Source organism: Falco cherrug, unplaced genomic scaffold, assembly GCF_023634085.1.
Source record: "Falco cherrug isolate bFalChe1 unplaced genomic scaffold, bFalChe1.pri scaffold_41, whole genome shotgun sequence".
Taxonomy (NCBI): domain Eukaryota; kingdom Metazoa; phylum Chordata; class Aves; order Falconiformes; family Falconidae; genus Falco; species Falco cherrug.
Window position 1 is genome coordinate 414,184 of NW_026599482.1, and position 139,588 is coordinate 553,771.

General features: G+C 53.0%; 1 protein-coding gene and 1 pseudogene across 1 annotated transcript in view; both read left to right on the forward strand.

The window, feature by feature from the left end:
* The first annotated feature begins 18,581 nt into the window (after nt 1-18,581).
* LOC129735136 (hydrocephalus-inducing protein homolog) lies at nt 18,582-112,584 on the forward strand (annotated as a pseudogene).
* Nucleotides 112,585-134,162: 21,578 nt separating this feature from the next.
* Nucleotides 134,163-139,588, forward strand: part of LOC129735137 (vigilin-like) — a 6,558-nt gene continuing 1,132 nt past the window's right edge. Inside the window, exons 1-6 of the mRNA XM_055700495.1 lie at nt 134,163-134,216; nt 136,227-136,433; nt 136,908-137,123; nt 137,971-138,177; nt 138,392-138,493; nt 139,061-139,165. Of these exons, the coding sequence (XP_055556470.1) occupies nt 134,163-134,216; nt 136,227-136,433; nt 136,908-137,123; nt 137,971-138,177; nt 138,392-138,493; nt 139,061-139,165 (891 nt within the window). The remainder of the gene's footprint in view (nt 134,217-136,226; nt 136,434-136,907; nt 137,124-137,970; nt 138,178-138,391; nt 138,494-139,060; nt 139,166-139,588) is intronic.

Genomic DNA, 139,588 nt, shown 5'->3' on the forward strand with positions numbered 1-139,588 from the left:
ACGTGTGAAGGGTGGGAAGAGGTTCAAAGGAAGAACCCGGGGAGCTCATTTCAGCAGTTCAGCTTCAACAGTCTCTATATGGAAAATGAAAACCTGCCCTTGTGCTGCCACTGCCAAAACGTGATGTGCTGGGAGTCGGCACGGAGACCTTGATCCCCTAAAAGCTGTAGAGTCTGACAGCGCCTCCGTGGCAGAGACCAGAGGCTCTTTTAAGGGATGCACTAGGTGCCCTGTTTAAAAATCAGAAAGCCCTGGCCCGGGTTCCAGCGCAGGGCAGCCTCTGCGTGGCTGCTCGTTAACAAAACTGTGTCTTTTTGGCAAAAGACTTTCCGCTACAAATGCAGTCAAATATTTGTCTAAGCAAAAGGTAACCCAGCAGTCCCTCCCTGAGCAAACCGGCAATTGCTTTGGGATTTTGCTTGAGTTCAAAGTGTGCCTTTGTGGTTGTGTTGGGCCTGTGAAGGCAACTGCCCAGAGCAGGTGAGGCCACATTCAGCTTTGCTTTTATTTCCTTGGTGCCTGCTTCAGGTTAACTTCCTTGCACAGCAGCGGTGGCGCCTGCCGAGTGCCCCAGCACCTCTTAGCGCAGCCCTGTGTGCTGCAGGGAGCTGCGCCAGCTGGCCCGGCAGCAGCCAGGAGATGAGCTTGTCCCTTCAGCGCTTCACAAGTGACAAATAAAAGAAGCTACTCCTTTCACAGCACCGCTTCTGAACACCCGATGGTGCTTTGTAGCTGCTGTGATGGTGCCAGGTGCTCCTGTGGGCTCAGGCTGAAACATGTGTCATGGGCTGGGATTGTCCCTTCCCTGTGTCCCACTGTGTTGTCTGATTTTTCCCTCTCGCTTGCTTCAGATCACAGAAGCAGATGCTGGTGTTTGAAAGTGCCTTGCAGGAGAGGTTAGGATCGGCTGGGGCTGTGGATGACCAGCTTGCTGTGAAGCCGAGGAGAGCAGTCCTACTGCAAATGGAACTGCCAAGTGGTGCCAGAAGCTGCAAATGCCAACCCAGCTGTTGTGGACTGGGTTAAGGCCGTGTGGGTTTTTTCTTGGCCTGGAGAAGTTGGAGGAAGGACCGTCTGTGGCGTTTAACGTGGTCTCTGGAGCCGACCGTGGGAGGATCTTGCTGGGCCGTGGGTGCTTGGGTATTGCCATGGTTTTAAATGCACGTGATGCCAAGCAGTAGAGAGCTGCCATGTGCTTAGGCTCTGAGGGAGGTCGGGTATGTCGGGTGGAGGAGAGGAGGGGCTGGTAGTCCCCAGCCTGTGGTGCCCCGCAGTATGGGGCGGGATGGGAGATGCCCTGGCAGGACCCTGCTAGCTGAGGAGAAGAGCTGGGTGTGAGGGAGGAGGGACTGCTCCTGCTCTGCATCTGTGACAGACCACTAAGCCCCGCTCCTACAGCGTGGTGGTACTGCAGCATGGTTCTGTCCTCGGTGTCGTGGGGGCTTAGATGGCTCTTAGCTGCCAGAGGAAACAGGAGGCCAAGAGGGCTGGGGTTAAGGCAGCGTCAGCCCCAGGAACAACTACTTGACCGATCCTGTAACTGCATAGATATGGGTGTCCTTGACAGCTGTACCCTTTCTTGTCTAGGTTGAGATGTTGTGCCGATACCTTGCAGAGTCAGGTCTGAACCTCTGTCCGGAATCTATCCATCCTTCTGTGGCACTGTCTTCTGGCAGTCGCAGCCTTGGATACTGCCTTGTTGACTTCCATGTCAGAGATTCCCCTTGAACTGTGATTAACTTCTTGAGGCTTGTAAATTTTCTTCTGCATGTACACAGAGACAGCTGTCTGCATTAAAGGGTGTCATAGTATTAAGGAAAAAGAAAAGCTAGGAGGCATCACACTTGTTAGGGCCAAAGATTTTGCTTTGTTTTAAAAAAGCAATGGGAGGAGAACAACTTACTCTGCAAGTAACTGCACAGTTAATGTCTCAAGAATGCAGGCATTTGAAATGCTGTCTTGCTTCAGAGAAGAAGTAGAGAAGCAGTTCAGAGTTTGGAAGTGAGATGTAAACTAAACAAAGTGAGAAAACGAAATGGGTTCCCAGCATGGGTATAAAAAGGGGGACAGCAAAGCCAGGGTTGTGCGTTCAGGTCTGTGCTACCAAAACCAAAATGAAATCGTTGTTCTCCCCTACAGTGTGGGGCTGCATTGCTCAGAACGCGGCAGGGGAAACACGGACAAAAGGAGCCACCTTGATTTTCCTTCTTTCTCATCGGGAAACAAATACGAAGCCTGTTCTGGCTCAAGAAGACTGAGCTGCCTATTTGGGACTTCATCAGGTGTCAGTGGGTAAGTGATCTGACTGCAGTTATTTGTTAGAGGATGTTTTGATAGCATCTAAAATGATTGAGTGTTGCAGTCAGTCCTTTCTTGAACCGAGCGCTGGAGTTCTTCCTCCATGGGTTAAAATGGGGGTAGTGAAGGCTCCTTCTGCACCCCCTCGTATAAGCTGCCTGTGGCAGCACTTCCCCCCCCTCCCTGGATCCTCACTGCAGCTCTTTGCCTTTGCTGCAGCTCTGTGTCCTCTGCAAGACAGCAGCCGTGTCCAGTTATTCTGTGGGTTTGATGGCGTGGGTGCAGCAATGATGACAGGAAAGGTGCTTCTGATGTGCCTGTTTCAGACCCTGTGCAGGGGTTTTGGTGTTCAGAAGCTGGAGAGTGCCTGTGCTGTCAGGGTTGACCTCGGAGCCCGCAGCAGGGCTTCTGGGGGGTGCTGGCTGACGGTGCTCTGTGTCCTTCTAACGCTGCAGCAAAGGAGAGGTTAATAATGCAAGGTGCCTGCTCTTGCCCGCGGCTGTAGGCTCCTTTGTTTCTGCAGGAGGAGAAGAGCTGTGTAAACAGTGTTTCCCCGGGGCTGGGGGGAAGGATTTTCAGCCTGGGTGGAGCAGCTCCCTGCATGAACCAAGTTCTCTGTGCCTCTAAAAGAGAGCAGGGCCACCAGCCTGGTTTGGTCAGACCCCGCTAGGATGGAGCAGGGTGGCTCGCTTGTGCGCTGCGCTGTGCACGAGTGTGATCCCCTGTCTGCTTCCTTGGGACTAGCTGCAGCCTGTGCTGCTGGGCATGTGTCTGTCAGGAGCGCAGGCAGCCAGCTGGGAGCCAAGTGTGAACCGGGAGGGATGGCTCCCAGCTGAACTGGATGGTGGCAGCTGGATGCTGTGAAGGAGAGCAGAGGTGAGCTGCTGGGGCGGGGGGGGTGTTGGCAGGGGAGGAGGGGCTTGGTCCCTGCGGGAGCAGAGCTGGCTGTGTAGGACCCCAGGAACAGAACGGAGAGGGGGCAGTGATATAAACCCTGTACCCCCAAGTCCATGGTCGTGAGCTTGGATGGTGCTGTGATTTTCAGCCTCTGGGCTCTTCCTGAAAGTGTGCGTCTCCCCCAGGGGAGGTGGCTAAGCCCTGTCCCGGGGAAGAAGCCTGGAAGAGACTTGGTTGTCCTTCCCCTTCCCTGTCTCAGCTCCGCCTGTGTGTCTGGGCGTCCAGCTCTGTGACAGGGGTGGTCTGCCTTACATTTCCATCTCCAAGCATGGCGAAGCCCAGAACTGGGTCAGAAAGCGGTGGCTGCAGTCTTCTACATCCTGCAGGGCATCCTGAACCATGTGTGTAGGCTTGCCAAGTGTGGGCACCCATACCGACTGTAACTTCAGGTCCGTGGCTGCTCGAAAATGGCAGCTTGGCAGGGCTGTCTGGTGTCTGTAGCCATCAGGAGCCGTGGCTCTGGTGAAAAAGCTGCAAGACCAGCTGGCTGTGGCCTCCCTCTTGTCGTCTGCCAGCAGGCTGGCTGACAGCACACACCAGCCGTGCCATCTCCCCAGCCTGCTCTCTGGGAATGCAGTGTATTCCTATCCCTCAAAGTCCCCGTGAGCTAGAAAAAAAGAATAGTCTGCACTGTTCACCTTCCCTGCCCTCAGAAATGAAGCAGCTTTGGCAGAACGTGCGTGTTTTGCAAAATGCTGGAGCACCCCAAGGGCTTTGCGTGCAAAACACGAGCGAATCAAATCAAGCTGCCTTTAGCAGAGAGCGTGGGTCCCCTTCTGCTGGATCACCAGGGTCTCTGCAGCTCCCCTTGCACGGGGCTGCATCATCTCTTCCCTGCTGCCTGCCAGGGTTTTTGTCTGGGTGTTTAAAGGCCCTGGCAAAGGGAGTTTGCCTCCCGTGGGGCTGGGAGCGGGTTGTGCAAGGGGGACCCACGCTCTCCCTCCAGTGACAGGCACTGCAGGGAGGCTGAAGAGCCTGTCTGAGCTGGGGCCCTCTGGGTGCTGTGCTTCTCTAGCCTGGGTGGCTGGAAGTAGCTCCTGCAGACCATCTTGGCGTGCTCTTGCCGAGCGATGACCTCTTCAGTGCTGTAAGTTGGGATTTCCACAGCGACAAGCTGTGCTGCTGTGGGTGCGCTGGTGTAGTTGCCCTCCAGTTGATGGGCGTGGGTATGTCCAGCCCAGGGTCTGGCAACAGCAGATAGAGATTTGCCTCCATTACATGTGAGAGTTGGGATGTGGGAAGAGGAGCAAAGGAGAAAAAGGCTTTGAAGTCAAGGTGTATGCATTAAAAAAACAAACAAACAAAAAAAAAGCCCCCCAAAACTGAGCATGTTTCTCTCTGTCCAGCACGCTTGAACTCCCCTGTCCCAGGCTTCTCTTGTACTGTGAACTCTGCTTTACTTTAGGTTGAACCTGTCTAAGAAAAAAAAATAAACTGGCTAAACTTTGTGCAGAAAACTCTAAGATCCCGATGGGTCTTAACCTATACGAGAAAACAGAGTGAACTAACCCTATTGCAATGTCCACGTGGTAAAATGGGGGTGAGCAAGCTGACCTGTGATCGGAGGCTGACGAAGGAAGGCGCTGGCTGGGAAGAATGGTGGGTCCTGCCTTCCCTGCTTCCCTGCCCTGCGTTTGCCTCTGCCAAGTAATGACTGGCTCATCTCGGTGGCAGTGCAGGGAGCACAGGCTAAAAGTGAAGTGGCCCACGGGTAGCGTGTAACTCTGAGATCAAAGTCCGGAGGGAGGAGGGTGAGCCCTGGCTGTGCAAGGCACCGGAGGGTGATGTGCTGCACATCGGGGTGCCTTTTTATTGCATGCCTTCGTGTTTTGTTGCTCAGTCCTTGGAAAAGACTGTGCTGAGGATCAGACGTGGCCCCGTGTCCCTTTCCTGTGCCAGGCTGAGCCTTGCCTGAAGGGCTGCAGTTACCCAGGATTGCAATGCTCGTGTTCCCAGGTGCAGTGCGATAATGGCTGTGGGCCTTCTGAGGTCCAGTTACTTGGGCAGAAGCCTTTTTGAGAAGGAAGTATGGGGAAGACTAATATACAACACAAATTCTTTTTGGATGATTATTTCACACTCTGCGATCCCATGGCATATGCCCAAGGCTCAGGCTTTGAGGTGTCCTGCTTGGCTTCTTGATGAAATACCAGCGATGCTCACTCTGAAGTGGGAATAAGTCTCCAGCTGTCTGATTTGGAAGTGCTCTCATTTGCCATCTTACGCAGCTCCATGTTTCCCCTGTGGTCTCACCAGCCAAAGAAGCAGTTCTGTCCTCCTAGCTGGAGGAGCCTCTGTGTCCTTGAAAGGAACGTGAGGGATTCAAACAACACTCAGCAAGCAGTGACCTCCCTCGAGCCCTGTGTCAGACCCTGCACAAGGGCAGGGCAGAGGCGCCCAGGTGAAGTGCATCTGTCTGAATGGACCACCGGTGTGCCTGGTGCCCGAGCTCCTCAGCGAGGGCGTAAGGGCACCTGTGGGCTCTGTCAAGAGTTGAGAGCTGTGTGTGATGCTGTGCTTAGCAGGGTTTGCTGGCTGCGGTGCTTCCCCGAGGACAGGTCAGTTGTGCTGGTTTGTGCCCGGGTGTGAGCCTGCGCCGAGAGCCCTGCCGCAGGCAGGCTGCGAGGGGCGCGGTGGCAGCGCAGCAGGTGAGCTGCTTGAGCTGGGCTCCAAGTTATCCCAAAGTGAGCAGGCCAGAAGAGCAGCTGGTCCCTTCTGAGGGCAGTGCTGGCACCTCTGTGGGTTGTGTGGCTTGATTTTTAGGATCTGTTGTCATAGTGGGTGTTTCCAGATGGCGTGTGGCTCTTGGATGATGAGTCTGGAGTGCTGGCTTGCTTTCTTAGCCCCGGGGGAAACCCTGTGGGTCCTGCCATGAATTTCTCTAAGGGCTGCCGCCGTGTTTTGTGCTGAGACGGGCAGGGCTGTGGCTGTGCTGAAGCTGGGAGGCTGTGTTGGAGGCAGTGTGGCTGCATGCTTGCTGTGGGCGTTGCACGCGTTCCCTGAGCTGCTGTTGGTGCTTGGAGAGCAGGCTGTGCTAGCCAGGCACCTGCAGTGCCTGTGCCCAGCAAGTGCAGGGAAGCGCGGCTGGTTCCAGTTGCCCTGGGGCAGGGGTAAGTGGGAGCTCCCTGCTGAAGCCGTGAGCTGGTGTGGTAGCTGGGCACAGCTGGGCTCCTGTTTGTGGGTCCCCCTGGGCTGGCAGAGGCTGGGTGGGAGCCGGCTGGGTGCTGAGCATCCCTGCAGCCCTCTGCTGTGCCTCTCCGCGTCCCTGCCGTTGCCACGGTGGCATCGGCCACTGCCCCTGCCGTTGCCACGGTGGCATCGGCCACTGTCCCTGCCGTTGCCGCGGTGGCATCAGCCACTGCCCCTGCATTAGCCACTGTCCCCGTTGAAGTGGCAGCCAGGACAAGGGGCTGGCTGTCAGCGCCGACCGGGAGTGCGCGGAGTGCGCGGGTGTCCCTGCGGCCCCGCCGGTGAGGTGGCGGGTGGCTTTCGGTGCCGGGGCCACCTGCGGGTGGGAGGGCTTGGGAGCGGGGCTGGGGGCAGCTCGGAGCGGGGACACAGAGGCAGGGCTGTGCCTGGGCCGGGGTGACACGGCTCCTGCCAAACGCCTCCCGGCAGGACGTTGTGCCCATCTTCCGGCGGGGTCTGTGTCCCTGCAAGGGGGGGAGGGTTTGGGGGATGTGGCTGCCTGTGGAGGGAGGGGGGGGCTCCTGAGGCACCTGGAGGCTGCAGACATCCCTTGTCAGGCACCGGCAGTTGGAGCCCCTTCTCCTCCCCTCCCGAGCCGGACAGGGAGCGAGCTTTGCTCCCCGAAAGAAAACTCGGTTCTTCCTTGCTTCCCATTCCCACGGGGTGTCGGTGTGCCTGCATCCGGACTGGGTTAACCGTGGAGGGGGTGGAAGCTGCCTGCTTAGCTGCTGCTGCTCTCGCCCTCCTCATCTTGCTTTCTCCCTGTGTTGCCCCGTCTGTAAATGAGGGGTGAGATGAGTTGTTCTTGCTCTGTCTACAAAATGCTGTGAAGGCTCGCGATGAAAAATCGGACAGATGGCCCAGGTAGAAGTGACTGCAAAGCTCACTGCTTTCCTTGCATTTTAAATCCATAGGTGACTTTCTGAGAAAAAGCAATTTGTGTATACATCTAGAGAAAATGCAGAGGCTAGAGTGCTCCAGGAGGGAGCAGATGATTCTTAACAGGCTGTCCAGCCTCACCCCTTCACTGAAGGATGAGCAGTAACTTGGTGGTGAAGCCAAAGCTTCCTCTGTAACACCTTGGGGTCGCAGCCAGTGCTGTAGTATTACAGCAGCAATCCAGAAAATGCAGAATATTTACTCTTCTGGCAGCCAGTAATGTGTGTGTGTGTGCTGGAGAAGCAGGCAGAAGGCTGGAGCCAGCCCAGGCCGGCTTGGGGGGTTGTGTTTCTGCTTTTGGTCGTTTCCCTGCCTCCACTCTGGTGTCTTCAAACTGAGTTAATGTTTATGCTCTGCCAGAGGTAGAAACTCCTGTGTGACAACTGGGCATGAATATATGTAACTTTTCACTGAGGAAGTTTTGAAGACTGAGGTTCTAACACTTTGGGTTGGATTAAGGCTCGTAGGAGCATTTTGGACAACTGGGCTGATGCCCGAGCTCTCAGGGTCCTGGCAGGTGAAGGCAGCTGGTGGGTATACGTGAACACCGTGCAGCCTGTGCTGTGCGCTGCGAGTTGATGGTGCAGAAACTAAGAGATGGTGCAGAAACAAGGGGAGTGAGTGGTGTTTAGGGCTGCTGGCAGTGTCCCTTGTTCCATCTTGGTGTGCACTTAAAGGGTGGATTAACAAATTCTTGCAGATCATCAGAATGGAGATTACTGGTCTTATGCTTTTTCATGCTGCCCAGGGAAGCGGTTGAGTCACTGTTCCTGGAAGTATTGAAAAGGCACATAGACGTGGTGCTTAGGGACATGGTTTAGTGGTGGACTTGGCAATGTTAGGTTTATAGTTGGGCTCAATCCGAAGGGTCTTTTCCAACCTAAATGATTCTATGAAATGCGATCCAGGTGCCAGGAAAAGAGTAAATAAAGAGGGAGTTGCAAATCTGCAAAGCTAGGGTAGCCGAGATCAAATGCTGGGTGAGGCAGCCTGGAAAGGGACAATAGTACTGTAAATACTTAGGCAGGAACCAGAGTTACTGTAAATGATGGTACGTGAGGCTAGGGAATCTCCAAGCAGACCCTTGGAAGTGAGCTTGGTTGCTGTCACTGTCAGCTGGCAGCTGAAGTTTATTGAAAGAAATTAACAGGAAGGTATAACATGAGGCTCCTATTAATTATCTCGGCTATGGTAGAGCTTTTGTAATAAATTGCAGGATGGCAGAATCAAAGTGATAAATTAGAGGTGGACTGGAATATAAAGGTGACAGGTGAGGCTTCCTGCGTAGCAAGGCTTGATTTAGAAAGCACTCAACCACTTAGCAGCGGGCTGGAGGGGCAAAAGAGTAGTCTTGGAAAATCTGCTTCTCCTTTCCTGGCTTCCTTGAGATGCTGTTGATATGGTAATTATAGGTAAGCAGGTGATTTCTAAGCAAGAGATGTGATGATGCTACTGAAGCCTGAACAGGGCAAGATGGTCTAACTGAACAAAATTGTTCAATAGCATCCTGATTCTCACTTTTAACGGATCTCCTTGTCTTGCTCTTCCAGCAAAGTGTAATAGAAAAGCAAATTAAGCAGTTGCTCCAGAGAGAGATGGTTTATCTTTGCGGAAGCAAGAAGAGGATTTATTGTGTATGCCAAAGCAAGACTGAGCCACCAGTCTGTGCTCCTACCAGAAAAGCTGGGTGTAGTGTGTTGCAGCGCAGTGTGCGGGTCCATCCCCAGCCTCTGCCTGGAGAGCAATCGGCTGGTGTCAGACCGGCTCAGAGGCTGGTGCTGGTGCTGCAGCACGAGTGACGTGGGGTCCTTCGAAACAGGAGCACTGGCACATGGCATGGTGACAGCTGCAGGATCTGTATGGACAGAGCTGTGCCTTTCCGTCAAACTGCCCTTTTTCTCCTAGTGGGCATTAAGGATTTTGCTGTTTGTTCTTAATTTCCTGTCTTGTTTGAGCACAGTACCATCAGAGAGCGGTTCAGTTTCATTTATAGAGGGAAGCTGTTGGACATGCACACAAAGGGATTTGGATGCTTTAGGGCCATATCTAAGTGCTCTCGTCAAAGTGTTCCTCAGCACAGCTTTTGCCAAGCTCACGGGTGCTGAAGGGCCACTCTGTGCCTGCGTTGGTTGAGCTTTCTGACTTTTCAAGACGTGAAGCCCTGCCTTGTGCCTGCAGATACTTTGGCTGTACGTCCCTAGCCCGTATCGTGAGCCAGGCAGTGTTCAGAGGTTAATACTGCTGCCCTAAGGAGAAGAGGTGCTTTTATTTATCCTTAATGTAGCTCATGGCCAAAACACTCGCCTGGGAGCAGGATGATCCTGTGCAGACCCTTCTTTTCTGCCTAACCTGACTCAAGGAATCTCTGTAGTAGCTGTGAGCCCACATCATGAAACGGATCCTTTTCTGTCACCTTGAAGATTGTCCTGATCTTTTTGATTTTTTTCTCCAGAGGCTCCTTATGTGCTGCACATGAGTCATTAGCTAAAAGACTTTGTAACCCAGGGAGCAGAGCCCCCCCAGCCAAGGGTTTTCCTTAGCTCTCAAGCATCCTAGCTGCTAGCCTGCAGATCAAGCTTTTTCTCACTTGCTTTCTGGAGGCAGCATTGCTAGGAGATCTGGAAGTGATCTTGTTACCGAAATCTCGGAATGAAGAACTTATCGACACCAATGTGATGTAGATAAGCAGACACTTCTTTATTAACGGCCGGGTGCGTGAGCGAGTCCTCTCACGATCAACGCACGCCAGGTCCCAAAATCAGATTCCATATATAGAACTTATTCATACATATTCATTAATTATTCATGCATAATCATAACATTTCACGTAAATCATTAACATACTCTCCTCCCATATCCGATTCTGTGCAGTAGAGCTTAGAAAGGTCTACAAATGGGTCTGGGGTGCAATTTGGGTAGGTGGTGTATGAGTCGGTGGTCGCGATCTCCCCCTGCCGGAATTACCTTTTACTGAAGTTCACAGTTTCTTGGCAGGTAACCACAAGCTGTTCCAGTCGACTCTCCCCAGTTCCCATTCATCTCATATTCTGACATTTCAGTACACCTCTGCATACAGAAGACTGGTTAAATACAAAGAAACCTTTCAACCCTAAAGTTATTACCTAAGTTTTAACAATGGTTCCAGCCCCTTCTTCTAGCCTTGGTACAGGACGTACGGAAGATCTCATAGCAGCTTTTACTGTGCAGCTATAAGTTTCTTATAAGATTTTTTTTCTTATCCTTCTATATTTTAATTTTATTAAATGATTTTATAAAATCAATTAATCAATCAAATAAAATCAATCAATCTTAACTTATTAACAAATCGATAACAATCTTGTCTGGGCTGACGAGCAGGGCTGAGGAATGGATTTGGCCCTCTCCATCTCCCTGGGAGGGCGGAAAGGTTTGGGCTGGAAAACCAGAGGAGTTCAATGGCAGGGACGCAGCTGAGTGTGGGAGCAGGGTGCTTGGGTTTGAGAGCAGGCTGAGATGCCAGCGTTGGATGCTGCGGTGCTTGCAGGCTTTGCACAGGTTCCATGTGGCTTCTGCCATGCAGCTCCATGAAGGCACTTTGCAGCTAGTGGTTTCCCTTGCTAAGCACCTGTGGCTGCTTTGTCAAGTCCTCTGAGTGTGAAGCCTGGCTCCAGCTGTGCTGCTTGCCTGCAGCAGGCAGGAGTCACTTCTGTGCCGAGCCAGGGAGGCTCTGGCATTGCTTCTGAGGTGGGGGAGCGGTGGGCAGGAGCACGTGGTGGCAGCCCGGTGAGTGCATCTGGGGCCAAGCATGAGAGCCCTGATGGGTCTCACCTTGACGTCTGTCTTGGAGTTCTGCCTTCTGAGGCAGGAAGCATCACCCAGCGTCCGGTTCCCTTTCTTTAGAGCGCTTCTGTCTTGGAGCCTGGAGCGCACCGGGGTGTCATATCTGAGCTCTGCAGTTCCTGCTCAGATTTGTGGCTGGACACCATGTGGGAGACGTGTTGGAGTGAGTTGCCGCAAGCTAGCTGGCTGGAGAGCCAGCTTTTATCTTCCCTGACCGGACTGTAAAGCCCCAGATAATGTATGCTGGTTTTCCAGCGGAGGGTTCCTGGTTCCCTGCTGAGCAGATGTGCTCATTTGGTTTGCTTGTGGCCGCGAGTCTCATGGGAAGCGTTTGTTTATGTCGTATGCTGCGCTGAAAATGCGTGAAGCTCCCTGGCAGCCGAGATGGCCTTGTAAGTTGGATGTCCTCAGCTGGCGTGTGTGTAGATGTGTGCACGGTTAATTGGAACAAGCTCATTAGGTGGCTACTCACCAGGTGCAACAACAGAGGACACCCCAAAGGCATTGTTGGAGCTGTGGCAACACGGTGATTTGCCTGTTCTCTTTTGCGTTGATGTGCTTGGGGTCCTCCCCAGGCAAGCAAAATAGGAATTAAGTTCTTGCTTTGTAAGTCAGCATGGAGGTTTTTCTGTACTCCTTAAAGAAATGAGTAGCTTGTCTGCAGTGTCTGGATGAATTTACCTGAAGCTGGGATCTGTGAGTTTTTGCTTAATTTTGGGATGTCAAAAAGTGTTAGGGTAGAGCTGGGTCTTTCAAGTCCCATAAAATAAGAAGTGGGCAAATCCATCCGTCCCTTGGTCCAGTTAGCCAGAAAGGGAGGGGAAATGATTTCTAGTCCAAAGTAGTGCTTAGTAAGTGCTGTACATACCTCTCTTTGATTTTTGTCGATGCTTGAGACCTGCTTTCTGGGGGTGTTTTCTCCTCTTTCCCTTTCTTGCACCCGCACTTTTTGAGATGCAGATGGAGAGGTCGTCAGCAGGCTGGTGGTAGAAAAAGAATGGCCCATGGACCTGTTGACCCATGTGGCCTGCAGGATGAGGATGCTGGAGAAGAGCTGCCGTGAGGATAGCCTTAAGTGGCCCTGCTTTCACTAACGTTGCGTTTATATTTGAGCTAATTGCTCATGCAGCTTGAATGGTTTCATGCTTTTCTTTCTGCTGTTACAGCTTCGAACGCCTGTAGGGAGCCTTGAGTTTGGGTGTTAATAAGTGAAAAAAGGGGCCCTCGTTCTCCATGGAGAAAGGCTCTTGGTCACTGTGGCAATTTCATGCCTGGAAGGAGTCCTGTTTGCTGGATCATTTTTGCAAGTTAACCAAATTAGCTTTGAGAAACCATAGTTGATAATCAGAGTACTGAGCTCTGTGCTCCATTAGTTAAAACCATCACCAACCTCCTTGCACAAAGGGTGGGCATTCGGTTTGCAAAGTAGGAGAGCGGTCTGATTTTGATGCTCGGGGCAGCAGCGATCCCCGGCTTTAAGGTTGTTCCTAATACTCTGAGCACTTAGTAGGGTCAGGCGCAGAGTCGCATCGGGTCAGCTGCTTTTGCAAAATGAAGCAGTGAAGTGACATTTCTCTTTTGTTCCCACCGAAAAACTTTTGAAGAGTAATAAAGGACAGTTTGGGTATTAATCGAGATTTGGATAAAAATTCCAGTAAATAGTTCCAAAATAGATGGAAGTTGGAGGGAGAAGGTGAGAAATGCCAGCAGGCTCTGATGTGTGCATGTGGCTTGTGAAAGGCTGTTTTGGCTCAGGGAATGTTTGTTGTGGGGTTTTACTTCTATCAATCTTCACTCTTCTGCTTCAACATGGTCTAATTATGAGACAGGGTGGGGAGGCCGCAGTTATGAAGGATGCCACAACCCGGAGACACAGCTGTCTCCTTTGGGTCTGCCATGAAGGGCATTCTGGATTTTCAAAGTCCTGTTGTTGTTCCTTGCAGGTCAACTGAGGCATGGCCACTGGAAAGCCCTGCTGGTTCACGGGGTCCTCCAGGATGGCTGGTGGATTCCCGAGCCAAGTGGTAGTGCCTCGTAATCCGAAGCTAGTCAGAGAGACGGAGAAGCCTGCAGCTGTAAGTACCTGCTGCGGCCAGGTAGGAGCTGTGTAAGGCTGGAAACTGCCCCCACGTCCTTCCTCTACCTGCCCCTCCTGTTGTCTGGCCGCACTGTGAAGCTGGACACCACCTCCCCGTCTCTCTGCTGCCGTGCTTCTGTCGGAGGTGGCGATCATGGTGCAGTAGGGGATGGACTGTGTGCTGCTTCAGGGCAAGCCCAGAGTCTGTCTGGATGTGCCACCGGAGCCAATTTAAATGGACGTACCGGGCATTGCACCGGAATAGCTGAAGCATGAGCGTGTGCTTCGTTCTGTCCCCTTTGTGTGGGCAGCAATGTTTTGTCACGTCGGGATGCTTGCCAGCGCTGCTCTGACCATACCTGCCCTCCAGGCAGCTGGGCATGTGGTGGGCTGCTCAAACTCTGCCTGAAGGTTTCGAGAGGTATGGCTGGTCCCAGATGGAACAGGTTCCAAAACAGTTGTTCTGTCCCGTATCCCCTGTGGAGCACAGACCCAGCGCTGCAGACAGCAGCAGAGTCAGGGCAGTTCCTCCTCCCCATCCTCAGATGTCCTTTGCTGACCAGAGCTCACCTGACTGAAGGTGACCTGGCGCTGAGGCTCTGTCGAGGAGATCTCTCTGCATACTTCTGTGGAGAGGTCTCGGAGGCCAGAACAGAGAAAACAAGTGCTAATTCAAAAGAGATAACTAAAACCTGGAGCCATTCCTCTCCACCTCAGTTTTGGCACAACACTGCTTCTCTGCTTTCCTCTGACTCACCCAGCAGTGACGTCTCCACACGTGTGGTGGTTGTAAGCGTTGTGCAAGGATGGAGTTAGGGGGTTGCTGGTAACTCCTCCCGACCTTCTTCAAAGGTCACTGGCTCAATCCAGCAAATCTGAAGAGGAAACAAATGCCTGAAGAGCCAAATCCCCCAACATGTCACATCAAATCACAAAGGAGAAGCTACTGGGACAGAGCCACTTGGTTGGAGCGTGTGTATTCCGCTCTCTATCATTAATTTACTGATGTTAAATATTTCAGCGGGTAATTATGGGACTTCCAGGACTATCCTAGTGGCTGTGATCACAAATTATTCATCAGTGGCTCTTGCACAAGAAAAGCCTTTCTGAATGAAGGCATTTCTGTAGCTCTTGCTGGTGTTTTGCATTTCAGCTGACTCCCTCTGCCTTCCTGAAGGAGATGACTCTTAGCACCAAGCAGAGGCTGGCCAGCACTCGGGAGATGCGGCGGCCCCAGATTACCCAGCTTCTCGACGTGAGCGAAGCCTCCCGTCATAAGGTAGCCTTTTCTTGCCCTTTTCCTTGCTGTTTGACGTGACATTTGAAGTGGGCCTATGCTTGTGACAGGCTTGCCTCCAGCTTATCTAAATACTTTGGTGGCAGTTTGTCGTTTCAAACTGCTGCTGGTGGTGGTGGCGTTCCTTCTGCTGGGGGAAAGGTGAAATGTTTTCCCCCAGTGAGCTGTTGAAGTCCTGGCCTGCACTAAGCCCATATAAATCACCTCTGCTGAAGTTGGTGGCTTTTGCTGGAGACGAGCTACTGTGGCTAAAGCATGATCCTGGAGAAAGGCTGGGGGGGGACACAAGAATGCAAGCTTGCAATTTCCCACCCTCCTGCTGAAATAGGCAGCCCTTGGTCTGGTGTAGTCTCTGTCAAACGCTTGGGGTCATCGGATGGCCTCAATGGTGGCAGCGTTGGTCTTTGAGGGCTGAGGGCCTACGGTAACTCTTCAAGGTGTAGCTCAAGCAATTGCATGAATGCTTTGGGTTGGAACGACGAGTGGGACCCTTACAGGGTGTTAGATTTTGCAGGCTGCCAGGTACACAGGGGAATGGCGCTGGGCAGAGGGGAGCGGGTGTGCTTTATCTGGATCAGTGTTTGCTTACATGTATGTTGAAAGCTGCTCTTCTTACACATCTGCTTAGTAGAACGCACGTTCCAAGTGGGTAGATGACTGAGGTAGGCTGTTGAGTGGAAAAGTGCCAGCAAGAGACCTGTAACAAATTGGTTGGGGATTGCCTTAGACAGCACGTGAGGTTGGGAACGCCTCGGACGAGCGCACACAGAACTGGCCGTGTGCTGTGGCTGCTGGCTTCAGCACGACCCTGACTCCTGTGCAGAAGCAGGAGACGTGCCTGTGTCTTGTGAGTGCGAAGAGTTCAGCTGGAAGGGGGGAGACAAAGCAGGGAGGGATTTTCTCCAAGTAATGCCTCTGCGCCGTAAGCGTTTGCTGTTTCTGTGTGTCGTCAGGCACGCTTCTGTAGTGGTATTAACTGACGTGGCAATAATGGACTGTAATGAAGCATCCGTTGAAAGCTCATGGGAAAAGGAGATGCCAAGTCCAGCCCTATTCAAGTTGCGCAGTAGTGCTGGGGAAGGAGCTGAACCTTATCACCTCATCTGTTGCTTTCTTAACGGCGGTGTTCCTTTTTGGCCTGTCTTCTCTTCCTCATGGTTTCTAGGCTGTGTATCAAAAAAGAGATTTGAGGATGGGTTGGACTTGGTCACTGTCTCAGGGTAAAGATAATCCCCAAACTGTTTCCCGTGGAGTCTCCTGTAAATGCTTGGCTTTCACTTGCTGCACGAGTGCTTACGGCTCTCGCAGTAAGTGCTCTGGAGCGGTGTGACCGTGTTAGCCCAGGGCTCTGCCGGAGGTAAGCGCTGCCTTGCCTTTTGGAGCAGGAAACCTGGAGAAACGGCCAGCAAAAGAGCTGCTCGCTTGAGCCTGCTCAGTGTGGCCCAGAAACATTTGATCTGCTCAGAGCACAGGTGGGTGAGCTGCCGTTCCCCTGGCGTGAGCTGGGCAGGCGTACTCACCGGGAGACTGTACTTCACTGGGGACCGATGTAGTATTCTCTGATTGATGAATCTTTCTCCCAGCGGCTGAAACTCTGTTTTGCATCTGCAGTTCTCGGCACCTTCCCCGAGACAGCGCTCGTTCCAGCCTTTCCCGTCAGAGGTGGTATTCCAGAGCTACGTCCCCTACGAGGTCTATGAAGTGCCACTGACTCTGAGGAACGAGGACAAGGTAGGTGCTGGGATGTGGAAGTTTAACCCTGTGCTGGAACTGGAGAGCAGTGTCATCCGCGCGGTGCACAGCACAGCCAGTCACCTGCTGCAGCACAGCACATCCGGAGTAAAATGTCTCGCCACCTTTATTTTGCAAGATGGTGGAAATCTTGCCATGCTGAGGTTTCTCGCCCTGGTTTTGGCTGTGTGTTGGTAGTCCCTAACCGAAAGGAGCTTTTCTAGTCAGCATCCTTCCCCCTGAAAGCCCTGGATGGCTGGGAATGTTGAGGGCTGTACAGTTCTTCCCTGCCCTCGTGCTTTCCCTCGAGTGTGCACCGCGTCCTGGTGGCTCCGTGGTTAATCTTGGTTTCCACAGGGCACCTCTGCCTCTGGGTGAGCTGCACAGAGAGCTGAACGGGCTGTCAGAGCTCGGGGGTTGAGTCTTCTCCGCTTTATGCTGGAGTAAGTTATAATTAGTGGTAACAGCGCTTCAGGAAAGGTGGTTTGAAACAGCAGTGGAAACAGACTGATGTAGCAGAAGCAGTGGGAGGCCTTTAGGTGCTGCTTCAGGCTCCTGCTAAGCTTAATTGGGTTCTGCTCAGGTTTTTCTGAGGCAATGTGACGCTCTGCTTCCCCTTTGGAGAGCCACAGCACGTTCAGAGTCAAGTGCCCTCGGAGGTCTCCACCTTTGCTTGAAAAACCTGATCATTTTGAGATTTCCCAAGAAAGCTGCAAATGGAAAAGTTGGAAAATGTCAGCAGTTTTGTTCCACTGTAAAGAGGGAAATTGAGACCTTTTGAATTTCAGTTGGGGAAACATTTGCTGGAATGAGGCATGTGCCAAGAGCAAGCTGGTGGGAAAAGGCAGAGGGAGGAAAGGAGCTGAGCTCGGTGTTCTCTCACTGCGCACTTTCCTACACGCAAGGGTTTCTTTTGATCTGTAGCAGTAAGTGCACTGGCAGCAGAGAAAGGTCAGGAAGAGAGGTGTAATTAAGGATACTCTTTTGTAATGAGGAATAAGAGGTATGTGTGAGGGGAGGGTGGGATGGGAAGATGGAAGTGTGCGCAAGAGCCGGTGAATTCCGCCCAGATTTCCAGATTTACCTGCTGGGGGGGACAAACAGGTGGACAACAAAAAAAAGCTGCCAAGGCAGTGAGTGGAAGGACAGCGGGAGAAGTCCAAGTATTTCCTGAGAGAACAGGTTTTGACAGGGATGTGGGTGAAAAGGGAAGACCCTTTGGCTGGGAAGGATGCGTGTGTGGTCCCTCAGTTATTCCTGGAGAGTACTGCACCATTCCTGGTCTGGCATTTAACTTGGGAACGTGGATAAGGTGTGGCATGGGTGCCTGCACCCAGGGAATGCCACTGGTGTGGTCTACACTGGGGTTTGGGCACCCCTTGCTGTAGGTATCTTCTTCCCAATTAAAATGTGCCTCAGTTTCTCTCTTCCTACTCTCTGCTTCGTTCCCACTGAGTCTTTTGGCTTCAGCTGCTCCATTATCCATGCAGCACCTCAAAATGGTTATCTTTGCCAAGTACCAGCCAACAGGCAAACAGTTGATTTGCTCTGTTCATGCTTCCTCAGGTGGAAAAGAACATCTGCATAACATTTCTGCCCTTCCCAGTAAGGAATAATAAACTTGTCCAGCTGCACCTTGGGGTTTACGTGCCCTGTAAAGGGGGAGGCAGTGTGTGAATGTGGGATTTTTCCAAACCGAACTAGTTTTGAAGCCGGTAAGACCTCAGCCATTGGAGAGCGTGGGTGTAAAAGTAGGATTAGCTCTAAGGAAAATCCTTGGTATGTTCTAAATACAGAAAGGTAGAGATGATAATCCTGAGAGGGTGTTCTATTCTAATTTTGTTGGCTTTTGGCAATGTCCTGGAGAAGAGCAGTGTTGTGCTCTGTCTCAGAGTTTTCGCGCTGGTTTCCCAGATTCTTCTGAATCTTATACTGCATGGCAGCCTGAAGTTGTTTGCCCCCTAAAAATCCAGCTGACAGCAAAATGTATTCCAAACAGAGGCTCTGTAATCGTGCAACTACAGAAGTGCTTTGCTATATACTTACTGCTCTCACCGGTGTTGTACAATTGCTTTTCTGTCTTCAGGCTGTTCCTCAGCACCCTCAGGTGTTCTGGGTGGCTTTTGCTGAAGGTCTTAGCCACACGTGCTCCTCTCCTAAGGGACTTGGTGACCAAACTGCTTGTGTGCGCTGTGAAACTGGCTCCTGGAACCCGCTGCCCCAGGACATTGCTGGGTTCCAAGGGCGTTTGGAGAGTTCAGGACTGCCTGGGCCATGGGTTACCAGGCTCGGGTGGGTGGTGCAGAACAAGCCTCCATTTTTTCCAAGCCTCCTGTGGGGTTGTTGTTTGTCAGTGAAGCTGCCCGTCAATCCAAATCACCTGCTTTAGACTTTGAGATTTGGTGCTCAGGGGTCGAGAAATGCCTGCGTGCTGTCTGTGTGCTGGTGGTGTCCCAGAGGGCAGAACCGTGCAGCAGGGTGCCTGCAGGGACTGCTGGGGGTGGGCAGGGATCCCCAGGGATCTGGCTTGCCTGCGCTGGCAGCTGCCTGGCTACGGTCACAGGCAGCAGGAGCCTCCGGAGAGCAGAGGTTGGCTTTTAAAACTGAGACTCCAGCGGCAGTCAGTGCCGGTCATGTATCTCGAGGCAGAAGATGCCTTTGGAGCCCATAGTTGATAGCCACAGCCTGGGGGGGGTCGCCTGGCTTTCCATCACTTTGCCAAGTTGCTGGCTCTCATCCTCTGCATCAGCCTTTCCTTGTAGCGTATTGTGCTTCTCCCTTGCTTCTTTACAGCTCCCTGTGAATTTTCCTAGCCATCCTCTGTTTGTGGGGTTGTCGCTTTGTCTTCCCATGTTCCTCCTTTTGCTCTTCAGGCCTGCTTTTATTCCCAGTGAGGCCACAGTATGTGTGGTCTCCTCCTCTTGCTGGTCTGCATGCATGACTCTAGCACTGCAGCTTGAGTGCCCTGCTCAAACCCAGCACGTTAAAGTGCATTTCTTCCCCCAGGATTAACACGTACTGTTTGGCTTTCAGACAACACAGTCCCCTTCTAGGGGCATGACTGCCTGGATGTGTATGGGCAGAAGCCGGCAGGTTCTTTGGGCCTGTTGAATACACGGGTGGCTTGATTCAGATATTATATCTCGGTGCTGCTGGTGTCTTCCCTGCTTGGCCCTTCCTTCATTGCCCTGCTGCCTCTGGCCTTGAGCTATTTTGCCCAGGCAGAAGGGATTAATGTTGACTCTTGTGTATTATGTGCACGTACCTCCAGAGCTAAAAGTGCTTTGGAAAGGTGGTTAAGGAAGGCTATTGGCAGGTCTCTTCTGCTCCTGTTTCCACAAGCTGCAAAATCATACTTTCTTACCTTTTCTGCAGGTTCCTCAGCTGCTGAAGGTCACCTTGGAGAGGTCACCTTATTTCAAGTTGATCAGCCACCACGCCGTGTGCCGCAAAGTACCGCCTGGCATGCTTGTGACTTTCCACATCGTTTTCACCCCCAATGAGAACAAGGTGAGACTGGAGGTCCCAAGAGACAGGTGCCTTCAGCGGGAGGCGAACCTGCGGGGCTGGGTTCAGAACAGGGCGTCTGCTGTGGGTTTTGCGGCACTGCTAATATCTGTCCGTTGCTGTATGGTTATGGGTTTGCTCTGATAATTATAAATACAAAAGCCTATTTAAAATTGACCTGTTGTTTGGAGGACGCGAAGTTGAGCCTGATCAGAGTGAGGACCACCACTTTTGAAAACTGGAGTCACTGGGATGTGTATCACGTTGGACACAGCAGTGAGACAGTGGAACGTTCTGTCTGAAGCCGGCACTTTCCTTGCACACTGGTTATAGCCCGTGCCGTGCTGCAAGGTTTGCTCTAGGCTGTGGTCAGGCAGCCTGCGGCTGGTCACATCCTGGCTGGCAGCACCATGCGATGCCACCGCAGCAGGGACTGACGGGCTGTGCATTCCCTCCCCGTGCTTTCCTGGGCGTTTGCAGGGGAAGGTGCACGTGGGACAGTAGGAAGATGGCCGGGAGGAGTGTTGATGTTTAGCCATCCCACCTCTCTACTCAGTGTTAGGGGCTTAATTATGATAGAAAATACTAGAGGAGTGAATAGATGCAGAGAGCTTTCCTCTTTCCCATCTGGCAACCAGTTCCCTGCCTCACCCTGGGCTGGAGCGAAGGTGATGCTTTTTCATACCCTCTGTGTTCCAGCCTTGCCGCTGTGCTGCCCCTGAGGATACTTGCCTGCCTGTGCTCCAGCTGTGATTCTAGGGGAGAAGATGTGCTCGTGGCGGGGAGCCAGCCTGGCACAGCTGCACTGAGCTCTAGATGTCTTTAATCAGCAGGGGGCCGGTGTGCTGCAGATGACAGAGACATCTGGAGCACACCCAGGCATTGAAGGGGCAGGTAGAATCTGCAGGCAGACACTTACCCCGGAGCCTTTGGGCAGTCACGCTGGTGTGGCTGTGGCTGTGTGCATGTGGCTGTGGCTGCTGTGTCAGCTGGCACCTATTCCCTGCCCCATGTGCCATGCTTTTGCTTGGAGATTGGAACATCGGTGCTGTGGCTCTGGCAAGCCTGGCACGGTGCCGTGATGTGAAGGGGTGACAGTGTTGTCTGGAGGCTTCTTAATGCAGAAGGGTTTAGCACACGGCATGGAAGGGAGGAAGCATCGCAGGGGCATACAGCCAGGCTGACTCTTTCCAGCAGCACTCTGCTGCCTCTTGGCAGGGTTCTTTGTGTGGCTGTGTGGGCGAGGCGAGGTTAGGGGATAGCTCTGAGCCAGCTGATGCTTCTGCGCCAGGCCAGAGGCGCAGGCTCTCTCTTTGGGCACAGCTGTTCTCTCATCTTCTGTTTGCTGCTTAGATTTAGTTTAATGCCCTGTCCTATCCTCAAACAGCGTGGCTGTAGCAAACTAAAAAGGAAATGCCCTGCGGCCCCTGGCTCCCTGAGCTTGTGAAATGATCTGTTGCTTTGGGGAGGGACTGAGAAATGGTTTTACATCATTCGTATGGAAGGTTAAAATGACCTTGGCCTAGGGCAGTTCTCCATACTGCCCAAGTGACATAAGAGCTTAACCTCACCGAGGTAGGCTTTGCAGGGGACGCTGCTTCCTTTAAAATGTGATTTATTAGTATTCATGAGCATTCATTTTTGGGGTGGAAGTAAATCGGTTCCCATGAAGGGCAAATTGCTGCTCTTCAGCTAGAGGGAAGCAGCAGAGCAACACATGAACATCACCCCAAATAGAAGTAGGGTGAGAGAACCCCCAGGAGCACTCATGTCCAGTACTTTGTCCCTTGTCTTGCCCTTGAACTGGTGAGTGTGTGGCATTAGGGAGCTGTGCCAGCGAGGTCCTCCGCACAGCTTCAGCGACACCCTGGCGGTTTCTGCTGACCTGGGTTTTGTGCTCCTTGCAGGGCATTGGGGGAGGGATGTGGGCTGCTTGGTGAGGAGCACAAGGGGATTGTACAGCAGAACCAGAATGTTGTACAAACGGAATGTTTTGGCTCATACTTGATGGAGCGTGAGTCAGCGGAGTGCCAGAGTGCTGTAGCTGAGCTAGAAATGCATCCACAGCGTGGTCAGGAGGTGCAGAGCACCTTGCAAAGCCCTTAGCCAAGAGGCAGGCTTTGGGAAATGGTTCCGTAAAGCCACCTGTGCTGGGCTTGCAGTTGCTTGCCTGCAGAGTATCTGTGTGTTAATTGTGGAAGGCTCAGGAGTGCTGCCTTTGAACAACCTCTACATCCCTGATGCTGCACGATCCACAGGGACTGTGGGTAACCCAGTGAACTGGGATGCGGGTCTTCCTGATGGGGAGTTGGTTTGTATAATTCTCTTGCTTTGAATCTGTTCTTCCCTGGGGTAAGTCTGACTTCAGCGAAGTCACTCCTGATTCAAAGGAGTAAAATTGTGGCTAAGCCCTAAGTAGTAGGGCCTTGTGAGTTGTTAGTGGCTGAAATGCCACGTAGCCCTTTCTTGGAAAATGAGCAGTTTCCTGCTGTCTCACAGTCATTTGGGAATGTGCCACGTGGTTGGACTGTCAGAAAATAAATAAACAGCTGGTGTGCCTCTTGGTTTATTGGCACTTGTGTTATAAATGAACTGCTAATTTTTCTGCTGGGCAACATTTCCAATTTGTTACTCTTGCTGCTTCTGATTTGCACGTTTCTGTTTTATGGCTCCAGTTGTACAGCGTGGGTGTTCTCGTGCCAGCCCCTGTTCCCACATGTTCTTGCGTTATGGTCTGACGGCCTCTGCTGAACTGGAAACCATTGTGGCACTGACTGGCAGATAAACAACAGACAGAAATACTTCCATTTGTGCGTCCTACAGGCTTATTAATAGTTTATTGTAAAGAAAGAAGGAAGTAAGAAGCACATAAAAACATAGCACAGCTTATTCCGTGTTGTCGTCTTGCTCTTTTCACTGTAGCAGTGCACTGTTTTCAGGCAATGCAAGTTCAGTCTGTGAGGTTTGTGAAATTCATTACTGGTGCTCGGTGGAGACTGAATTAATGCACATTGATTACTATGAAATACGACAGGACAGCGAGTTACTGCATTACTGAAATGAAGTCCTTTACAATTCAGCGCAGCCCTGTTAGATGCTTTGTAGCGCCCAGAAGCTATTCCAAGTATACTTTCAAGATGGCTCGTGTGGGGAGGAAAGGGGCAGAAGACCAAGGCAAATGGCCCGGTGATAAATGAACCTGGAGCTAAGCGACTCATTTCAGAGTGCTGCGAACCGGCAGCTGAGGGGGGCAGGTGCAGGGGCACCCCCTTCTCCTGCGACTGTATCTTCATCCTCCGGTCCCTCCTCTCTGGTCATGGCCCTTATTTTCCAGCCTTTGATATCAGGGTTTCAGCGGGAGCTTTCCCTGCTTGGCTTGCCGTGTGACCTCATGCTACAAGGATCTTTTCTGTGCAAGTCGTCTGCTGCAAGGAATTCAGTGCAGGATTTAGGATGGGTTATGCAGGAAATCTGACATCCGAGTGTGGTGTTGTGGGCAGCTAAGGTTGATATCACTGTGGCAGTATTACCGTTAGCCCCTGAGTTTGCAGAGAGCCTGAAACAGCATCAGAGACGAGCAGCTGCTTCAGTTCCAGCGGGTGCCAGTTCAGATGCCAGTGGCGATACCTGGAAGGCCAGAGCTTGTAATTTACTGCTTGTCAAAGGGGTGTGAGAGAAGGGGAACCATCGTACAACTGTCTGCCATCCTTGCAATGGAGAGGGGAGTTGTATGAAGGATGTAGTCATGTTTTCATGAAAATCTGTAGCCTGAAGCTGTGTCTAAACACAACAAACTTTAGAGCATAGATGGGATGCAACCCCTCTGTCATCCAGGCACGTTTATTTAGAAACGTGGTCTTAAACAGTCTGCTAAGGGTTTGTAGTTGCGAAGCAGAACAAGATTTTGAACTGGTCTCAACAGTTGCCCAGGCTGTAAGCAAGTGTGTAGCAGAGTTAGTGTCCAGGTAGCACGAGGCAGTGCTGCAGTGGAGACTGCAACCCGTTCCCCACCCAGGGGGGCAATTCAGCTTTCAAAAGCTTAAGGGACCGTGGGTCCACAGCGACACAAACAGCCAGCTTCTGCCTAGCACCCCTCCTGCCTTGGGTTTCGCCCTGTTTGGGCTGACGCTGCATTCAGCCTGGTGCAAGGTCCCACTTTAGTGGGGTGGTAGAGCGTGGCTGAAGGGTCAGCCTGCTCTGAAGTGCTGAGTCAAGCCTTGCATGGGATGCCATGTTCCACGGTGTCCCTGGAGAAGGGGCTTGGGACATGATGTGCATCTGCATGAATGGTGAGAGGCAGCTTTCTCTCCCAAGGTCGTGGTTGTCTCTGTGAAACCAAATCCTTGCTGCTTTAGCCTTGCCCTCAGGTCCCTGGAGAAAGAATTCCCTTTCCTTGTGCGTTGCTGTGCAGGTTGTCCCGGTGCCCCTCACCAGCAATGGAGCTGGGAAGGTTGCCTGTGCTTGCTTTTGGGGGAGGGGGGGATTTATTTCTTGGGCTCTTAATTACCTTGCTGTCATCCATTTGCTCCTTAGCAATGACAACGACTTGACAATTACTTCCTTTTACTTCCCTCAAATACCTCCAGTTGTTTTAAGTTCCTTTTTTTTTATCTCCCTGCTGATCTGAACTTGCATCCTCCTCTGTCTACCTGGCATCTGGAAGAGAGAGATAAGTAAATATGGCATGCCAAGACTAAGGCAGGTAGCTTTCAATTGGATTTGCCTTTGTTACAGTAATGTGGCCGAAATAACAACAACAGCAAAAGCAAATGGCACTCTCCATTTGCTAATGCAGTTTCTGAGCATCTGAACAGTCTGGGAGGTGAAGTACCCAGGAGGTAATGGGTGCTTTAAAGTCATATGGGCTGCCCGTAGCTTTTATTTTAGAGGGCTTGGGCTGCAAGATTGAGTACAAACTTGCTAATTCAGAAAGACTTGCTGAAGATGAAACCCTTGCCTGGAATATGATGTTAAATCCTGCAGGTTGCTTGCTGCAGTTCCCTTGCTAGTATTTTACCTTCCAAATAGGAAAAGCAAAAGCCCTTGTGCAGTTTGTAGGGTGACTGCTTGAGATGTCTAGAAGAAGAGATCCTTCTTTATTCTTTGTGCCTTGGATGGGGCAGCATCTGTTTTGTCAACCTTAGTGGTGGGTGAGGCGCTGGGTGGTGGGTGAGGCGCTGGCTGTCAGCGCTTGCGTTAGAGCAATAGGTACGTGTCTGTGCCTGGGCTGGCTGCCTTAGGGCCCTTCCAGGAGGGGATGGGGATGGGAGCGGAAATCCCAGCCGTGGAGGAGTCTGGATCAGTTCTGCTGAAGGGAGTTTGCTGCTGTATGCAATTCCTAAATCAAAGCACCTGCTGCTTCAACAATGATGAAAATATCAAATTAATTAAAAGCACTGAGGAAAAAACCAGGGCAGCCAGTGAGTGATGAGAAGCAGAGCTTTGATCAGCTCATCAACAAGAGCGCTGCTGGGGGTAATGGCTCCTGGCCCTATGGCAGCAGCTTTACCACTGATTTCAGTGGGGGCAAGGTGATAGTTCCAGCACAGCGACGCCATGCCATACATCTGGAGACTGCTCTGCTCATCCCTACAGTAAAATGCTTTTGGTAATTTGATTTGCCTTCCTGCTGCTAAACGCCAGGCAGCCGGGATGCGGGGGGATTGCCTGGCTCTGTTCTGAACGAGCCAGTGGCTGGGAATGCACAGCCGGCTTTGCTCTGGTGGGGTGTCTGAGTGTCCCCCGTGTGCAGCTCCCGATGCCGCCTGCCTGGGGTGGGTGTGCTAACCAGGCACGCCGTCACTTACTCCTCTAGAACAGACCTTACAGAGGGGTTCGATTAAGGCATCAGCCAGAGCTGTCTCTGTGTCCCCTGGGGCTGGGTGAGATGTAAAGGGAAACTGAGATGAGGCAGAGGAAGAACTCTCTTGAATTGCAGTGCAGAGCTGGCGTAGGCTGCTGAGGGCAGGGGTGGAACTGTTAGTGCTTTGAAGTACCTGTGAAACCTCTTGCAAAAACAGTTTGGGTCTGGAGCTGAGCCGGCTCTGGTGTGGGGAGATGGATCAGGTGGCTTTTGAAGGGTGCATGTCCCCAGCCTTGGCCCTGTAAGGCTGTGGGAGCGGGTGAGAAATACAGCTGTACCCTACACTCAGCTGGCATCGCAGCAATTACCGTGTCCAGCTTGTGAAGCATTTCCCCAGCGACTGACCGTTGATCACGTATGTGCTGAAGTCCTTTTGAAAACATACCTGAGCATCCCCTGCCAAGCTTCAACAAGGTCTCTGCGTTGCTGGCTTTGAAGTTAGTGCTGTGGCACAGCTGGGTTCTCAGTGGTGCTTCCAACAGTCTGCGGTGGCGATTGAAGCAGGTTCCATTAGTGCTGTGATCCCTTGCATGAAGCGACTCTGTTTTGGTGCCTCGGAATCAAAGCATCAGATAATTGTGGTGCTGCCAGCTTGCTGCGAAAGCGGGTGAATCAGGGGGCTTGTTTCTTCTTTGCAAGTTAACAACCCTGTGCAAGTCATGCTGGAATGAAAGGTCATGAAGGTAAAAGGTACTATTACTCCATTATTGAACGCTACTGCAACAGTCCTAGAAAACAGCAGTTTTTCTTCTGCCGTGGGAATGGTGCTAAATGCATTGTGCTGAGATTGTTTCTTTCCCTGCAGGATTATTTCCACGAGCTCATCTGCATCACAGAAAGGGAGAAGTTTGTTGTGCCAATCCGAGCTATAGGTGCCCGAGCTATCCTGGACTTCCCCGACCAGGTGAACTTCTCAGCCTGTCCAGTCAAGTACAGCACCCAGAAAACGCTGCTGGTTCGCAACGTTGGTAACCGGGAGGCCCGCTACTGCATCAGCACGCAGAGGTAGGGAGCTCATCTTTTTTTGTGCAAAACACTGTGGCGTGATAATATAGTTGGGAAACAGCAACAAAAAGGAACCGGAGCACCTGAGCTGCCGTGCTGCTGCCGTGGCTGGAGATGGGCAGGGCACGTGGGTTTTGCTGTTGATTATAGTGTTTGAAGCATGGCGCAACCTCTGCTAAAACCCTGCAAGCTGCAGAGTGGAGTTTTATAGTGCAACGGTGTCTTCAGAGCACAGTCGTGCAAGACTGATTCTGTTAGACTGAAGGAGCAATTGTAAGAAGGCAGCTGGACTGCCCTCGGGCTGTGGAAGATCCTGCGGGGCAGACGACAGCTCTAGGAGCTCAGTTCCTGCAGACCAAGGGCAGTGTTAAGAAATGGGCAAGCTCTGAGCTGGTGGAAGAGACATTTAAGAATTTATCAGCAGCTTTGTCTAGAGTAGCAAGTGCAATTGGAGATTGTAGATCAAAGCAATTGGTATCGAGATCCTGACAAAAACAGGGTGTGGTCCAGGACCTGGTTCTCCAGTAGGTTTGATCTGGTCCCTGGGATCCAATATTCTTCAGCAGAATGAGCTTGTAAGTGGAGATGAGCTGGCAGTGGATTCAAAGCTGCACTACAGCCCCAAAGAGGAATGCCTTACAGCGGGGCCACAGGCCAAAGGTGCAGCAAATACCTGGTGCGTGGGTTGGGAGCCTTTTCTAGAGCTTTGTGTCTCTCGGATCTCCTGGAAAGTGCTCTAGCATGCTGTAGTAGCCACCACCAACCTCCTTGATCCTCAGTACCTTCTGAAATGGTTATGTGGCCCTGTTGGACAAATATACGCGTTCCTTGGGAGGCCACAAGCACGTGGTATTTGGGCAGTCTCCTGGTCAAGCGCCCGATGTGTGCTGTGTCGTGGACAGCCTGTACTGTTCCTGTTGGTCTGAGAAGACAGTCACTGTTTTTCCAGTTTGCTGAACTGCACCTGCAAGGAAACCAGTTCAGCTGGCTGGTAGTTAGCTCCGAGTTGCTTGGTCCCAGAGGTCTTGGTGCAGGAGCTGAGGTCCAGAACACAGCAAAGACCTGCCGTCTGCCTTAGTGCACCTGAGTTGCTTCAGTTTCTTCCCCAGGAAAACAGGGGTCAAGAGAAGGCTCTTTGCTCTTTCTCCTGGGAAACATGAGGGTCCAAGAGGCTCCTACCAAAGCCTGGCAAGGCTATGGAAGCTTCCAGGATGCTATTCAAGCAGGCTGCTGCTTTTCACTGTGGAAATACATAGGCAGGAACTTGTAAATCCCTGTACAGCTTCCCTCTGGGATTTCCAGATCTAGTCGTCACCACCAAAACAGATACCCAGTCGTGTCTGGCATCTCTTGGCAATGTCCTTGCCAACTCTTCTATTGAGTGATCCAGCGTGTGTTGAATCCTGCTTGATACGGATTTTATGCTGAACTTCAGCCATTAAATTTTTCAGTCCTGATTTGCAACAGAGAGATGGGAAGTGTTACAAAAGCTTTATTTCATACGACACACAAAAAAGTACAATTCTGAATAACTGGATTGTGTGTGTGCAGAGATCAAAAGCTGGTAAGATTTCCCATGTCAGCTGAAGGCATCAGTCATCTCTTCCATTTCATTACGAATTTTTGAAAGCCAGTTTGAAATTTCAAACTGATGATTTAAATCTTTGAGTATAAGCAGCGTTTTATTCTAATGAAGTCGCCTCCACTTTCATTCAGATTTCTTTTTAAATACTCTGAAGTTCCTGTGTTTCTGCTGTTTTTATTTTTTTTGCTTTAAGTGTTCAGCAAAATGTCATAATGGATTCTTCATTGGGAACTTTCTTAGAGGTTGAGTTCCTCCAATGCCTGTCTGTCTACCATCTGCTTGGATATATGCACAAATGTATAGGAAATATGAGAAATTTGGGGGCTATATGTGAAATGGAATTGGGCTGATGGAGAAGAGAAACTCAGAATAACTTTGGAAGGGACCTCTGGAGATCATCTGACCAAACACGGCGCTCAAAGCAAGACCAGTGTCAAAGTTCAGTCGGGTGTGCACACAACATGAGAAGTAAGATCGGGTAATACCAGCCTTGCTCTGTCCTCCTCCAGGCTGTGCAAAGCCCTTTATCCCAGCATCTCCCTGTATGTCCTGTGCTGCAGCCTCTAAGCTCCCTTTCCGTAGAAAGGCTTTTGTGCCCTCCAGCCTGTACTGCCAGGGATTCTTCCACCCCAAATACAGGTGGCTGCATTTCCCATCCCTCGGCTGCATGCAGTTCTGCTGTGTCCCAGTGAATGGCAGCCCAGCCCTCCAGTATCTGGACCGTAGTGCCCCAAGCTTGTATCCCCCACTCAGAATCCAAGTGTTCCCCCCTCTTGACCAGGTCAGCACATCCCCTTGCAGCCCGAGAGCAGAACCCCCACGTTCTTTCTCCCTGTGCGATGAGGCCATGGTGTGCCAGGAGCGGTTCTTCCAGCCAGTGCTGGGGACTGCACTGTGTGACAGTGGGTTCCCTGCTGCTTGTGCTGTGAGAAGTTGCTCAGGTACCTGCCCCGAGGTCCCAGGTGAGCTCAGTGGCTCCAGCAACCCCAGCAGAAAAGAAGTGGCCTCCCAGCTGGCGTGACAAGTAGGCTGGAGAGTCAGAGCAGTACTAGTGTAAATATAGAAAGTCTCTTCCTGTCGTTCTCATTGTTAAGGCTGGATAACGAGTTTCTTCTCCATGGCATTCAGGGAGATAAATGTCATTCCAGTACGTTTCAGTTGAAAATGGCGTCTGGAAGCAGATCTCAGCGCAGCACTGCCTTTTCCTGACGTTACAGACCTTGTGCTACGCTGTGCTATGGCGCCAGAGAGGATCCGTCTGAGAAGATACATTAAGGAATGGCCCATCAGGCTCTGAAAGCTCAGGAAATGATGCTACAAGGTGCAGTGCTAGGAGCCCCCTGTAGTACCCATATACGACATCGAGGTGTGGGATTGGAGAGTTACCACAGGATGTACAAGGACAGGACAACAGATGCCAGAACAGATCCCTATGAAATTGCTTACTAGTCTGGTGTTGCTCCCTTTCTGCAGGGCAGTAACGGGCAAGATCTCAGCAGGTTCTGGCGGGAAGGTCTCCCTCAGGCTGGTGTGGCTAGAGGAGTTTATACAAGCTGGGGATTGCAAGGCACCGCTGGGAGATCTGGACCTGTGACAGTTTAGATGTTGTACAACAAAGCAAACGTACAAATGGACATAGTTAAAAAGGATGTCAGAAAAGAAGCTGTTAAAAAACCTCCAAACCTTATGTTTCCTGTTTTTTCAGGAGCAGTAGTGATTCACTAACAGGGTAGATCTAACAGGACAAGAATTATCCTAAAGAACAGCTCACAATTAATGGAGAGAAGGCCAGAGTTTAGCCTGCCAGCTTCATCTCTTGGCAGTGGCTTTCATTTGGCTATTAGTGTGTCAGAGACGTTACCTTAGCATCTCTTATCTGTAGGCTGCAGGGAACAGCTTAGTGATGTGGACTGAAATTAACTGAAAGGTTAAGCATGGACCTTGCATCCCTCTGGGTCTTGGAGAACCAGGTCTACGTGAGGGGTACCAAGCTCCCGCGACAGCAGTAACAAAGTTGTCCCGTGGGTACAGCGTGGGGTGGGAGGCAGGAGGTGCGGTGTCTGACTTGTGCTCTGTTTCTCAGTCCTGAGAATGAGTCCTGACCTTGGTGGGATCCTCTTCTTCTGATAATTTGAAGATGGGAAGATACCTTCTTTCTCGGGCATCCCCTGAAGTCGTCCTCAGGAGTGTTATGCCCATCCCAGCTATCTGAGGGCAGGGGTATGCAGACAAGGGGATGGGATGGGAGGTGGTGCTGAAGTGTGGCCCTTAACCAGCAGCTTTTCTGTTCTGGCCATGTTTCCGGGGGGGGAGGAAAAAAAAAAAAAAAAGTTGGGGGAATTTTTCTGTGCCTTTCCTCCAGCAGGCAGTGATGCTAGCCAAGCACCAGCAGAGCCCTGCCCAGTATAACCAGGCACAACCCCCAGTGCAGGTGCAGGGCCATGTAGAACAATCCAGTTCTGAGGCTGGCAGGGCCTTGGCTTTCCTCCTCCCTCCCAGGTGTCTCAGGTCCAGCACGTGAACATTGCAGGCCCAGTGCTTCCCCATTAGTCACTGCCAATGTTCTTGCTGTTGTCAGGGGAGCAGGTCAGGCCCCTAATTGCAGCAATATCTCCTTAATGAGCAGGAACTCCAGCAATGTCATCAGCTGTCACTACTTCCATGAATGAAGCTCAGCTCGTGCATGGCTCCAGATTTTCTCATTATTTTTGTGTGCTGCATTCCCTAATCACTGGGAAACTCTCTGGAAGGTGTTTTTGAGGTGACAAATTGACCACCAGCAAAGCACTAAAGCCAGTAACTTTTGCTTTCTAAGTGGGGCTGTACAGGAGCCACAAAGCCCAGCTGCTGTTGTGCAGGAGCATGTTGCACCTGACTTTTCCCTGAGCGTTAAAGAACTGAATTATGTGTCTGTCAGCCGAGAGCTGTTTACCTGGCCACAAATCATAATTGCTCGTGTTAAATCTAAAGTACACCAACACGTTTTCATAATTATTTCCAACACATTGCACAGAATTCCTCCAGCGGGCCAAGCAAAGTTACCAAGCTTGGATTACAACCCGGAGCCCCAGATTGCATTGCTTGTGAATACACCGAAAAGCTCCTGTTAAACTTGCCTCGATACGCTCCTGCTGATGGTGCTTCATTTAGCCAGAGATCTAATTGTTCAGGTTGTAAATGGGTACTCCTTTTGTGTCTTGTTCCCTTGTTATTGTATCACTCTAATGTGCCTTTGCACTCGTAGAGATTTTTCTTTGCTTAGAGCAGCTTTCACTGAAACACTGTTAAAATGTGCCCTTTCTTAGGCAAAACCAGGATGCTTTCAAGGTAAAAAAAAAAAAAAAAAAGAGTTGAATTCTGCAAATTAAACTCCAGTTATTCTCTGGTCTTCAAGAAGAAATTCTCTTCTCCCTGTCTGATTTCCAGGCTGCAATCTCACTGCCTTGACATTTGTATCTCTTGAGGTGTATAGGTGGCAGGAAAAGACGGATTCCTGAGGAAGTCTGTGTCAAGCTGTGCATGCAAATAACCCTCACCATCTCCGTGCTCTTCAAAAACCCTCCTCCGATCGTATTGCTAGCAGTCAGACTCTTGAGCCTTGCTGCAGAGAACTGGATGCAGGGTATGGGGGAGACGAGGTCGTTTTATAGCATAGGATGTTCTGAGGGCTGGAGCTCTTCAGGAGTCGAGTTGGTGGCTCAGTTTCTGATACTGTCTGTTCTCTTTTTCTTCTGCTGACTGTGGTTTGTTTGCTTCTTGCTTGCGCAGGTGAGCTGGAGTGAACGAGACAGCCACATAGTCCCCAAATGTCCCACAGTAATCCTGATGTGCCTCTCTGTGTTGCAGCCCTTTCTCTGTCGATCCCTCTGCTGGGACTCTTGGGATTGGTGATGCCGTGCAAGTAACAGTGGACTTCCACCCACAGAAGACTGGTGATTATTCCGGGTCCCTGACAGTACACTACGACACAGGTAAGTGCGGGACACTGCATGGTGCCCACGCTCTGCGTCCTTCAAAGCAGAAGACTGTTAAACTTGCTTTGCAGACTCCTCTAAACCCTTTTCTTTCTAAACCCTTTTCTTTCAAAACCTCTGCATGTTTTGGTGCTTCAAGTGAGCAGGTAAGGGGCAAAGGCTGAGTGTGCCCTTGTTCTGTGTGGCTGCGTGCTGGTCTCTCCCTGGGGGACGCTGGTGTCAGCCGGGAGCGTAAGTGTGTCTGTGTCCCCGGCTCCTCTCCAGGAGAGCAGCAGTAGGGGATGCTCAGCAAAGCGTGTAGAAGCAGGCAGTGCATGTGCTTTCTGCCTCGTGGGCCCTGGAGTTAGCATTTTTCTGTGCTAGAGGCTTTATTCTCATCTTTGTTTAATCACTTCTGATGGTTTTACCTTCCAAGCCTTTGTCCAGTTGCTTTGTGGGTTTGTAGCTATGAGCGTCTGTAGGCTCCCATGGCAGTACGTTCCAAAGGAAGGAATATTCCTTGGGAAAGTGCTGGTACTACACTTCTGTAATTTCTGACTAATACTATTTCAGGCCCTTGGGTTCCTGTTTTACGACAAATGGTGACAAATTTTTCCTCCTTCGGATTTTCCCAGGCCGTTTGTGCTCTTACAAACCTACCTATCTCTTCTGTGATTTCTAGGTTAAGGAATCCTGTTCAGTCTTCATATAGAAGCTGCTCTGTACTTTGGAGAAGGGCAGAAAGAATGATTACATTTCAAAGGCTTCAGCTTGGCTTTGAAGATCAAAACTATACCCATTATTTCGAGACCCACGTGGCCATGGGTTTAGACAGTGAGACCATGATAGTTTTCGTGGAGTTTATTTTGCAGTAGTTAGTTGTCTCGTAGAGCATGAGGTCATGTTTCCATGAACCGGAGTTGTGCATGCTCGAAGCACTGTGCATGTCTCCCAGTTCTTGGGTCCTGCTTCCTCTGCTTGCCAACGTATGCCGAGGATTCAGCGGAGGGGGAAGGCAAGCTTATAAAGCACGCCTGCCTCTGTAACGCTTCTGAACCTCGGTTATTTTTGTACGCTGAGTTGTCTGTTACAGAAAGCAGGCTGTCCAGTCACTGGAGACGTTGCTGTTTCTCGCAACATAACTCGTGTCTGGCCACGAATCCCTCCCACTCCTCCTCGGCTCCCTTAAGAGCAGAGAAGTCGAGGTTATACAGGCACGAAGGCTGAACTCTCCATGTGTGGAGATGAATGAATGGCTGCAGAGATCTGTTTGAAGGGTGAGTCGTTCTCCAACCTCCCTCCAAGAGAGGGGGGGCTCTTTTTGCCGGCACGACTGTGATACTGCCAGATTGTGTCTGGCTTAGGGTTTAAGGAGTCCATCCAGTAGGCAGCCAGCTCTCCCCTTGTGCTTTTGTGTGGCAGCCTTGGAAAGGCAGGTCCATCCCCTGGCTGCCTTGCTGTAACCCGTGCAGCGAGGGGAAGGCTCTGCCTCGGCAGAGGGATGCTCTCCAGGGATGGCCGGGTCGCTGCCCTTCTCAGCTGGGGCTGGCTCTGAGGCTTTAAACACGCTCCACAGAAGTGCCATTTCGATGGAGAATGTCTCGTGTTTGGGGTTTGCTTCTCACCTGGGAGGCCCTCACCTGCAACAGGCAGAGTAGGCTCGGTGCTCAAGTTTGTGCTTAGTTGACTCCTGGGAGTTGCTTGGTAGGAAGAATGAAGGTTTGGAAGCTCTGGCAGTGAGGGACGCTTTGGTGGGGGTCTCTTCTGGAGGGTGAAGTGCTGGCAGGTGCTCCAGCAAGACTCCAGGCGTTAATCGGCTGCTGTGCGCAGCCAGGGACTCTCTCCTCTTCAGCTCGGTCTGAGGCGGAAAGCAAAGGTGTGCTCGCTCGGGTTGTGGGACAGCTTGGGAATACTCGGTGTAGACTTGCACGCTCAGGCATAGGCACCAGCAGGCTCCAGGCAGAAGAAATGGGCTTGCAGGGCTGTGATGGGCAGGTTGGTGTGGGCCGTGCCCCACCGGTCTCATTCTGACATATCTTCACAGACCCACAGCAAGTGAGGGCACTGCTGCTCCAACACAGGGAAGTTCTCATCCGCGTCCCATCCTGCCGTGGGCTGTCACTTTGCCTGTTTCTCTTCACCTCCCTCTTCTGCCTGCATGCCCCAGGCATCTTGTCATGTTGGCAACAAGGGATCAGGAGAGACACAACCCTGGTGGCGTGCTTGCAGGAGACTCTGGGCGAGCCGTGACCGAGGTGGGGCCTCCTCAGAGTCACCTGAATGACTTTGGATGCAGAATTCCCTGTGACCCAGGTGGGATGGCAACCCAAAGGCCACCTGGGCACACTGAAAACGTCTCCCTGTAGATAGTGTTGCCTTGGGGATAAATGTCTACAAGCCCACCCAGAAATAAGGTGCTTAAGGTGGTGCCCAGGACATCCTCATGCTGTACACCTGCAGCTCTTGGGGTGCAATAAATATATTGATCTGTGGAACTGCTCACACAGCTAAAAGCTGTGACACTTCTGTTCCCTGTGGTTTCCTCCGTTCCTTGTACTCCCATCAGCAAGGGCGATGAGCAATGTCTGCCTTTTGCTTCGTTCTAGGTGAAGATACGCACACAAGCCTTCATGGAGCCGCTGAAGATGTCAACATCAGGCTGGACAGAAACTCCTTGGCAGTTGGGAAGACCTACATCACGCTGTCAAATCACAGATGTGTGGTCATCCACAACCGGAGTAAAATCATAGCCCACTTCCAGTGGAAGGCTTTTCTTACTCAAGAGGAGGAGGATCAGGAGAAGCTGAGGTTCGTTGGAAAGATTCCTTTCAGTAAGACACACTGCCCAGGAGTGAAACTACCATACGGCCTCAGAGGGATGTTGGTGCTTTTTTGGATGGTGTAGGAGAAATAAAGCATCCACCGCGTCCGGGTCTGTGTCCATGGGCTTCAGGGTAATGGAGCTCGGTGCTTCCCATTCTGGTTCCATCCATGTTCCAGCTGATGTTTTGGGGAGGAAAGGTTGATTGCAATGACTGCATTTCCTTGGAGAGCAAATTCCCGTCTGTGGGAGCCCTAAATCAGTGAGGCCAGGTCCCTGGGCTCGCATGGGGTCTGTGAGGCTGAGAAAAGTGTCGGCACTCCTTACCTGGGGCGGCGTTGAGCGGTAGCACCTAACAGCTGCAGGCAGCGTACCTGCTGTGATATTCACTGCAGTTTCTTCCCCTCCAGCTCTGGTAGGATGGCAACCTTCTTCAGCCTGCTTTTGCAGTAGTGCGCAGGGCAGGGTGCTTTGCTGGCCCCGAACGTTGAGGCCATCCGGCTGTAGGATGCTGAATTGCCTCGCGCTGTCCCGGCTTCCAGCACAGCGAGGTATCCCTGCCCCTTCTCCGGGGCTGGGGAGAGTTCGGAGGTGGAGGGTTCTGCGGGGAAGGCAGGGACAGGACTTGGAAGTGCCTTTGGGCGTCAGCACCTGTGTCTTCATGGTGCTGAGAGGTGGGGCAGGCTCTCCAAAGGGTGTCTCTGAAGCTTTGAAATTCCGTTTGGGGCAGCAAGGAAATGCTTCTAGCCCAGGGGGAGGCACTGGAAGTGACACTTCAAAGCTGGGGTGATGTAGGGGGTCCTTGTGTGACTTTTCAGACTTGGACGGCTGTAGGTGTATAGGAGTTAGTCTGAACCCAGAGCTGATCAGGAAACTGCCTTCAACTGGAGCACTTTTTAAGGGCTTCTGAGCAAATAAAGTTCAATGTAATTAGGTCAGAAAAGCCTTGAAGGCCAAAACTAGTTTTCCAGTGTTCTCTGTTTTTAATTACACAGTGTGTGACTTTGGTGCAAGCGCAGTGTGCTAAAGGAAAAAATCTCATGACCTTCTCTTGGTACTTCCCTGCACCATTCTTTTCGCATCTCTCCCCAGCTGCCCGTCACAGATGGGACCCTGAGCGATCCTCTCTCCCCTCAGAAGCGACCAGCTTTCGCCACAGTTACCGTGTTTCCCCAATTTTTTTGCAGTGACGCTTGATCTCGTGCCAGCCTGTGTTCTTTACTGTGACCAGGGCGCTTTGTTCTTCCTTACTTGCAGTCTTACGGGTGGTCATGGCTCCGAGGCCACTGTGCTGCTGTCGGAGCAGCTTTTGAGATCTTTTGAGAGCAGAGAGGACTTTGACAATGGGAGGAGGCAGTGCAGCAGCCTGTGCTTGGCTGTCACCCAGAAAGACCTGGCTCTCACAAGGTCTACCCAGGGGTTTGCTCTGTCTCCCTCCTGCAGGACTTTCTGGGATGTAGCGGTGGGATTCTTGTCCGTTGCTGAAGGCTGAGTTGAGGGTTGCTCATGTCGGTGGCTGGAAGCCCTCCTCATGCACAGCGCTGTAGGTCAGCCATGGAGAAACATTTCCCACGACACTCCACTGGGAGCGAGCCAAAGAAAGTATTTTTGGCACCGGTGACAGCATCTGCCCGAGGCTCTGTCTGTGTGCCGCTAGTAACGTCCGTGACTGTGTTTCCTTGCTGATTGTATTGGAATTCAGCTGGGTGGTGACTGCTGTCCTGTTTATAGCGTGTTGCCTCGATTTTCTGTGTACGGAGCCTTCCCCTCATCCCCCTCGAGTAGTCACCTGCTGGTTCTTGGTGGCCGGGGGACTGGAGCGTGAAGGGGGCACAGCAACGTGCCAGCTGGGAAGCAAGTGCTCTGCAGCAGTGCTCCCTTCTCACCTCTCGGTTGTGAGCTTTCAATGCTGCAATGATCGCTGCTACAACTACCAAGTAAGGGAGAGGTGACCTGTGTCAAAGCTCTGTGGAGAAGGCCCAAAAGAGGAAAAAGGTGAAGTGGTTCAAGGCTGGATGTAAGGGTTTGGATTCAGAGGTGCTGGTGCTGACTTCTTTATTGGCTAATGCTGATGCCAAAACGGCACAGAGTAACAGCTCAGAGACTAATTTTGTCTTTAAGCAGCAAAGGTATTTATTTCGTGCAACACTGGGGAGCTACCGATTTGCACCGGACAAACTAGCTCCGAAGTTTTCGGTGAAAAGTCGGGTAATTTATACAGTTTTTGTGAGAGGTTACAACATCTTTACATACATATTCATTTGATTTTGACATCTAATCATTCTATTCATAATAGGTGGGATCTAGGTGGAGTAAACCTTTCAACTTTCTTTGTTCAATGATCTTCTGACTCATGGTTTTCCTTTAACATCCTCAGTGGAACCTTTCCTAATTATTCAGAGTACACGCCTTTACCTTTTCTAATCATTCAGAGCACATTCCTCTACTTTAACGTGGTCAGTGGGAGGGAATAGGCCCTGCCATCTCTCTCTTACCTCAACACAAAGAGAGCATCACCCAGAGCACAGTACCAAACACATCCTGACTAATCTTTTTAAGACCTTGCTCTGTTTCAATGCCAGGCAAAGCTCTCAGGGCCTCTGTCTTCATGCACCTAAACCCATTAATTTCACTGAAGTGATGCGATGCCCGAATGCATTAGCTTGCTTTGCAAGTGCTCTGGGATCCTCTGCTGGATGGCAGTGTAGGCAACGGAGCAGCCAGTTTGCTTATCCCTGCCGGTGCAAAAGGGAAGATAAACAAGTGATGCTGGTAACCTGCAGCTGAAGCCCGGCTGCTTCTCCGCTTCCCAGCGAAGCACTGCAGTGGGTGCTCCTTCATCTCCATCCGTCTCCCCCGAGCACCTCTACGGGCAACAAAGCCATCTGAGGGTGTTGGTGGGGTTGTCCATTAGTCGTGGCTGTAGCCTTGAGCCAGGAGGCTCCCCTGAGGGCTGCTAGCTTTCAAACCCCTCTTCTTAGCTTGTGAGTGTGGCGTAAAAGTACCTGCCGTGCCAGTGCAGGAGTGATAACCTGATCTGCTTGGGACCCCGTGGCTTGGGGTCAGCCCCTTGCTGAGCTGCTGCTGCTCTTCCTCCCCCAGTGCGTTGCTGCTCCTGCACTTACATGACAGTCTCTGCAAATATGTTGTTTGTTAAATGATCTGCTTGGTTTGTGTCTCCCCATGGCTGCAGGCGCTGTCGCAGGCTGCAGAAGCAGGAGGAGAATGAGAGGAATTCTTTTCTCAAGCAGCGCGCGGTGGACCCCACGCTCCAAGAACGCCTTGCCCTTCTCTCCCGTGCCTTCCAGAACCAGAGGGCAAAGGTGCAGGAAGACTCTATGCTTTTCTCTGATGATATTTTTGCCATTGAGCCAGTGGTAAGTGGTAGCTGGGAACCTCCCTTCCTCCTCCTCCTCCTCCTCCTCCTCTTCCTCCTCCCTGAATGAGGTTGCTTGGCAGATCCCCACATCAGTGTCTTGATGTGCCGAGAGGGAAGACATGATGTTTGTAGTGAGGCTGGGAGAGATTGTTGCAAAAAGCATTTCTAAACTGCGAGCTCCGGGCAGGCGCTGAGAGCCTGCCTAAAGCTGAGCTCTGCTGCAAGGGCTGTAAATTAAGGGCACTTCCTAAGTGTCCTGACAGTGTTCCGAGGTATCGATGATTATATATAAGGGCACTCCTTACACGTAGCGTATGGGGATTAACCATGAGTATTAGTTCACATACTGAAGAATGAAAAGGTCCTCTATGGAAAGGAGGGCAAGTTCAGCCCAAGTTTAATTGCGGCAAGACCAATCCCTTCATATAATCTGGACTTAGACCGTGCCTGAATCTCCCTCCCAGCATCGTCTGTGACCTGCACGCAAGGCTGGCGGGTTTAAACAGACTTTTTTGAGTTCTGTTGCACGCTTAGAGAAAACTTTTTGCTTTTGTATTTATGCAAACAAAACCTCATGTCCTTCAATTAACTAGAGCCCTGATTCTGAGTATTTGTGTGGTCTGAGATGACGAGTGCCTGCTGTCTGAGCAGTGTAAAATCCCTTCTCATCTTGGAGCAAACCCTAGAATAATCTTAGCCTCTTCTTTCTTGTAAAATAGGTGAAACTATTGTTTTATTATTTATTTTTAAGGAAGGGGATCGTGTTCTCTTCTTGGTTGCTCCTATAGCCCGTACAAGGCTGAGAGCCCCCCATGTCAGCACAGCTGCAGTTTCACACCGCCGCAGCTGAGAGCAGCGTGATGTGACCAAGAGCCTGTGTCGGAGCAGCAGGGCTGTAGCAGGGAGTGGGAGCTGATCAGCTGAACATGAAGAGCATCCTGCAGTGTGTCAGCTGGTTTTGGAGCGTGTCCCAGGGCTCCTGCTGCGGTACAGCCGACTATACCTCCATAACGAGCTTAACCTGCTCTTGGGCTCCTGAAGTGCATTAGGGTGAGGTCCAGCAGCCTGGCTGCCCACTGAGTCCTGGTGCTCCCTGTAGCGCTGTACGGACCCAGAGTGTAGCCTGGCCTCACGCCTTGAGTGGAAACCTTTCCTAAATGGCTGTGTTGATGTTATAGTTTGCTCTAGGACTGAGCGTAAGTGGGCTGCTGCAGGAGCCTCTCCCCTTCTGTCCTGTCCAGCATTATCAATCTTGTGATTCCCATTAATTCCATGATCTATGGAACAATGAGTTTCACATTCAGAGTTTTGCTCGTGTCTGTCTTCCCCCCCGGCATATGGGTGTCTTCACATCAAATGTTAGTATTTTTTCCTCTTTATCAAGTGTAAAATCTAAGAATGCACTGCCGCCGACTTCCACAACTTTCTCCCTGGTGACAGCCCTGTAACTTTTAGCTTGGGCAGGCCCCTTCTGGCAGCGCCGTGTAAATCTGCTGGAGGGGCCCCGCCAGAGCCTGGACCTTGCTGCCTCGGACCTTCTGGCCAAAAGCGGCTGCTGCTCTTCCCACCTATCACCCTGGGAGCACCCTATAGAAAGAATCAAACCCTTGGAAGAAGCGGCTGGAGGTTCCCAGAGGTTAGGAGGCCGCTGGAGGGACGATAGCCTTGGAAAGGCTCTCTGGGCAGGGTGGCTTTGCAGGGTTTGTGCAGCAGCTTTGCTGTGTAAGCGGGCCGGTAGCTGCCAGGTGTTGCTCTCTGTGGAAGCTGCAGCGGGTTATTTCAGCCTGTATGGGGTTAACTTGTGGATGAAAATAATAACAAAAAAGGAGGCAGTGATTTTGGAATTAGCATGTGACCATGAACATTCCGAGCAGCCATCCAAGCCTGTGGGAGACAAGCTGTTGTGTAAGTCTGGCTTTCTGAGCGTGTCTCCGATTTGATTTATCGGAGATGTCGGCTGTATTTCTGTCACAGATGTGCTGGCCTTGGAGTTCATCGAATCCCAAAGTCAGCTAAACTCACTCAGCTGGAAAAGCGCGCTGTTGTTAGCAGATACGTATTCACCAGGCCAACGGTTCTTTTTAATTTTCTTCCTTTCCCGCTTAGCTTCGTTTTTGCTTATGAATTGTGTTACACTTGCTTCCATTAACGGGAGATGTATTGCCTCTGTCAGCCTCTGAGTAATAACCAAACTGCCCCGAAGCGTCCACAGGGCCAATATATCTGATGGCGGCACATAAAATAGACCAGTGAGTACCACTGGCTTGTGATCCAGCAGAGACGAGCAGCAAAAGAGTATTTTGCTAGATAGTTGACCTGAAAGACTGATACTGCTGCCTTAGGCTGCCAGAAGCTTGTTTTCTGGCCTCAGTGGAAGGAGAGATTTGGTTTGAAGGCTCAGGATGCGCTCTCCTTCCCCGCTTGGTGCCCCTCTAAGATGAAGACCTCAAGCATCGTCACTACTCTCAGCATTTCATTAACGTCCTTCCTCAGCACAGCAGCAGCGATGGTTTGTGTGGCGGGTGGTGCTGGTAAGCCTGGCAAGGCACAGTTTGTCGCGCAGGAGCCGAGCGAGGGCTGTCAGCAGCTCTCTGGGCAGAGGGCCCCAGCAGCTGGAGGATCTAAGGGCACCACTGGGCAGCTCAGCCCACGCAGCGCCCTTTAAGGAGGAGCGCAGAACGCCGGTGAGCCGGGGTGTGTGTTCAGCTACAGCTGTCAGGCTGGAAGCAAATGCAAGCAGCTGCCTAATGCACGCCCCCCCCCCCCCCCCACCCCCCCAGGGACTGCCGGCCCAGGGTGAGACCACTGAATTCAGTCTGTTAAACATACAGCGAGCAGCTGGGTGAGGAGCGCTGGTGAGTTATTAGACTCTAATTAGCCAAGCCAGGGAAATCCGTCATCTGAGTGTTTCTTCTCAGTGGCTCGGCTTAGGCAAGCTCCAGGTGTCGTAGCAGGGCTTATGTTGTTCGGAGCAGCACCCCAAAGGCTTTTATTCCTGTAAATTCAAGATTACTCTCTGGACGCTTTTGAGTCTGTGCAGCATCCCAGCAGGACCCGAGGGATCTGCTATCTCGTACGCTGACTGTGGGTTGCAGGCTGGTGTCCCCAGTTTGCTTCCTCAAGCGAGTGTGTTATCATCTAGTAATGCTTCATCTTCCTCCAGTTGCTTGCTGGGTAGAAACACAAAGTCCGTTTGATCTGGCAAAGTGTTTTCTCTAGGTTTTGAGAAAAATCCAGGTGACTTTATTGTTTCTTCTGTGTTCTTACGCTTGGTTTGTTGGAGTTGGAAACGGTTCTCTCTACCTGTTCTTCCCTCTGAGCAGGCTGTGCATTAGGGAATCATTGTAGCTGCAGCCCAGTAACTCAGCATGTCATAGCTCTTTAATTTTTGTGGGGGCTGGCCTCTGAGCTCTATGTGCTAAGTTGATGGGAAGTATTATAGTTGTTTAATATTTATGCTGTGGCAGTGCTGGAGGCTCCACTCAGTTCAAGATTCCCCTGGACAAAGCACGGAGAATACCCAGCAGCAAGCAGAATCAAGCTTTGTGCATAGAAAAATAACTGTTCTTTTTGTGGTCTTCCCAATTTTTTTCATTGCTTTAAAATATTATTACGGTTGTCAGAGATGCATATATTTATGCCAACAAATGGATGAAGAAGCATTTGTAGTGCTGGGGACTGAGGGGAATATCAGTGGTGCCTTTGTTGAAACCGGTCGCAAGAAGCAAGAGCCTTTAGAAGCCAGGGATGTCTCTGAAAACACATGACGAGGCTCCCTGGGACTGAGCACCAGTGCCAGGACTCTGAGAGAGGGGGAGAGAATGAAGACCCTGAGGAAGCAGCGGTTGCGCACACACTGGTACCATGGGCCGGAGTTAAATCCCGGAGCAAGAGCCTGGCAAGGAAAAGAGCTTGCTGGTTGCAGTAGGTGTGGAGCTGTAAGCAAATGCCATCTCTTCTTGTTTGAGCCTGTGTTCAGGGAAACAGGGATGTACGCACCTTGCAGAGAGGACTGGGCTGCATGTGACTCTCAGCTCCCTTCTCAGGTCATCCATCAGCTGGAAGAGCCTGCGAGCTGGCTCAGTGCTGGCGGCACAGGGCAGGAGGAGCCTGGTCTTCACTGCTCCCCAGGAGGGCTTGTTCTGCTTGGTGCCGAGTGCCCTGACTCACCAGAATCCATTAAAGAGTTACATGCACGTACAGGTTGAGGGTATAAGAGGCAGCACGTTTGTAACGAAGAGTGGAAAAATCCCTTTGACTTGCTGACTCTCTTCTGATCTGGGTAAAACATTCCCATGGCCATAGGGAGACAGGGATGCAAGGGAAGGGTTGGAGGAAAAGGTGCCTTGTGCTTAGATCAGCTGGTACTTCTGAAGAAATGCTTGATTTGCTGAAGCCAGCCAGTTGGGTTCCTTTATTAGAACCCTAATTAAGAAAAAAAAAAAAAAGCCTTTACCAGGTGCTAGTAAAGGTAAGGGACTGACATTTTTTGCAGCTGCTTCCAAAGTCTTACAAACCTGGATAAGTGCTGTTTGCTTCTTGCTCTTCATTGGTGCTCTAAATAAAGGCTTACAGGGCTGTGGTTGAAAACAAGAAATGTAGTGTTTGAGGATAAATGGTTTGTTGTCTGCTTCTGTTTTAGGAGGGAGATGTCTGGCCAAATTCTTCAATTGAAATTAAGGTGATCTTCAAACCCCGAGAAGCCCGAGTCTATCAACAAACAGCCTACTGCGACATCTCAGGTACGGCTCCTTTCTCCTCCTCCTGCCACCCACCGCAAAGGCAGGGCACAAATACTCTTCCAGCCCCCTTGGTCCCCGTGGACTTGCTAGGAAGGGCCGGTGGTCAGCAGGGCAGCGCCGGCACCTTCCTGCTGTCCCTGTGGCTTCCAGCTGGTCTGTGCAGAGCCAGGGCTTAGGATGCCTGGCTCTGACCACTGATGGCTCTAGAGCAGCCAAAGCAGCGAGGGGATAAGCCTTCCTACCAGGCATTTGCTCTGCTGCAAGGTGTTTGTAAAGGCCAGAGAGCTACACCGCAGAAGAGCTTTGGTGGACGAGCACTGAGCCCCTGTAGACCTGCAAGATGAGCCTTGGATCCATGGATGCACTGTCAGGCTCCTGAGGCGGTAGGAGCTGAGTGAAACGTGCCCCCTGCCCCTGGGTCACCTCCCGCTCTCCAGGCGCTGCCAGACCGTAGGTGGCTGAGCCCCGCTGAGCGCAGGGTGTCTGTGAAAGTACCAGGCGTGTGCCGCTCTCCCTGCGTGGGACCAGTCACCTCGTGGCTCGAAGTCCGTGCTGCATCTGCGTAGTGTTGTACAGGGCTCGCTGCCCTCAGCAGGGTGAGCTCCCTGCCCAGGAAGCACAGTGCGAGCAGTCTGCTAGACAAGCTTTATGCTCCTCCTGGCTGACAGAAGTGCTGTCACGGCTTTTGCTGGGAGCGGTTATCACTGACCCACCGCGTTACGCTGCCTTTGCCCTTACAGAGGTGTGACGGCTTTGCTGTGCTGGCACGGGGCAGGGAATGCTTGCAGCAAGCTCCGTGGTTCAGGTTACCTTGTCCTTCCTCTCCGTCTGTGTGGTGCTGCTTGAGGTGGTTTTCAAGAGCGGGAGGTCCCTGTCAGATTTCCATCCAGGGAAATGATTTTCCCCATCTAAGAGGAAGGAGGTGCGAGGCCAGTGGTCCCCAGCAGCCAGGCTCCCGTTCTGGAGGGTGCTGAGATCACTAACCCAGCTGCTTTGATCCCGTCCTTACTGCTCCAAGCTGACGGATGCAAAGGCCATGAAACAGCTTTTTATTGATACGGTAACTGCGCAGGGTTCAGCAGGCTGCTGGGGTGCGGCTGTCAGCCGGCTGCTGGGCCTTGCTTGGGCTCTTCCTTCTCAGCTCCTGTGCGGTCATCTCTGATGGCAGCGATACAGACAGCAGGTTTTTATCTTTGGTTCTGTTTTGTGAGCTTTGTGCCTTCACTGAACGGATTTCAAAGCTTGTCTAAGTGCATGGGAAGGAATTCCGAAATTGTCTTTTATGCGCAGCATATCTTCTTCAGGGTGCAAAGTGATTGCTAAGTTATAAAGCAGCCCGAGGGCTCAGTTAGAAATGAGAAGCCAGCCCCGAAGTATATCTCCTGAGGGAAGAGAGGGGTCCTGTATCTTCTCGCGGAGCACCTAGTGCTGGTGCCACCCAGCCCGGAGTCAGGGACTGGCTCCGAGGCTGCCTGGAAAATCCAGGCGAACCGAAGGAATTCTGTACTGACATGGCAATCTCTCCCCAGGCCGTGAGACCAGGCTGCCCCTGCGCATCAAAGGGAGCGGCATAGGGCCCCAGCTGCGCTTCAGCTTTGACCAGCTGGACATCGGGAAGGTTTTTGTTGGATCAGCCCAGAGCTATGAGGTGAGCAGTGGGGTTTTCTGGGGTTGGGGTGGATCCTGATGGCTCCTGGGGCAGCGGTGAGCTTTGTGGGCCTGCGGGATTTCTGGCAATGCCGGCAGTTGTGAGCACGGAATATTTGACGTGAGTGAAATGTGGGAGTTTTTGCAGAATCTGGATAGTTTTGATGGGGTCTGAAGGGTGTGTCTGTTGTTCCCAAAGCCCCGATCCCTGCTTTTTGGCAACCTCCCTTTGAGACCAGCTGGGAGGCTTCATGCAGAAAAACCAGCCCTTGACACATGAAAGCAACACCGGGTCAAAAAGGTCAGGATCCAGAGGCTTTTGTTTCAGCCCTAGAATCACTGCACCCTGGTACCCTGGCGGTTAAAAAGCAGCTGGAACAAACGTGTTGTGTTCCAACTCGAGTCCGTTGCAAACACCTTTCAGTGAAGCGCATCCTCCTGGCTCCTGGCGCCGGAGGGAAGCCGGCCAGCCTCCCCGCACAGAGCTGCCCGCGCAGGCACCGGGAGCGCTTTCCCTGCTGACCAGCCTCCTGCCACCCTTCAGACCTGGTGCACCTCTGGCTCTGTGAACAGAGCAGAGCAGTTCTGGAAATGAAGCAGAGGAGCTTTCTACATGTTTCCCTCCCCCCACCCATGATGGCAAGTTTTCTGTCAAAAAAAACAAACCACCAAAACCCACACAAAGAAAAAAAACAACCCAAAAAAACCAAAAACCCCCCAAAAAACAAACCCCCAAACCCCCAAAAATCTAACCCCCCCAAAAAAATACAGCAACTGAAAGAGGTAGAAAATGAGGCAATACGTCGTGCCAGATGCTTTCAAAAGCTTGACTGTGGCAGGGAAGGACATGTTAAGGGGTTTTCTTACCAAAATCTTGTGCGCTCTATGCATTTTTAATGCTGATACTTTATGGAGTCTATTTATATAAATTATTTTTTTTCATTACTTGAGAAAATGTGAATGAGTAGATGATACTGTAGGTGCTGTATTGAGCAGCCAGACTGGAGGTGAACCTCAGCGCAGGATCCCTAAGTGCAATTTGTAACTAAGGTGTAAAACACATGAGTAGTTTTCCAGTTACCAGTGCAGAGTTGGAATAGGTGAATGTTTTCAACAGCAGCTGCAAAACTGGAAAATAAGGGCTGTATGTCTGCTTCTGTCTCAGTTTTTCTGACAGGTTTTGGGGGGACAGAAATTAGGGAAAAAACCTCCAGAGCCGGTAGTTGGGAGCGCAGAAATGGCAGGATGTCACCTGCAGCCATCGGAAACTGTAGGGCTTTGCTTTTGGGTAGGTCTGGTGACCAACAGTGTGCTGGTACTCACAGGCAGGTGTGGGCGCTCCTTGCTGAACGTGAAGAGAGCTGAATCTCACCAAGCGCCGCAGGATTGCGTCGCTTGTTGGAACAGTAAATAATGGTAAATTGGCAGATGATGGCTGTGAATATTTGTGAAAGAGAAATTCTTTAGACTAGGAGGAGCTGCTATGCACCTCACTCTCGCCCTTTCTTGACGTGTCTGGTTGAGCAAAGACAGAGAGACTCTCGGATGAAAGAAAAGAATAAAATGAGCCTCACTGACGTACCCTAGCAGAGTCGGGGAGTGCTGCTGAAGCTGGTTATAGGGCTGTCCCGAGGTATTTTCCACATCAGATGAGCTTGTTGGCGGCAATGGGAGCTGAATGTGTTTGCCCTTGGCGGGACTGGGCTCGTCTGGAGCAGAAGCAGTTAGGTGGCGATGCGCTAGTAATGCTGTGACCGCCCTTTGCTGCTCTTTGGGGCAGGTCTGCATCGCCTTGGTGATGCAAGTCCAAGCGGACTGCTCTGTGTCAGTGGAATAAGCCCAGGGTGACTCAGTTTCTGTGAAGTTATCGCTGTTCTGCATGCAAAAGCCCAAAGGCAGAACCTGTCCCGTTGTGTGTTCTTTAGCTTCAGCCAAGCAGCAACACGTGGCATCTTCTGCCTTTTATAGATGTCTAATTAGAGAAGAAATCAGCCTTCTGTAAGGAAGGAAGATTCCTCATGTATTTCCATTTTGATTTCTTGCTGCTGCAGGCGATCCTGTTTAACAAAGGAGTCATCGATGCCCCCTTCAGCTTGGTCCCTCCAGGGACGGCTCTGGGCTCCTGCTTCTCCTTCCACCCCCAGGAGGGCATCATTTCACCAGATGGCCTCCAAATGCTCCGGATCTCCTTCAGTTCCACCATCCTGGGGCCATTCACAGAAGAATTCCGGTTCAGTGTGGGTGGGTCCCCTGAGCCTGTGACCTTGACTGTCAGGTGAGGAGGGTTCTAGGAGCCTGGTGGGCACATCTGTAGCCATCTCTGGGTAATCATCTCCCACCTACCTCATTTGGTGATGGAGCAGAGAAAAAAGGGTGTCGTCTAATGTCTTAGTCGAGCACGAGGGTGACGGGTTGGTTTGAAACCCACTGTGGTGCTGAGACCAGCTTTTCCCTGTCCCGGTGGTAACAAAAGCTGAATGCTTTGCAGTTCTTTTTAACCAAGCCAGTTCCTCCTCTGCCTTTGTCCTTACAGGGGCTGTGTCATTGGACCAACTCTCCATTTCAATGTACCTTCCCTCCACTTCGGTGATGTCTCCTTTGGTGAGTGTGCCCTGGGCTTGGACCGCAGGTCGGGAGGTCTGTGCCTTACTGAAATGAAGCACTTGAAGAGCGTCTGTCGCTTGTGTTCCTCCACAGCAGCCTTCAGGGTGTTAAAAGCAGGGCTGCCGCTTGCTCAGGTGGTGTTTTACTGTCGTGAGAGCAAACAGGGCCAAAGGAATAGCAAGCCAGTATTTTTCTGGTGCCCTCAGAGCCTGCTCAGCCCCAGCCTCCCATACCTTGGCGACAGAATGATGGTGAAAGCCTTTGTCCCAGAAGGGCCCAGGGGTTGGGGCTGCAGGAGAAGGGCGTTGGAGCCACACGCTAGCCTGTGGCTGCTCAGGGCGAACGCTCCTGCTGCAAGGCGAGGACACCACTTACCCACTTGACCTTTAGTGTGAGATGTTGATTTGTGCCGTGAGGGCTCCTGGTTATCTAAGCCCAGGCAGTAGCTCTGTGTTGGGCACTGATGTCCCCAGAGATGTGGGCTCCTTCTCCTTCCCCAGCTGAAGCGCTGACGGAGCGGGTGGCTGAGCCCCAGTGTCTCCATTGAAATGCAGATTCTGATTCTCCTCACAAAAGGCTTTTTACTGACATGATCTAAAGTTTAAATGTGAAATCAATTGTGGATTGATTGAAGGGCCATTACCATTCTGCACCCTGGATGCCTCTGTGTTTTCATGATGTTTGTGGGCTTTTTAAAGTAAACTCATTACCTTCCCCGAGCCGCTTCCCCCTCTCCCTGCATCACCGCTCTGCCACTGCTGTGTTTCCTTTTGAATAAATAAACCCACAAGAAACGCACCAGGCAGGAATACGGTTGTGTAATAGGAGATTCATCCTACTTAATCTGATTTCGTTAACAAGGCCTTTTCAGCTGAAGGCAGCTATTGTATTTTTGCTTCTTGTAACTGTGCTGCTGACTGTTGTCTGCCTCTGGCGACTTCGGTCCCATTTGGGGCTGTGCAGTCTGTGTGTGTCCTTTCTGTGCCCCCCCCACCCCCCGGCCGGAGTAATTGCTGACGGTGGGCAATGCTCACTGCTGATGGACACGGAGAAACATCTGCTGTGCCTGCAGGTGGTTTTCCTCCCTGTCTGTATGCAAATAGCGCTTGGTAAGCAGGGCATGGGAGGTGTCTCCTTCTGGCAGAGCTGGTGTCCGCTCCAGAGCAAGCTGCGGGCTGGTGTCCTGCCTCTGCAGCACATCCCCTGCCACCCAGTGTGGTTGTATCACTGGTTTTCCATTAGGGAAAGCAAGTGTCAGAGCTAAAGTGATGTCAGGTGTTGCGGGCAGTAATCAAAGGCAGCGAGGATGTGATGTCCCCATTTGTTAGGTAAGGCGAGACACGTTCCTGCTCGTTTCTAAGGAAGCGTCAGGTTTCCTGCAGTGGGGTGGGCTGAGTTGTCCTGTGCTCAGTCGTCCTGTGCTCAGTCTGGTTGCCCCGAAACGGGAGCTGCCTTAGGGATCCTGCCTAGGGAAGCTGCATCAGAGTGCTGTGCATCATGTTGTAGTGCCCAGTTTCGTCCTTCCTTGTTATTGAAGAGAAGCTACAGCAAGGAAAATCTGCTACTTTCATATATTGAAAACCAGGGGAATGTTCATGGAGTTAATGGGGAATTTTACAGGCTGAATTTTCAGGATAAATGGTCTGTCTGGATGCACGCTCGTCAGTGAGAAAGAGTTGGGGCTGGTTTGGGGGCAGGTGAGAGGGCTCCTCACAGTTAGAGGGAGACTTCTGCTCTTCAGCACCAACACCGCTGCCCATTGCCAAGGAAGCAAGCTCGGCCGTCGAGAGAAAAGGCAACTTCAGTCACAACTCGCTCCTCCCCGAGCTTCTCAGTTACCTGCCGTGCACATTGACAAGAGCTCAACTCCAAGCAGGGTTTTATCCTAACAGGAGAGTCGCAGCAGGAATCGCAGCGTAACTGGGGACTTAACTGGTATTTGTCTCACCTTTCCAGGCTTTCCTCACACCCTGTCGTGTCGCCTCACTAACACCTCCTTGGTGCCTGTGACTTTCAACCTTCGCATTCCTGGCGATGGCTCAGGACAGCGCAGCATCACCAGTTTTACTCAGATTTCAGACAACGCTTGCCTGTCCTGGAGGAAGGGAGCCCAACATCACGTCGAGCCAATGGAATTTACCATAATGCCTTGCAAAGGCACCATCCGCTCCCAAGGAGCCCTGGATATCCAGGTATGGGATGAGCCCGGCCATACGTGCTTCAACAGGTGGAGCTGCAGCGCTGCTGGCTTTGGGCATAACCGAGTAAGAGATGGGCTTTTGTTAGCTGGGGGACTCTGGGATGGAGCAGCGTTTTGTTTCCAGAGTCGTAAGCCAAGGATCACGTATCGTGTGGTCAAGCACAGAAGCCGTGCGTGTGTTTCTGAGCTGCTTAGAGCGATTTGTTTGATTTGAAGGGGGCCGAGGAAGGGTGAGGACGGAAGGTGGCTGTTGAAAAGAGAGATGCCATTGCCTAAAGCAGTTTGCTTTTCTTCCCGGTCTTATTTTTCCTCTCCTGTTGAGCAGGATGAGTTGCATTCACTGCAGCGGGGGCTGAGAAAGCTCCAGCAGCCATGAACAAACTGCACAGCTTTTGCTGGGCCACGTTTTGCCCTCAGCTTCCCAGTGTAAAGCTGAACTCGTTCTGGGAAAGTCAACAGATCTCCCCTGGGTTCCCGCTATTGTAGTTGAGATGAAAAATTGGTCCCTTAATACAGTGGTGAGTAGACCATGAGTTGTGCTTTGATTTAGCTTACACGTGCCCTGGTGTGCAAGGTGTATTTCACAGGTGGGGTTTGTCAGCAGAGTTTTGTTACTGGGAAAGGCAGTGGTCCACACGTGGAGCAGCAGCAGAAGCAAGGCAAAACACTCCCTTTCCTTAGCGTGGAAGGAGAAGGGCAGGACACCACACGTGCATGGCTGATGGCTTCTGGGAGTGCTGAAGTATTTGACGCCGCTCTTCTCCTCTACCAGGTCACCCTGTGTTCCAACATGGTGAGGCAATACGAGCTGGCGCTGGTGCTGGACGTGGATGGTGTTGGCCAGGAGGTGTTGGCGCTGCCTCTCACAGCCAGGTACCGGCGCTTTCCTTGCAGCTGGCCACCTTTCCCCGCGTAGCCAGGCCCAGCACGCTGCCTGGCGTGTGGTGTGCTGGCTGCCGCCCCAAAGGAGAAATGGTGCTTCATGAGCTGGTTCTGCCCAGCTCGCTGTGAGCACAGCCGTGCTTTGCCAGCGGCCCTGTTGAGAAGCACCTGTGCTCCGTGCTCAGGGCCATGCCTTTCTTGCTCTGTTTTGAAGGCAACAGTGCTTATATTCCTTGTTGGCCTGTCGTCTGGGACTTGAGGAGTAACGAATCTGCAAAGGGCTGCCCCTGCTTCTCCCTGCAAGCGGTGGGCTTGTGTTGGGTTGGCCCAAAATGCAGCATTTGTTTGGAAGGCAGCGAGCAGCCTGCTGAAAGCTGGGGTCTGGCTCAGTTAATGAAGGCGTGTGCAAATGGGAAAGGGGCTTACGGCAGGACTGGTGGGGGGAAACTAAAGGGGAAACTCGTCCTTGGTGTGGCAGGTGAGCTCAGCTCTCTCTGGTTCTCTTGAGCATGAACGTTCCCAGACTTAAGCCAAAAGCTGCTCTTGCTGCAGCCACGCTCAATGGCGTTGCGCCGCAGCGGGTGCCAGTTTAATGACGAGAGGGACGCAGTTCGCTGGTGCTGTTCCCTCTCCCAGGCAGTCAGCCAGGCGGTGCCTGGGCTGCAATTTTGTAAAACGAGTGGGAATGGGAAAAGTCAGTGTGTGGGCTGGTGTGTGGAGGACCCAGGCAGCTGCAGGAGCTGGGAGAGGCTGGTCACCCACTGCGAGAGGCAGGCGGTGCTGGTGCCCTCCATCGCGGGGGCAAGCGGCTGAGGTTTCAGGCAGGGCGAGAGCGGTACGGGAGAGGAGGGAGTTGCTTTTACTGAGATGCTGGAGTCTTGTTTTTCTTGAGCTTTGGGGAGTGCTGGTCCTCAGCAGGAAGGCTCCCGCAGAGCTCGTGCCTTGCTGGGACTGTGGGAGGGTCCTTGCCGGCCTCCTGGGGCAAGGGAGGGGCAAAGCTTGATGAGAGAGCACTGGGGCAGGGCACTGGGCAGCCTCTGCCACGGGAGTCTGGGGCTGCCCCTCCTTTACAAGAGTCTGTTGATAAAAAAGAAGTTAGAGGTGATCGATTGCCGTAGAGGTAGGAAACGTCTATCTGGCAGAGACAAATGCCTTGTGTCTATTTCATGCTGTTTGGGGAGTGAACAACTTCTACATTCTCTGTGTCTCTAATTCCTTTTGGTCATCTCTTCACCCAGATGTGTGGTTCCTCCGCTGCACGTGCTCAGCCCTGTTCTGAGATTCGGACGGTGCTTTCTGAAATTCCCTTACGAGCGGACACTGACCCTTGTGAATGACAGTGATCTTCCAGGCTGCTATGGAGTCCTTCCTCAGGTTTGGCATTGCGTTCGCCTCCTGCCCTCCAACGTCGTTATCGAGGGGTTTATTAGGAAAAAAGGGGGTTTGGGGAAGACCTTGCTGTTTAGTGTTCAAACCTAAAGTTTTGCAGAGAACGGGAAGCTACCTGAATATGAACTTCAGGAGCAGTTTGAACTCTTTAGGAAGCAGTTTTGGTTCTAGTCTTTGGGGTGCTTTCATGCAGGAGAACTTTGAGGGTTGTGAAAAGCAGCTGCAAGGAGACCGCCGGCACCGGAGTGGGTGTTTGTGGGTGCAGCAGCTTTTGGACCCTGTGAGGATGCTACTTAGCCCCATATAAATCTTGCACCTTGTGTTGCGCCTTTCTGCTTTCTCCTAGGGATTTTTAAAAATGCGGGTGAATTTCCATTGTAGTAGATGTTAAGGAGCTTGAAGTTTCCTCAGATTCTGAGGTTCTGTCAAATTCTGACAATTGTCGTCTTTGATTCTGTCCTTTATAGGAGCACAAGGAGGATGCTGCTGTGTGGTACTCCAGCCCTGTGCCGTGTGGGATTATCCAGCCTCACAGCTCGGTGGAGATCCCGTTTACGCTGGAAGCCCAGGCGATGGGAAGGCAGGACACTATTGCTAGTGTCTCAGTGTTTGGGAATGAAAGATCCCCGCTGGTGAGTGCTAGGCGAGATGCGTGCCTTTGTGTGACTCATCTTGGTGGGGCATAAAGTGTGCTGGGGTTCTGCCAGGGAAAAGGAGAAGGTCATAATATGTGGCTGGTGTGGACAAGGAAAGAAGGGATTCGTGGCATAAGTAACAGCTAATGCCTAGAGAAGGGTGGTGTCCTCGTAGGCGTCTGAGATGGTGTTTAATTATGGGCGTGTGAAGCGGGATAACAAGCCCAGCCTGAAACCCAGAACAATTCCTGGGTCTCTCGCGCTCCTGCATCATTAGATGAGCAGCAACTGCTGCTTCATTAGAACTTTTGTTCAGGAGCACACAGGGACATTGCTGCATGCCGCTAAAGCAAGGGCGGTGTAGGAGGCCGTGCTGAAATGATGATTTCTGTAAAGCTGGATTTAAGCTTTCGTGAAAGTCAGGTCCATCCCGCCTGAGAAATACCCATCATATCTCTTTGCCAAAAGCCCCATCCAAAGATGCATGAGACTCCACGCTGCTTGCATCTGGAGCACAGACTGGTTTGGTTTTTTTTTTTCCCTACCAAGCTTGGAAAGGGGTGAGGCGAAGCATTCCTGGACTAAAGCCTCCTACAAGGCATTGGCATTCAGGCATGTACAGCAGCAACAACAAAGTGTAGGCAAGAGAATGTTGTATGTGGTGTCCTGGCTTCCACTGGCTGAAACAGAGAACAAATTTAGTTAATAATTTAATTTTAGAACCTTTTTAATTTAAAAGGAGATTAACTTTTGAAGCAGCTGTTTTAAAATGTCTTGTCCTCTCTCTGAGCACAGAAGGGGATATCAGAGGATTCCTGAGAACCTGAAGCTTTCTGTAACGGAAAGGAAGGCTGACATTTTGAAAGCAAATGCAGGGCTATAAACTTTTTATAAAATGAATTGAAACGATGATGCCAAATCCCCTGGATGCCACTGATCATCTCAACCCCGGCTGCTGGGGATGTGCATGTAAACCAGTCAACAGCAAGGCCAGGCAATGCAGGCTTTGCAGGGAAGTCTCACGTTTGACAAAACAGTTGCTCGCAGATAGAAGGCATGCTTCCCTGGAAGAGGAGGGTTTCTCCCCACTGGAATAGCCAGTTGTTTAAATGTCACCTGGTTTTTGAGCTGCAGGTCCCTTGAAAAGCTTTTACCCTTGGGCTAACAATTTATAAATTGAAAGTTGACCTTACCTTAATCTTTTCTATTTGGCCGTGAACGTGTCGATGTTTTGCCCAAAGGGCGAGCATTTCAGCTGGAGAATCGTAGCTGTCCCTAAAGAAAGGACTAGATGCATTGCGTTTTCTATAGGTCTGTCTTCTGGTTGCAGTGCAGTTCCAGTAGTTCCCTGGTAGCTGACGCACCCAAAGCTTTCTGGGCTGGCAGAAGAGCTGGCTGTCTTGTTACGTGTCCTGCGCTGGTGGCAGATCCTACCCGTACGGCTGCAAGTCTGACCTTGGGAATCGCTGCAGCGTGTTCCAATAGAACTTCAAAGCTCGTTCTTGCCTTCGGCTGGGGTGCCCAGTGTCGATGCCTGGTCTTTACCACCATTTCAGGCGAAACGTGGTACAGATCTTTCATCCAGGTTGTGCAGAGTCCCTCCACAGCTCTGTTGTCGGGTATTTTGTTTGCAGGTGACCGCGTGCCAGCTTCAGTCTGGTGTGTGTCATCTGCATGAAGGAGCTGGTAAATCCCAGCCCTGGCGTTACTGGTGGCAAGGCAGCCTCGTGTGCCGCGGGCAGGGGGTTTGGCAGCTGACCGCTGTCAGAATAAGCGGGCACTCGAGCACAGCTGTCCACCAGGGTCAGATGCTCTTCGTTCCTAAGTGATCAAATGTGACATGACCTACCTGTTGACAAAGCCAGAGGTGCTGGGGGGTGGGGTGGGGTGGGGCGGTGGCTGGTGGCTGTTTCTGTAGCTGTGGCAATATTGCTGATGGCAGAGCTGCCATCTCTTCTTGCTGCCTTTCCCTGTGCCATGTTGCCTGTAACGCTGTTGCATGGCATTTTTCTTGTCCCTTTTAAGAACCCTGTAGACGAAGGGGTTGGGGTTTTTGAAGCCCTCTCCTTGGTGGTGAGGATGCGTCGTGTTAGTACACAGGCTGACAGAAGCCAGCTTGCCTGGGCATCCTCCAGATGTTGTTCTGCTCATTCCCAAAGAGCTCTGCCCTGCCTTTGCTGCTGCTGTCCTGCTGTCACCAGGAAGCTGAGCTGGCTGGCGAGGCGCAGCTCTTCCCTGCAGCTCCTCCTTCCTGGGAGCTTTGGGCAGCATCGCCCAGACATGCATCGTCGTGCGTGGCTTCAGTTCCTTATTTTTGAGGCCCCAGCCTTGGTAGGTGATTTTTTTTGGTGCTTAGTTGCATGCATCAGTGGCCTGTCAAGGGATGAGCATTTCTGGATGCTGCTGCTTCTGGCTGAGTTGGGCTGGTGATTCTGACAGCTGTCAATGCCACTTCCTTGAGCCAGACATCATTTAAGGTTGTACACGGTGGAGGCTGGTTTCTTTTTCGGTTAAATCGTACTCTGTGCCCTCCAGTGAATCATACAGCATCTGGTCAGCATTGGGAGTTTTATGCATTCAGATCCTGTTGAAGTGTTGAGGTGTTTGGAACCAGTAAAATCCACAGCAAGACTGGACAAATTCTCCTTGTTTTTAATGATGTGGGAAGGTGGTTTAGCAAAGGGATCCGTGTTCCTCCTCCAGTAGTCTGTGCCAGTTCTGCAAGGAGAAAGCTTTTTGGGTCTGACTGTCAAGAGGAAAAACACGGCTTGAATGATGTAATGAATAATTAATGCCTGTTATTCATGTCATACCGGCAATGCACCTAGGCACACATCAGATGTGTGCAGTAACTTGCACGATCTCTGCTCTGAAGAGCCTGCTTCGCTTCTGGCTTGTGCTGGTTTTCAGAGGTGCATTTTTGGGAATGTCAGAGAAGTAACTGTCCAAGTGTCACTGTGCAGCAGCAGCGGTCAGGGAGGTTTGGGGCTCGGCTGAGCAGCAGAAGGAGCGGGAGCAGGCACAAGGCAGAGAAAGGAGAGCTAACTGTGGAGGCGGTCTGGAAAGGAGAGCGTGGGACCCAGGGTTTCTCTGTCCCCTGAGAACGGGAGCTTGTGGCTTTCAGATGGAATCGCTCCCGAGCCTGCACTTGCCCCAGGCCTTCTGTTTCAGCCTTGCAACACTGAAAACTTCCAACAGCCGTACTTATCGCCCCGTCGAGGAGGAACCTTAGAGCTGTCTCATATTTTTTAACTTCCCCTGCTTTTCTTTTTTCTTTCCTACCTGCTTCCTGGAGCAGAATGTGTCTTTAGTGAGCGTTGGAGAAGGACCGGTTGTCTATGTGCATCCGAGGGAGATAAATTTCGGCAGTATTCAAGTTCTACAAGATGCGTCCAAAAGTCTCCACCTCTCCAATCAGGCTGTCATCCCTGCATCCTTCTGTGTAGAGATGGTAAGTATCTGTGGGGCTGTTTCCCAATGAAAACTGACTGGTCTGTAGCAGCCTGTGGCTTGATTTTTACATGCACCGTTTCCATATTGCTGTCTCGGAGAGAAAGCAAGGCATTCCGTCCCAACGCAGCGAGAGAAGCCTGGCTCTGGGGGCAGTTTTAGCTGGGGCACCCCTCAGTAAAGTAGACAGCTTGCATAGACGCTTGTGCAGAAAGGAGTCTGGATCATCTTTACAAGTTTTCCCTTTGTTTTCTGGAGGGTATTTAACGGAGAGTCGTGTCTTTGGAACTCTGAGATCAAGAGGCCCCTGTGGCCCTTTGCTCCTGGAAGGGCATGGATTTCCCGACACTTTCCCCATTAGGTCTGCGTTTGCTTTGTGTCAGACTGCTGTTTGTGACAGAGTCTGGGGTGTGAAGTTTGTCCTCAGCCTGCTTGTGGTGAGGTGAGTTTCACACCTGCTGGGGGCCCAACCAGCTGTGGTGTTGCACAAACATGTAACGGTAAGGGTTGTGTAGCTACAGGGTCTGTGGGCTCTGTCGCGTTGCAGAGCATCTCCGGGGGCCAGCCGCAGGGAAAGGCCGTTGAACTGATGGAGGCCGCAGCTGACAAGCTGCGTGGCAGGTGGCAGGAGGCGGTTGGGTTGCTGCCCTGGCGGGGGGGGCAGGGCTGGTGCAGCCAGGGAGGGCTCCGTGTGGAGGCTGGGTGGGATGTGCCGCTCACTGGAGGTGGGATCTGTGAGGGGCTTAAAAACAGGGTTGGGGGGAGGTTTGTTCTGCTCCACGCTAGGTGGGTTGGATTTGTGGAGCTGGTTCACCCAGGCCTGGCTCTGTGGGCTTGGTTGGGTCTGCGGGTAAAGCATCAGGCAGCGTGCGAGAGGCCAGGCTCAGCCTCCTGGGCCAAGGAGGAGGGGGACGAATTTCCTCCTTGCTGCTTTTCCAGCTGTTTGGGGGACAAAGGTAACCTCCAAGTGGGGGAGGGATTCCCAGGGCAGCTTTCTTTGAATCCACCATGAAAACCCACTTTCCATCTGTGGTGAGAGCAAGCCACCAGGGATGGCTGGTACTGGTGTTGAAATGATGGGTTTGCATGCCTGTCGCAGGCAGTGACCCGCAGAGCTGTTCGGGTCCTGCTGCCCCGGTGCAATGCCTCCCTCCTCCCCGGGCAGCTCGCGGTGTAGCCGGGGGGCTTGCAGGGTACATCTGCCCCTCCGTTGCCTCAGGGCCCTAACCCATGGGACTGGGCAATAAAGCCTGTCGTGCTTCACCGCCGTCTCTGCCAGTCCTGGGGCTGATCAGTCACTAGAGCAGTAATACGAGGCGGCTCAGGGACGGTTTCTTTGCCTGCAATAAAGACGGGCTCTGCTTGAGCAGTGGCTTGGACCAGATGATCTCCAGAGGTCTCGCCAGCCCCAGCCGCTCTGTGACTCTGTGTGTGTGATGATCCCCCCTGCTGACTCCACGGGGCCGAGTTCCCCCATGGTGAGCATCTCTGCTTTTCAGGGCAGCTGCTGCTCTCATGGAGGCGTGCCAGGAGGCAGGTCCTGGGAACCTGCTCCATCAGCCGCTTCACCAAGGGCTCTTCAGACAGACTCCGGGCACGGTGCTGCTGAGGCTGCCTGATGGGAGCAGCGCGGGCGTGGGCGAGATGTGCCCGAGCTGCGCCCTGGCCCTCAGCAGCTGCCTGCTCTGCTGCTCTTTTGCTGCCCCAGTTGAGGTTTTGCCCTTGGCTGCCTTACGCTGCCTGGCAGCTCCTTGACGGGAAGCAGAGGGGACTGAATAATTGTGGAGATAAAGCCTGGGATGCAGTCGGGCGTCAGGGTGACGCGCACGTGTCCACCTGAGAGCGGAGCAGGCTGGGCTGTGCCTTAGCCCAGCTGATGGGTGACACGGGCATCCTTCATTCCCCCGTGTCCCTGAACCCAAGCCTTGTGTCCTGTAAAGCGTCAAAGCCACTGCTTTGATTCCTGCTTGGAGGTTGCTGCAGGGGGGTGAGCCGTGATTTCCCTGTCTCCCATTTGTTGGCCAATCTGCAAACGGTGGCTGTGAGGCTCAGAGATCATGGTCTCCACTTGAAAGAGCGAGTTATTGACTGAAATTTTCACAGGAGCGTTGCATCGGGAATGTTATGCGCACTGACCGGCAGCTTGACGAACTGAATGAGGTTAATTTGAGGGGCAGCAACAGGGCAAACGAAAGGCTGGTGTCTTGTTTGAAACAGAAAAGGAAGATGCTGTAATGCAGATGGCCGTGCTGCCACCCCGATGGTACTCTTAACCGTCGAGTGATAATTGCTCTTCCTGTTAAGGCAAGCTTGCTGCTCGCTTTGGGGGAGACAAGATCATTACCTGAGCAAGCCAGGATGATTTGTGGTGAACTTCACTTTGGGACAGTGACTTCAGGAATTACTTGCAGTTCCCCTCAGGCACCAGCTTCCCTGTACCCCTCTCCTCTCTGCTGGGTGAGTTGTGTCTGTTCTGTTCTCAGTTGCAGGGAGCAGCAGGGAGCATCTCTGCCACCAGAAGAAAATAAATAAACCCCCGCCAAATCTGTGTGTTGAGATGGGGCTTTTTGGGTGGGAAGAGGGTTGTAGGGACTGCATACCTGCGTCCTCGGTTGGCTTATCCCTGCTTGCCAGGGTGTCTGCAGATCTGCGACCCTTGGGACCAGTGTGTCATCCTGTGCTCACCCAGTGAATCCTGTGTCTGTCGGGTGTGCTTTTCCCTGTCAGATTGCTTTCCCAGCTGCCAGGCAGCCCAGCCTGCTAGGGAATCCTCTGGATCCAGCGAGGGGGGGATTTGTGTCTGTCTTGGGTAAAAAAAGACTGGAGCAATGGGTCAACATGAAGGAGCTGTTGCAGCTTAGCTGGGGGCTGATGTAACCTGCTGATAAAAGTGGCTGTTTCTCCTCCTTGCTCCGCTGTCATCTTCTTTTCCTGCCTCCCTAAGTGCCTGATTTTTGCCATATTGACAAGTGCCAAAGGCTTGTTATGGATTGATGGAAGTGTTTGCTCTCCCTGCAGAAAGGAAAAAGCATCGTTCTTAGATCATTTCCTACTTGTTCTTTGTCATGCTGTCTTCTCAGGGATCTTTTGTGTGACTGCTAAGGTTGACATCTCTTGGCATCACAGAAGGCAGCTGCGTATCACGTCTCTGTGATCAGGAAAGAAAAGACAGGCCTAGGGTGTAATTTTTCTTAATCAGTGGCAGCTTTCTTCTGCCTGCATAACCCCCGTGCTGGGTCTGTTATGTGCTACCGCAGGGTGGCAAATGGTTTCCCAGTGCCTTGTAACGAGGAGGAGACAGAAAAGCTTCCTTGGGGTTTCCTCTTCTCATGACAGTCGTAATGCGGGGTCCTGTCTCCTTCAGCCTGAGCCCTGAGCTCCCGGATCCAGAGCCCTGTGCTCCAGGTGAAGCTTGCTGCTGCCTGGTTTCCAGCAGTGCTTGTACAGCCAGCTGGGTTGTCTTCAGGAGGGTGCCTGGTGGCTCAGTGCAGATCCCCGTCTGCGTTCCCGGGGATGAGCTGCTGCCACATTCAACTGGAGCTGACCTTGCAGCATAGACCAAGATTTCGTTGGTTGGTTGGTTTTTTTTTTAAAAAAAAAAAAAAAAAAGAAGCTGTACCTGGTTATCTTGTCACTGGGATTCGCTGTGGATAACTCCATGGATTTTTCAGGCAGCGTATAAAGGCTCTTGGTCAGGTGCGGTGTAAGCAAGGGCAGAACACGCAGTTCCCATACTCTCTGCTCCCCTGTAGTGCAGGATTTGTTTCATTTACTAATTTCATTGCTTATTCCCTCAAGCTTTTGATGACATTGCTTTTATTAATGAAATGGCCATATGGAAAGACCGCAAAACACGGAGATAAACTTCCAAACAGTGCTGATGCTGCTTTAGTGACTCTGTTTCTGGGTCTGGCTGACGGGCGATTCTGTTGCTCTCTGAGCAAACCGTGCAGGTTGCGGGCAGTGAAGGCTTTGAAGAGCACATCAGCATTGTCTGCAGTTCTCCCCAGCTACTCTCGCTGAAGTCGGAGCAGACTTCAATCAGCAAGAGGATGGTTTTCAAATCTACTGTAAATCACTCCCCCTGCCCCCAAAGCAGCTGAATAATTGGCCAGCCTGTCAGTGTTTGCTCATAGTGAGACAGAGGCAGACAGTGCTGCGCCCTTCTCATGATATCTGCAGTGCTGTTTAGAAATTAGGGTTAAATTAACTTTCCAGGGTACGGGCAGCACTAGCCCTGCATATGTGGCCTCTTCCAAGGTGAGCAGAAGTTTTGAAGATGGATAGGCTTAACTCTTTCCTGAGCTGTCCCACCAGAGCCTCATGGTGCTCCAAAAGCTCACCTTTAGAGTGAAACCCTTGGTTTGGCTTTAAAGGCTGTGTTTTGCTTATACACAGCGGTACCAGTTTGTGCATTTCCACCCAGTTTGGTTTTGCCGGAGCCCTTTGTTGTAGCTGACAGGGCCTGGAAACACACAGCATCAGTTGTGAACAGGGCTCGTGGCCAGGAGCGTCCAGTCTCATGCTGGTGAGGGGTTGTACCAAAAGCTGAGGAAGGTAGAAGGCTGTTTCCCTCCCAGTGTCACTCAGGCTTAGGTCCAGGGCACGTGGGCCTTAAAAGGGGGAGCAAAGGTTTGGAGGAGACCTTGGAAAAGGTGCCTGAAACCTGGCCTCAGGGAAGAGTTTGGATTTTATGGCATCCGCTATCTTCTATGGGTTCATGGTCTTTCAAAATTGCTGTGTTTCAGTAATGGAAGAAATTGTTACTCTGCTCATCTAGGAGAAGGGAACTTGTCGCATTGTGCTGCACCCGCTGGCCAACAGGGTTCAAGAAGGGTAGAAGTCTTCAAGGCAGTTACGCTGCTACAGGCCAGAGTGACTCAGCTGAGCTCTCTTCCCAAGGGAAAAGCCGGAGGATTTTGGTTGTTCAATCCTGTGCTTGGCAGCAGCTGGCCAAGCCGTGTCCATGTCCTGGCTGGAGAGCCCCAATGTGCAGAGTGGTGGCACTGGTCTCCCCAGCCCAGCGGGGAGGGCAGATGGGACCTGGAGGGCTGAGCAATGGCCAGGGGACACAAATGGAGACAAGCTTTGCTGGCTCACTCAGCAGCTGCTGTTAGCTGAAGCAAGTGTGACAAATTGGGCTCCGTTGTCGGTGGCAGTGAGTGCCACACTTTAATTCTTTTTTCTTTTCTTTTTTTTTTTTCCACTGGCTTTAGAAGCTCTGCCTCGATTTCACAAAACTTCTCCTTGCTGGTGCTCTGGGGCAGAGGCTCAACCAAAGCGGTCCCCCTGCTTTTGCCGAGGAGATGCTGGTGCCGAGGTGCCAGGAGGAGGCTGGTGGCTGGTGGGAGCATCCGGCCAGCCTTGTGCTCTGATCCCCACCCTGTGGGCCTTAGGGTGCTTCTGGGCTCTTTCTGCCACTGGCAGTTTGTGCGGGTGAGGAGTCACTCTGCTATGAAGAGCACAGGCTCCCGCCCCTTAGGACAGCTAAAGCCCCTGGGACAAGGCTCCGTGCGCAGCTGATGTGGTGGGGGGTTATTTCCCCTTCGTGCGTGACCCCCACTGGGGGCGGTGGATCCGGCTGACGAGGTGTGAGCGCTCTCTCGCCAGAGCTATGGCTTGGTAAAGTACAGCTGCATTTTTCGTGTTGAGTTCTGCTGCTTCTTCCACTCGTGCAAGGCTGGAATGACCAGATGGCTTCAATTAACGGGCTCAAAGTAACTTGCAGAGGGCAGCGTGGTGGGTCCTCGGCCATCCCTTGGGGCAGCCATCCAGCCGTCCATCTCTGATGCGCGCTGATGCCCGCTAGAAGCAAACGTTGGCAGCTCTTATTCCCAATGAAATCTGTCCCAGGAGAAGCTAACGATCTCAGCGCTGAGCTTCTCGAAGCGGTTGATGCCAGCCCTTGCCTGGCACTCTGACTCTGGCGTCCAGTGGTGCAGGCTCCTGCAGGGACAGAAATAGCTGCTGTCTTTGTCTGCCCAGCACGTGCAGCTATTGCATCGTGTCCTGGAGCATTCACGCCTAAGCAAGGAGCAGGGATCTTGTCAGAAGTTAGATTTTTGCCTTCAGAGCAGGGGGATGGATGCTTTTAGCGTGTTCCCAAGGGATTTCTTGTCTCTGGGACACAACCTGGACCGGTGTAGGCAGAAGCTGACCTAAAAACCTGAGCGGAGCTGGTCCGGCAGAGCCTTTTGGTCCTGGCAGGTCTCCTGTTCAGCGGTGCACTGTGCTGCCCCTGGGACCCACACCAGATGCTAACGGAAAGGATGAGGATGCGATGCAAATCGTGCTCCTCCGGAGTGGGCTGTTGGCCTGGCAGGGCACGGTGGGTCTGCGCTGGGTCACCCTGGGACACTGCGAGTCTGGCTCCATCGAGACAGCCTGTCATTGTTCCTCAGTAATAGTTCCTTGGGTACAACTTACTGCGCGGCTTGTTGCCAAGCTGTGATAAATGAGCTTTGTCAGATAGCAGACTTGCAGATTCACCTCTGGAGCAGAGCTATCGGGTCTCCTTTTCAAGCAAGCTGCTCGGTGTCAGCGTGAATCGGAGGAGAAGTTGTACATTAACGTCAGTGAAAACCTAACGCCCACTGGCTCGGTGTGAATGAGCTGGCTGGGTAGCCCTTGGCTGGCGGCAGCGCAGCCGATGCCTCCGAGGCCGGCGAGCAGCTGCAGGGACCACAGGGGAGGGTTGGTGGGAATCCTCCGTGGTCAGTGAGGTCCCAGTGTTTACCCCGTGGCAGCCACCTGCCTCCATCCCAGTCTCGTCTTGCTTTTTTAAAAATTTTTTTCAAGACTCTTTTTTTGAAGCCCTAGAGGACAAATTAAATGGAGCTGAGTGTATAAATGTTGCTGGTGCCTGGAATCGTTTTGATGCCTTTGGCACGCTCCGTTATGGGATGCAGGCATGCAGCCCTGACCTGCTCTACGTGGAGGGCACAGCCAGCCTAAGGAGTTAGCGTAGCGGGAGCACCTACGCTTGCTGCTGGGACCCTGAATGCTCAGCAAGTTACCGCTTCCCTGGCCTCCAGCTAGCCTTCACCTTGTCAGCAGAGGTCATTTTGGGGTGTTATTTTAAATGTTTCTGTGACTTCAAAGTGCTGCTTGGTTTTCTGCTGCTCTTCTCCCTTGGGCTGGCTGGTGTCCTGTTAGAGCTCAGAGCTGCCAGCCCGCCGGACAGAAACTCGAGCTAACTTCACCTGGATCGAGCACTTGCTTTTATCATGTCAGGCCTCTGAGCACACCGTTGTTTTCTATTTAAAGGAAAAAAAAAAAAAAAAGAAAAGGAAAGTAACCCTCTCCTCGACAATACTGTAGAGTTTTGGATGAGTGGTGCCTGTCATCCCAAACACAGCGCTGAACTGTGATGCATGTAGCACTGATGCTGTGACGGACACTTGAAAGCCACGTGTCTGCATCCCAGTGCATTTCCTGCTGGCCCAGGAGCACTGCGTGCATTTCTCTTCTGCGAGCTTGCTCCTTGTGAATGTGGCTTTAGGTGGGCTGGAGGGGTCCAGCGCCTCTGTTGCCCCATCCGTAGAGGGAGGCCCGTGAGGACCCAGAGGAAAAGAGTGCTTGGGAAGCCCAGGCCATGCCCACAGGGCACATGTCTTGTGGTTTTCTTTCTGCTTCTTGTTTCGCTGCCCTGCTATAAACACTTAGAGCTGACTTTGCCAAAGCAGAGGGCCTTGGGGCACCTCACTGCAGGTGATGATTCATGGGAACAGAGGGCTGCAGCCCTTGAGGGGCTGTTGAGAAGCCTGACTCTTGGGAAAGAAGACTTTGGGGTTTCATCAACCGCTTTTGCAAAGTTATTCTTTGGGGTCTCAGCAGTATCCCCCAGCCGTGTGGCTGCGGCGGGGGGACTGGAGCAGTCCTGGCTTCCTCTGGCCTGGAGCCTTTATGGCAGAGCTGGCCACCGTTGTCGGGAAGCCAGGAGATATCAAGTGGCTTCCCTGGGTGTGCCCTCCAAGAGGGAGGCTGGAGGGACAGTAGCATTCTCCTGAGGGTGAGCATCCCTTGGGTCAGACAAAGCTGGGTTAACAAAGTGAGTCTGTTAAGGGAGGGTAAAACAGAGGTTGTATGAGCTCCTGCACGGGTGCTGTTTCCAGGCACTGTAGCTCAGAGTTGGGGAAACGAAGCCTTCATGGTTTTTACCCTCATGTCTTTAATCCTTTTCTGCATCCCGCAGGAGACCAGGGTCCATGGTTTCCATCCTAAGTTACTGTTTGGCTCATCTTACAGGCTGGCAAACGCTCGCGCTGGAGGATTGAACCCAGTAAAGGAGTGATCCCCCCCGAGAGCGAGGTGTCTGTGGCCATCATAGCAAACTTGGACGACACCGAGAGATTTGAGGATGAGGTGAAGGTGTCCATAGAGAACAGCCACACCTACGTCATCCCCGTCCAGGCTGTCGGCACGGGCACAACGGTTGTCACCGACAAACCCATTGCTCCGGAGCTCAACTTGGGCCTCCGCTTCAGGTAGGGATCTCTCGGCTCCCACTTCCCACGTGGGCTCGGCAAGGAGTTTTGCTGTAGTCCTTCAGGCTAGTTGTTCTTCAGTGCTCGAGGTCCTGGCTCTGCTTCACCGAAGCCACAGGAACTCCTTTAGGAATGTTCTATGGCCATTTCAAAGTCGTTAGATACCCTCAGAAGCTACCAAAATGGAAACCAGTTGCTAGGTTGTCCCTGACTTGTCTTTAGTTGGAATATGTTTATTTCCATACTTTATCAAAGAATGAGCTGGAGGAAAACAGCAGGTCCCAGAAGCCTCCTGCTGGAAAATGCTACAAGTATAAACATATTTCTGTTTGCAATAACGTTGCTTACCTTTCCAGTCGCTATGGTCTATTCTCTCGCAAGAGTGGAAAACCTTGGTGGTAGCTTGTTAGCAACTCCTCGACTGAATTAATGGTGCTGGTTTATTTCCCTTGTGCCTGGGAGTCCTGCAGGAGCTGCCGAGTTTCTTTGCCCTGTATCATCCATCAGTTTGCTCGTCTTCCCCGGTTCCCCGGCTGGGCCGCTCTTTAGAGGCGCTAGCTCTTCCCTCGTTTCCCCCGCCCGCTTTCCTTGCGGTCTGCCAGCACTGCGGCGGCGGCAGCCCGAGGCAGAAGCGAGCGAGGGTGCCTGCAGGAGCAGCTCTGAGCGGGAGAGGAGGAGAGGTTGGCTGAGGTTGGGTGGGATAAATTGCGTGTGCTACCTGAAAGAGCTTAGCTCGGGAGGGGGCATTCGCGGATCCTAGTGCGTGTGTCTGAAACTGGCTACATTCTTATAAATGGGAGAGAAAATAAGCCTTTTCAAAGCGCTGTTGCTGTCGGAGTCCTCTTGAGACGAGAATAATACTCTTCTCCAAGTGCCTGTTCCTTTTGCTGGCTGCAAAGAGGCTCCACAGTGCTCTGATACCTAAATTTTGGGCTAGAAAGAGGAGGTTGATGCTGCCTTAAGCATTTAGGCTAGATTAGTGGGGTGGGGTGGGGTGCTGGGGTGTGTTAAATGTGCACCCACAAGCCCCCCAGGTAAGCAGGGACATTACAGGGAGATTGGCACTTGGCCAGCGTGCCCTGTGCTCTGTGCAGCCACAGATGGGCTGCACTGCGGAGGGGAGAGTGTGGGTGGGATTGCTGTCGTCGTCCTCTGCCCCCCTTCGTGTCTTTGCCCGCAAGCTAGTTGGGAGCCGCCGTTGTCAGCGGGTGCAGAGCTGCCACCAGGTGAGCTGGGGGGACCCAGGTGACATCCCAGATGAGGTGGGCTTTCCCAGAGCCACAAATCAGGCATCTACCCAGAGCTTCCCCTAGCCTTCATCTGCCGCTGTCCACAACAGAAAACCGGTTCATACTAAGCCTTGTACACATCATTTGTAAAGTGTGTTTCAAAGACTCGTTTGTTCTAATCTGTCACTTCTGTGTTGGTGTTTAGCTGCTTGTGGCAGACGTGCATTTTGCAAGCCACGTGTTCTGTACCTTTCAAAAACCCAATAACTGTTGTAGGAACAATTCTGTTCCTGGTGGTGCTCAGATTTATAGAGGGTAGAATAATTATTCCACGCTGGCCTGCAGTTAGTGTTTCTTTACATAATGGAACCAATTTCCATGGAATATTCGTTTTGGTTTATATCTAGCTGTAGTGGTCAATCTCTTGTTGTCACTCCATTCCCTCAGCTGGTAGACCGGGTCTTGTTGCTGTGTTTGTCTTGGGCGAAGCTTATGCTGATCCTGCGTTCTCACAGTGCGTTTACCTTCCGAAGACACAAAACCATCTGCCCTGTTCAGCTGATGCGTTGGGGGCAGGGAGAGTTGGATGCTCCCTAAGAGATGGGGGAGTGAGGGGGGTAAGATGGGCCCCGACGGTGGGATAACTGGTGCCCAGATCTCCAGATGAGTCTCTGCACCCTGCCAGCTCCCCAGTAGCATCTTCAGAGGAAGCCACCTGAGGCAGCAGCTCCCCAGGGGCAGGTGAAATGGCAGCAGAGCTGTTCGTCCACCCACCTGCAGCCAGGGCAGACCAGCTTCGTGCCTGGTGCAGGGAGACCTGCAGGACGCACCTTGGGAAAACCCTCTGAGTGCTGAGCACCAAAGGGTGATGCTCTGCTCGCGAGTACCTGAGGTGATGGATCTTTGCGAAGCTTTTCCTTGCTGTACACAAACTGACCAGCTGCTGGATGCTGAACTTCGGGCCAGCCGAGGTCTGGCTTTGGCTGAAGCTTTGAGCTAGGTCAGCCTTTTCAGAGGTGGTTTTGTTGCTGGGCGTGTGGTCAGATAACGCCATCGGGGTGCTGAAGCTGGGTGACCGCTGGGAAATAGCAGCTCCCATAACGTTTTCCATCTCTGCTTGTCTTCTAGCTTTGATCGCTGCTGTTACCGTTTCAAGATGACAAACAGAGGACGACGCACCCACCAGCTGTATTGGTCAACAGAAGGCTTCCCCACGTTCACCCATCGTGACCGTCTCCGTGCCATCAGTAACACCAAGGGCACAGATTCCTCCCAGAGCCCCAAACCTGCCTGCCCTGTGTTTAAGCTTCAACCGCTGAGGACAGAGCTGATGCCGGGCAAGACTGTGGAGATGGTGCTGGAAGGCTCCTCCAGCACTCCCCAGGTGAGGTGCCCCACGAGGGCTGCGCCCTCCCCACCAGGTCACCTCCGCTGGGGCTTCTTCCGACCCCTTGACATTTGCCTTGGGAAGAGGAGCAAGCGCTTTCCAGAAACTGTTTTAATGCCACAAGTTGCCATGGCAGCACCGGCTGCTTTCCTTGCTGGCCGCCATCAGTGTTTCCATAGCCACCATAAACCCAGCTCGCTGGTACCAAAATGCGGGCTGAAGGGAATGTTGCTGCTTCAGAAGCAGAGGGCAGGTTACAGGGTGTCGTGTGCTGAGGCAGAAAGGAAGGGCGGAGAAAATAAGTTACGCTTAGGCTAGGAGCAGAGGCTGTAAATAAATGAAAACATGTGAGGTCATAGATCTGGTGAAAAGAGTGAGTTAAAAAAACCCAAGCACCAAACCTGTGAAGAGAGGGAGAGTCTGAGAGCAGCATCATTTTTCCTCTGTAGACAAACATGGGCAGAGGCTTGTCTAGCGCTGAGTCCTGGAGGAGAAAAAACAGTGCGTGCCAGCCCTGATGGTCAGAGTGACGTTCATCCACGTGGGAAAGTGTTCCCAGGGACCGTTATAATTGACAGCTTGACTTGTTGTCGGTATTTCCATACCAGCTCACCCCAGACTCTCAGCCAGCCTTGGTGTCCCAAGGGCAGCCGGGTCTGGCAGCACCCTTGGGTGGCAGCTCAGCAGGGTCACGGGGTGTTCTCCCCCCCCGGGCCCTTCTTTCCAGGCCAGGGGAAATCCAACTCTGCAGAGGAGCTGCCAGCTAACCCTGGTGTACATTCCTTGGCTCTGGGACCGCTGGGCCCAGGTGTTTAAGCAAATGTGGAATGAATCTTCATGAAGCTCCTGCTGTTCCTAATGATCTGAAAGGTGCTTGCAAGGGTTGCCTCAGTGGCAGCTTGCAGAAGGCTTGATCGCTCGCCTAGCTGAGTGCCCTCATAAATAGGATGCAGCATAACAAGAGGAGGGGGCTATTGAGGAGAGCAGTGGCTGTAAGTTGCGGCAGGAATAGGGTCCGTGGTTGGGTGGCTAGCAACTGCAGCGTGTTTTGTGGATGCCCTGCCAGCACCTGCTTGGGTGACGCGTGACTCTTGCATGCAGGTGGTGAAGGAGCGGCTGCTGTGTCACGCCGTGGTGGGGAGCAAGGCGGGGAAGGCACAGATAATGCAGATGGACGTCACGTGTGAGTTCGTTGATCCCGTTCTGCAAGTGTCTACCAGAGAAATCGCATTCCGGGTGGAGAAGGTAAGTCTCAGGATTGCATCCTGGCATTGAAGAGCGTGGCTGATGGCCGAAAGCCTGCGGGGTGTGCGTGCCTGTTAAACACGGGGGGACGGGGATGGTTAAACCGCTTCCCCAAGTCCACGGGGCTTCGGCTATCGATTCGAGCCAGAGCAAGCTTTGGCCGTTACCACGAGATGGTTCTACCACAGAGATGGTGATTTTGCTGCCCTGGGGTCGGGGACAGTCACAGCTCTGCCCTTCTCGAGGTGGAGGCAGGATCGAGCTGCTGCGCCAAGGGCACAGGTGAGGCAGTGGGACCCGCGAGCGCAGCGTGGCCGTTGCACAGCTGCCTTGTGCGCTGGGGCTGCTGGGGGAAGAGCCGATCGCTGCAGCTGAGCGATGCTAAACCCCTCCTCACCCTTCCTGAGGTGCTTTGTGAAGTAAGTGAGGGTATTCTTAGTGATGAGATGGTTTTCTGACTTCAGCAAAGTAAAGCTGAGATTGCAGCTGCTGCGCTGAGGGGGGATCGTAGCCACTTGTAGAGAGACACGCATTTGTGTAGTCAGGATGAAGGGAGGTTTTTGAGGCTCCTCCAAGGCATGGGGATGTCTGAACGCCGATCCTGCAGGGAAGCTGAGAAAAATGGAGCTTCCTGCCAATTCCTCAGGCTGGTGAAGGAAAACTGTCATCTTTTGTCTCTCTCTGCCTTCCCTGCTCTTGGCATGGATGCTCTTTGCGTTTCCCTCAGCCTCACCTCCTTCAAAGGACCTGCAGTCATCCCTCAGCTGCAGTGATGACAACACCGATGCAAAACAGGAGCCCTTTAGTCTCTGGGTCCTGACTCCTCCATCATCTTTCCCTCTCCAGTGCGGTGTCTGAAACAGAGAAGATTGTCCATTATTTAGTTTCTGTATTTTCAGGCCTCTCCTCTGGTTCCCAGGCTTCCAGAGAAGCACAAAATCCTGTGAGCGGGCGGTTCACTTAATGAGAAGCTTTTCAGCTGTTCCTGATGTCTGCCTGTGTTCTGCTTGATGCCCCGTGCTCTGGTTTATCGAGTGCTATGACACTGCAGCTGTTGGATATCGATACATCCAGAACTAGTTTCCCAACCGCTGCCTAGTTGATGTGAACCCTGCAGGAAGGCCAGAGCGATGCATAAGCAGGAAGAAATAGCTTAGGCTGAGCTTGACTGTGAGGCTACAGACACTTTGTCACTGGAGCAGGGACAGCAGGACACACGTTGCAACCAGACCGTTGAGGTTTCTAGCTGGCTGTTTGTGCGTGTAAATGTTCCAAGCTAACCTTAGGCTACTGCAGGCTCTCTCCTCCAGGCCAAATCCTGCTTGCTTTTCTCTTCTGACTAGCCATCCCTGCTTTTATGAGGCTCCTGGAGCCACTAAGGCTGTACGAAATGACTGGGGGTGAAAATCGTCTTGTGCCATTCTGCCCAAGAGAGGGTAAACTGGAGACAAGCGCTCTGGGTTCACTTTCTGCTTTTGACCTTGGTCAAGCAGCTGCCTCCTCTCAAGGTGCTGTTCCCTCGTCTGTATGTGAGACTGTTTCCCGGCCCCCTGGGGGATGCTGTGGTTTCTAAACGTGAAAAGCACCTGACGTTCTGAAAGAAAAACCTTGTAGAAGGGTAGAAACTAATACAGACAGTGAATAAGAGATGTGTGCAATTTTGGGGTTGAAAACTCTGAAATGCGTCGGAAGGGAAGGGAGGTGCGTGGCCACTTCGGGTTGTTTTTTTCTTGTCTCCTCTTTCTGTAGCTACCCAGTGACGTCCTCAGCCTACAGCATAAGCCTCTTTCTTTAAAAAACATGTCCTCCCTGCCGCTGGGCGTCGTCCTGGCCTTAGACCAACCCTTCCGAGTCTGTGATGCGGCCCGGCAGCCCCTCCCTGCAGATGTCCAGGTGAGCAGGACCTTCCCGCGGTGGGCTTTGAGGAGGAGGGATGTGGCGGTGCGTTCCTGTTGGGAGGTCCTCTGGCAGGGTCTCCTGTAGAGTCAGCAGTAGCCTGGCCCCAACTCAATCAGATCTGAAGCGAGCTGCTGGAAGAAACAAAAATACCCGAGTTGGGAAGATACTTCGTGGCTCAAAGCCATGAGGAGAAGGGAGCAGGCACCTAGGGCTGGGCAAGCCATGGAGTAGAGGTATCTCCCGGGACTTGCAGCAGCCGTCCTCAGCCAACCTCAAGAGCAGCTTGCTCTCTGTGAGGGCAGCTCTGCCTTCGGGAAGGCTGAGGATGCTCCTCCCACTGTCGCCTGGCACCTGCCCTGTCGGTGGTGGAAGGCGCTGGACATGGGCTCTGCTGGACACGCGCTGGTGGAGGTGCGGGCACCGTTCCTGTGCCGCGCCGGTGACTGGCCCCTGCGAGGCTGAGGCTGCCGTGCCGGTGCACTTGTGCTGTGAGGATAAAGGAGTTTCTCTGGAGTCAGGGCAGCAGCCCTGGCTTGCCGGAGTGCTGGTTCGGCTGTGTGTTTAGCACAGAGCCTCTGTGGGTCCAGAATTCAGTAGGACAATATTTATTTCCCCCTGGTATCGATGCAAAGCGCAGAAACGTGAGCCTGCAATAGTCTGACGAGAGCGTGGTGCTTGCAGTCAGGCACTCGCTGTAAAGAACGTGCAGGGTGGGCTGAGAAGCCCACGCTGAGGTCATGCTTTAAGACATTGACGTGTTCCATGCTATCCAGCCTTGGACTTCATTACGCTGGTGTTTGATCTTTTTAATCTCCTTGCAGCCAACGAAGCTGGAGGTAGGGGAGGAACGTCATTTCTTCATCGGATTTAACCCTGCTCACGAGGAGCGTCTGAATAGCTGGGTGGCAGAGAAGGCTCTGAAGATACAGCTGCTCGAGCATCCTCACGAGGAGCAGGTCACTGTTCGGGGAGAAGTCTTCTTCCCAAATCTCCAGTTCCAGACCATGGCCGTGGACTTTGGGTGCATCTTGAATGACACTGAGGTGGAGCGTTACATTGAGATGACCAACTGCAGCCCGCTTCTCGTCCGGTACCACTGGTCATTCCTGACGGGCGGCCACGCGAGCCAGCTGAGGTATGTGCACCGTTGCCCTCTCCTTGAAGCTCCTCTTCCTAGTGTCCTGTCTGTACCTGGCAAAGACCCAGGCTGTTTGCCTGGGATCTGGCAAGCAGCTTTCAACTCTCCCTGGTGGGAATAACACCTGCCAGCCGTGGTCAGGCTAGATGCTCAGGGAAAAGGTGATCTCTGCCGGTTGGACGCTGCAGGGGAGACCATGTTCTCCAGCCAAGCTGGGGCTGTATGACACTACTAACGCTTTTTGCTTAGCCCATACCCTGGAGTCCTGCTGTGCCTCTGGAGCTACAAAGCCACGCTTAGGCACGTGGACGGTAACATCACCGGTTTTCCATCCCTGCCGACCCTGTACGTTGTCATTTCATCCTAAGAGCCTACATAGGCGCTGCCACCAGAAGGACCTGCTGCTGCCCCGGTCCCTTGCTGCTGCTTTGCTGTAGCCCCCGTACTGGTTCCCCGGGAAGGAAAGCTGCTGTGGAGAGCTGTGCTCGCAGACCCTGGTGGCCTGAGGCAAACACCACCCTGGAGAAGGGAGTTTTTGTCTGTTAGCTGTTTTGTGAATGCGATGTGCAGTTGATTCAGCATTTTTCACCAAAACGGCAGGTTCTGCTGGGGCTGTAGGTCCAGCTGCAGGTGTCAGTGGGAGCGCTTGTCTGAGCATCCCTGGGAGGCAGGGCATCCAGCCTTGGTCAGTGGTTTCCAAGCCCAAGAGCACTCTTGCAGTGGTGCTGCAGCACGTCTATAAACACATTTCTAGCAGTTCCTCCCGCTGTGGCCTCTCTGCGTAGTACAGAAGTCTAGTCTGGGCGGTTTTAATGGCAGTAGCAACTGGTTTTTCCATAATGCCCTGGGAAACCAAGCAAAGTTAACCACTGCGCATTGAAGTGCTGCTGTTGCAAATAACAGAGATCATAAATAAACAGTTTTGTTTAGGGAGTTGGAATTTGGCTTAGAGGAGACTGGGCACTGGCATTAGCTATGGCGGTGAGGAGGGCTTGGGGGAGAAGCTGTGGACACTGGGGTAGCCCGTTCACAGCGGGGTCTTACCAGGGAACGGCCAGTCTGGTGTGGCCCTTCATGCGCGGCACCTTCAAGAACAGACCCTAAAATGCAGGGGAAAGTCTGCAAAAGCAGGTGCAAGGAGGTGGACAGGGAAAGAGTAACAGGGCTGTAAGCTTTGCTCGGAAGCCCCTGTCATCTCCTGGTAAATTAGATTAGGGTTTAATTACAAGCTAAGGGAAAAATCTAATGTTGATGGTAGAACAATGCATATATTTTATGATAACAGAGAAACACACACATTGGAGCAAAGCCTGTGTGGAATTAATTTCCTCTGGGGCCACTTATTGGCCAGTTGCCTGTTTGGGTGGGTTTTTTTTATGTTTTTTTTTTTTTTAGGGTTTTGGAAATGTGACTGCTGAATCAGTTTTCAGCTTTTAATTCCCCCATCTCCACTTAAACTAGCTTTGCTGGACCTGAGCCTGCAGGTTCTTCCGGCAGACGCTGAGTTACCCAGCTCTGAGTTGGTAGCAGCTGAGGGTCCTGAGCATCTGGCAGGATAGCTGAGCATCTGGCAGGATAGCAGCCCCTGCTCCAGAGGGTTTGGCATAGCCCCTTTGCTGGCTCGTTAGTGCTGTGGACGTTAGGACAGCTCCCTTTTCTGCTCTGCATGTTAATTCAGCAGTAATGTGCTCGCTCTGGGTCCCTCAGCAGACACCATGTGATTCTCCATGTCAGGGCTGGAAATGAAGATGGTCTCCAGGCTATTAACACCTCAGATGGCTCATTAAGAGCCCAGCAGAAGGGCAGCATGTCAGATATTATTTCTGGTCTACATTAAGCACTGTTGCTATTCTAAATTATCAGATCAAACTAACTTGGTCTGACATCGAGGGAATCAAACATCAGGTCTTGTGAAGGCGAGATCGATAGAATTGAAGCGTCCACACTTCTAACCTTGCTGGAGCTGATCGCCAGAGACTCCCAGCATCAATCAGACACACACATTTATTTTGGCCAGGAGAGAAAAATGTTGTTTCTCTGCCTGGACAAGACTATTTGTGCTTAAAGTGGGTTTGGTTTTTTTGTTTCTTCTAATTGTTCAACCCATTTTTTCCTCCTTACTCTTTAGTCACTGCTGCTACTTTGAGCAATCGTATCAGCAACACAGTCCAGCCATTGCTGTGCGGTTAGTCATTTCCAGGGCGTGCACAGTGACAGTTGGAGCTGTCGGATCTCACTGTAGTGATGTTGCTTCTCTGTCTCTGCGCTGCCTGGTCTGAATGTCAATGGGTGGTTCAGTAAATGCACAAATCTTAGCTCAGCAGAGGAATTTATCCTAGCAAAGAAATAGTCATCAGGGCATTGGGACAAAATGCAGTTTCTAGTTTTTGCTCTTGGCGAGGGCAGACCATCACCACCACCTTCCCCAGCTGCTGGCCATGTGGCCCAGCTCAAGCCGCGTGTTCCCACAGGGTGCACTGGGCAGGTTTTGAGTTTACTTCTGTATCACATTGTTTTGTTTTCAGTTGCAAACACCCTTGAGTTGTCTTGCTTGTTCCAAAGTCCCTTTTTAATCTGCGTCTGTTGGCCTGCAGGACAAATCAAAGTGCATCGTCGGGGTCCGTAAGCCTGTTTAGATGCCTCAGGGGCGCGTGGTCTCTGGTGCTTTGCCCTGTGACAGAGCTCGGGCTTTGTTGGGGGGCTTGTTTTCCCCCGGTGCTTTGGCTGTGCCGAAGGGATGCACCAGCGTGTGGTCCCTGGGGGCCTGGGCAAGGATGCCGGGCGTGTGGGTGCCACGCACCAGGGCAGCAGCCTCAGCGCTGTTAAAACTCCTGCATTTAATGCAAAGGGGTGGTGGCTCCTGGCACGTGTCCTTGGTGCTGGCAGGACCTGCAGGGACCTCGGGTCTTCAGATCACCGTTCTGGGGTGTCTGTCCTGCTGGTGGTGGCTCTCACACAGCCTGAGCTGGCAAGGTCACGTCATCCTGCCTGAATCTTCACGCGCAGTTTGCAGAAGCGTTGTGATTTCTAGCTCCTCTATTTTGGGAGGTGGGTGTGGGAAGTGGTGTGAAGCTGTGTCCTTAGGAGGCTCAGAAACCAAGAGACAGGCTGAGATGATTTTTTTCCTAATGTCTCAGCGGTTCGGATGGTGGGTGGCACAAGGCTGTCCTGGCCCTAGCAGGAAGGACTCTTCTCTCCCTGCTGTCAGTGTGCCTGTGCTGCCATTGAATCCCCCCTGTTAATACCTGGATCCATTTTGTCTCATCTGACGGGTGGTCAGGTTGGGTGAGACGGACACAGGGGGGTTAACACCTTGCTGTCAGCCCCTCCAGCCCCAGGCTGACCTGCTTATGTCAGGAGGCTCCTCATCTCCGCTCCAGCGTGCTGGTGGAGGCACTTCCGCAGCCCTTTGGCCCCTCTGCTTTGGGGCTGGTCCCTTCTGCAGGTGGAGGAGCCGCTCTCTGCTCCTTGCCTTCATCCCTGCGTTCACAGCCTTGCTCTGAAAGTGCTGGAGGCTGCCCAGAAGGTCCTGATTCTGAGAAAGGGTTACCTCAAGCCTGGGCTGATGCCAAACATCTCATCATCTTGCCCTTCTTTCCCAGGACCAACCCCCTTTCCTTCAGTGCCAGGAAGATGTCGTGTCATAGAGATCAGCTTTCTGTTGACACCTCGGGTTCCTCACTCCCTTCCTTTTCATGTGATGCTCATTGTTGTTCGTTTTGACTTTCCCCCACTGGAAAGAGTCCCTGGCTGTGCTGCTTCACGCTTCGCCGCAGCAGGACTTGCTAATCGCATCATCTCCCAGCGCTGGGTCCCAGAGGGCTTCTACTTTAGAGGGAAAAATACTGTTGTTGTCTAGGCACCACGGTCTGGTGAAGTTGCCTCAAACCGTTCTGTAGAACTAGAGGTACCTTAATAAATGATTATGGATTTTCCATCTCGGGGGTTTCCCTCTCCTCGGGAGCTGTTACTCAGCCGCAGTATTTATCACGAGCCACTCTAAGAGCTGCGGTTTCATTTCCTCACCATGTGCATCGTAGCGAGCGGTTCTGGGACAGCTGCCGCGATGACGGCCGGACCCAGGCGCCCAACGGGTGCGTGGGCTGGTGCGTGGCTGGAGGGTGTTGAGGTGCTCCTCTTGGTGGCCTGACACTGTGGGCATCTCCCCTGCCACCAGGGAAAGGTAGCGTGCAGCTGCAGGCTGCCCAAAAGCACCACTGTCCCAGCTGAGCTGGATTTATCTCATCCTTACGGAGCTGCCCAAGTCAGCGGCCGCTGGAGGTGTCGGGCAGTTTGGTCGCCCATCAGGGCCCCCCAACATGCACCCGGGTGCCTGGGCTGAGAGGAGCAGAGGTTGCGTGGGTGGGACCGTAGGTGGGCGATGCGCTGCAGGGCTGAGCGAGCACCTTCATCCCCTCCAGCCCTGGTTTGTTCTTCCCCACGGACGGTGCCGAGCTGTTGCTCGGGGTCCCCGTGGCGTCCCAGCAGCAGGCGGAGGGAGGGCTGTCAGGGGCTCACCTGGGCCAAGCCGTGTTCTTGCATGTCGCTGTAGGGAGGGCAAGTCAGGCGGGATCTCTTCCGGGTTATGAAGAGCAGAGCCTGTAATCCAGAAATGAAAACCAGCCTTAGATACTAAAGACAAATCTTTGTTTGGAGCCCGTGGTTCAAGGCACTGAATTCCCAGCTGTAAAAAATGTGCCGTGTTTGACGGCGGGGGGAACGCTTACGACTAGGCACAGCGGCAGGTAGGCATGGCCTGAGCGCGTCCCTCCACGTGGCGTTGGAAATCCAAGCAGAGCTACTGTGAGCACCTGCTGCAATTTCATACAGGGACCATAGTCAGAGTCACTTGGGAATTCTGAAAACGTTAACTCATATGCTTTTTACTGGCTGCTGTTGCTCAAAGGGTAAACTCGGCTCTGTTTGCAAAACGAGCGGTTGAACTGCTTTGCTGAACCATTTGCCAAATTTGTCCTCCAACAGTTTGTGTTTAGAAACTGCTGGGGAGGTAATGATGGCATCAGGACGTGCCACACCGGTTATAAGCTCGTTTCAGCAGAGCTGCAGCCTTTGTGGCGCGAGGTGCGGTTCGAGCTGCTGTTTTGCAGCCAACGAGTACCTGTGGCACGGCAGGGAGCTGAATCTCGGTGTCGCGATTGGAATAGATTGATTAAAAATGACCAGCGTTTCCTTCCCCAAAGTACTAATCGCGGCTGCTTTGGTGCTCATCGGGGATCAATGGGCTGTTTAATTGCGAGTCTCTGCCTGGAGCCGCTTGACGTGTCTTCCCGTGTTCCTTGCGTGTGCGAAGGTGTCCCGTGCTGGGCTCGTGCCGGCTCTGTCGGGGTTCAGGCACAGCAGGCGGCGGGCTCCGTCCCTGCTCCTGCCATCGCCGCTGCTGGTCCTGACCCGCAGCTGTGCGTAACCGCCCAGGGGAGAATTCAGGGTAAATACCTAGAAGAGCTGAAAACCTCCTTGCGGCGCTGGGTCTGTGCTGGCGCATCGCCATCCAGATCTGCCCCTTTGTGTCTCAGTCCCACCTTTTTGTGCAGTTTGTCCTTTTGTCTCCCTGCAAGGTGTTCACCTCTGATATCTGCAGTTCCTCATGGCAAGCAGTTGCCACTGCTGGACCAGCGTTGTCCCTGGGCAGCCCCCAGCATTGACCTGCTGCATCCTGGTTCTGGAGCTGCCAGGTCGGATCCATTCCTGGGCTGGCGGCACCAGTGCCCACCCAGGGGCCACGTCCTGCCAAGGAGCTGCTTGTCCAGGTCTTCCTCCCTCCTACTGCAGCTTCATGATTGAAGTTACGGTTTCTTCCAGGTTCAGCCCTCCAGCACCTAAACTGTTCATCAAACCCCAGCCACCGAAGGAGGAGGGAGCCTGCTCGGAGCACTCGGCATCTGCAGAGAGCAGTGTCAGTGATGGATGCGTAGAGGAGCCAGCTGAAGCCCTGGGAGCAGTGGGGGATCCTGCCCAAGAGCCAGCAGATGCAGAGGACTCCCTGGAAGCAACGGTAGATTTTCTTGTACGCTCACTGTTTTGCGTTGCCTCCCCCAGCTTGCCACCAAAAAGCCGTGCTGGTGCCAGCGTAGCGTCCCTTTTTTGCTGCCCTGCTGCCATGTGCCCTGAGAGTGGGCTGGGCAGCAGGGCCAGCAGCTGGACACGGGGCTTATGGGGAGGGACAAGTAGGGTAGTGTTGTTTGGAGAAGCCCATTCAGGTCCTCCTGACCTGTGGTGAGGTTGGGGTTTTTTGGCTGGGTTTTTTTTGCACTGTGAAAGGAGGGGTTTTACCTGCACCGTGATGTGGAGGCTTCCAGTTCCCTTCCTCTGTCAAGCCCTGCCCAGTACTGGTCTCCATGTACCACCTTCTCAGCCCCAGCTAGAGCCACCCGTTGTCACGTCTCTGCCTTCGCCCGAGCCCCGGTATTGCAGCGATGGCCACAGAGCTGCCTTTTTATAAATGGAGACTTGACAAAGTTGCTGTCTTTTCCTCTTAGTATGGGAAACAGCCTTTGGTCTGCTGACCTTCCTGGTGAGCCTCGGTGCTTTGGGGCTTGGCCTCGGTGCTAGTGGGAGCTGATGGCACCTTTTGCTTCGCGTGGGACAGAGGCTGCTCCTGGGGCAATAAAAAAGGATATAGGAGAGCACAGGAGGTTCTGAAAGTGCCGGAGTTGGTGTCAAGTTCAAGGAGGGGGGTCGCACCTGCTGACATCTAAATATCAGTGGTTTTAATGTTGTAGCTCTGCACGTGTTTTCTGAATCAGGAAAAAGGATACCTGGTAGGCATAAAGAATAGCGCGGCTGAATGTTTTCAGATAGAAGCATGAAATCATTTTTGTGCCCTGCTTTGTTGCCATGTATGCGCAGATAAAGCAGGGAAATTCAAGGGGATATGGCTAGGTAGGATCCAAAATTGCTTCAAAGGATACATCTGGGTTGCAGCGTTGTCTTCTGCTTGTGTCACTGTATCAAGGCAATGTCCATGTAGCCTTCCTGGGGAGGTGGGAGACCATAAGCCTGGGAAAGATGTGGGTTAGCGTCTTTGGGCATATGCCCTTGGCAAAGCTTTGCAGGCTGGAAGATGTGGAGACAACAGAAAGAGCACTGAGATGTGAGAAGGCTCAGCCCTCCCCAGTGCTTTATCTCCTTGGAGAGATGTAGCCTCTGGTTAGGCCTGAGGATGTGCTGTACATACCCTGCCCATGTCAGAGCCCCAGCGCAAAGCCCTCCTTCATGTTACCGAAGCAGCAGGTATTCTTAAACTTCAAGAGCAATCACAAAGCCCTTGCTTATAAATAGGGGTCAGAAGCCCAGGGACGAGGTTCCATTTAAAGGATGGCACCTCTGAGGTTAAACACCAGCCCTCAGCTGCTGCAAGGCAGAAAAACATCTCAGCTGCCTTTTCCAGGATGGTGTTATTCAAGAGAAATGGCGATCCTCAGCCCTCCGGCACTGACGAGTGCACAAGGGGAAAGCTAAGCACCACCTGAAATGGGACAGCTGTGCCAAGGACTTCTGAAGTCCTTATTTCCCCTTTTTGACACTTCTCGCTTGCAGCTGCATTCCTATTGTTGTCATGGAGAACCTGAGCTGTCCAGGGGTGGGGTGTTTGGTGCGTTTCTTGGGCAGGAGTGAGCAAAGCTGGGGTGGCATGAGGGTGCAACGTGCCCTCGAGGTCCCTGCCAGGACAGGGTGCTGGGAGCACCCCGCTTCCTCGTGCAAGCCGGTGGGTCCGAGCCCACCTGCCGGTGTGACACGGGCTCCACCTGCACCTCGTGTCTCATCCGCACGGGTCTTGGACCCACACTCGGCTAATGGCACAGGCGTCCCCGTACTTGGTGTGTGCCTGTGTCCCATCTTAGCTGCTCTTGGCTCGATGAGGCGGTGGAGCCTGCAGCACAGTGATCCCCCTCAGCCCAGCCAGCTGCCTCCTGTAGCCCATGGTGCTTGTTTTCCAGCTGCTGCCGTCCGCTGCTGTGGATCTGGAAAGTCGGAGGCCGGTGAGGACCCAGGAAAGGATGCGGTTTGTGGAGGTGGAGCCCCTCCCCTCGGGAGCGGAGGAGGTAAGTGGGCATCTGTCTCACTTCCCCGTTCCCAGCGTGGCAAACAGTTACGTAGCCCCTGCTGCCACTGGTGGCCCTCGGTGCTGCTCACGGAGTGGCCTCGCATCCCTCCCAGCACGTTGCGCAGCGCTGCTGAAGCAACCGGCCATGTAGGGCTGACCGAGGGTCCTGCCTGTGCAGCGCCTGTGGAGGGTGTATTCATCTTGTTGCTCATCAGGTGCTCGGTAGGAAATTTTTGCAGTAGCTTTTGCGAGAGCAGTGTGTGGGTCGGAGAGAGAGTGAAAAGTGTCAGGAATCAGACGAGCTGGGCTGGAGTCCACCCCCAGCTCCAAGGGCTCTCATCTCCAAGTCTCGTGTGTTTCTGAAGGCAGTAAAAAGTGTTTTTCAAGGCAAGTTCTTCAGCTGAGAGAATGTCTTGCTGCCAGGAGACATCCCAAATTAATTTAGTGTATTAATACATTAATTAGTATGGGAGAAGATTTTTCCCAGGGTCTCTCCCACCGGTAAGTGGAATGGATGCAGAATGAGATTAGGGTGATCTCGCTTGTGATGAAGAGGCCCCTCCAGCCACATCTGTACTTTGCTCCAAGCCACGGCTGCTCTTCTGCATCAATTTCCACGCTCGACATCTCTGTCTCTCCTCCCCTGCCTCCAGGTTTTTGATGTCCTGCCACTGTACGGCGTGCTGCCGCCGGGCAAGAGCCAGCGCGTCACATTCACCTTCGTTGGCCGCACAAACATTGCTGCCCGTGTCACGGCGCTGTGCAGTGTGGAGGGAGGCCCGACCTACGAGATTGCGCTGAGTGGGGAGGCTTCGCTCATCAACTACTTCCTTGACGTGACGGAGATCGACTGCGGGCTGCAGGTACCGCACGCTTCTCTTGGCAGAGGTCCTTGTCTTGGAACTGTCGCCGGCGCGTTGCTGCCCACCGAGGTCTCGGGCGCTCTTCCCTTCCCAGCTACTCTGTTGGCTCTGTCGCTTGGAAGTACTGCCTTTGGGTGATACATTCTGCATCAGAGTTGTTTTTTAATGGCCATCTCTACCCCCCCATATTTGGGATTTCCTCCTCTTCAAGGTAACGAGCGCTGCCTCCCGGGACAGGCAGGGACCCCGTGGTGATCTCCAAAGGGACATGTCCCCAGGACCCTCATCCGCCCATCCGTTCCTAAAGCCTGAGGTCCAAGGAGATGCTTTCTTTTAATGCTCTTGATTAATCAACAAAATAAACCAGGGAGGAAGTTAACTTGGGCTTCCAGTCACTGCATCTGGCGAGAATGTCCCAGAACAATTGGCACTCCTTTTCAGTTAAAATCCCCACAGACCCTTCCAGCTGTTGGCCCTGTTTGGCTGTTGCCCTGTCTGTCTCTACTTTTGCTTCTGTTTTGCCTGCAAATACTTGTATGCAGGTGCCTCTTGTTCTGAAATGCCTCGATGCCTCCTCTTTTGTTTCAGCTGGCTGTTAGGTGACACCTTAAAGAGCAGGGGGCTTGTATCCCCTGGTTTATTTATTACTGCACCTCTACGTGCTGCCGTCGATAGTGTTCCTGCGTAGGGCTAAGAGGTACCCTGTGGCTGGGGGTTGCCCAGGTTAACCCAGGACACCGCAGTGCCTGTACCTCCTCTGCGCTCCCTGCTTCTGCGCTGTGTTCATGTGCTTTCAAGCCAGGGAAAAGGGAAGGAGACTCCCAGCAGCAGACCTGCGTCTGTAACTTCCCGCTCCTCTGTCTTCTCTCCAGCTGTTTAACAAAGTCAGGGAAGCGGAGGTCACCCTGCAGAACAGAGGGAAGATGGGATTCACCTACGTGGTGCTCGGCTCCAGCGCAGCCGCTGCGGACAGCCCTCCGCTCGGCGTGCCCCTGGCCGTGCCCAGCACGGTGAGTAGCATGAGTGATTCACCCTGGCCAGGCTGCCCAGGAGAGGGTTATAGGGAAAAAAGGTGGTGGGGTGGGTGGAAAAAAAGAAAAGGAAGACAGAGCCACAAAACCAGCACGGAGAGCCAGGGCTGTAAGCAGCTGCTGCTGCGTGGCAGAGAAGGTCGAGCAAGCGCGGTCCTACTAGAGCCCCTTCATGGCCTTTGCTGGTGGGTGGCTCTGGCATCCTGCAGCAGCCGCCGGCGGGAGGCACGAGGGCTTCGGTAGCTCTTTGGACCCCGAGTGCTGAGCTCTGTGGTTGTGCCGACACTGGAGCCAGATGGTGCAGGCTCTTGTGAGGGTCACCTTCCCCAGGTTGTGTGGTCAAGCAGGGCGTACTCCCTGTCCCTGCCTGTAAGAAACCCCACCTGCCCCCTGCCAGCACTAAGCAGGACTGAAATACTGTCTTGCCTGGGCATGAAGCTGCTTTGCCAGAAATTTTAGCAGCCCCTGTATTGGTCCCTCCTCCAGCTTTGCTGCTTTGCAGCAGTTTTGTGGGGCAGCGAGGGGGTCAGGGAGGATCGGGGCTGGAACAGCCAGGAGAGGAGTTTGCAGCATCCCGGCGCCCCAGCTTCTTAGTCCCGCGTGGATGTCTTTGAGCTGAAGCAGCGTTCTTACCTTTGTCTCTTTTTGCAAGGGGAAGAGGAAGCCAAATGGCTTTCACATTGTTTTCGTGCCCGTCTCCTACAAGGGATGACACACTGATGCCCTCTTCCCGCGGGCTTCCGAAGATGCAGCTCTGCTTGGACCCGTGCAGCCAGCTGCTGCAGCAGCAGCGTGGGTGCTGGCAGCTTGGCAGGGCTCACCTTTGCTGCAGCTGCGCTGTGCGCTGGAGTACGGGCTCAGGGGACCAAGTGGCAGGAGCTGTCCCACTCAGCGGCTTCCCCTGCAGCGTGAAGGGGAGCGGGGAGCCGAGGGTCCAGCCCAGCGTGCAGAGGGCGAGCCAAAGGCGTCTGCGTCTGTGCCCGGTCACCCAGAGCCATGCTGCTGTCTGCTTCCATTTGCTCTCGATGTGGCTGGCGTGAGCCCAGCCTGAGGCTTGGAGAGCCTTTCTGGAAGCCCAGAGAGGAGATGTCCTTCCCAGCAACACCTTCTTCCCTAGAATTTGTCCTAGTCTGCTCCTGCATTTCCAGAGATGTATGTTTGCAGGTCGCTGTGAGTCTGGATGGGCTCACGCACCCCTGGTGTAACCACGCAGGCAGGAGATGTTTGGTTGGGATGATGAATGAGTCAGGCCCTTCAGCAGCAGCCTGGGAACCACTGACGTGCAGTGTGAGGAGCTGCTGGCCCTGCTGAGGGCATGGGCTTTAGCTCGTCTTCCACAGCAGCTGGTAAAAGAGCTTTTCTTTATTCAGTCTGGCTCTTGCTAGCAGAGGGTAAGCGCTGTGAGCAGCAGAGCTGCGCTCCTGCTGAGCAAAGGGCGGTCTGTGCTGTGGGAATGCAGCCTTGCGAGCCCTCTGAAGGACGTACTGCACCCTGGTGTAGGAGACTCGAGCTTTTAGGATACGAGAAAGCCAGAAGGCCATGTTGTCTGACGTTTTCTTCCATAGGAGAAGCTGTTTTCTCTTCTCAGTGTGTCTGTCGCCTGAGCCGTCCCCCCACCAAACGCTCTTTGGTGCATTCCCTCTCTTGTCTCCCGTGCCCTGCAGGGTTACATTGGACCTGGCAAGGAGCAAGTGCTCAAAGTCTGTTACCTGCCAGGAGTGCCTGGAGTCTTCTGCAGGGCTTTGCAGATTCAAGTGGGTCACCTGGAACCAGCAAGCATCACCCTGAGAGGAGAAGGGACCCTTCCCAGGATCTGCTTGGACCTGCCCAGGAACATCAGCGGTGAGCACTGCCTCTCTGCTCCGCAGGAAGGTCCCCTGGCTTTTTCCCCATGTCATATGCCCACAGGGCAGCTCACCCCCACCCCCACTGAGCCTGGAGGTTTCAGGGCTGTCAGAGCAACACTCAACCCTCGGGTTGCTTCCTGAGTCTCTAGTAGGTGAGTCCATGTGGGCTTTGCCCCAGGAACCACCCTGCAGAGCTTGCCAGCATATCTGTCGGAGGCCTGGGAAGGTGGCGGCTGGGCAGAAAAGCTTGGGGAAGCTGTAACGCGGGCTGGCAGGGATGTTGGCAGGGTTGGATTTGCCATGGCGTTGCAGGGGATGGGATGCTCCTCTGTAGAGGGGAAGGTGGGTGGTAGTGAACGTCAGGATTCAGAGAGGAGCAGCAGCATCCACTTCCCATAGATTGCTCAAGGAGTTTGTTTCTGGGAGAGGCCAGCATCAGGGGAGTGGGGCTTCCCAGCTTAAGTGGGATTGGCACGGCGTCCACGCTTCTATTTGTGGATCTCTTCTTCCTCCAGGAAATGCAAAATATGAGAAGGTCCTCAAAGAGGCCAAAGAAAAGATGGCAAAGGACAGCCAGCGAGCTGAAGCAGTTGCTTTGGGGGAGGCGGCGGCCGCGGAGCCACCCAGGGACGATGCGGACACCGCGGTGAGAAGCCCCATTTGGCATGTGCCACCCTGCCCCTGTGTCACTCGAGCCCTGGGCACCCCGCAGCAGGCTTCCTGGGGCCCTGCTGGCACTTGGGACCTCCCTGCCCGCACCTGGCCACGACCATGTGTCAGCTCAGCGTTGCTCCAGGGGCTGCCCAGCTCTGGCTGTTGTCCTTCCAGCAGATGCACCAGCTCCCCGACTGCCTCAGGGAGAGCTCCTGAAGGCCGTGCTCAAGTGACTGAGTTCCTGGCACTTTGAAGGAGCTGCGGGTCGTGGCTGAGGGGTTTGTTGCTCACGACCCAGCTTACCAGCAGCAGCCTGACTGCGCCCTGGGGCTGCGCTGTCAGCGGTCATCTCCAAGAGGCGTCAGCTTTCTTGTGGTTCCCTTTCCAAGAGAGCTGCTGTCCAAGCTGCTCTGGCACTGGTTGGGGGCAGGCAAATACTCGGAGCTCTGGAAGGTTCCTGGCTTGTCTGGCTGTCTGTCTGGCCAGATCAGCTTTTGTGACAGTGACTGGGCAGGCGAAGGTGCTGGAGTTTGTTTCCCTTGAGATCAGGTCTTGACTAAGGGAGCAGGAGGTGTCACAGACGCTGAGCAGCGAGGCAGAGGGACTCCATCGCCCCTCTCAACAAGATCAGGGTGGGATCCTCTCTCAGAGACAAGCCTGTGCCTTGGGCAGGACCTTTGCTAACCAGCCGCTCTCTTTCCTTTCCTCAGTGGGACACACAGCTGCAGCTGCAGATGGAGCAGTTGCTGATAGAGGAACATGCCCTGGAGCAGCAGAAAGCTCTCAGCTCCGGTCCCCCAGAGGAAGCGGCCTTTGACCAGCGTGCTCGTCGGAGGCTTCTCAAGTTAGTAGAGACTCCAGGTGCCCCAAGGGTGACACCCAGCAGTGCACCCCTGCTCCTGAGAGCTCCTGGTGTCTGCAGAGCTGGCAGTAGCTGGGCACTGCAGAAAGGGTCTGACCCTGGTAGCTCTGACGTGCTCCCTGTGAGCAGCCGAGTGTCCTCACTTCATAGTGCCACCCTGGGGTGCTCAGCTCCCCACAGATGCTGGGTTCTGCTCTTAGTGCTGAGGGGGTGCAGTGCAGACCATCCAGCCCCTCCAGACAGCACAGACACCGTCCCTGCTGACCAGCTCTGAAAGAGGCAGCTCAAAGCTGGCATCTTTGTTCCAACTGACAGGCCACGCTAAGCAAAGCCAGCAGGGAATCGCACGGGCTGAGAAACCCTAAAGCAGGGGGTGTAGATGCTGGTGGGACCGTAGGGCTTGCCTGGGTGCCTTGGTCCTTCCCTCTGCTCCTTCCTGATGAGGCAGGGGCACGGTAGGCTCCGGTTCAGGAAGAAAATGCTCTGCAAAACAGACCACTTATGCGCTTTCCCGAGTGGGATTGCTCTGGAGAAGGAGCTGCCCTTGAACGCTGTAGGTGTCGATTCCTGCCTTTCCCGGGGCTGCTCTGGGGACAGACCTGGCTGCAGAGCAGGGAAGATTGCCTGTGCAGGCAAATCTCATTGCAAGGTCCTGAAGCGATTTCAGGCTTGGGCTGTACACCAGGTTAGCAGTTCCACTGAGGCCAGTGGAGGTCTGGTGGACTTAGCCACAGTGGCTCTTTGTAGCCGAGGAGCTGCGACCAGTTAAACACAATTTTATGTTGAGGTCCCGTTGGTAGCTGATAAAACCTAGGACCTGCACCCTCCGTGACTTACCAAAGTGTTACTACCAGGTGGTCAGGCCTTGGCTTTCACAGGCTTGAGCTGGGTTTTTACAGCAGCAAATACCCACTTTATTTGTGTCTTCTGTCCACCTGGAAATGTAGCCGAGCTGTGGTTTAAGGAATGTCTCTATTCCTTTCAGAGTTCAGCTGCCTGAGTACATCCTGGACTTTGGCTGTGTCATTCCTGGTACCGTCCGCACACACCTTGTGAAGATCACCAACCCCGGGCGGTTGCCTGTGTCCTTCCTCGCCGATAGACGTGTCTTGTGTGGCACAGGTAACCAGTGCTGGAGGGACTTCCCGTGGGCTTGACAGATGAGCTTAAGTCACTGGGTGTGTGGGGGGGTTGAGTGCCTGTTTGTACAGCTTTTTTCTTCCTGACTGCCCCCTGCTCGGTGCTTTAGAGCCTGAATTCTCCTGGCCAGCAGTGCCCAGAGACGTGGTCTGCCTGGGACTGCCCTGACACCTCATTTCAGGGACTAGGTGGGCTGATCACCTTGGTCACCTCTCATCATCTTCTGCTCTTGGCTACCATGAGTGACAGCCGAGGTTTTGTGCTCTCTGTGGGCTCGTGTTGCAAACGGACGGGACCCTTTGTGGTTTGGAAGTGCTTTGTTTAGACTTCATGATGTCATAGCCCTTCAGTTGAGCCTTTATTGAGAAAAGAGCCTGTGAGATCCTCTGGTGTATCAAAACAGGCTTCCACGACAGGCCCTGAGGCAAGGCTGTGTCCCATCAAACGGTGACTTGCTGTGTCTGAGGGGTGGTCAGGTGTCTTCTCTAAGTTGTTGTCCAGGGAACACCGCAGCATGGGGGAACCTTCGTTGGAAATTCTCCTTTGGGGAGGTCTGTGCCTCCTTCCCTGAGATGCCCAAGGAAGGAATTGCTGAAGCTCAGCTGATGGGTTTCATTTTTACCATGTGGACCTTGGATTCTGGCTGCAAAAACGCTTTCTCCTTGGGCGGTGACAAGGGAGAAAGAGCAGCAGGCTTCTCCGGGGATACAAGGGGGTCTTTCGCAGAGCTGCCAGCCAGGACACCCGCGTGGCCTTAACGTGCTTGTGACACACAAGCGGCATGAGATGTATCTCAGCTGCTTTATTTTCATCTGTTCAAGGTTTCAGCGTGGATCTGGACCATGTGAAGTGCCTGCCCTGCTGCAGGACTAAGACATTCAGAGTGCGCTTTGACCCACAAAGCGCCAACCTGCCACTGGGAGAGGTGGACGTGCTCCTGCCCATCAAGGTACCACCTTTTGGGGCAGGCAGCAGGCTGGACACAGCCGCAGATGTCACCTGGTCTCTCAGCTGGATGTTCTGTCCTTCACTAGGTAGCAGGTGGCCCCACGTTCCATGTCCGCCTCCGTGCCGACGTGACTGTGCCGTCCCTCTGCCTCTCCAGGGACAGGCTGGAGTTCTCCGCTGTCCAGTGTGGGCAGTGCCGGGAAGAAACTGTCCAGCTCCACAATCAGCTCCAGGTCCCCTGTCAATGGTTCGTCACCGTGCACGAGCCTGTTAAGGTAAAGCACAGACAACGTGTGACACGTAACTTCTTGGTTGGGTTTTCTTTGCCTCTCTTGCCCTTTCTGCCCCCGTGGCTGCCTGGGCGCTTGGGCTACAGCTGGGCTGAGGAAGCTTCTGAGGGTACGGAGCAAGGCTGCTTCGCCTGGACCTGTTCGTTAGCTGATGCTTCACTTCTCTGCCATCTTCACCCATTCCTCCTCCTCTGAGGACAGTGCCTCCCCATCTGCCTGCCCTGCCTACACATCTTTGCTCCCATTTATGGTGCCACCAGGTTATGGTGGCCACGTCTGGTTTGGACGTGGGTGCTCTCCGCACCGTAACAGTATCTCAGAGCACGGCAGGAACCAAGAGTCTGTCCCCACAAAGGCCACCTCACACGCCTGGTTTCTGTGCCCAGGTGGACAAATGCTTGTCAGCGAGCATGCGTCGGAAGCTGCTGCAGGAGTTGGAAGCCAAGCCCCGTGTCTTTGAGGCACTGCCCTCGGCCGGAACCCTTGCTCCCGGACAGCGATGCAACATGCGAGTCAGGTTTTCACCCGTGGAAGAGGTGAGATTGGCAGGTGTCACCCCGCGGAGGTCTGGCAGGGCAGTGTGGAAATGAGAGCCCAGCGCAGGGGATGAGGTCTGGCCTCCGCATGGAGCTTTCTGCCAGCCCCGTACCCACTGTGCCCCAGTTTCCCCTGTAGCGCGCACTTCTGAGAAGCGCTTTGGAATCCCCACGGGGAGTTGCACAGGGAGCATCCAGGCTCGGCGGTGTGGCTCCCTCTCGGCACGTGGAGGAGATCCACCTGTTTCCCCTCATCTTCCACCTGGTGTGGGCATATCTGCAGGCTGCAACGCCCCGGCGCAGAGCAGCTGGCATGCTCGCAGGGGACAACCCTGGAAGGGCCAACCTGGGCTAATCCTGCTGCCGGTACCAGCAGACAAAACAGCCGCCAGACACCTTCCTGGGCACGGCGGGACTGTCACCTGTAGCGGTACGCTGCCAGCAGTCCCTGTGGCTCTGGCCCAACCTGCCTGCGTGTTCCCACGCGGTCTGGGAGTCAGCTTAAGCGATGGAGCATTCCCAAAGGCAGTTTGCATGTGGCCACAGTGACTTGGAAGCTGGCAGTGTGTGACAGCATGGACACAAGTGCTTCCATGCCTGGGAACAGTCCCAGGGACGGTAGAATTGCTAGTAGGGATGCAACCAGCTTGTGTTGGGCTTTGGCCAGAGCCAAACGCTGAGCAGAGAAGATGACCCTTATTTCTAGCCAGCGGGAGCTCATCTGCCTCTTGCGTGGCTGGTGTTTGCCTGATGCAGCAGTGCCACAGCTGTGTCTGGGCAGCGTAACCCCGAGGACCTTTCTCAGGAGCACTGCGCTCCCTCGTGACTGGGTGAAAACGTGTGACAGACTGTTTCAGATCTGACAGCAAACAGCCAGTTACACCTCACCCAGGATCCATCCCAGTTACCCGGAGCCAGCATGCAGGTGCTGCAGCCTCTGCTATAATTAAATACCTGTTTTCCATTCACCTTAGAGGTACTGATGACACCGCTGACCTTGGGGCAAGGGTTGAATTCCAGGCCCTTGTCACCTGGGACTTAGTGCAGGACCTTTCTGTGCTTCTCTCTTTTCAGAAGTCCTACAGAAGGAGGCTGAAGATTAACATTTGCCAGAGCAGCCAGCACCTCCAGCTGCAGGTCTCGGGACAAGGTCTGGAGCCGCAGCTGGAGTTCAGCCCCCCAGTGCTTGAGCTGGGACCGGTGCTGCCATACAGCCGTGGGGCGGAGGGGACAGTGGTGGTGAAGAACCCGTGCGAGTTTCCCATCGAGTTTTACTCGCTGGAGTTTGACCAGCAGTACCTTGAGGAGGAGCAGGTGAGCGGGAAGGTCTGGTCCCCGTGTGCGTGCTGCCGTAGCTTCACAGCGCTGTGGTGGCATTCCCGGGCTTGCGCCAGGGAGATGGAGGCAGTCCCCAGGGCACAGCCTGGCGGCACTTGAGGGGCAGCCAGCTCTGCTGGCAGGCGGAGGGGGGTGCTTGGGTAGTCCGTGTTGGGAGGAAGGCATGAGGGAGAAGACTGGTTGGCTGGGCAGTGTGTTCGTGTGGTCAAGAAACCCCTCCTGTACGTGGTTTCTCTTCCCTCCGCGCACAGGTCCTGCGCATGCTGAAGGACTACGACAGCCGCAACACCTTGTTGCTGCCTCTGCGTGGCCCGGGTGAGAAGCTGCCCCCAGAGGTGCTGGAGTACTCTCAGGACCAGAAGAGGCTGCAGGATGATCAAGCAAAGCCCAAGACCGGGGACCCAGCGGACCAGGACAAGGGTGAGGGTTTGGCATGGTCTGTCCTGAGTGTGGACACAGCAGGGAGTCCAGGCTGCGTACCCTGAGTTCTCCATGACCTCATTCTCCACGGAAAGCCCGTGCTTTTAGCAGCCGCCTGTTCCCCAGCTTGGTGGAGGAATTGCCAGGTGAAAACCTGTGGCTTGTGAGACGCATCCTCTCACAGCCCTGAGTGCAGCTAAAGCAAGCTCATATCTTACTGCCACACACTGGGGAAATCGTCAGGGTGTCCCCTTGTGTCCCTCAGCTGCAAAGAGCAGGCTCAGATGAGTTCTTCAGCCTGTAGGACCAAGTCTAATCTAACGAGCTGGTTTAGATTTGTTCCTTCGCGGCAACACAAGCACAAGCTCAGAATACCCCTGGACAGGCTCCTCGGTGCCTTGGGAGTCTCCCTCCTTAGGAGATTTTTGCTTTTGCTTGTGGCCCTGCAAAGTGGGAATGGCCAAGAGCAGGTTGCCATTCCTTCCCCACGTCCTTCCTCCTCGGCCAGCTCTGAAGGTGCCTGGCACCTGTCAGATGGGGGCAGAAAGCACTCCGCTGGGGTTGTTTGCAGCACCTCACCCCGTAGCTCGGTCGTTCCCCCCTCCCTTTTCGATGAAAGCCAGTCCAACAGGGTGAATTCAGAATCCGAATGTGGGGAAGAGGAGGAGGAAGGTGTTAAGGAAAGACGCGGGACGGCTGGTAACCCGAAGCTCTTCACCTATTTTGTCCATTGTAGCAAAAGAGCCCCAGCGGTGGACTTCAGTGCCACCTCCATTGCTTCACTGCAGCCTGGTGCCATCTCCCTCGGGACTGTTCCCAATGCCCAGTTGCACCTGTCACCCCCCTTAGGCACCAGGACCCGGGACCAAACTCCCATGAGGACCGTGGGGAGGGTTCATGGAAGATGTGGCCCGGGCCTCTTGGGTGTTGCCAGATGCTCTTTCCTCCTCCTGCCACCCCACTTACTGTGCTCTGAACAGGCCCCTTCACCAGCAGCTGGATCTGCGCGAGCCTCGAGGACAGGCACGATGAGATCTGGGCTGTGACATTGGTTTCAGCAGTCTCCTCTCGCAGGATCTGAGGGGATGGGGAGGGCGATCAGGGTCACAGGGAGGCAGGAGGCTGACTTTTCTACCTGGTTCTACACAGCAGAGCACCAGCAGAGCACCAGCAGCAGCAAGGAGGCTGCGGGAGAGCTGGCCGACAGCCCTGTCCATAGGGCCATCGCCCGCCACCTGGGCATCGATATCCCTGCAGAAGGGCGCACAGGCGGAAACCGCAGAGGGATCGTCATCATCGTCCATGGGGCACCTCGGACAGGTACGTGAGCTGTTGGCTGCAAGGAGAGCGGGAAGCAGGAGAGACTTATCCTGGTGGGCCGTGGTGCTTGGTTGGCCAGTTGAAGCGAAGCGAGGCAAGCCATAGCTCTGCTGGTCCGTGAAACAGTCCCAGGCCTTTGCCTAGCTGGTGCCAGTGGTGTGGCTCATCTTGTGTCCGTATAGCTAGGCTCTTGTCCCCCCAGACGGGGTGGCCACGTCCCTCTTGCTGCATGGGACCACATTGCCTAGTGCCCGTGTTTCCTCATGGGAGCAGCCCCTAGCCCGTGCTGACCCCCAGACTGTGCCCAGCTGGCACCCACCAGCACAGGGTAGCGAACGGTGGTGGTGGGACAGGGCTCGAAACAATGTCCTGGCCCAGGGCTGAGGTCACACCACAAGGGACAGAGTCCTGGGCTGAACCGGAGGTGGAGGCGATCCACCTGCCTCTGGAGTTCAGCGCTTCTGACCGTGCTGAAGCTGCCTCCCTCGTGGTGTCCCCTAAAGGGACATGTGCTTTCTGACTGTCCTTGAAACCTGCAAAGCCTCTGGGGGGGCTTTCCAGAGCCTGTCCCTGAGAATGCTTCACCTGCAAATGTCACCAAGCCGCCTTCCTCTCTCTCTCAAGGAAAGACAGCGGCAGCGGTCGCCCTGTCCAAATATTACGGCGCTGCCTGCTTGTCCATCGACGCCGTGGTGACAGAAGCCATCTCTGACGGGAGCAGCGCGGCAGGGCTCCGTGCCCGGGAGCTGTGCGTCAGGGCTGCCGCTGAGCAGAGCCACAAGGAGACAGAGGATGAGGGTAAGGAGGAACACTGGGCGCAGAGCGGCGCTTTGGAAACCCACCACGGCCACCTGCTTCTGCTTGCTCCAGAGGAGTTTGGCAGCCCTTGGGTCTCTTGGGGAGCACGGGTGCAAGCGTGTAGAAATGCAGAGCCATTTCATAACACAGCTCGGGTGATTAAGCAGCTCTGTTTTGAGGGGTCAGACAAAGGCATTTTTACTGCCTCTGGGCTTCTTGACACACGTCCCTTTTTCTGGGAGTGGTGAAGCACACCCGTACCTTTCTCAGAGCTTTATAAAAACATTTTCTCAGAGCTGAATCCAGCTTGCTCCCTGTGGCCATCAGGCAGAACTGCTGCCCACTTGAACAAGGAATAACCCTCTGAAGTGGTTCATTAAGCTCTAGGTGACTGACTGTGAGTGTAGCTTCACAGACATGAGAGGAAGGGAAGAATAACCTCCTGGAGGAATTTTGGATGAGACTCACTGCAGATGAGCTCTTTTTCTCTGGAAATGTATTTTTTTTCCCCCTATACTGACACTGCCAGGTTGCGGAGCTGGCGCGTGCTGTGCTGTGCTCCATGTGAGACTGGAGACTTTGGGGAAACTTTCTTGGGCAGTTGTTGCCCTGAGCTCTGCAGGGTGAGGCCAGACGCTGGCCTTGGCGGGGGACGTTTTACATTGCTCAGCTTTGAACCTGGGTGGTTGGGAGCTGGTGGAAGGGAAAAGGCTCTGGGTGCCGGGTGGGGTTATCCCAGGCAGAGGGTTTAGCTTCCGTGGAGACGGGTGATGCCGCTGGGGCAGGGCTGCCCGTTACAGTCTCCACGGGAGAAGGCAGGATGGGTGCAAGGTAGGAAAATGATGGTGCTGGGGGACGAATCTTTGGCTTGATCCATAGGGGAGCTGCTGTGCAAAGTGTCACCTGTGTGCATGTTTATTAAGGAGGGACACGGGGCTGTGCACGACAAACTCTCTGGCTTTTCCGTCCTCTCTCAGCTTTATCGTGCTAGTAAGGGAAGCAGGGCAGGAGCTGCTTCTGGAGAGCAGCGCTGCTAGTGCCCAGCAGGCTGGGGGACAAGTGCTGTGTCCCTGCCAGGGGTGGAAGGTGCCCGCTTGCTCCCCGCAGCACCCATCGCCAGCCCCGCTGAGCCATCTGTCCCCTCTGCAGGTCACAATGCAGATGTCTCTCTCAGCGTGCAGTGCCACGCCAAGGCCGGGCACAGCTCAGTGCTGCGCCAGTCCAGCTCTGGGGAGGACGGCAGCCTGCAGTCCCCGAGTTCCCAAAGGCCGGTGAGCACTGCAGCAAGCAAGAGGAAGGCGGATGGCCGTGCATCCCAATCCCGGGAACAGCATCGAAGGGATTCGACAAGCTGCCAGGTGAAGCGTGATCTGCGCTGGTTAATGCCTGGGTCCTTTCTGTTGCCTCTGAGAAGCGAAGGGGCTGCTTAGAGTGGGGGCTGGTGTGTGGGTGTGTGGTGCAGAGCGCCAGCTGGGCATGCTTGGGGTGGGAACAAACCCCTGTGCTCTGGCAGAAATCTCGACTGGGCCTCAACAGTTTGTTGGCAAAGTGCAGTCCTGGCTAATGTGGCCGCAGGCAGTGGGCAAAGCTGCGGGATGCTGCGCTGGGGGCTTGCAAGCCACGGGATGTGTCCTCCAGGGTTGTCCCCTGGAGCTGCTGGCCTGCAGGGTTGGTTCGAGCCTCCCGCTAGTGGAAAACCCTGGCTGCAAGCCCAGCAGTTGGAACTGTTCAGGGGTTACCCAAGTGGTTTACTTTTCTTGTGGCGTTCAACATTGCAGGGCTCCTCCATTTCTCATCTCCACCCTCCCCTTCCCTGCGTCCCTGCGCAGCGACGGCTGAGCATCGGTGGCAGCACAGAGGGAGGGCTGGGCTGTCTGAGCTGCGTGCTGCCCGAGGACTTGCTGGTGGCCATCCTCTCCGAAAGGCTCCAGGTACGTGGGTGGGGTGGGGGCAGATGCTGCGTTCCTGCTCCAGAGAGACAGGCAGCGAGGCAGTTTGGAGAGGAGGTCTGTATCTGCTCTCAGAGGAGCCCCGAGCTGCACGCAGGGATCCTTGGGGGAAGCTGCAGATGCCCCAAGGTGGCAGAACGTGGGGAAAGATCAGAGCTCGTCTGGGCTGATGCGCTGGACACAACGATGGCTGGTGTCCTTTGACATCTGCTGACAGTGGACATTTACTGACTGGCTGAGAGCCCCGTGTGTGCCACAGCTGACTAGAAAAGCTGTTCCTTTTCAACTTTATTCGCAGCTGAGTGACTGCTACCAGGGCGTGGTGTTTGATGGCCTGGAAACCCTCTTTGCGCACAACATGGCATCTGCTCTCCTCTGCCTGCTCAAAGCTGTTGGAAATCGGCCTCACATCTACGTCGTGAACCTGTTCCAGGATTATGTGTCCTTTAAAGCCAGGGAGACAGCTGCAAAAGAGCAGGAAGGTGAGACTTTTCATCTCCGCACCTCTCAAATCTTCCCTGTCAAGCACTCAGCCTTATCTGTGTGTATCTGGGTTACCAGCAGAGCTTGTAAGAAGTGGTCTTATTAATCCTTCCACCTTCTGCCTGGGTGTAGCCAGCGCTCAGCTCACAGTCGCTTAAAATGCAGCAGAGCAGAGCTGAGGCTGGGAAGACTTCCCTTGGTCTCTACCGTGAAAGCCTGGGCACAAGTGCCAGCTGTTGTGGCTCAGTACCGAAGCAGCAGCAGCAGCTGCCTGCCACGCTGGTGCGCAGGAGCCAGGCAAGGCGCGGGAACTCGCCGTGAACTGTTGACAGTTCAGGGGCTGATCTGAATTTTGGAGCAGGGCTGTGAGCTCCCCAGCATCTCCTGGCAGGATGATCGGCTGGCTCGGGACACAGCTGTGAATCCTGGCAGCTCACCCCCAACAGCAAGCTCTGCTAATGGTTTCTCCTCTGGCCTTGGCTGAAGGACGGGAGCAGGAAGAAGCTGCCCGCAGGGAGAGAGAACGTCTCTGGGAGATGGACGAGGATGAGTATGATGCCCTCAGTGCGGAGCAGAAAATTCAGCTTCATAACAAGATACGCCAAGTCCAGCGCGAGAGGAGGCAGAGGTCTGTGCGCCTGTAACTCCCCAGGAGGGTGCCCCTGCAGGGTTTTCCTGCTCCGGAGACCTCGGTTGAGCTCAGAGGGGTCATGGGGCGAAGGCCCGAAAGTGTCTGTTCCAAGAGGGCAGTTCCACCCTCCAGGTTCCCAGCAGAGGAAGGCCCTTCCTCCCGGGAGAGAACATCTTCTCTCCAGCTGAGCGGAGAGCCCGCGGGTTTAGACGGTGGCTGCCGGGACCTGGCCTCTGGGCTTGCCTGACCGCTGCTCTTAGAAGTGTCTCTAAGTTAATTACGTTGGTTCTCATCTTCACCCCCTTCTTCCCCACACCAGAGGGGTTGTGGTGTGGCTTGGTGTGAGGCGCAGCTGTGCTGGCTTGGTTTAGATGCCAGTCCTGCCGTAGGGGAAGTCCTTGCTGATCTCCTAGGTTTTTCCTTCCTGAGCGACACTGGCCATAGAAGCCGGTGGCTCTTGGGCTCACCCTCAGCTGCAGCAGCAGGTCAGCCTGGGAGAAGCTCTGATCCAGCAAAGCAGCCCAGGAGGGGAGGCCGCAGGGGTTGAGGAGGATGCACAGGCTAAGTCTGAAACTGGGAGGGGGACCTGTTTAAAGCGAGCGTGTGTTTCCGCACTTCGTTCAGCCCAGGCTGACCTTACGAAGCAAGGCTGAGGTTTGGCTGGCCCTGGAGGTCCCCTCCCACCTCTCCTCACATGGGATATTCCCAGCCTCCCCAGGCTGAGGGAGGTCCACAGAGATGGCCTAACGGTTCTGCCTGGCCTCAGGGTCAGGGAACGAAGTGCAGGACCAGCTGGGATGGCGGCAAGCCCAGGCTTCTGGTGGTGACTCTCGGGCATGTTTTCTGTTTGGCTTGCTGAAGGGAGATGGAGCAGCTAGCTCGAGAGCTGGAGGAAAAGCGTCGGCAGGAGCTGGAACGCTTGAAGGAGGAAGAGCTGAAGAATTCTGAGCAGGGGAAGAGAAAGGCTGGAAAAGACCAAGAGAATGCTTTGAGGAGGAAAAGCCAGCCTGGTGGCAAGCAGGTGCGTGGTTGTTTACAGAGATGACTGAAAGCCCTGGGGACCTTCCTACGGAGCTGCGCCGTGCCCCAGGGAGCCCCACGCAGTGCTGGGGACGAGCACCTGGCAGGAGCAACATGTGGGGCTGTGCTGGGAAACAACCACCGGGGTCTGATCGTGCTGCTGCTGCACCGGGGTGTCTTCCCATGGGTTTGCTGCTAGAGCTGCTCTACTAAGATCATGCCGCCTTTGAGTCCTGGCTTCATGTAACTCCACATACTGACTACTGAAGCCCTAGGTAGTTTTAGTCCAGCGTTTCTTCCCACTCTGCCTGTGACTTACACCTGTGAGCCATGATCTGTCTGGGATGTGGGGTCTTTTCCTACATGTCTGGCAGGAGATGCCCCCAGGCCTTAGGTATTCATTAGCAGGCAGACTTTGCAAAGGATCAGCCAGCCACAGGGATGCTCAGCGCACCAGAAATGAACCCAGAGGACTGCACGGGAGTAAGGAGGTGTCTTAAGTTCTCTGCTTGGGTTGGGAACCTGTTCTGTTCCTCAGCTGGTTTGCAGGACTCCTCATCAGTCTGACACTGAAGAGTTTGGTTTGTTGAGCTAAACTGGGTACCAGCTATGTTCTGAACTGGGATTTGTAGGGTGCCTAGCACAGGTCTCGAGCGAGGTTTGGGGTGCTATTGTAAAGATCATTGCTGCCCTACAGCACCTGAGTCAGTGCTTTGAAATGCTCACTGCTTTTTTTGCTCTTCCTGCCCAGGGCATGAACAGTCCCACCAGCAACACCAACACATCCAACAGCCGGAGGTCGGAGGTCGCCAAGGGGGTGGTCAAGACACGATCTGTAAGGAAGCACCCGGGCTCTGTTGCACGTTGCACAAAGGAAGATGAGCAAAAGCAGAGCAAGGTCACCCTGATGGATGCCCACCTGGCAGCGGCTGCACACCCCACAGACCTGGAAGAGGGGGAAACCAAAAATGAGGCCCAGAGTGACAGCGAGAACTTAGCCCTGAGGTTTAATATCTACGAGACGTCACAGAAGGATGTTGCGCATATTTTGTCATCCTGGGACAGGGTTCAGGGTATCCTGCTGTTCCCCCTGAACCACGAGGACGCACGGCACCCAGCAGAAGAGCAGCCCCAGCACACATCCAGCCCCAGGAGCCGGAGGGACAGAGAGAAGGAGCATCAGGGGAGGCTGGAGAAAGAGCATCTGGCAGAACTGAAGGCTCTTGAGGATGCCAGAATACCTCAGCTGGAAGGGGAAGGTGCAAAAGGGTCAGCCAGAGGCCAGGGTGTCGGGGTGCCCTGCTTGGACATCCAGGTGCTGGGCTCAGAAGATGTGACTAGGAAGATCCTGGAGAGCAGCGAGCTGCCAGCGGCAGAGCAGGTAAAGCCCTGTGAGGCTCGGAGGCTGAGCCTGCCGTGCTCCTGGGCCCCGGTACATCGTGTCCCACCAGGTGACAATGGCACAGAGCCTTGTCCGGGCCACCGATGATGTTCTACAATGGCTCCGCAGCAGCCCCATGGCTGCGGGAGGTTCTCACCATCCCTCAGGTGGGTGGGAAGCAGGAGTGCTCTCTGTACAAGCATCCCGTCTGTTGAGAGAATTTCCCAGCCTGGAAATCATTGCAAATGGTCCCAGGGCAGGGCAGCTCAGGTTTCCTTCAGCTGAGTCACTGCAGGGCGAGGTTTCTCTCTAGGTCCCACTTGTAGGTCCTGGCACTGCTCTGGAGCCTGCCCACTCCACTGGGCATGAAGAAGCACGGTGCCCGATATAAATAAACCCCCACCACATTGCCGAAAGCTCCGTGCCTTTAAGGAGTGAGTGTGAGGATGAAGGTGACAGGAGTACAAACAGGGTTTTCTCTTACGCTTTAGGTCCTGGATAGCCTTGGACTGGGTCCCTCTGGGCTTCCCATCCCCCCTACTGCTTTCTACTCCGTGATCCACTACCCGGCAGAGCGGATGGCCCCTGCAGCAGAAGCCCTCAAGCACTTTGTCTTTGTTGTGCCAGAAGGCGCCACTGCAGAAGAAGACAAGAATGCTGCCGTAAGTCTCGTGGATGCCCCTGTTGTGCCCGAAGTGAAGGTGCCAGGGCAGGGGGGTGGGTGGGGAAGGATCACTGTGATGTCTGTAAGATGAGAATAACGGTTTAAAAAAACACCTCAAACCCTCGCCTTGCCTTGAGGTCCTGGGCAAGGAGAGTGTTGTAGGCAAAACTAGACCTGATGAGGAAGACCAAGTCCCTGGGCAGATGTGGTTGTTTATTTAGTGCTTCCCCTAATTGTTAACAAACCCACAGCTTGCTTTCCAGGAGGGGGATGTCTCGGGGCAGGTCTCACCTCTCTGTTTTCTCCCTCCCCTTGTGGCTCAGACCCCAGAGGAGCAGGTCGCCCCTGTGAGGAGCCAGTCGAGTGAGGAGAAAGCTGCGGGCAGCTGGGAGGCTGCGAGGGAGAAGCAGAGCTCCGGTCAGGGCAGGAGATGTCTCCAGGGGCTGGACAGGGAAGCACCCGTATCTTCTCCTGGGGCGCACCAAAGCGGCGAGGACATGGTCCCATCCCCGCCGAGACATGTCAGGTGAGCTGAGGGCTGAGGAGATCGCTCTGCTTCATGGCCACCCTGTCAAGTGAGGTCTGTCATCCCCAGCTCCTCAGGGCCCCTCTGTTGGTGCCTCCGTGGGATGGCGAGTCCACAGCCCTCCTCCTCGTCTTGTTTGCTCATTAGCCGTGTCTGAAGCCCTCTCTTTAACTGCCAGGCTGAGCAGCTGCCGGTGGATAGTGCCTGCCCGCGGTGAGGTGGAACTGAAGGTCCACTTCAGCTCCACGGTGCTGGGCCAGTTTGAGCAGACGCTGCGTTTCGAGATCCTGGGGACAAAGCGACTGTACCAGCTGCCCTGCAGGGGCACCTGCCTGTACCCCACCATCAGCCAAGACCCACGGTAAGGCTTGCCCCTGGGAGCCTCCCACGCTGCTCCCCCCTGGGCTCAGAGCCAGGGCTGCCCCTTGTACCCCGGTGACCTTCTGGCTCGGGCAGAGCGTGCTGCCTGAGCCGCCCAGCATCTTGTCCCATGCCTGGAGCTGGGAGTACTGGTACCGCAGCCACCAGTAAGGGTTACGGCTTTCTGACCAGGTTTTCTACTTGGAGCATCTCACAGCTCTTCATTCCCTGTTTTCTCTGCCCAGGCTGGTGTTTCCCCACCGAAGGAAGAGCAAGGCAGACGACGACATTGTCTTCAAGCAGTATGTCACGGAGACGGGTGTCTTCCACTTTGGACCGCTGCTGTGTGGGAAGTCAAGAGACTGGTACGTGCTCCCCGCCCTGAGCGAGCATCCTGATGCGCTGCCTGCGCAGCATGGGACGTTGGGATGGCACCTCCAGGGCCTCGTGCTGCCACGGACACGTCTGGGGACGAGCCGTCCCAGAGGCACAATTCAGGGCAGGCCCAGGTGGAGACCTGCCTGGGAGATGCAGGGGGCTGAAGGGCCACAGATGTGTGAACTTGAGCAGATGATGGGCAAGTGAGTCCTGGAGGAGCAGGGGAGAGACGGAGCTGATCTTCCTCCCCGGTGGGTGCCTTGGTGGCCAGAGCCATGTGCTGCTTCCAGCCTGAAGGTCACTTGGAGCAGCTTGTGTCTCCCCGCCACATCTCAGCTTCGCCACCTAAGAAATGAACTTTATGGTGTTTTTTAAAAGTGCTTTGAGCTCTACAGGTGGACTGAACAAGCAATTATTTTGCTGATGGTTTTATAAAACATTCATCCGTTTGTAATATTAGTAAGGCCTTATGATTCGACCTGCCGATATGGGGGCGTGGGGGATCTGCAGAGGAATGAAAATGGAAATTCTGTTTCCCCGTCCTCAATGCTGGACAAAGTCTGCCGGAAAAAGTTGCCATTGTAGCTGCTGGCGCATTTCTATTTTTAACTTAGCTTTTTTTTTAAATATTAGAAATTAAGTTCTCCTCTTCATGGGAGCTCTGGAGAGCCAGTGGTATTTTGACAACCCAAGCAAACGAAATCAAAACAGTTCAAAAACCAAAAGAGGATCTTTAGCCAGGCTGCTGCATGGCCTTGGGTTTCTGTTTGTGCTTTTTAACCCTTTAACTCCCAAATCTGCTCCATACCCGAGGGAAGGGACGTTTTTTAAATTCAGCATTCCTCTTGGGAATGAATCCTCTCTATTTCCTTCCCTCAGACTTTGAGCTAACCTGTGAAATACAAGGCAATCTCGTGACTGTTTTGGAAGACAAAAGCTAAACTATTTTTAAAAGCTCTTTCCAAGAGCATTTCTTTGTACCCTGCAGGGAAGGAAACCCAACAAAGAAAGGGGGAGAACCCACGTGCCTGCAGTACCTCTGTTTTTCCAGGCATCTTTGAATTTCTAATTTGTAAAATGCTCTTTAAGTGGCCTGTGCATCATCACGCGTCTGGGCTGGAGGCACCAAGTACAGGGGTGGACATCAAAGTAACGCAAGGATGGACACACATAGCATCCAGTGTGCCCCTGAAAATGATGCTTTTTCTTGGCCTGCTTGTTGGTACATGGTCTTGCAGTGCAGCCTCCCGCTGCCAGGACATGGCGCTTTCCTTGGTGTGGGATGAAGGCGACGGTCTCCTCTGCAGCCTTTTCCCCTTTTGTGGACAGGTACAAGGCACTGGACTGTCCCAGCAACTGTGAGACGATAACCATCCTCAACGTCACCCCCTTGGAAGTAGAGGCACGTTTCTCCTTTGAGCGCGATCTCAAGGCGGACACGTTCCTTGTAGAACCTCCCAGCCTGAGGCTGAAACCGAACGAGAAGCAGGTAGGGGACAGCAGGTAGGGCAGGCACTGGTGTAAGTGCCCAGGAGCCATTCCTCCTGCTCACTGAGTGCTCTTCTGTATTTCTTGTTTCGGGGACGGGGCTAGGAGCTGAGCATTTGGGCGTACCCCACTTCAGCTGGTCTGGTGGAAGACAAGCTCGTCTGCCGCGTTAAGGAGAACCCAGAGCCGGTGGTCTTCCCCCTGTGCTGCCAGGGGGTGAAGGTGGAGCTGAGGGTCAGCCCCAAGCACGTGCATTTCAACAGGCTGCTTCTGCACAGGTCAGTCATCTCACGGCCCCTCTGCTGGGGACGGGTGCTGTCGGTGAGCTCCCCTTCAGCCTCTCTGGCTGGCTGCATGGCCCTTCAGGCTGGATGTTGGGCTGGCGTCCCTCTTTCTGCCAGCAGTTCCCGGTCTCTTGCTCACCGTTCCTTGCTGGCTTGGTTCTCCCAGGACAGCCGCAAGCTCTGTAGCCCCCAGCAACGTGGTGCAATGGGCATCTTGATTCATTTGTATCTCGTCTGCTGGTTCGGAGAGCAGTGCAGTTGCTCCTCCTTATGTCCCTTCTGTTGGATACACCGTTAGCACCCAGCCCTTCCCCAGGACCTCACCTCTGAGACTTGTGACACAGAGAAAACATTTAACTAATGTTATGGATACTATAAATACTGGATGTGTATAGATAAAGATATATATATAAACTAATGCATAGGGCTGCTCCAAGATGCATTCAGTTGCAAGGCCTATCCTGACCATCGAGCAGCTGCTGCAGGGTGTCTTTCTGCCTCTGCAGGGAGGACAGCAAGACCCTGGTCCTGCAAAACAGCACCCTGCTGCCTGTGGCCTGGCAGCTCTGTGGGCTGGAAAACCTGGGCGAGGACTTCTCCGTGTCACAACGCGAGGGCATCGTGGCTCCGCGCACGGAGTTTGACGTGCATCTGTATTTCAAGCCCACAAAGGCTCTCAACATTGAGAAGAAGATCCGACTGGAGGTGAGGGGGGGACTGTGCCCTCCCTGGCAGGGCAACGAGATCTTCGGGGTGGAGGCTGTGCTTGAAGGGTTCCCTGCAAAGAGGGGGACAAAGGATGAGCCTTCCTGAGGTTCCTTTCTACCCGCATCGCCGGGGGGGCAGGCCCTTAGCAGCAAGGAACTTGCTCTTATAGCTGAGCTTCAGGGGGCATGTGTGCTGCTGGGCCAGGAAGAGCTGCACCTGAGGGACACAAGGCTGCTGTGACCCCAACTTCTGCTGCCTCAGCCTGGGTTCACCAGAGCACATGGTGCATCCCTGAGCATCTGCGTCAGCCCAGACAACCAGGCGCTGTGTCCTGAGCGCACGTTACAGCCACCTTGCCGCTGTGCGTGGTTGAATGCTGCTGTTTGGTTGTCCAGACCTCGGCGTGCTCCCTGCGCCCATGCTGGAGCCTGTCCGGGGCTCTTAACGGAGAGCAACAAGCTGTCACCCTGGGGTTTTGTTCCCCGTGGTTTGGGGGCTGCACTTCAGTGAGGATGCTGGGTGATTGAAGAGGAGAGGGTTGACGGTCAATGCCACCTGCTCTGGGACACCTCACAATTCTTGAGGTTGTTTTTCCATCGCTGTGTCTCCCCGGGTGCTTCCGCGGCAGCACTCCCTGCTGAAGGAGTGCCGAGCTGGGCTGGTAGGGCTTCTTACTGCAGCAGCATCTCGCTGGGTCAGCCCGTGAGATGAGCAGGTTGGGAGAGTTTGGGAATCCACAAGTGCTTGTCAAGCAGGGGAGGCCATGGTGGAAGCAGCCAGCAGAGACAAGGACTCGTACGTTGTCTACCAAAAGAATTTAAGAGAACGGTCTAAGCAGTGTTCGTTTCTCGCTGCCTCAGGTTTCAGATGCAGAAAACATCCTGGGGATTGTCCAGACTGAAAATATCCTCATTTCTGCAGAGGGCTATGATGTTGCTCCAATCATCAGCATTCCTAAAGGTCAGTGGATGCCCCAAAACAAAGCAGTCTGGGTGTGTTGCCTTGCCTTGGCAGGTGAGCAACCAAAGCGCTTGGGATGGGGTAGCATGCAAGCGTGGCCCAGTCACATAAAGCGCGTATCCTGCAAGTTGAGTGGAGTGAAGGGCTGTCAGGGCACAGCCAGCCTCGAGTCTCTCGCCCCTGAGCTTTGCAGTGTGCAGGTTGGTCTGGGGGCTTAGAAACAACAGCGATGTGAGCGAGCAATTGGCAGCTCCTGAGGGCTCAGCAGGGCACACAAAGTTGTCGGATCAGTGCTTGGAAGCAAGAAGACAGAAACGCAGCTCCTCACCTGCTAAACCCTGCAGATACCCTCCGAGTAAGAAGAGCAAGGGCAGCAAAGTAGCTAAAGAAAATTTCCAAGAATGGAGACTTGCTGAGAAGGGTTTTGGGCTGCCTGAGAACTCCAGGTGTCATAGAACAGTTTGGGTTGGAAAGGACCTCAAAGATTGTCTTGTCCCAACCCCCCTGCCATGGGCAGGAACACCTTCCACTAGTCCAGGTTGCCCCAAGCCCCGTCCAACCTGGCCTTGAATGGGGCAGCCACAGCTGCTCGGGCAGCCTCTGCCAGTGCCTCGCCACCCTCACAGTGAAGAATTTCTTCCCAACAGCTAATGTAATTCTCCCCTCCAGTTCAAAGCCATTGCCCCCTGTCCTGTCACTACAGCCCCCCCGGAAACACCTGTCCCCACCTTTCTTATAAGCCCCATTTCAGTATTGAGAGGCCAATTGAAATTGGCCTGGAAGTGTTGAAATATCTGTCTTGTCACTTGGTGTGGTCTGTAGCAGCTCACTAATACTCCCCGTTTCTTGCCTGGCTCTGCGGGTTTTCTGCAGGTGCAGGTGGCACCGTGGATTTTGGAGTCCTGAAAGTCCTGGATGATGCAAAGCAAGTGCTGACTCTGAGGAACAAGGGGAAGTACGAGATTGCGTACAGGTGGGTCCAGCTGCCTGGTCTGTGAACGCGTGGTGCCACCATCTGCCCAGGCCTGCCTTCTCCTCCTGCCCTTGGCTAGAACCGCTTCCCGTGCTGGCTGCCTCGTGGTCTGGTTAAATAAAAAGCCCGGGCTCCCTAATCCCAAAGACTTTAAGGGAGAATGCAGCCCCACACCAGCAGTCCTTCACAGCTGAGCAGGAACCAGAAGGAGAGACCCTGAAATTGAAGCCACTCACTGCTGAGATCCATTGCCTTCCTCTGAGGGGCAGCTCCTTTCTCTTTATGACTCTTTAAAGGAGGGGATGAGAAAATTGGGTGTCGAGGTTAGTTTGCAACACTCATGATGGTCTGCACTCTGTCAAGATCTGAGATTCCCCAAGCAGAGCTGGACTCATTCCCTTTTAATTTTTTTATGGTCTTATGTCAAGTCCTGGCTGTGCTGGTGGCACTTGTACTTTTAACTGCAGAGGTCTTTGTTCCTTCCCTTTCTCCCCAGTTTCCAGCTGAAAGCTGCAGGCACCACCATACCAGACCTGGCAAGCCACTTCACTATCCAGCCGCAGAAGGGCCTGCTGGCTGCCTCCGGGCGCCCTGTGCAGGTCCAGGTGTTCTTCCACCCCAAGACGGAAGTGAATATCGAGGACAAACCCATCCTGCACTACCAGGTGAGCTGCCCCAGCCAGGCAGTGGTGGCACAGCACGTCTTGGGAGCGTGAGCAGGACAGGTGCCTTCTGGAAGGAGGGCTTTAGCTGGGTAATTCTCGTAGGTGACAGCAATGTCTCAGAAAACATTTGTGATGCTTCCTAAGCGGAGCTGAAAGTCTGGCTCCGGAGGAGGCGTTGAAACAGGGAGGATGAGCTGGTGGGGACCTGGGGTGGGATCAGGGAACAGAGTCAGAGGCTGGCCTCTTTGCTGGTTTTACCAAGCCCTCCTCTGGCTGCAGGTGATGGAGCCCAGCATCTGCGGAGGAGGCGAGACCGTCGCTGTCATCCCAGTGAGGGTGTCGGCGAAAGCTGTGTTCAGCAAGTACAGCATTCACCCCGCCTCGCTCATCAGCTTCGGTGCCATGGTGAAGGGCAGCAGGAAAACCTGCACCTTCATGCTGGAGAACAAAGGCAGCCTTGACTTTAAATTCCTCATCTACCGAGCAGACCAGGACGCATCCCGATTGCAAGAGAAAAGGTGAGAGAAGACCTGCACCACCTGCCCTGCCTGAGGAGGCACGACAGCATGGCTGGTGTGTGACAGGCAGCCCAGACACCTGGGTTATTGTCCAGTTCACGTCACCTGCTTGTGAACAGGGAGTGGAAAAATGCCTCAGTGTCCCCGTGTGTCGGGCAAAGCTGGTGATACAGCTGAGCTGTCCGTAAGCTGCAGGAGGTGCCGCCGGGGGCTGCGAGGGGCAGGGAGGCTTTCCTCGATGGGGAGGGGAAGGTCAGCTTTGGCTTCAGAGAAGACGGGGTGGGGGCTCAGCATGATGGACGTTTCTGCTTTCTCCTCTTAGTGGATGTCAAATGAAATCTGCCCACTCTGGCAAGAGTGAGAACTTACACCAAAGGACTTCCTCAGCCAAGAAAAGCAAGCGCTCGCTGCAGAAGGTTGCCAGCCCCTTCATGCAGGTGGGTGGCTCCCGCTCCCCAAGACACACTGCTGTGGGTGCTGTGGGAGGACGCTGATGGGGACTCATCACCGTGGGATGGGACATGGTCTGCACGATGGAGGTCAGTCATCTCCCAGCCACAAGCAGAGGCAGGAGCTGCTCAGTTGCACTGACAGTCCCGTGCTCCGGCTCAGACTTGGAGTTGTGGGGTCAAGAGAGAGGAGCAGGTCCCGTGTTTGGTGGCTGCTAGCCAAAATAGGTCTGTGAATACCACAGATGTGGGCACGTTCCTGTTTGAAGTCCCACTCCATAGATACCAGCTGACCTTGTGTTTTCGTCTTCCCAGTCCCCTCTCTTCCCTCCCGTCACTTCTCACAGTTATTTCTGCTCTCCTGTTTTACCCCTGAGGCTGGAGGATCCCAGCTAGCACCTTCACCTTTTACACCCAAACTCCTTCCTGTGTGCCAGCCAGGACAGGCCTGCAGCTCCTCCTGGCTTGTCCCTCTCCTCCTGGCTTGCTTGTTCCTCTCCTCCTGGCTTGTCCCTCTCGTCCTGGGGCTGCCTCTGGGCCGTGGAGTCATCCCTCCCTGCCCTGGGGCTGGGGGCTCGGCCTGGCTGGAGGTTGAGGAGTGGCGTACTCCTTGCTGGGGATGCTCAAGGCTGGGCTGCTGGACATCAGCCTTCTCCTGGGACTCTTTCTGCAGGCTCGCATCACTCTAGGCATGTTCACGGTGTACCCTGGCTTTGGTTCCATCCCTCCTGGGGGCCAGCAGATGATCACGGTGGATTGCTCTGCGGAATCACTGGGGACGTGCGAGGAGCACCTGCGCATCGATATCAGTGACAGAGACCCCCAGGACAATCCCCTCGGCATCCCCTATACCCTGCTGGCTGAGTCCTGCCTCCCAGGTACGCCCCGTCCACAGGTTCCCGCAGCCAGACCTGCTGCTGGTCAGCACCTGAACTTACTGCTTGGTTAGAGAGGCGCCCTGACCTTGAAGCTAAACCCTAAAATCCTCAGAGGTTCCAGTTCTTTTCAAGTCAGCCAGCGGGGAGAGGCTGGGAGGGATGCATGGAAGGATAAAAGGAAAGCAGTACTCCTTGACTGGGACTGAGCTCCATCCTCGCAGCCGACTCCCTGCCCAAGGCTGGGTTTTGCAGTGACCTGGGCAAAAAGGGTTTATCAAGCCTTCCGAGAGGCCAGCAGGGTCCCGAGAAATTCATCAGGAATTCAGCATTCAGCCCTCCCTCTGCTCTGCTCGCAGCATTTGTGGTTGATGACATCGAGTCCATCTTTGAGGAGCACCGAATCTGCAGCAACGTCAACCTCTGCCAGACCCCGCAGACGGTGCGAGACAAGGGTGTGTATGTCAGAGATGAGAACAAGTTTATCTTCACCGATGTTCGGGTTGGGCACCGGGCCACAGCTCGCTTCAAGATCCACAATGTCAACAAAGTCCCCTGCAATGTGGTCCTTTCCATCAAACCCATCGCCGGTGAGGTAAGAACAAGAGGCCAGGGTGACCGTTGCTCTTTACAGGCTGCGCTGCCTTGTTCTCCAGACTCGCTGCTTCCTCTTGCCCGCACTAGTCCAGCTCCGTGCAGGTCAGGCTGCAGGGGGGAGCAGCAGTGCCAGGGTGGCAGTTCTGAATTTGGCACGTCTCGAGCAAGGCTTTGGCTCGCCGCTCTGGGTCTTTGGTGGGAGACCCAAACCCTTCTGCACATCTCTTGGAAGCCCGCTCGGAGGGGGCCTTTACTGGCCTGACGTGCCTGGGCTCAAAGCAGACCATTCCCTCAGGCTCCCTGGCCTTTTCCTTCTCTTTAAAGGCCAGTTTGAGGTTAGTCGCGGGGTTTCCGTGCAGTGCCCCCCTCCCTTGTGTGCTGGGGTGGCTGCCCAGTGCTCAAAGCCAGCTTTTGCGCTCCTGGGCTCCCTGTGCAAGGTCAGCACCGCTTTGGAGTCACCCCCTGCGATGGAAGGAGCCTGCCCAGGGCAAGCAGGAAGGGAGACACGCTGTCTGGGGCTGTTCCCGCTGACGCATATAAGAATAAGACTGCGTAAGAAACACCGAAGGATGTTTCCTCCTAACAGGGCTCTGTGGGTTCCCCCAAGTTTCACAGCCCCATCAGGGACATTTTCAAGGTGGATCCCGTTCGGATGTGCGTGCCCAGCTGCTCCCACGCCTTTGCTACGGTGACCTTCACTCCACAGATGATGCAGAGCTACCAGTGCACTTTTGAGGCTTCCCTCGATGTCCTGGCGAGGTAACTCCCCCTGTGAAATCTGGGCGGGGGGACCTGCCTGATGGCTGCCCCTCCTCTGGGAGGACCCCGACCTCTTGTTAACCCTGATGCTCTCAGTAGCCTTAGGCAGAGTGCTTAGCATTAGAGAATAGAGGAGGCGGTAACTACTAGACAGAGTAGAAGGAGAAGGGGTTATAGCTTAGCCTCGAGTGACTGTGAAGACAGTGCAGCATTTGGCAGCCAACTGGGAGTTAGTGAATCCGAAAGAAATGGAGATGTGCAACAGTTGAGCTGGGGCTTTCCAAGGACAAAGGTTTAGATGAAGCCGTTTCTGTGCCAGCCAGCCAGCGTGCGTTATTTCCTCCTTGTTTCTGTTAAAATGAGATGATTGTATGTGATTACCTGGGGTATGTTAAGCTATTCTCTGTCAAAGGAGCGACTGGAGCCCTTCTAAAAGAGGAGCCCAGTTCCCCTGTCCTGGGACGTGTGTACCAGGGCCCTGACCGGCTCTTCCCCAGCCGTTTAGTGGCTGAGTCAGGACAAGTCAGCTTTCTGCTCTAGTACGCAATTCCTTTTTTAGCGTCCTTGGAAATAATCATTACTGATGGTGCTATTTATTTTTCCCTTCTTGCTTTTATACTATTTCCATGCTGCGCTCGTGCTTTTTGCATGTGTCTCATATCATCGCAGCCAGTGAATTTGCCATGTCTCACCTGTCGCCTCATTATTTACCTGCTGTGCTGCACGATTCGATTCAGTGACATGTTCTTTAACTGCTACTCTGGAAGGCTCTGGCTCTTCAGAGCTCTTGTGAATGGCCCTGATCGGACTGGGAGGAGGGGGGTGGAGGAGACCTGTGTCGTGGGGTACAGGAGCACCAGCCAGGGGAAATGCAGTGGGTGGCCCCTGCTTTGTTGCTTGCCAGGTGGGAAATTGGTTAGTGCCAGCCGTCATGATTTCTCCTCTGCCTTTCCTGCAGCCCTGCAGCAATTAAAGCGCAAAGCCTGACCTTCCGTGTCAGTGGAGATGGGACTCTGCCTCGGGTGACAGTCCTGCGCCCGGTACTTCACAGTAAGAGAGGGACCCCTCTGCTGGTCTTTAAGAAGCTGTTGCTGGGTGATTCACAAAAACTCCCTCTGGTCCTTCGTAATGGTGGCACCCTACCTGTCCAGGTGAGGACCTGCTCAGGAAATGCTCTGGTCTGGGAACAAGTGCTTGTCTCGTGGAGAAGAGGTCCCAGGAAGCATGGCAGACCTGGAAACAGCTCTCAAATTCTTTTTAAGCAAATGAATGACTTGTAATTTCCAGGAAGAGAGTTCCTCTTGGAAATGCGATTTTTCTGACTAGCCTATCCTTTTCAGTTAAATGCAACGCAAGAAAGTTGGTGGGGTGTTTTCCCCCCATCTCTCTTCTCACGCTTTGATTCTCGGGTGGGCACGTGTGATGTCCTAGTTGCATTAGATTGTATTTGATCCCATTTTACTACACTTTAATGAAAAATTCTGTTCATTACTTTTGTATCCCAGCGCCTCTGAACACTTCTTTTTTCTGTCTAGTTTTACTTGAACTTTGTAAGTTTAGCTACGAGCTGTGTTTGAAGCGGAGAAGCATGCTGGATGCCCCGTGCTGGACCAGCACCAGTACGGTGCCAACCCACGTGTCACCCTGTACCCACACCAGTGTGGTTGTGCTCTGTGTTCCTTTTTCTCAGTTGACGATAGACCTGTTGGATGAAGCGGGAGTTTTCTTCTTGAAAGCCAGGCCCACCACACAGTGCGTCTACCAAGCTGGGGGCGTGAAGGAGGACTCTCCTGCAGGACGTAAATCCAGTAAGCGTGAAGCGCGGTCATCCACACAGGGGAGAAATGTGTGCCCTGCTCTTGGCTTGGCCAAGCAGCCGCCAAATGTTAGATGTTGTTTCTTTGCTGGGGCTCTCTGTACCCCCAGCTTCTCATGTGGACTCTGCGCAGGGCTTCCTCCTAGAAAGTGGTTGGAAGTTTTTTCTGTTCCTCTGGACATGGTGGGTTGAGTTGCGGGGGGCTATCACCACTTCAGCGGACTATCTGAGGTCTTTGCTGCGTGTGAGAGTAGCAGCCTGAATGGAGGCAGCCCCTGAGCCCACAGCCAGCCAACAGAAGCCAAACCCATTCTTCGGCTCAGCTTTACGTGTGGCAGGAGCTGACTGACTGCAGTTTGAGTGAGCGCTGGGTGTTAACCTGTGTTTAAGACACTTCAGCAGTGATACGCGTGGTGCTGTCGTAGCCTTGTGAACATAGGAGGAGGGTCTGGCACCATTGGTGGGAGAACCTGTGCTTGGAGGCAGCTGGGTTTCAGCCCCTTACGCCCCACGGAAATATTTCAGCGGTACAGCTGTATCACTTGTCGCTGATTCCATTGCTGTGCAGAGAGAAAGCCTCACACCGCTCTCCTGGTCCTGCTCCGTGGGGAATTAGCAGAGTTTGACGTGCTTTTCAAACCCACCCTGGCCCAACGTGTGGAAGGCAGGATCCACCTGTCAGTGGTGAACAACCCGTATGAGGAGACCGACATTCAGCTGGTGGGCGAAGGCTACGAGGATGACTTCACGCTAGATAACATCCACGGACTGGTGGCAGACAGTGAGGAGGAGGAGAATGCTGAGGGCAATCTAGAGGAAGACGTAATTGAGGGTAAGAGAGGAAAGGCTGCCCAGGTGGATCAAGGAACAGGAAAACAGACGTTTCTGCTCACCCTGTGCCGCGCACCTGCGGTCCAGCTTCAGCAGCCAGATCCTGCTGCCTTTTGTAGCCTGCAGAGGCTTAAGAGGCAGCTTGAGAGCAGAAGAGAAGATCTTCTGTCAAGGGAGAAGCTTGCAGGCTAGCAGGGAAGGGTCAGAGATACCCACGTTCAGCTGGGTATCTCCAAAAGGAGGGCTGCCAGCCCATGGTATGCTATGGAGATGAAGCCTGTGCCTAATGATTTGTGCCCTCGATATACGCAGCCTGTGCTGTCACCCCCTGACCTGGCGGTCTGGGAGCGTGCTGGCTCTGTGCAGAGGGGCAGTGCATGCTGTGCTGCGTGGCTCTGCACAGCCACAGCCACGGGTTTAGGCATGTGGCAGGGCGCTTCCATGGAAGCGGGAGGATGGGGAACTGCGTCTCCCCAGGGAGGAAGGCTTGGAGCAAGGAAGAGTTGGCCACGCCTGTCTCTGTGGATGTGAGGGGGGTGGATGGACCTCAGGCACACTGAGACCTCCTGCTCTCATTCCTAGCAGCTGCCAGAGTGAATCACATCCCGTTTGGGGACTGTCACATTGGGAAACCCTACAGCGTGACCTTCACCATCACCAACCGCAGCAGGACGGAGGCGATGCGGTTTGAGTGGCTGGCAGACACCCCATTTCACTTCTCCCCCAAGGTGAGTTTGGATGGCTCTGCCTTTTCCCATTGCTCCAGCCCTGCCCGGCGGGTTCCCAGGAGCTGGCAGGGAGTCACCACGTACCGGTGAGAGCCTGTTTCAGTGCCACAAAGGAGCTGCAATCCCTGGCTTAGCTGGCGCGGGGCTGTCAACCCCACAGAAAAGGCTCAGTGTTACGGGAGGTGGCATCTTTTGTATTTTCCTCTGTCAAACCTCAGATGAATACACGGTAAGAGGCAGATTCCTGGCACAGCTGCTCACCACATCGATCTCTTTGCTGTCAGTCCTGCCCTTGCTAGTGATTCCAGTTTGGTCTTGGCTCTCTGGTTCTCCCTAGGTGGGACACCTCCATGCTGGCTGTGCTAAGGCCATCACAGTGACCTTGAAATCGGATGTCGCGGTCACCTTCAAAATGCACCCTGTGAAGTGCAAGGTGGCTAGGATCACCTTCGCGCTGCCGCCGGAGCAGATTAAAGACTGGGATGACTGCCTGCGCACCATCAAGTGGGTGGATACCACCATGAGGGGCCCAGGAGCCACGTGGCCTGTGAAGAAGAAGGTAAGAAACGCAAACAGGAAAAGCTAACGGAGCTGCTACAAAAAAACCCTGGCAGGCCACCATCTCTGCTGGCTGAGCAGCTCCTGCATCCTCCTGACGTTTAATCCATCCGTGAGGTTCACCTGCAGTGCGTTTTGGGGGAGAGGCAGATGCAGTGACCTGTGACACCAACACAAAATGGGGAGGTCTTTTGACAAGACACGTTTAGCCACATGCAAACTACCGGTCTCTGCCAAAAGCTGAAGTGTTGCAACCTGTTTGAACGGGAGGGCACATTTTACGATTTTATCACGTTTTGTGGTGTTAAAATTTCTTCATCAAATTCAGTGCCTTGTCACCAACAGGGAGTTTAAGACGCTGCACTCTGACTCTTGTTTTGGAGTGGAGAGCCACACTAGTGCTCTTGTGTGTGCGCTGGCCAGCCCACCGGCACATGGTGGGTGAGCTGTCAGCTCTGCCTACACCGATAGCAGAGATTTTGGTGGTGGTGCCCATGTTGTGTGGGATGTCTCATTGTGGAGCAGCCCGGGCGCTGCGTGGCAGTCGTGCAGCAGTCTGGAGAAGCATCGCTCCAGAAACTGCCACACACACGTACCTGGAGTGACGGTTCCTCCCTAGTTTCTGAGCCTTTTTAAGACCTGTAAACCACACTTCTTCCCCGTCAGCAGCAGCACTCGGAGGCTTTCCTAGTGAGTTCGTCCCCATTCCAAAATGCCCGTCCCCAGCCCTCACCAGCGTGGCTGTTGCCCCACACATGGTGTCTGGAAAGCACCTCCCGCTAAGACAAGAGGGAAAAGGTGCTTTCTGGTTTGGTTCAGTCTTGGGGTTCTCCATCCACAGACCTCCCACAGGGGAACTTAATCCTAATTTAGAGGCCTGCTGGATCTGTAGCGGGCCATGAAAAAGGTCTGACACTCTACAGGGTTGAAACACAGGGAGAGGTACCTATGACCCGGTCATTGTCCCCATGGGTGTACTCTCAGTCGTGGTGGTGATTATGGTGTTCAGTCGGTAGAAACAAACACTGTAATGGAAGGGTTAAATTTTATCACCTTCCCGGGGAAATAAATGGGAATGGTCCTTTCTAGCCCCTGTACGTGGCTGATCTTGGAGGCCAAAAGCCTCCTCTTGCTCAGCCGGGCTTTCTAGGCTCTGCTCAGTGATTCTTCCCTTTCCTGTTTGGAGGTGATCGAGACAGACCCAGAACCAGCTCACACTGTCCTGGAGGAGAGCAGCCGTGAGGTGGAGCTTTGCCTCAGTGCTGTTGTCGACTACGCTGAGCTCAAGCTGGATACGGACACGATTCAAGGAAGTTCAAGGAGACCTTGCTCTTCCAGATGAGGACATTCACGTGAGAGCCAGAGGCCAGGCAGGGACCCGTGCGTGGGAGCTGCCTTTGCCCAGGGCTGACCTGGTGCCTGCTTCGCCGGAGCCGTGCCGTGCTCTCTGGTGGCCTCTGCTTCTCCTTCTACTCGTGGTCTGGTGAAAATAAAGGCAATAAAGTGCCAATAAAGGCAAAAAAACCCCACTGACGTGTTTATTGCTTGGCCACTTAATAAACCTCTTCTAATTTCTAACTGGGTGATTAGGCCTGGCGGGGGGTGGGGGCAGGGGGGTGTGTGCTGCTGCCTGCTGGTTCTGAGGTTTCAGCTTCCACACATCCTGGGCGCCTGGAGATGCCTCACATGTGGACTCGAGTCCCTTCTAGGGCTTTGTGTTCAGTCTCACCTGCTGTTCTTCTCTTTAAACAAGTCATGTATTGTTTCATCCTGTCCAAGTCCTGGCAGGGTGCTGGGGCCTGCGTATCTGCACGTAAAGCCAAGCAGGAGATGGTGGCCACCATCCTGCCAAGACGTGCCAGGAAAGGTTCGATTCTGCCATGCCTTTCTGCTGACAACAACCATGGGTTTGCTTCCATTGCGTGTTGCCTGTCCTCATCTGCTCGAGGACAAGTTTGCAGTCAAAATAATGTCAAACTGAATAAGACCCTTGGATTAAGTCTCCTGGGCACCATGCCTGCCCTTTCCTCTTTAACCTCCAAACTTTGAAACACTTTGTCTCGGGGCAGCCCAGGGCAGTGGTCTAGACGTGGCAGAGTTGCCTGGGGACAAAGATACTCCTGAGCATCAAGGAAGGGGTACCAGAAGCTCACCATACAGTGTTACTTTTCTACTTGCTTTGTATTTATTGGTCATTGTCTTTTCACTCCTCCTTCTTGCTTTTCAGTTCCATGCTGTCCAACACGGGCAATGTGGCCCTGGAATACAACCGGATGGCGGCTGTGGAGGACGAAAGGGCACTGAGCCACACTGGGGAGCTGCTTCCACCCAGTCTGGATGGTAAGGTGCTGCAGCAAATGAAGAGACGGGACGCAGCTTGATGCAAGCAAGTTGTCCATTTATTAGTGATTTTCTTACAATAACATATGTTTCTACCTTCTACATATTACACACTGATTGGTTAAATCTTAGTGTAAAAAACACGGATTGGTTGATATTTAAGGCACACCGTTAGAACAATAGGAACTTATTAGTTTACCTTGACATAGCAACAATTTCTATTCCCAAATTAGGGGGTTTCTTTCTACGCGGCTTTCTTGATTAACAAAGTTACATATCGGCGCCATCCGTTCCCTTCTCTGGCTACTTGTTTCTCTGTCCGTCTGGTTGCCTCCTCAACTGTGACGGCTCAAGGGTCTGCAGTTAGCTTGTTCCTTGGTTCCCAGGGCTTGTGCCCTACAAGTTCTAACAAGTCTCTACTCATCAGGCTATCAGTACTTGGACTCTTGTCCTTGAGGCCTTGTCCTACATCTCCCCCTTCCTGTTGCACAAAAAGAACCCTGAAATCGAATGAGTTATTAATTTTTGTAAGCATTGTAAAAGACAAGGTGTAAGTAATAAAACAAACAAAAAAGCAACAAAAGCATATATAATCATCTTCACTAAACTTAACCATTCTGAAATGCCCCAACCACTAATATCTAACCAATCCCCAGTATCACTTTGTTGAAGATGAGAAACTCCATCCTTCAATCTTTGGATGCTAGCATGAATTGATTCCGAATGATCTGAAAGGTTCATGCAACACATCCCTTCAAACTCTTCACAACCGTGACCTTGTGCCAGAAGCAAAAAATCTGTTGCAGCTCTATTTTGTAATGTCGCGTGGCGAACACTATCAACATCTAATAAAAGACCAGACAGGGCACTGCTTGTGGCATTAGTTTGTTTGGCAAGCCAACAGCCAAGCTTATCTAATGTCGCTAGAGCCTTTCCTGCAGCAGCTCCAGGCAACAGAAGAGATGCAATAAAGCGTTGGCCAAAGGACCAAAATTGCATGTTATCATCACAATCGGAGGCAAATGCATGAACGCCACGCTTTGTCCTTCGAGAGTAGCGATGTTGTAAAATCATAGATGTGTTAGGAGTCAGGACGGAAAGTCACCCTAAGCTACACGGACCTCCTTTTATATGAGAAGGAATGACAGGCCATGCTCGATCACCACAAGTAAAAAATACTCCAGTAGGTAGTAAGAGCGGAGTATTGCTAGATTTAGACAAGTTGTTAGCAGTGTAATTACACCAGATACTTGCATTTCTAAAAACAGGATGAATAGGGGAAACGTCCCATTCCCTAGATTGATTCTTTCCCATGTAGTTAAATTTTATGCAAAAATCCATTTTTACAGAACCAAGGAGTTCAATTTCTTGTGGTTCCAAAGTGGCCAGTGGGAGATGGGGTATCCATACATCCCAATTGTCTGTCACATTTTTTGATACGTTTTTGGGTGGAAAAAGACTTTGAAGGTCCCTAGTATAGGCCATTCATCTAATGGTAAGCCCACAAGACAGGTGGAAAAAGGCTGATCCGGAGAGGCCATAGCAAGACACAGAGTATCCTGTCCAGTCAAGTTCGCCAACGTGACCCAAACATTTACCTTTGGTAGAAAAGGGGGATAAGAGCTACCGTCAATAGGCCAAGGTCCAGGTATGAACATCATTATCCATATTACTGACAATGCTTGTTTCTCTTTTTCCATTGTCGTTTTACAACCAGCCATTCTTCTGGTCGTACTGTCCATGACCGAGGCACTGCAATTGATTGTCCACACTCTAATCCTACAATAATGTTCTTGTTAATAATATAAATTCTGCTTGCTAATGCAATATATTGAAACAACAACCGTGCAATAGCCCGTACTTCTAGGCTTTCAATCAATGATAAAAAATTTGCAAAAACTAAGTTTGGCAAAATCTCAGAACCTAACCCTGTAACTCCCTCTAATTCCAAAAGAGGTTTTCCCATAAAACATTCAGCCCACTGTATCTGATTAAACCTTAATATTTGATTATTACACTCAGAACACATCCAATGACCCCATCTGTCCCTTAGTCTTACAACTCGCCAGCGATCGTGATCACAGAGTTCACAATGGAGCTTGATCCACGGTCGACAAGATGGTCCGTGTTCATAGCAACATAACTGTAGAAATCGAGACGCTGTCCAATCTGGTTCATGACAGTGTCGTTGAAAGTCGATGTAAGGGAAGATAATATCTGCTAGTGGTGCCGTCAGTGCGTTGGGGATCTGGTCTGGTCCAAACGTATTACCTTTGTTAAGTGGTTTAATCCAGGGTGATATTGTCCGTTCCAAGCGCTGTAAAAAGCGAAACCTAGATGCTATATCCTGAATTTGGTTACCTGACATTAATGCAAAACAGAAATCCTCACGCAGTTTTTATTTCATTCTGTAGGGTCGGTGTCGGTATCAGTTGTCTGCGGTAAAGGTTCACGGAAAGGTCGTACATTCTTTGCTGGGATCCATCTGGGTCCTTTTTCTGTGGAGACACAAGCATAACCTTTTCCCCATGTAACAAGAGGATGTGGTCCCATAATTTTACCTGTTTCTGGATCTCGGACCAACACTGGGGCTTTAACCCGTGCCTCGAAAGAGGTATTTGCAGTGAAATGTCGAACTATCGGTGGGTTGTTATCTATTAAAGAACAATTTAAAAAATTAAAAACATACAACGCTTTCTGTAACCGTTCCTCTGGAATAGCCATTCCCATTCCCCCTTTTTGTTGTTGTAATAGACGTTTTAGAGACTGATGAGACCCTTCAATGAGAGATTGACCGGTGGGGGAATGAGGAATGCCAGTAATATGAGTTATACCCCATAGGGCAAAAAAGGTTTTTATAGTTGTTGAAACATAAGCTGGACCATTATCTGTCTTGATCTCTGAGGGAATACCCAAAGTAGCAAAAGCACGCATTAAATGTCTACGAACAGCTCGTGCCTTTTCTCCTGTGTGACACGAGGCAAACAAGGCACCTGAAAATGTATCAATGGAGGAGTGGATATATTTAAGGCTACCAAATTCAGAATCATGCGTGACATCTGTTTGCCATAATGGTAGGCTTTGTAATCCTCTAGGGTTAACTCCTGTAGCAACTGATGGGAAAGAATGTTTTTGACAATCAGGACAGACAGCAATAATATTTGACGCTTGTTGAGAAGTAAGGTCAAACTGTCGTTTAAGAGCTCCAGCATTTTGATGGAAAAAAGAGTGACTTCGCTTAGCTTGTGCAATACGGTCTGGCAGTACTTGAACTGGTAACGTCAATAGATCAGCTCGTCGATTGCCTTCTGCAAGAAAACCAGGTAGTGAGGTGTGAGACCTAATATGCATAACAAGGCGCAGATCGAGCGTCCAGAAGGAAAACAAGTTCCTGTAACAGGGTAAAGAGTTGTGAATGTGAAACACTCCGCAGCACAGAAGCTCCAGCTCGTCTAACAATACCTGCAACATAAGCGGAATCAGTAACAAGGTTGAGTGGTACGTTCCATTTTCGGAAAACACGAACAACTGCATTCAGTTCTACTGTTTGAGGTGAACCGGAGACTGTCTCTATGTCCGAGTCCCATCGTCTCCGTTGATCATCCCACCATAGGAGAACAGATTTATGTGATTTGCCTGATCCATCTGTAAACACAGTAAGTGCCTGTAGGGGTTGCTCGCTTCTTCTGGGTTTTAACATCAGACGAAAGTCAATGTTAAACAGTTTGTGTGAAGGTGGGTGAGAAGTTATTTGTCCTGTATAGTCGGCAAGTGCCATAACAAAGGTGTCTGATTGCTGATAAAGCCATTTTAAGTATACTGTTGTTATTGGTAGACAAATACAGACAAAATCCTTCCCTGATAAGGTTAACAGGCGTGATCTAGCTTTAACAATCAGAGAGGCAAACATTTCATGTTGTGTCAAAATAGTTTTTGTAGGCTGGTTAGGTAAAAAGACCCATTCAATAATTAACAAGGGGTCTGAGTTCTGAAGATCCCATTGAAATATCAGGGCATGAGGCTGTCGAGCAGGGTTTAAAATAATCAAGTAAAAAGGTAGTTCAGGGGCCCATCGGTGGGCCTGTCGAGAAGCGATAGCTGAGGCAACCTTTTGTAAAGATGTATCTGCTTCAGAGTTAAGATTACGTGGAGAACAAGGATTAGTGTCCCCTTTTAGTAGGTCAAACAGAGGACCCAAGTCTGTATTAGAAATTCCCAATAGTGGTCGAACCCAATTTATTGTTCCCAGTAATTTTTGTGCATCATGCAGGTTTCTTACATTGGTATTGATCTGCAATGGTTGAGGAACAATAGTTTGTGCTCTTATTCGCCAGCCCAGATATTTCCAAGGGGGAAACTTCTGGACCTTTTCTGTTGCTATACAGAGACCTGCCGAATTCACGGCATCTGTGACAAGGGCTACAGCTTTCTCCATGACTTCGTGATGTTGTGCTGCCACTAAAAGGTCATCCATATAATGATACAATAACACAGTAGGCATAGCATTTTGGACAGGACTGAGTATTTTCGCCACATACCATTGACACATTGTAGGGCTATTTTTCATACCTTGTGGCAGTACAACCCACGGATATCTCTGCAACAGAGCTTGCATGGTGATGCTTGGAAATGAAAAGGCAAATTTCGGGGCATCATCTGGATGTAACGGGATACTGAAAAAGCAATCTTTAAGATCTATGACAGTCAGATGCCAGTGTCGAGGGATCATAGCTGGGGACGGGAGCCCAGGTTGGAGGGCTCCCATATCTTCCATAGCATCATTAATTTTTCTGAGATCATGGAGCAAGCGCCACTTGCCAGTTTGTTTTTTAATAACAAAAACAGGTCAATTCCATGGGCTAGTAGAAGGTACAATGTGTCCTTGGGACAGTTGTTCTGAGACTAAGTTTTGAAGCGCGTGAAGTTTTTCCAAAGGAAGGGGCCATTGATCCACCCAAATAGGAACATCAGATTTCCAGGTTATTTTTAGGGTGTCGTGCACTTCAGTGACCCCATCTAAAAATGTGTGCGGATAGACATTCCCCATTGTGACAATACATCACGTCCCCACAAAACCATAGGGACAGGCAGCACAAAAGGTTTAACAGAAGCCACATGTCCCTCTGGTCCTTGAATTTGAATTAGTTCCAAACTCTGACGACTGTTACCGGTCCCCCCTATCCCAGCCAGTGTCTGAGAGACATTAGTCAGTGGCCATTGCGGAGGCCATTTGGCTTGAGAAATTACGGTGACATCAGCTCCAGTGTCAATGATCCCATTTAGTGCTATTTGTTGGTCATTGTAAATAAGGGTACACTGATACATAGGTCGCTGTGGAGAAATGGATTGTACCCACAAAATGTGAGGTAACCCTGTGGATCCAAAACCTCCTCTCCTCTGCGGAGGATGATCAGTGATAAGAGAGTTTACCGTTGCTGGAATCAGAATCAATTGCGCTATTCTACTACCCTGAGCTATCGTACAGGGTGGAAATGGAGTCCGTGCCATAATTTTGATTTCGTCCACACTGTCAGAGTCAATAACACCTGGTAAAACAAATAGACCAGACAATGTTGTGTAAGATCTACCAATTAACAGAGCTTGTGTATCGGGGGGTAATGGTCCTTTGACATTTGCTGATAATAAATGAACCGAGGAATCGAGCAACGTTACTGTGTGTGAGGTTGCCAGGTCCAATCCGGCGCTGCCTGAGGTTGCTGGACAGGGACTTGAGGTGTCGGTGCTTCTCTCCGAGCTTGTTGAAATGTCAGCTGTGGCACTTGTGTCTGCGCGCATCGCTGCCCCGCGCTCCGTGGTCGGTTTCCCTGTGTCGGTTGTCCCTGGAAGTCATACTTAGATCGACATCGATTAGCATAATGACGCCCTTTCTGACATTTCGGACAAAATCCAGGACCAGGAGGTTGTTGTTTATTCCCCGCAGCCCGAGCAAGACAATTTCTTTTTAGATGACCAGGCTTACCACAACCATAGCAATTCCCCACACCATGCATCGTTGCAAAAGCAGCAGCCATAGCTTCAAACTTATGATCAACGGTACCGATTCGGTTACATGCTTCCACCATTTCCACCAGAGTGGGGTTTGGGTTGGGAAGAGACTTCAGTAGCCTTTTACAATCGGCATTAGCATTTTCAACAGCTAGTTTTGTGTAACAATACATCCCGAGCTTCCGCATTATCTACTTGACGTTCCAAAGCCTGTTTTAGTCTATCAATAAACTGCATATAAGGTTCTCGAGACTCCTGAGTGATGTTAGTAAAAGCTTTTTGTGGCTTTTGTACATCAGGAACCTGGAAAAAAGCCTTTTTTGCCTCTTCTCTAATTGCCTCGGGAGCCGCACGGGGGCAGTGTTGAGCCCGCGCTACCGGATCAGCACGTGCCCCGGTGCCCGTACGATGCTCTATTGTCAGTGCAGCTAATGCAGCATCATTACGGTTAACGTACGTGAGCAGGAGTGCTGGCAGTCCCCCTCTCCAGTGCGACTCCCACAACGTGTACTGAGTCGGGGTTAGCAGCAATCGTACTAAAGGTTTCAAATCATGAGGAGTCATGACATAAGTATCAAACACAGAAGATAACAGGCTTATAAAATAGGGAGAAGAAATACCACGTTCCGTAACAGTGCGGCGCAGTTCTTTAACAACCGAAAAGGAAAGAGCCTCCCATCGTGCTCCCCCTGCCCGACCCTGAGAATACAAGACCGGAGCAACTATAGTTTTAGCCATTTCTAAATCCCCCTCCTTTAAGGCTTGTTTCTTTATTTTTGCCCACACATCACACAGATCAGGAGGGTATAAATCAGGCTCTTGTTCAGGGTCTACCGGTCCCGGGTCAAAGGGGTCGTCTTCTGGCGGATACCCCACTGCATTGACACCCAGGGGTTTAGAGCACTGTGATTTAGAGGCTGATAAGGACAGGGCTATATGAGCTTGCGACTCCTCCTCTCCTTCCTCTGCCTTTTCTTTTTGTGCTTTCATAGTCTCAAAAATAACTCTCCACGAAGAGAGCAGACGGTGGGACTCAGTATTGCCTTTTGTCGCAGAATCCCACAATTTCACCCCTGTGTCGTCCCAAAGTTCCCGCGTGAAAATTGTAGTTGCAGTCACTGCAGGCATATTTACTTGCACCCACTTAAGCATTGCTTTAAGGTCATGCCCAGAAATACTTTTCTCATGTTTGTTAGGGAGACCTTTCATAAGCTCATAAACGTCTCCTTCTGGGGACGAAGCCTGATTCCCCATTACGGATTTCCCACAGCTCACCTCTCAACTCCGGAGGGATTTCTGGCCGGCTCCCGCTTCCTTTCAGCGGATCATTCAGAGTTCTGTGGGATTCGCTGCATGTCACTCAGTTAGGCAATTCGAGAGTCCCTCCACGTCAGATCCTTCACTGGATCACGTCGGGGTCACCAATTTGCAGCGAATGAAGAGACGGGACGCAGCTTGATGCAAGCAAGTTGTTGGTTTATTAGTGATTTTCTTACAATTATACGTTTCTACCTTCTACATATTACACACTGATTGGTTAAATCTTAGTGTAAAAAACACGGATTGGTTGATATTTAAGGCACACCGTTAGAACAATAGGAACTTATTAGTTTACCTTGACATAGCAACAATTTCTATTCCCAAATTAGGGGGTTTCTTTCTACGCGGCTTTCTTGATTAACAAAGTTACATATCGGCGCCATCCGTTCCCTTCTCTGGCTACTTGTTTCTCTGTCCGTCTGGTTGCCTCCTCAACTGTGACGGCTCAGGGGTCTGCAGTTAGCTTGTTCCTTGGTTCCCAGGGCTTGTGCCCTGCAAGTTCTAACAAGTGTCTATTCATCAGGCTATCAGTACTTGGACTCTTGTCCTTGAGGCCTTGTCCTACAGGGGAACACAGACAGACAGGCTGATTCTTTGCACCAGCACTCTGCTGCCTCTTGGCACAGTTCTTTGTGTGAATTTGTGGGTGATGCAAGGTGAGGGGGTCTCTCTGAGCCAGCTGGCGTTTCCGCACCAGGCCAGAGGTGCAGGCTCTCTCTTTGGGCACAGCTGTTCTCTCATCTTCTGTTTGCTGCTTAGATTTAGTTTAATGCCCTGTCCTATCCTCAAACAGCGTGGCTGTAGCAAACTAAAGAGGAAATGCCCTGTGGCCCCTGGCTCCCTGAGCTTGTGAAATGATCTGTTGCTTTGGGGAGGGACTGAGAAATGGTTTTACATCATTCGTATGGAAGGTTAAAATGACCTTGGCCTAGGGCAGTTCTCCATACTGCCCAAGTGACATAAGAGCTTAACCTCACCGAGGTAGGCTTTGCAGGGGACGCTGCTTCCTTTAAAATGTGATTTATTAGTATTCATGAGCATTCATTTTTGGGGTGGAAGTAAATCGGTTCCCATGAAGGGCAAATTGCTGCTCTTCAACTATAGAGAAGCAGCAGAGCAACACATGAACATCACCCCAAATAGAAGTAGGGTGAGAGAACCCCCAGGAGCACTCATGTCCAGTACTTTGTCCCTTGTCTTGCCCTTGAACTGGTGAGTGTGTGGCATTAGGGAGCTGTGCCAGCGAGGCCCTCCGCACAGCTTCAGCGACACCACGGCAGTTTCTGCTGACCTGGGTTTTGTGCTCCTTGCAGGGCATTGGGGGAGGGATGTGGGCTGCTTGGTGAGGAGCACAAGGGGATTGTACAGCAGAACCAGAATGTTGTACAAACGGAATGTTTTGGCTCATACTTGATGGAGCGTGAGTCAGCGGAGTGCCAGAGTGCTGTAGCTGAGCTAGAAATGCATCAGTAGCATGGTCAGGAGGTGCAGAGCACCTTGCAAAGCCCTTAGCCAAGAGGCAGGCTTTGGGAGATGGTTCTGTAAAGCCTCCTGCGCTGGGCTTGCAGTTGCTTGCCTGCAGAGTATCTGTGTGTTAATTGTGGAAGGCTCAGGAGTGCTGCCTTTGAACAACCTCTACATCCCTGATGCTGCACGATCCACAGGGACTGTGGGTAACCCAGTGAACTGGGATGCGGGTCTTCCTGATGGGGAGTTGGTTTGTATAGTTCTCTTGCTTTGAATCTGTTCTTCCCTGGGGTAAGTCTGACTTCAGCGAAGTCACTCCTGAGTCAAAGGAGTAAAATTGTGCCTCAGCCCTAAGTAATAGGGCCATGTGAGTTGTTAGTGGCTGAAATGCCACGTAGCCCTTTCTTGGAAAATGAGCAGTTTCCTGCTGTCTCACAGTCATTTGGGAATGTGCCACGTGATTGGACTGTCAGTAAATAAACAGCTGGTGTGCCTGTTGGTTTATTGGCACTTGTGTTATAAATGAACTGCTAATTTTTCTGCTGGGCAACATTTCCAATTTGTTACTCTTGCTGCTTCTGATTTGCACGTTTCTGTTTTATGGCTCCAGTTGTACAGCGTGGGTGTTCTCGTGCCAGCCCCTGTTCCCACGTGTTCTTGCATTACGGTCTGATGGCCTCTGCTGAATTGGAAACCATTGTGGCACTGACTGGCAGATAAACAACAGACAGAAATACTTCCATTTGTGCGTCCTACAGGCTTATTAATAGTTTATTGTAAAGGAAGAAGGAAGTAAGAAGCACATAAAAACATAGCACAGCTTATTCCGTGTTGTCGTCTTGCTCTTTTCACTGTAGCAGTGCACTGTTTTCAGGCAATGCAAGTTCAGTCTGTGAGGTTTGTGAAATTCATTACTGGTGCTCGGTGGAGACTGAATTAATGCACATTGATTACTATGAAATACGACAGGACAGCGAGTTACTGCATTACTGAAATGAAGTCCTTTACAATTCAGCGCAGCCCTGTTAGATGCTTTGTAGCGCCCAGAAGCTATTCCAAGTATACTTTTAAGATGGCTCGTGTGGGGAGGAAAGGGGCAGAAGACCAAGGCAAATGGCCCGGCGCCACATGAACGTGAAGCCAAGTGACTCATTTCAAAGACTCCTGCGAACCGGCGGCTGAGGGGGGCAGGCGCAGGGGCACCCCCTCTGCTGCGAACGGATCTTCATCCTCCGGTCTCTCCTCTGTTGTCACGGCCCTTATTTTCCAGACTTTCTGGTATCAGGGTTTCAGTGGGAGCTTTCCCTGCTTGGCTTGCCGTGTGACCTCATGCTACAAGGATCTTTTCTGTGCAAGTCGTCTGCTGCAAGGAATTCAGTGCAGGATTTAGGATGGGTTATGCAGGAAATCTGACATCCGAGTGTGGTGTTGCGGGCAGCTAAGGTTGATATCACTGTGGCAGTATTACCGTTAGCCCCTGAGTTTGCAGAGAGCCTGAAACAGCATCAGAGACGAGCAGCTGCTTCAGTTCCAGCGGGTGCCAGTTCAGATGCCAGTGGCGATACCTGGAAGGCCAGAGCTTGTAATTTACTGCTTGTCAAAGGGGTGTGAGAGAAGGGGAACCATCGTACAACTGTCTGTATCGTCCTTGAAATTGAGAGGGGAGTTGTATGAAGGATGAAGTCATATTTGCATGAAAACCTATAGCCTGAAGCTGTGTCTAAACACAGCAAACTTTAGAGCATAGATGGGATGCAACCCCTCTGTCATCCAGGCACGTTTATTTAGAAACGTGGTCTTAAACAGTCTGCTAAGGGTTTGCAGTTGCGAAGCAGAACAACATTTTGCACTGGTCTCAACTGTGCCCCTAGGCTACAAGCAAGTGCGTAGCAGAGTTAGTGCCCTGGTAACACGAGGCAGTGCTGCAGTAGAGACTTTGCAACCTGTTGCCCCCAAGGGAGGGCAATTCAGCTTTCAAAAGCTTAAGGGACCATGGGTCCACAGCGACACAAACAGCCAGCTTCTGCCTAGCACCCCTCCTGCCTTGGGTTTCGCCCTGTTTGGGCTGACGCTGCATTCAGCCTGGTGCAAGGTCCCACGTTGGTGGGGTGGTAGAGCGTGGCTGAAGGGTCAGCCTGCTCTGAAGTGCTGAGTCAAGCCTTGCACGGGATGCCATGTTCCACGGTGTCCCTGGAGAGGGGGCTTGGGACATGATGTGCATCTGCATGAATGGCGAGAGGCATCTTTCTCTCCCAAGGTCGTGGTTGTCTCTGTGAAACCAAATCCTTGCTGCTTTAGCCTTGCCCTCAGGTCCATGGAGAAATCCCTTGTGCATTGCTGTGCAGGTGGTCCCAGTGCCCCTCACCAGCAATGGAGCTGGGAAGGCTGCCTGTGCTTGCTTTTGGGGGAGGGGGGGATTTATTTCTTGGGCTCTTAATTGCATTGCTGCTGATCCGTTTGCTCCTTAGCAATGACAACGACTTGACAATTACTTCCTTTTACTTCCTTCAAGTAGCTCCAGTTGTTGAAGTTCCTTTTTTCTTTATCCTCCTGCTGATCTGAACTTGCATCCTCCCCTGCCTACCTGGCACCTGGAAGAGGGAGCTAAGTAAATATGGCATGCCAAGACTTAATAAGGCAGGTAGCTTTCAATTGGCTTTGCAATGCCTTTGTTACAGTAGTGTGGCCAAAAGAACAACAACAAAAGCAAATAACATTCTTCATTTGCTAATGAGTTTCTGAGGATCTAAACAGTGCAGGACGTGAAGTACCCAGATAACAGGTGCTTTAAATTCATATGGGCTGCCCATAGCTTTTATTTTAGAGGGCTTAGCTGCAAGATTGAGTACAAACTTGCTAATTCAGAACGACTTGCTGAAGATGAAACGCTTTCCTGAAATGCGGTATTAAATCATGCAGGTTGCTTGCTGCAGTTCCCTTCCTAGTATTTTACCTTCCAAATAGGAAAAGCAAAAGCCCTTCTGCAGTTTCTAGGGTGAATATTTGAGATGTCTAGAAAAAGAGATTATTCTTTTTGTCTTGGATGGGGCAGCATCTGTGTTGACAACCTTAAACCCCAGCTGAGCAGGTGGTAGGCAAGGTGCTGGGTGGTGGGTGAGGCGCTGGCTGTCAGCGCTTGCGTTAGAGCAATAGGTACGTGTCTGTGCCTGGGCTGGCTGCCTTAGGGCCCTTCCAGGAGGGGATGGGGATGGGAGCGGAAATCCCAGCCGTGGAGGAGTCTGGATCAGTTCTGCTGAAGGGAGTTTGCTGCTGTATGCAATTCCTAAATCAAAGCACCTGCTGCTTCAACAATGATGAAAATATCAAATTAATTAAAAGCACTGAGGAAAAAACCAGGGCAGCCAGTGAGTGATGAGAAGCAGAGCTTTGATCAGCTCATCAACAAGAGCGCTGCTGGGGGTAATGGCTCCTGGCCCTATGGCAGCAGCTTTACCACTGATTTCAGTGGGGGCAAGGTGATAGTTCCAGCGCAGCGACGCCATGCCATACATCTGGAGACTGCTCTGCTCATCCCTACAGTAAAATGCTTTTGGTAATTTGATTTGCCTTCCTGCTGCTAAACGCCAGGCAGCCGGGGCGCGGGGGGGATTGCCTGGCTCTGTTCTGAACGAGCCAGTGGCTGGGAATGCACAGCCGGCTTTGCTCTGGTGGGGTGTCTGAGTGTCCCCCGTGTGCAGCTCCCGATGCCGCCTGCCTGGGGTGGGTGTGCTAACCAGGCACCCCGTCACTTACTCCTCTAGAACAGACCTTACAGAGGGGTTCGATTAAGGCATCAGCCAGAGCTGTCTCTGTGTCCCCTGGGGCTGGGTGAGATGTAAAGGGAAACTGAGTTCAGACACAGCTAACACCCTTTAACTCTAGCGCAGAGCTGGCGTAGGCTGCTGAGGGCAGGGGTGGAACTGTTAGTGCTTTTAAGTACCTGTGAAACCTCTTGCAAAAACAGTCTGGGTCTGGAGCTGAGCCGGCTCTGGTGTGGGGAGATGGGTCAGGTGGCTTTTGAAGGGTGCGTGTCCCCAGCCTTGGCCCTATAACGCTGTGAGAAGGGGCAGGAAATACACCCGTACCCTGCACTGCCCTGACGCTGCCGCAATTACCGTGTCCAGCTTGTGAAGTATTTCACCGAAGACTGACCGTTGACCATGCATGTGCTGAAGTCCTTTTGAAAGTGTACCTGAGCATCCCCTGCCAAGCTTCAACGAGGTCGCCGCGTTGCTGGCATTGGAGTTAGTGCTGTGGCACAGCTGGGTTCTCAGTGGTGCTTCCAATAGTCTGCAGTGGCGATTGAAGCAGGTTCCATTAGTGCTGTGATCCCTTGCGTGAAGCGACTCTGTTTTGGTGCCTCGGAATCAAAGCATCAGATAATTGTGGTGCTGCCAGCTTGCTGCGAAAGCGGGTGAATCAGTGGGCTTGTTTCTTCTTTGCAAGTTAACAACTGTGTGCAAGTCATGCTACTGGAATGAAAGGTCATGAAGGTAAAAAGTACTGTTGCGTTACTGAATGATACTGCTACAGTCCTAGAAAACAGCAATTTTCCTTCTGCCATGGGGAAAGTACTAAAAGCATTGTGCTGAGATTGTTTCTTTCCCTGCAGGATTATTTCCACGAGCTCATCTGCATCACAGAAAGGGAGAAGTTTGTTGTGCCAATCCGAGCTATAGGTGCCCGAGCTATCCTGGACTTCCCCGACCAGGTGAACTTCTCAGCCTGTCCAGTCAAGTACAGCACCCAGAAAACGCTGCTGGTTCGCAATGTTGGTAACCGGGAGGCCCGCTACTGCATCAGCACGCAGAGGTAGGGAGCTCATCTTTTTTTGTGCAAAACACTGTGGCGTGATAATATAGTTGGGAAACAGCGACAAAAAGGAACCGGAGCACCTGAGCTGCCGTGCTGCTGCCGTGGCTGGAGATGGGCAGGGCACGTGGGTTTTGCTGTTGATTATAGTGTTTGAAGCATGGCGCAACCTCTGCTAAAACCCTGCAAGCTGCGGAGTGGAGTTTTATAGTGCAACGGTGTCTTCAGAGCACAGTCGTGCAAGACTGATTCTGTTAGACTGAAGGAGCAATTGTAAGAAGGCAGCTGGACTGCCCTCGGGCTGTGGAAGATCCTGCGGGGCAGACGACAGCTCTAGGAGCTCAGTTCCTGCAGACCAAGGGCAGTGTTAAGAAATGGGCAAGCTCTGAGCTGGTGGAAGAGACATTTAAGAATTTATCAGCAGCTTTGTCTAGAGTAGCAAGTGCAATCAGAGATTGTAGATCAAAGCAATTGGTATCGAGACCCTGAGAAAAACAGGGTGTGGTCCAGGACCTGGTTCTCCAGTAGGTTTGATCTGGTCCCTGGGATCCAATATTCTTCAGCAGAATGAGCTTGTAAGTGGAGATGAGCTGGCAGCGGCTTCAAAACTACACTTTAGCCCCAAACCAGAATGCCAATGGGTGCACCGGCAAAAGATGTAGCAAATACCTGGTGCGTGGGTTGGGAGCCTTTTCTAGAGCTTTGTCTCTCTCAGATCTCCTGGAAAGTGCTCTAGCATGCTGTAGTAGCTACCAGCAACCTCCTTAATCCTCAGCACCTTCTGAAATGGTTATGTGGCCCTGTTGGCCAAATATACCCATTCCCTGGGAGGCCACAAGCACGTGGTATTTGGGCAGTCTCCTGGTCAAGCGCCCGATGTGTGCTGTGTCGTGGACAGCCTGTACTGTTCCTGTTGGTCTGAGAAGACAGTCACTGTTTTTCCAGTTTGCTGAACTGGAGAAGGTAATGCATTTTGGACACTGCACCTGCAAGGAAACCAGTTCAGCTGGCTGGTAGTTAGCTCCGAGTTGCTTGGTCCCAGAGGTCTTGGTGCAGGAGCTGAGGTCCAGAACGCAGCAAAGACCTGCCATCTGCCTTAGTGCACCTGAGTTGCTTCAGTTTCTTCCCCAGGAAAACAGGGGTCAAGAGAAGGCTCTTTGCTCTTTCTCCTGGGAAGCGTGAAGGTCCAAGAGGCTCCTACCAAAGCCTGGCAAGGCTATGGAAGCTTCCAGGATGCTATTCAAGCAGGCTGCTGCTTTTCACTGTGGAAATACGTAGGCAGGACCTTGTAAATCCCTGTACAGCTTCCCTCTGGGATTTCCAGATCTAGTCGTCACCACCAAAACAGATACCCAGTCGTGTCTGGCATCTCTTGGCAATGTCCTTGCCAACTCTTCTGTTGAGTGATCCAGCGTGTGTTGAATCCTGCTTGATACGATTTTTATGCTGAACTTCAGCAATTGAATGTTCGGGCGCCATTTGTCGCGACGGAGGGAAGACACAGTCACTCAATATGAGTGATCAGCAGACTTCGTTTATTGTTTCTTAGTCACCTTTTATACCTTGTTATAATTAGCTCATACATATTACAAAAGTTAAGCTCATTATTGGTTAGTTGCCTAAATACCAAGCCCGCCCCTAGTTTCTCTTCTGTAGTTATCTCTTCCCACCTGCAACATTCTTTTCCCACCGCAATCTTCCTGTTATTGTGTAACAAGAACAGCCAAGGACAGTGTATTTTTGCTTTACTTCAGATAAGCTGAGAGCCATGTGCATTTTTGTCCAGCCAGCTGGACTATGTCTATGTGACCCTTTTCAGCTAGCCAGTTATCCACATTCCAGCTGATGTTTTGGGGAGGAAAGGTTGATTGCAATGACTGCATTTCCTCGGAGAGCAAATTCCCGTCTATGGGAGCCCTAAATCAGTGAGGCCAGGTCCCTGGGCTCGCAGGGGGTCTGTGAGGCTGAGGAAAGTGTCGGCACTCCTTACCTGGGACGGCGTTGAGCGGTAGCACCTAACAGCTGCAGGCAGCGTACCTGCTGTGATATTCACTGCAGTTTCTTCCCCTTCCAGCTCTGGTAGGATGGCAACCTTCTTCAGCCTGCTTTTGCAGTAGTGCGCAGGGCAGGGTGCTTTGCTGGCCCCGAACGTTGAGGCCATCCGGCTGTAGGATGCTGAATTGCCTCGCGCTGTCCCAGCTTCCAGCACAGCGAGGTATCCCTGCCCCTTCTCCGGGGCTGGGGAGAGTTCGGAGGTGGAGGGTTCTGCGGGGAAGGCAGGGACAGGACTTGGAAGTGCCTTTGGGCGTCAGCACCTGTGTCTTCGTGGTGCTGAGAGGTGGGGCAGGCTCTCCAAAGGGTGTCTCTGAAGCTTTGAAATTCCGTTTGGGGCAGGAAGGAAATGCTTCTAGCCCAGAGGGAGGCACTGGAAGTGACACTTCAAAGCTGGGGTGATGTAGGGGGTCCTTGTGTGACTTTTCAGAGTTGGACGGCTGTAGGTGTATAGGAGTTAGTCTGAACCCAGAGCTGATCAGGAAACTGCCTTCAACTGGAGCAATTTTAAAGGCCTTCTGAGCAAATAAAGTTCAATGTAATTAGGTCAGAAATGCCTTGAAGGCCAAAACTAGTTTCGCACTGTTCTCTGTTTTTAATTGCACAGTGCATGACTTCTCTGCAAGATCAGTGTGTTAACAGAAAAAGTCTGTAGTTACAGAAAAAGTCTGTAGTCCCTGCATGCACAGGCTATCTGCCCTGGCTGAAACCTGACAGGATAACAAACGGTGATTGCTTCAGGCAGCTTCCCTATGCAGATGTCCCAGGAACCCCTTTGGAAGAGTAACCCAGAGAGGGTGCTTCAGGGAAACCGCAGGCATGTCCAAGGCGCGGAACCAATGTGCAGGACATGCACGGGAGAGTCTGTGTTCAGTAGCCACCTTATAGCTTGAAGTGAGCTTTCCAAATCCATTTTCCTCCTGCCTAACCCAATTGGAAGAGTGAGTTCCACCGCATTTTTTTGTGATGTACTGAATGTATTCTTTTTAAAATCAGGTGCCACCTTCTTGGCTCTGCTTCACGCTTTGTGCTGTCCCCTTTTTCTATGTACAAGAAACCCCCCTGAAGACAGAGCGTTGATGGTTCTACTCAGCTGCAGGGGAACTGCCATGGAGGCTGTAAGAGAGGGGCAGGGCCGGGCGCAGGCCGGGGGGTTTATCCGTTCTGAGCCCCTCGACCCCTGCTGTGCATATCTGACAGCCCTGCCTCGCTCACAGCCGCTGTCCCAGAGGGAACAGAGCCCAGGAGAGAAAGTTCTCTGTCGGCTCAGGGGAAGCACACATGCATGGGTGCAGCACGCTCGTGTTGCAGCCAAAGAGATAAACCAGCCTTGCTTAGCGCAGCTCTCCGTGCAACAACCTCCGTGGCTGCAAGGATCTCAAGCCTCGACTCTGAGCGCTCGATGGAGCTCCCTCCCAGCCAGCCGAGATTGCCGACCGTCCTGACGTGGCGCTTTCCCTCCCAGCAGCGCCCATGCCCATTGAGTGCCTTTCGCTTGCAGCCGGCTGTAATGCCGGCATCACCCCTGCACTCCAGTTTTTGGCCTCTCTGAGTGTTGCTCACTAGAATAGCCCCGAGAGTGACACCCCCCCCCCCGCCCCGTGCCGGCTGCCCCCATTGTGTCCGTAGGGATAGCGGTTTGCCTGCGGGCATGGTGGGATGGTGTTTCTTCCAGGAACCACATGGATGGCAGGGTGAGCCCTGGGGGGGCTTGCGCCGCCCGGGCTCAAAGCTGGGGAGGCGGATTCCCCGCTCGCAGGGACTGGGGGCGAGGGGAAGTGTTTTAGGGATGGATCGTGGGGGCCGGAGGGAGGGATTTGAGGGACGGACGCCGAGGAAGGCCTCCTGCCTGCAGCGATGGCTCAGGCCCAGGGCAGGGCCCTTCTCTGGGTGCCACGGGGTCGATTGCAAAGGACCAGGCCGCCCCACGCAGGGAGCAGGTGCGTGCCGGGGTGCCAGGGGCCCTGCCTGGCTGTTCCCAGCCCAGCCCCGGCTGGGGCCAGCCCTGCGCTGCAGCCCTGGGGCCGAGGCGCAAGGAGCCGGGCATTGCTGAGGGTGCTGCACCCTGACGGGCCCCGCCGCCGGCTGCCGGCTGCCCTGGGCTGCCCCTCGCTCCCCCAGCTCTGCCTGCTGCCAGCGCCGGGGGCACCGCCACGGGGCTTGCCCCCTGCCCACAGCTGCCCTGACCCACGTCTGCAGCTGCACGTGGTGCCCACATCGCACAGCTGGGGCGGGGGTGGCAGGTCTCTCTGGGGGCAGCCTGGGACTGGGGGCAAAGCCAAGCCCGTCCCTCGCTTGTGATCTTTGTGCCCAGGGAGAGCCAGTGCAGACGTGTGCTGCGCTGGGGAGTGTCCCGCGGGGAGGTGACGGCCGACTGCAGAGCAGCACTGAGACCCGCGCGACAGCAACGGCAGCCGGTGGCCGCAGAGCAGCCCAGGGGAGCTGGTTCCCTCGACGGGCCCCAAAGCAGCCTTCCTCAGCCCCTGCTTTTGGTGACGTGTGGAGCAGCGCAGGGATGTCTCTCAGGCTTCCAGGCCTGAGGAGGCTTTCCTCCTCAGGGGCACTGTTACAAATCCTGCTCCCAGGATTAAAGCACCCCTCCCCCCATGGATCCGAGGCTGTGTGTCCAGCCCCCTGGAGCTGGGTACAGGTGCCCTGAGCGGTCTCTCTGGGAGGATGGGGCCACCTGCCTGGTGGCTCTGACACAGAAATGATGAGCTCAAGCCCTGTGACTGTGGCCGGCCGGTTCAAAGCCTCCGAGTGCCTCAGTCTTTCTGCCCAGGAGCGTTTATCCCAGGCACTGTTTCAGGGTGTGAAGATGGGTGCCGGTGATGTTCTGGTGCCTCCACATGGCTCCCACTTCAAGGTTGCGATGCCTGAGGTCAGGGACCATTTGAAGGCCCTGGCGGAGATCTTCAGGGACTTTGTGTTCCATTTTGTGTTGCCTTAGGGCTACAGCGTGCTGGGGTTTGGGGGCGACAAGGTTGTGGTATGCCAGAGGTTAAGCGAGTGAAGCGTTAAAGCGTGTTATTGTTATGGACAGAATCTGGGTTTGTTGGCTCTGAGTTCCTGGGGTTATGGTAGTGTGATCTTATTATGTGTTCTTTGTGTGGCTTTGGTTTGGTTTTTTTATGTGGAGAGTGCCTTTTTTCATGTTTTTGGCCTTTGCAGGGTTTGGATGGGGGCCTTTGGTTTGTATACAATGTTTCTTCTGGTTGTTTTTCTGCTGTCTGGTGGATGGCGGTGTTTTTTCTGTCTTGTCAACCAGTAACGATGGTTTCTATATCTCCTGCAGGTCAGGCAGTGTAACTTCTGATGTGGTCTGACTCATTTCTGGTGAGTTGGTAGGTAGGTATGGAGGACTTGTGGTCCCTCCATGGAGGATGACTGCTAGAGGACTAAGAGGCAGATCTGTGGAGGGGTGAGAGGACGGCTGGCCCATAAGTAGTGACTGTCAGAGGACTAAGTGTACTTGAATTTACGTGGGCTTCCAAATTCGTGGTTGTTTCTCCTGCCTTGCGGAAGAGCCATGGGAAGTCACCAGCCACGCAGAAGAACAAGAGGATTCCCAAGCCTGTGTGGCTTTCTGGTTTTGCTTTCGAGTAAGAAAAGTCTTGTCTCTGCATGAGTACAACTAAACCGGTCAATTTCATTCACCACAGAAAGCAGGGAGCAGAATTTTTGTGCTGTGCCTCACATGGCTGCCAGGGCATGGTGAGAAGCAGCAAGAGAATTCCTGCCTGGCACCTTCTCCAGGGGAGCAGTGCTGCACTTTCACCGGGTGAGCTCTGGTTCTGCATGAGTGCAAAAGGTTCGAGTCAATTTTCTCACCACAGAAAGCAGGGAGAAGAACTTTTGTGCTTCTCCCCACATGGTTGCAAGGGCAGGGAGAGAAACAGCAAGAGGATTCCTTCCTGGCACCTTCTCCAGGGAGCACTGCTGCACTTTGTCAAGGTGAGTTTCTTTGGGCTGTGCATGATTGCCAATGAAAAGAGGCCAATTTTGCTCACCACAGAAATCAGGGAGCAGAATTTATGCTCTGTGCCTGACAGGGCTACCAGGGCAGGGTGAAAAGCAGCAGGAGAATTCCTTCCTGGCACCTTCTCCAGGGGAGCAGCGCTGCACGTTCCCAAGGTGGCTTCTTTTGGAATGTGAATGATTCCAGGTATGAGAGGTCAATTTTCTTTTTCTCAGAGCAGAAAGCAGGGAGCAGCACTTTTGTGCTGTTCCTTACATGGCTGCAAGGGGAGGGTGAGAAACAGCAAGAGAACTCCTTCCTTGCACCTTCTCCAGGGGAGCAGTGTTGCGCTTTTACTTTTCCAAGGTGACTTCTTGGGTCTGTGTATTATTGCAAATGTGCCGTGTCAATTTTGCTCACCACAGAAATCAGGGAGCAGAACTTTTGTGCTGTGCCTCACACGTCTGCCAGGGCAGGTTGAGAAGCAGCAAGAGAATTCCTTCCTGGCACCTTCTCCAGGGGAGCTGTGCTGCACTTTCCCAAGATGATTTTTTGGGGCTCTTAATGATTGCAACTCTAAAGGGTCAATTTTGCTCACCACAGAAATCAGGGAGCAGAATTTTTGTGCTGTGCTGTTCCTCACATGGGTGCCAGGGCAGGTTGAGAAGCAGCAAGAGAATTCCTTCCTGGTACCTTCTCCAGGGGAGCCATGCTGCGCTTTCCTAAAATGTATCTTTTTGGCTCTGCATGAGCGCAAAAGGTTTTGGTCAATTTTTCACCACAGAAAGCAGGGAGCAGAACTTTTATGATGTGCGTCATATGTCTGCCAGGGCAGGTTGAGAAGCAGCAAGAGGATTCCTTTCTGGCACCTTCTCCAGGGGAAGTTCCCAGGTCCCGAGAGACTGCTGGTGCCGGCTGCAAGGGCGCTCCCAGATAAAGGGTGGTCTTGTGTGATGTTGGGGTTGGAATTGGTGATGTCTCCTTTCCTTAGTCACGTTAAGGCTTTGCAGTGACAATTTGGTGCTTCGCTCCTATTGCTCTTTTGTCATATCGCTCACAATAGCTACTGCTGTTTCCTTTTATCATATTGCATGCTATTTTCCTGTATTATAATACAAGAAACTGCCTTGGATATGTTTCAATGATTGATATGTTTGATCGATTTGATGTGGAGTTCATCTTTGCTGGGTATCCAGTCAGTCAGCAAGACATAATTTGGCGTAGTGGGCAGCATATGAAGCAAAAATGTCTTTATTTAGGAAAAAAAATGTTCCTCGACTGGCTATTGTCAGGTGGGAACCATTGCCTTATGGTGTTTGGGCCAGAGTGGTCTGGCGGTGCTGGGCAGTTGGGCCATGCCAGGGACAGAGGGACGGGAGTAGGGGAGGGGGCGGGGGAAGGGGTTTAGGGACGGACGGGTGGGAACTGATGAAGGATTTTAGGGATGGACCGGGGTGGGCGGGGGTGTTTGTGGGTATGGGGGTGGTGGTGGGGGTGTGTGTGTGCCCCACCCCGCAGCTCCCCTCGGCTGCTTCCTCCTCACCAGCACCTGCTCAGCACCCCAGAGGGGCTTCTCGGAGAGTTCCCGGAGAGCCGGGGAAGGGGCTGTCCTGCACCGCCCCTCCAGACGGGGGCCACGCAGGCAGACCCCCGAGCCCCGCCGAGGGAGGGCAGCGCCGCTGGCCGCCCCCCTCCCGCCGCGTCTCCTCACCTTTGCCCCGCGCCTCGCGCAGCCAGCGACCCCGACCGCCGCTCCCACACGCACAGCTGGCGGGAAGAGGCGGGCCCCTCGGCCTCGTGCCCAGCACAGGCTTCGCTGCAGGCCTACGAGAGGTGAAGCCGGTCCCGGGGCACCATCTTGGTGAAGAGGAGAGAAGTGCGTGACCTGCCAACACAGGTGTGGCCCCGCCCCCATGTGCCCTTTGGTCGGTTGCTATGGGAACGAGTCGGGCTCTTCCCCTAGCAACCGGCTGACAAAGGGCACACAGGGGAGGGACCACCCGTATGTTGGGAGGTCACACACATCTCTCTTCTTGGCCACGATGGCGGCAGGCCCCTGGGCCTCGTGCCCAGCATAGGCTTAGCTGCGGGCCTACTAGAGGTAAGGCCGGTCCCGGGGCACGCGGTGGCACTGGCCGCGCGGGGCGGGCGGTGGGGGCTGGGGGTATAGCCTCAGCTATAGCGGGAGGAGGGTGCAGGCCCGTCTCTGCGGCCGGGCGGGTTGCGCTGCCTCCAACAAGACAGCGGCAGCAGAGAGACGGGCTCCGCAAGCGGGATGTCCAGCGAGCACCCGACTGCACTCTGTGGTCTCGGCCTGTCCCATTGGCGTGGTGTGGCCCACGTGCCGCCAGGGCAACCCTCCGCAGCGAGCGGGGGTGCGGGGGCTGCGCGGAGGGGCTCGGCCCACCGGCCTCCTGCACCCGCCCAGCCTGCCGGCCTCCCCAGCCGCTCCCCCACGCAGTGGCTGCCCCGCACTGCGCCGGCAACGGGGAGCGCTCCGGCGGCACCCAGGGCGCGAACCAAAGCCCTGAGTCAGGTCGCGCTCCCCCGTCTGTGGCGGCTGCCCCGCGGGTTGGTGGGAGGGCCAGGGCCACCCCCGAGGGGACAGGGCTGCGGGGGGCGGTCGCCCAGTCGCCTCCCCGCCGCTCTCCGGTAACAATGGTAACTTTTTCTTTGGTAGGATAAGGGCAGTTGCTCTCGGTCAGGTAGCTAGTCTTTTTTTCCCAATGCACATTAAGCTGCTTCTGAAGAGGGTACGGCCTATTGGAAGAGAGATCTGTAACCCTGGATTTTACAGCTGTTATCAGAGTGCAGAGCCATCCCAGATAAGCCCCCCTGTGCGGTTCACACCTTGTCAAAGAAAATCAAGATGTGCTATTGGTTACAGTATTTCCGCTGATACTGCCTTTCCCAAAACATACTCTTCCCTTTGCATATAGAAGCATGTTAAGCTGATACAAGTGCACTTAGGACTGTGCTGCTGCGGGGATTCAGGTCATTCACCCAGGCCGCTACCGTGGCATGGAGGCACTGTAGATCAACCGGTACAGTGTCAGCCCTCAGACAGAATGTGCTGGGAAGGCGTTGTGTTTGCTCTGAGGAGCAGTACGCTGAGCAGCGTCCACCTTGCTTTCCCTGGCTCTGTTCCTGTGGATCTGCCAGTGCAGGCAAGGCTTTTCACAGATGCTTGGTTCTTCTGCTGCAGGCTTCAGCGACAGTTGCCATCCCCAAGGAGCACCACCGTTTTGTCATTGGAAAGAAGGGTGAGAAGCTGCAGGACCTGAAGCTCAAAACTGCAACCAAAATGCAGATCCCCCGCCCAGATGACCCCAGCAACCTGATCAAGATCAGCGGCACTAAAGAAGGGATTGAGAAGGCCCGGCACGAGATCCTGCTTATCTCCGCTAAGCAGGTACCTCAGTATGATCTCTCTCATGGCATTAGCTGGTCAGCCTTTTTGCTTCCCCACGGTATAGTTGGAGTTTGTAGCCACCGTGGCTACAGTCAGTGGCTAACGTTAGCCTGAACGGAGAGGTATACTGTGCCACTCGCCGGCTGTATGAGCACCGCTGCCAGGTCCTGAAACTTCTTGTGCTGCGTTTTGTCCATCTCTGAAGCCCAAACAAGCATTTGATAGTTGAAGTGAAGCGTCTTAGGTGCCAGCTGGGATAAGGCAGGAGATCACAGGGGTGAATATCGTAAACAAGGAGCAGCAGCAGCAACCGTATTTGTAGATTGAAAGAGGTGGAGATCTACAAGCCCGCAAACTGAGAAGGTTGCTTGGGCCAGAGTGTCAGGCAGGACACCCCTGGGAGCTTAGCTGTGCCTGGCAGAGACTGTAATACAGAGGGCAGTTCCCACCAAGGTCTGTTGTGGGCTCTTCCAGGATAAGCGTGCCGTGGAGCGGCTGGAAGTGGAGAAAGTGTACCACCCTTTCATTGCCGGCCCTTACAACAAGCTGGTGAGGGAGCTCATGCAGGACACAGGGACGCGCATCAACATTCCTCCACCCAGTGTCAACAAGACCGAGATAGTCTTCACCGGAGAAAAGGAGCAACTAGCCCAGGCTGTGGCTCGCGTTAAGAAGATCTATGAGGAGAAGGTACGGATGGTCCATAAAGCTTCCCACCTTCCCCTGGCACCCGCTCCTAGGCACTCTTCCCTTCTTGTTCTACTTTTGTGCATCCCTCGGTTGCATCTGGCTCAGCAGCCCTTGCAGTACATGACCCCGAATCCTACCGTTTCCTCACTCGGCAGAGTGGGAGCTGGGCTGATACTATCCGGGAGGTGACAGATTTCTGGCTTTTCTGTATCGTGGGAATTAGCAGGCCACCAAGAGCTCCCCTGGCTCTTGTTCACACCGGGGCTACTAAGGAAGGAAAGAAGCGTGAAGTCTACAGTGGTGGCCAGCTGACAGTATCAAAGTTGCTACATAAGCAGAAGTTGCTGAAGAGTGAATGTCACTCCAGTTTATTTCCCACAGCCAACGCTGCTGTGAATATCCTTGTTGTGGGTTGCTGGGCTGTTTCTCCTCGTGGTTAGGTCTGTATTTGTACCGGTCTGGATTTCAACAATCGGCTTATAGCCTGCACAGTGTTGCATCACAGCACTGCCTGGGAGACGGCTGGGAGTTGAACCCTGTTGTCCAACGGGGGGACGGGGACGACGACAACGACATGCCTGTGTGTGTGTGTGTGGTCTCTTGCATGCCGTGTCCCAGGGAGCTTGACCCAGCATGCTAGTTTTGTACTTGCCCTGTGAATTTTTGAGCACAAGGCTTTCTGTAGGCAGGGGTCCAAGGGGTGCTAGGGTGCTGCCGAGCCACTGTGCTCAGCTTGGCTTTGCTCTTTGCTGGGTGCAGAGTCTGACTGCATCTTGTGCCTCTTCCTGTCGCTCTTGTCCTTCCCCACCCCCTTGTGATTGATGCCTCAGTGTCTCTGCCCCTACAGAAAAAGAAGACTACTACTCTTGCAGTGGAGGTGAAGAAGTCCCAGCACAAGTATGTCATCGGCCCCAAGGGGAATTCCCTGCAGGAGATCTTGGAGAAGACTGGAGTCTCTGTCGAGATCCCACCCACTGACAGTAGCTCGGAGACGCTGATACTGCGAGGCGAGCCTGAGAAACTTGGGCAAGCATTGACTGAAGTCTATGCAAAGGTACTGACAAGATGGGCTAGGCCTCCTTTGAAGGTCCCATGAAGATACATTTGTGAGCACTGACAGGTGTAGCGGGGGTGCTCTCTCTTGGGCCATTAGAGGTGCAGCTTAGAAGTCAATACCGGAGGTGCAGCATGGGAATTGGAACTGAATTGTTGTGAAGGCCTCTCCCAGTTTGTCCATCAAACAGCTTCTCTGTTTTTCTGTCTCTCAGGCCAACAGTTTTACCGTCTCCTCGGTCTCTGCCCCCTCTTGGCTTCATCGTTTCATTATCGGAAAGAAAGGACAGAACCTGGCCAAAATAACTCAGCAGATGCCAAAGGTATGGATGAGCTGGTTAGCTTAGCACCCCCGGCGTAGAAAAAGGTTTAGTCCAGATCACTCGTCACGGAAGAGAGAGGTGTCTTCTAGCGTGGGTAAACCCAGGGGGAAATGACACAGATCTTTGCTGTTCAAGGGAACCCTCTCTTTTACTGCTGCAAACACTGCTCATCCTATGTTATTGTCATGGGTTGAGCCCTTCCAAGGAAGCTTTATGTGGTGCTGTTTTGAGAACTGATGTAGTAGGATACCTGGAAATGGCGAGTGCAGCGAGGCTTCTCCCTGGTGAGTTAGACGGTATCTAGATAAAGGCTAGATGAGTAAACTTCTCCAAAGCCCTTGCAGAAACTGGGACAGCACCAGAGCCTTGGGCTCTAGGCACTGCCATATGGCCGAAATCGTTAAGTTACTGACTCGTAAAATTGTGGGGATTTGGTTTGGGCTTTTTGGGAAGGAGCACATCTCTTAGTGGCAGGGATCGATGGTGTAGGCCTGACCAAGAGCATTGGCCTGGCTTGGATCTTGGCAAATTCTTAAGAGGTTCATTGTCTTTCACCTCAAGGTTCACATCAAATTCACTGGAGGAGAGGATAACATCACTTTGGAAGGACCTACGGAAGATGTGCATGTGGCTCAGGAACAGATTGAAGCCATGGTCAAGGAACTGGTGAGCTGGAGTTACTAGTTCCAGTAAGAAACTGGGGGAAGAAGGGGCAACAGAGCAGAGGTGATGAGGTGTTTATCACATCCATAGGATGTCTTGACATGCTTAATCGAGGTTGCAGAAGACAAATTGTGTGGCAGGTGGATGACACCCCTTGGTTATGAAACTCATCCATAGCATTCTTGAAAAGTCAGCATTAATTTTTTTGCTGCAGAGAAGGAAGGATTCTCTTTGTTATAGCTGGAGAGGCATGTAAGTAAGTCTTTTCAATGTTTCATGAGCACAATGCTCTCTTCTCAAAGCAGAGGAATGCTTGTGCTCTCTGCTTAATAGCAGAAGTGCTTGTTCCCTCCTACGTGCCTGGATAACCCTGGGGCAAAGCAGAGCTCTACTGGCTTGGGTAGAGCTAAAACACCTCAAGAGGAG